At 34.4% G+C, this 144,179-nt stretch overlaps 7 protein-coding genes and 1 long non-coding RNA gene across 12 annotated transcripts in view; 4 read left to right on the top strand and 4 right to left on the bottom strand.

Moving 5' to 3' along the window:
• Window positions 1-11,273: 11,273 nt before the first annotated feature.
• Window positions 11,274-12,309, top strand: LOC115960426. Its single transcript, XM_031079326.1, has one exon. It carries the CDS (start codon window positions 11,550-11,552, stop codon window positions 12,078-12,080), a length of 531 nt encoding a protein of 176 aa, XP_030935186.1. The 5' UTR covers window positions 11,274-11,549; the 3' UTR covers window positions 12,081-12,309.
• A 3,959-nt stretch (window positions 12,310-16,268) lies between these two features.
• On the top strand, window positions 16,269-20,272 carry LOC115959425. Its single transcript, XR_004084866.1, has 3 exons — window positions 16,269-16,445; window positions 19,307-19,372; window positions 19,983-20,272. It is a non-coding gene; the product is annotated as an uncharacterized LOC115959425 (long non-coding RNA).
• A 22,624-nt stretch (window positions 20,273-42,896) lies between these two features.
• LOC115960173 (protein NPGR2) lies at window positions 42,897-48,672 on the top strand. Of its 3 annotated transcripts, none has more exons than XM_031078932.1 (6): window positions 42,897-43,138; window positions 43,741-44,021; window positions 44,522-44,771; window positions 45,173-46,389; window positions 47,103-47,253; window positions 47,990-48,672. In XM_031078932.1, exons 2-6 carry the CDS (start codon window positions 43,761-43,763, stop codon window positions 48,307-48,309), a joined length of 2,199 nt encoding a protein of 732 aa, XP_030934792.1. In that variant the 5' UTR covers window positions 42,897-43,138; window positions 43,741-43,760; the 3' UTR covers window positions 48,310-48,672. The 3 variants fall into 3 exon arrangements, with proteins under 3 accessions (XP_030934792.1, XP_030934794.1, XP_030934793.1); XM_031078933.1 differs by lacking the exon at window positions 42,897-43,138 and adding an exon at window positions 43,377-43,400; XM_031078934.1 differs by lacking the exon at window positions 47,990-48,672 and having other exon boundaries at window positions 47,056-47,249.
• Window positions 48,673-62,187: 13,515 nt separating this feature from the next.
• On the top strand, window positions 62,188-66,409 carry LOC115958876 (rho GDP-dissociation inhibitor 1-like). The gene is made up of 5 exons (XM_031077133.1): window positions 62,188-62,666; window positions 63,660-63,723; window positions 63,813-64,034; window positions 65,144-65,268; window positions 66,095-66,409. Exons 1-5 carry the CDS (start codon window positions 62,382-62,384, stop codon window positions 66,164-66,166), a joined length of 768 nt encoding a protein of 255 aa, XP_030932993.1. The 5' UTR covers window positions 62,188-62,381; the 3' UTR covers window positions 66,167-66,409.
• Window positions 66,410-74,677: 8,268 nt separating this feature from the next.
• LOC115959732 (phospholipid--sterol O-acyltransferase) lies at window positions 74,678-89,662 on the bottom strand. 3 transcript variants are annotated; one of them, XM_031078262.1, is made up of 16 exons: window positions 89,278-89,660; window positions 88,080-88,215; window positions 87,821-87,965; window positions 86,802-86,866; window positions 86,524-86,600; window positions 85,936-86,149; window positions 85,677-85,851; window positions 84,747-84,843; window positions 84,115-84,209; window positions 80,669-80,720; window positions 80,065-80,136; window positions 77,809-77,977; window positions 77,168-77,272; window positions 77,007-77,091; window positions 76,803-76,892; window positions 74,678-75,247 (listed from the first exon to the last, which is right to left on the bottom strand). In XM_031078262.1, exons 1-15 carry the CDS (start codon window positions 89,497-89,499, stop codon window positions 76,811-76,813), a joined length of 1,791 nt encoding a protein of 596 aa, XP_030934122.1. In that variant the 5' UTR covers window positions 89,500-89,660; the 3' UTR covers window positions 74,678-75,247; window positions 76,803-76,810. The 3 variants fall into 3 exon arrangements, with proteins under 3 accessions (XP_030934122.1, XP_030934121.1, XP_030934123.1); XM_031078261.1 differs by having other exon boundaries at window positions 86,697-86,866; XM_031078263.1 differs by lacking the exons at window positions 74,678-75,247; window positions 76,803-76,892; window positions 77,007-77,091 and having other exon boundaries at window positions 77,174-77,268; window positions 86,697-86,866; window positions 89,278-89,662.
• A 16,328-nt stretch (window positions 89,663-105,990) lies between these two features.
• LOC115958932 (hyoscyamine 6-dioxygenase-like) lies at window positions 105,991-110,089 on the bottom strand. Its single transcript, XM_031077201.1, has 4 exons — window positions 109,827-110,089; window positions 109,417-109,664; window positions 108,968-109,277; window positions 105,991-106,314 (listed from the first exon to the last, which is right to left on the bottom strand). Exons 1-4 carry the CDS (start codon window positions 110,019-110,021, stop codon window positions 106,066-106,068), a joined length of 1,002 nt encoding a protein of 333 aa, XP_030933061.1. The 5' UTR covers window positions 110,022-110,089; the 3' UTR covers window positions 105,991-106,065.
• A 12,593-nt stretch (window positions 110,090-122,682) lies between these two features.
• On the bottom strand, window positions 122,683-126,813 carry LOC115959463 (hyoscyamine 6-dioxygenase-like). Its single transcript, XM_031077873.1, has 4 exons — window positions 126,577-126,813; window positions 126,168-126,418; window positions 125,753-126,059; window positions 122,683-122,936 (listed from the first exon to the last, which is right to left on the bottom strand). The coding sequence occupies exons 1-4, from the start codon at window positions 126,769-126,771 to the stop codon at window positions 122,688-122,690; spliced, it is 1,002 nt and encodes a 333-aa protein (XP_030933733.1). The 5' UTR covers window positions 126,772-126,813; the 3' UTR covers window positions 122,683-122,687.
• A 15,415-nt stretch (window positions 126,814-142,228) lies between these two features.
• The window catches only part of LOC115959462 (hyoscyamine 6-dioxygenase-like), a 2,141-nt gene continuing 190 nt past the window's right edge, over window positions 142,229-144,179 (bottom strand). Inside the window, exons 1-4 of the mRNA XM_031077872.1 lie at window positions 144,135-144,179; window positions 143,725-143,975; window positions 143,307-143,625; window positions 142,229-142,704 (exon numbers count right to left, since the gene is read on the bottom strand). The exon at window positions 144,135-144,179 is cut by the window's right edge and continues 190 nt beyond it. Of these exons, the coding sequence (XP_030933732.1) occupies window positions 142,456-142,704; window positions 143,307-143,625; window positions 143,725-143,975; window positions 144,135-144,179 (864 nt within the window). The 3' untranslated portion in view covers window positions 142,229-142,455. The remainder of the gene's footprint in view (window positions 142,705-143,306; window positions 143,626-143,724; window positions 143,976-144,134) is intronic.

Genomic DNA, 144,179 nt, shown 5'->3' on the forward strand with positions numbered 1-144,179 from the left:
AAAGTTGACTTTTTCCAAGAATGAGAATGTGAAAACCTACATTAAAAAAAATAAAATAAAATAAAAAATTTACATACCTATATAGATAGGATTGAGAGGAATCCAAACAACTAGAAGGATTCGATTCCTCTATGTAATTTGCAACCAAATATGCGAATGTTAGAAAATACTTTATGTTCATGGAATATACTTTATGGTTTGTTACAAAGAGAATACTTTATGCTTTAATGCCACTATCTTGTCCTTTAATTAGATTAAATGGGATTTTCCTTTCATTTTTTCCTCCCTAGTCTTTTTATTTTATTTTAATGTTTTTCCCAAATAATGTAAAAGAAAAATAGTTCACATAAAAGAATTTGTGAAAGCGAAAAACGTAAGGTTATAAAATCACACGGTAACAATCCAGCTATTTTTTATGAGCAAGACTTAGATATAGTATTTAGATGCTGTTCCTTAGGTTCTTTTCTTAAGATTCTGCTATATGGATTTTTTCTCATAGGATAAAAGTATAATTCTTAGTTAAGTAGCCACATGGCAGGATCTTAATAGGGGAACCTAAGAAACAACACCTAGGTACTGTACCTAAGTTTTGTCCATTTTTTATTAGGTATATTTAGGCAATTTTCATTTAAACCTCATGTGTTTGGCTAAGTTTCATTTAAACCTTATAGTTTTAAATTCTTTTATTTAAACCTCATAGTTTATAATAGTTTGAATTAAGTTTTGTAATTTTGGGTATGTTTTGTTTAAATCTTAAACTTTCAAAATGTTTCATTAAATCTTAGAATTTTGAGTATGTTTCATTTAAACCTTAAACTTTCATTATATTTAAACCTCAAAGTTTGAAAATAAATTTATTTTAAACCAGCATGGCACATGATGTTTAACGGGGTTTTAACAGGATTGTGACAGAATGTTAACTAGAATGTTTTTACTTTTTATTTAAACTTTAATTTTTCAATGAAACTTTTAAAAATTTAAGATTTAAATAAAACATGCCCAAAACTATAAATTTTAAAAGTAATTTAAGATTTTATTGTAGTGTCACCTTTTCTTAGCAAGTTAGGCAACTTAAACCATTTTTTTTCATATTTTTTTTTATCATTTTACTTTTTTTTTCTAGTTTTTTTTTAAGAAACATTTTAATTTTTTTTTACTTATGTAGTATTTTTTTATAATAAATCTTGTGGGAGTAACGAATCTTTCCCCAATCAAGTATTGTTTGTTTTGGGAATATGCTAAGGAGCCGATGCCACCCTCATAAATTTGTTCAATCCCACATCGGGGAGACACGCCTGCCACCCTTACCTTATAAGCACTTGGCCTAAGAAAGGGTGTACCATAGTGTGTGTGTGTGTGTTCATGTGGGATTGAACAAATTTGTGAGGGTGGCATCGGCTCCTCAGCACATTCCCAAAGTGAATAATACCTGATTAGGGAAAGATTCGTTCCTCCCACAAATCTAATGTGGCCATATATAGAAATTAATTGGCATCTTTATTTATTTATTCAAATTAATGGAGACATAAGCTCCATGTTAGCAAAGTTTTTTTTTTTTTTTTTGGTTAGATGAATTTTGTTAGTCACATTAACATTTTCATCCATTAGTTATAATAAGGATTAAAAAAAAAAAAAAAAAAAAAAAAAAACAAAGTTAAGGACCAAATATATACTTTAACATTTACTTTCTTAACCATTTTTTTTTTTTTTTTTTTTTGTGTGAATAGGATCTTAAATTAGAAACAACTAAGGAATACAAAGTTGAGGGTAAGCTGCACCCCAAGTATCAGCTAATAACTGGTACAAAATACAGGAAGGAGGTCGTAAATTTAAAATTATCACTACCAAAATGTCATTCCTTTGCCAAAAGATTTGTGCATTGATTCTCTTCACAGTAGGTATGGTGAATGTGAGCTTCCTCAAAAGACTGGAGGAGAGACCTACAATCAAAAATCAAAGCACTACATGGACGAGACATAAATGGCTTCATCATCATCGGATTTCAAAATAGTAACCACAGCTTTTGCATCAATCTCAATAATAAGCTTCCGGATACTGAGATTTCTTACTAAGACAAGGCCATCACGAAGGCCACAAAGCTCAGTTGCCATGAAGTGGGTGATTCCAATACTCCTAAAGAAATCTTTGATCTAAGTTCCCATACAATTCCTAATGAGGCCTCCAGCACTAGCCGTGCCTGGGTTGCCCTGAACAGAGCCATCAATGTTAAGTTTGAAGTAGCCTCGCGCGGGCGGGGGGTGGGGGTGGTTTGTTAATTCTATGGACATACCTCTCTTTGGGGAAAAGAAGGAGATCTTTTTCAAAATTTCATGCGGGTTAAACGGAAGGTTCTCCATGATGAGCTTGTTTTTAGTTGTCCAAATAGCCCCTGTTGAAAAGGGAAAAATAAAGCTCCAGGGTATGTTAGGGTGGAGGGTGGTAATGGGGGAAGAAGAGGAGGGGGCCAATGTTTGTCCAAATGGTATGAACCATAGGTCAATCCTGAAGAATGTGGAGAATTGTTTCTGTGGAGGTTTTACAAAGGGGGCATGAGCCTTCATTCAAGAATTTTCTTTTATGGATGAGCTCTTTTGTGGGGAGGCATTTATGTCAAGCAAGCTAGAGGAAGGTGGTGATTTTTGGGATGATGGGAATTTTCCAAAGTCATTTCCAATTAGATTGGTTTGGGGGATCGTTAAGAATAGAACTTTATGTGAGTGTGTGTGGAATTGTTAGTGGAAGAATTTAATGGATAATTTTAATTTTTTTAATTTATCTTTATGTCTTAAATTTGCCTTATTGTTAAATTATTTTTAATAAGGTAATAGAGTTTTTTTTTTTTTTTTTTTGGAGAGAGAGTTTTAACCTATGGCGTTTACTCATGATGATAATTTTTTATCATCAGACTAAGACATTAATTGATTTTTGGTGTAAGCGGGGATTAAATCTCAAATCTCTTATTTAACTATCAGAAACTTTACCAGTTAAACTAATTAGAACCCACAAATTAATAGCCAGTTAAGTATAGAAATATTGGATATTAAAGAATCCTATTGCAGCTATATAGATAGATGACCTTCTAGATTAAATGACAAATTAACACTTGTACACAAATTATAAACAATGGAGTTGACTTTTTTTATTGCAGTTTTCTTGTTATTTTTGCTTCTTCTTTTTTTGGCTATTGTTTATTCAGGCAAGGTTTATAACAGAGATGATGGGCAATTGGGCATGACTTGACTGCATTAATTACGTGCGTGAGTTCTTGCAAGTCTTCAAATAAAATTATGCTAAATGTGGACCTCTTTTCTTGACGGTGGGATAAGTCGTTGGAGCTACGAAAAAAAATTAAAATATTGAATACAAAATATGACCATTTGAGAGGCCATTATCATTGCACAAGAAATTTTAGGCAACAAGAAATTTACCAAAATCTCATATTGCGTGGTCAAAAATCTTATAATTTAATAGTTCTTTTTAAAAAAGAAAATTATAAAGAGAATTAAGAATCAAATCTCTCCCACTCGTTATAAGTTATAACTTATAATAATTGAATTATTAAAAAATAAATAAAATCGTTGTAGCACGACCTAGGCTCAAGTTCATTGTTGCCTGTTGGAAGCTATAAAAATCCATGTTCAATAGTTGAGATCCCCAGACCTAACTGAAAAGCTTTCTTTTAATAGTTGAGATCCCCAGACCTAACTGAAAAGCTTACCAGTTCTTTTCCGTTTAAGCTGTTCAGATTGTTACTCTAGTTGAGGAAGACAAGTGGTTCCTATACCCTACAAACTTTCCTCTTCTTTTTTGGGGCTAATCCTTGTCATCAGTCTTCAAAAGTGATCTTTATTTAAGGGTGAGTTTGGTTCAGTTTTTTGTAAAAATGCATAATGAAAAAGTAGAGTTTTCAAAAGGTGCATTATGAAAAAGTGGAGTTTCAAAAAGCTGAATGTTTGGTAAAAACTGTTAAAAAGTGTATAATGAAAAAGCTGAGTGTTTGGCTAGTACTTATAAAAGTGGCAGTTTGAGGGATAAATTACCAAAGAAGACAATGTATATATAAGGGAATTTATTTCATACTTTTTTTTTTTTTGGATGTGAGTTTATTTCATACTTATTAAATCATCTATTTCATATACTTACTAAAAAATAATAATAACAATAATAATAAAAATATATTATTGGTATTATTTTAATAATGTTTGGGCAATTTTTCTTTTTTAGTGTCATAATTATTTGTTATTACCCTTAATGACTTCTTATTAATATTAATTAAATCTAAATAATTTTCATCATCATGAAGCACAAAATAAAAATGTAAAAAGATGATAAAATATACACCAACAATCCAAGTTTAAATTGTACAACATAAAAATGTAAAAAGATATAAAATACATATCAATAACCCAAGTTTAAATTGTATAACACAAAAATGTAAAAAAGATGATAAAATACATATCAATAACCCAAGTTTAAATTGTACTACACAAAAATACATGATATTGTCCAAAAAAGCCAAATTTCAAATGCACAATATGACTATCCTTGATCTAAAATTAGATGCACCAAAATATGATTTAATGCTTAGACTTCATCTCGTAGATGAAATTTAGAGCAATTAATTTTTTTTTTTCTTTCAATTAAATCGATCTAGTGAGTTCCACTTTCACCCATTCAATCTTGGTTGTATTTCATGATAATAGAAGCTAGGGGAAAATGCATAATTACAAAATAATTTTTTTTTTTTTTAAATCCAACGACATTTCTAAACTTTAGTCAAATTTATTTGGGCTATTTGTTCTTCTAATTTAGCCCATCATTTGGGAGTTCATAAAGGAATGAAATAAAATAAAAAGAGTAAATCAAAAGAACGGAATGAAATGTATTAAAGTAATGGAAAATAAATGAATGAAATATAATTAAGTAATCTTGTTTGGTTTAAAAAAATTAAAGGAATGAAAAAGAATTAGGGGTAAGTTACTTTGTATAAGAGTAACATAAAGAGAAATGAATGAGATCTTTTTATAACAATATTACTATTTGATCTCTATTTTAAAATAAATGGTTGAAAATATAACGAAAATTTGAGGTTCTACGAGAATAGAGAAGAACAAGTATTCCATCATATCCATTCAATTCTCTCTATTAAAACTCCTAAATAAGGAAATGGAAAGAATATTCCAAAATAAGTCCTTTCATTCTATTCATCTCTCTCCTCCTAAATGGAGTGTAAAATTATAAATGACCATATTAATCCTCCAATTATATTTTCATGAGTTAAGTGGATGGAAAATGTTGTTGCATGCAATGCTCGAGATGGTATTTAAGTTTAAAAAAAAAAAAAATCATTTTAGGTTAAAATTTAGTTTTCTCCTCTCTTTCACACTCGACCAATTCTCTCTTTAAAAGAATCCACTCTTCTCTCTCTTGAACTTTTTGAACATCATCACTTTGTAATTGCAATTTGGTCACTGGTGTGACCTAAAGATGATGGTTGGGTATAGTTGTGGCTTTGGTTATGATTTGAAGTGGTGGTAACATTGACTCATTTTATTTGTGGCAAATTAGTGACTTGGGGTGAACAACCTGAGGTGAACGTAAAGTTGTCAGCCCCTAAGTGGGGTTAATGTGGCCGTGCCCAGATCGCACACCCTTGTTTTATATTTTGGTGCTAAAAAACCTATTTCACTTCGCACAAATATTAATTCACAAAACTTATTAATTTTGTTCTTTGAATTGTTGGGGAAAAGTTTAATTAGGTCATTTAAATTATTAATTATGTTAGTTGTGGCCATCATTTATTAATTGTGTCCATTCCATTCCTGAGCTATTGATTAGGGTTGAAGTGGTAGTCCAATAATAATGGTGTTGATGCCTACTTGGGCAAGAAGGCCCAATAACAAGAAGAAGTCCAACAATATAGAAGGGAGTAAGAAAGAAGAATTAGCAAAGTAAGAAGAAAACCATTAAACCCATATGATAGGAATAATGGTCCATGAGCTTGTAAAATAGTAGAAAAGCCTCAAAGGAAGCAAACGGGCTCAAGGGAGCCCAAATAAGGAAATAATAAGCCCATGGGAATTATAAGAAATGGAAAGAAAGCAAAAATGGGCCGAAGGAGCCCAAAGAAAGGAATTAGTAAATGGGGTTGGTACAAAGGCCAATAAGCCCCCGAAAGTAAAGGATATGGTAATTGGGCCAAGGAAGCCCAAAAGACGTAGCAAGAGCTTATGGGAATGTAAGAATGGATTGGGCCAAGGATGCCCAAATGAATAAAATGGGCCAAGGAAGCCTGAGATGGTATGAGGATTAACTGAGCAGAAACATTGGGCAATGTGAATTGAATAAAAGAAAAGTGCATGGCAAGCCCAAAAGAGGCCTAGCAAGCACAAGTCAAGTGGTAACATGGCAGAAGTAATGGAATGATGTGGTAGGAACACTAGTGGACCCACAAACCAAAAGTAAAGAAAGATAGGGGCCAAACTAAAGAAAGAAGGGCCCATACCTAAACAAGACCCAGCCCAAAGAATGAAATGAGGTGCAAAGAATGAAGACCCAGTGATTCATTCACGCCACAAAAGATTAAGAATGAGCAACAGAACGTGTAGCAAATACCAGATAAGCCCTCAGGCCATGGCAAATGCATAAACAGCAGACAGGCCATGGACTCACATGAAAGTGGAGAATGCACAAGGCTTAAGCACCACCAACTTGTATCCAGCCAATACAAGGGCGGTGGGTCATGGGACAGAGGTAAGAGAGGGTATGGCTTAGTGGTGGAGAGAAGAGGGAAGCTTATTTTGGGGTTCCTGCTTAAGTTTTTTTGGGGGAAATGTCTTGTTGGGATGACAAACCACCTAAAAGAGGGAAAGATGAGCTGGAATCACTAAGTGCATACCATAGGAGTTTGTAAGAGGGAATACCCAACCCTTATTCGGATGGGAGTGCCATGGAGAGCAAGAAAACAAAACAAAACTCTTTTGTCTGAGAATGGAATGTGGCATGGCCAGCATAGGATAGTGGTGATGGCTGAGCAGCCGACAAACCAATGGGTAGTCTGGGAAGGACACCCATACATGGCTGGCCCTAGGACTAGGCCATTTAGGCCATGGCCTAAGGCCCCCAAATATGGGGGCACTAAGTTTTTTTTAAAAAAAATTAAAGAAAAAATGTAAGTTAGGTGTAAATTTTTTTCCAAGGCCTAAGATATTAGAGTTATAGAAGCATATTACAAGTTTTATTACATAAGTTTTATAAATTTATATTTCACTAATTACATGAAGTAATTCAATACTTATTTATTTTTTTGTTGAAATGTCACCTCATTGCTACATTAGTTTGTAAACTTTTTGTAAGAAAATTTATAGCAAGTTTAGCATTTTCTCCAAAAATATATATATATATATATATATATATATATATATGAATTAATAGAAATGCAACCTAATCTCCATTAAGTGAATGAAAAATGCTAAAGCTAATACAAATTTTATGACAAAAAACTTATAGACTAGTGATGTGACAATCATATGATTGGTGTCACTTAAATAGTATAATAAATGAATGTTTGAATAATTTTTTTTTTAATTGGTGATATGCTAGTTTATAAAACCTACATAGTAAGTATTATTAGCTCACTTTGAATGAATTAGTTATATTAATAAGTATGAATTAATAATAGATTTGAAATAAAAAAATATATAATAAAAAAACTAAATATTATTTAAGTGACATTTAGACGTAAAAGGCCCCTTTAAAATTTCCGCCTTAGGCTTGAAACTATCTTGGGCCGGCCCTGCACCCACACCAGGCCAAAAGTAGTTGAGAAGTAAAACAGTAAAACACATCACGGTAGGCAGTATAAAAAGGCCTTAGCTGTGCATAGTGAGGGGAAAATGACACAAAAAAGGGGAGGAAGAGGAGAAGGCAATTAGAAAGAGTAAGGAACAACAAGTGAGAAAAATAGCAAGAAAGAAAAGAATTAGAAAATTAGGAAGAAAGGAGGGAATTTAGGAATAAGAGAGAAAATGGAGGGAAGTGAGGAAACAAGAGTGTGATAGGGGTATGCACTAATAGGCTAATCCCTTCTCTCCCTCTCAATAGCCTACTCTCTAGTAAGATTAAAAGGATCTGAGGATAAGCCATTTAGGCCCATTCTCTCAAAGTGGGTAATTTCCATAGCATGTTTTCCTTGTGGGATTGCCCACATTGAAGAGTGGTTCCCTTCCTGGACTTAAATCTCCTAAGGAACCAAGCACGGCAGGCTAACCACTCCTTTCTTTAAGTTGATCAAGCATTAGCATTATTTCTTTTCCTTTTATTATTGTCACTAACCTATTTCTGCCGTACACATATTACTGTGCATTCTTTACTAGGAAAGTGGTTTAATCACTGTCAGCAAATATATTCTTCTTGTCTTGTTATATTATGCCCTTCTGCTATAACATTTTTGTGATAGCGTCTTCTACCATGGGCACATGACCAAGATCTCAGCAAAGGGGTCCTAACTTGTGCACAAACTGGGTTGTGGTGAGTTTCAATCAAGCCAGCCCAACTCTCCTACCCCAGAACTATTGGGCCACAATGCGGCAGGAAGCAGTCCAGCCAAGAAGTGTAGAAAGACCCACCATAAATGGCATCCATTGTGGTGTCCCAAATATATAGTTTGAACCCCATCTCTCGTTATCCCACTCTACTTTAAAAAAAAAAAATTATTGTGACAAATTTGCCCCACAATTTCTAAAATAAAGTTAATTTTAAGTCAGATAATCCTTTTAAGATTTTAATGGAGAGTAAACAAAAAACTAAAATATGACTTGATCTTGAAAGTTTTTTTTTTTTTTTTGGAGGGACAATCTTGAAATTTGAACTACAAAATTGACACAATTCATTGTTAGAAGAATCAAATTGAACGTTGCTCAATAATTAGACCAACCTAATAATTCAACATTATTGAGAAAGGGAAATTATTCCAAATTATAAATTTATCTTGTTTTACTTGCCAAATAAGGATAATCCATATCTACACTTTACCTTAATTGGACAACCGATGGACAAGGAAATCAAGAATGTTATCTCAAACTGATAAACAAATTTATCATAAACCTGCATATCCGTCTAACTGAAAAAAATTATTGACACATCCAATTTCATATCAAATATCACAACTTGTTAAAGTGAGTGAGTGGTGATGAAAAGAAAAGTGGTGGATAAAAAGTATTCCTACACACAATTAACCACTATAACATATTGTAAAATTGGATGTATCACTAGATTTATTCAAAAATAAATATAGGTATGTGAAAAGTTTGTAAAATCAAAGTTATGAAAAAAGAAAAAGAAAAAAAAGAAAAAGAAAAGAAGTTCAAGTGTCATGACCAATTTAGCAATACGAATGAGGCTCTTGATCAACAAGGTTTTTTTTTTTTTTGGGAGAAGATCTTGATCAATAAGTTGATGTGATGATTTTAGCCTTTTTTGTCGTATCGTCCAAATCATAGACTTAGAAAAAACTTGTGTTACAAATTGAAATTGCACCTAAACCTCATCATCCATTATTAGTGTGGAAGCAATCCAATCATTGTGGAATTTAAAGACTTTTCAAAAACCGATAACTTGTTTAGCATTCCAAAATCTTAAAATGGGGAAAAAAAATGATATAACAATTAAGGGAAGTAATGATAGGACAACATAATTTTTCATAACTTTGCGCTACAACTCACCATGTAGAGAGTTGTGATTGATAAAAGTGTGATGATGGGCCATGTGGAGACACACTTTTATCAATCACAACTCACCATATGGCGAGTTGTGGTACAAAATTGTGAAAAATTATGTATCCCAAACATTACTCAATTAATAAAAAAAAAAAAAGTCAAATCAATACAATACTGTAAGCTATTTTAGTTTGGTCAATGGAATAATATATTTCGGTACTAATTAATACATGTGTACTATTTTGAGATTACCATTAATTATATGTATTTATATAAATAATTATCTATTTATATATTTATAAGTCAAAGTTTATACAATTTATTTAAAATGATATAATTTGAACATAATTATATAATCTCTTTTTTCATTTTCAAAATGGCACGACAGTAGCTGGTGTGTACAGTTCATTAATAGTTTTTTTTTTTTTGAGAAAAAGTTCATTAATTGTTGGACTTAGGAAAAAAAAAAAAAAAAAAGAAAGAGAAAAAAAAAGAGAGTTATTATTAAGTTTGAATTAATGTTCACGTGGGTCAGACACGCAAAACAATAAAAGTAAATAAAATAAAAAAAATCGTTTTATTAAACATGGGTTAACACATAAAATAAAATAAAAAGAAACTGAAAAGGCAAACAAAATAGAAACAGAAGAAAGAGGCATTCGGTTTGGGCAAAGTTTTTAGCGTCCATTTGAATACAATTGAAAATTGAAAACTGAAAAATATTACAGTAAAATAATTCTTAAATGTGTGAATAGTATTGTGGGACCTATTTTTAATGAAAAAGTTACTGAAAAATGAAATTTGTGGATCTATAAACAGTACATAATGTGTATTGATTGGCTGAAAAAAATGAGAAAAGTCAAACTTTACAATTACTGTTCATGCGTGAGTTTTCAGCCCAATCCAAACATAACCTTAATATCATTTTAGTTTGCTCATTATAACAGAGTATTTTATTACCAATACATACTGTACATAAAATCTGGTGATACAAAAATCCAAGTTAATTGTGACCGTGGGTTTCACTTAAAATTTGTTAAAAAAAATATTATTTAAGTAACATTTTTATTTTTTATTTAAAAAAAAAAAAAAAAACCCCACCTAAGTTTGAAAGTAATCAAGTTCCATATCTCTCCAAAAAGAACGAAAAAAACCATATCTGAGTAATTTGAAGTCTCTGCACTGTGAAGATTCCATGAAGTTGGTGACTGCACTGACTGGGTTTCATACCTTCACTTTCGAGACAACGCTCGATGCTTCGTATCGGCCGAATCTTGAATGAAGAAGAAGAAGAAGAACAAGTCGGCGAAATTGGATTAACTCGTGATTTTTATGTTCCGGACCGGTATGAGTTTTTCGGCCGAAATACGATATTTCCTCCAGTATGAACCGGTATTTGAACCGGCATGTAACAGGCGCGTTTCAGTAAGGGTAATTTTGTCATTTCAGTCCCTCCTGGTTTTCCTGTAATAATGTACACATTCTGGGTTAAACATTTAACTCTACTACTATAAATACAACCACGCCCTCCCTCACCCGAGTCTCCCACTTCAAATTCATTCTCTCTCTCCCTCTCTACTTTTCTCTCGTCAAGTCTCTCTCTCTCCCCCTTTCTCTCTCTAAAAAAGCCAGTTTCCGGCCACAATTCATTTATTACCAACTTTTTTCACTGTTTTTTTGGGTAAAAAAAAAAAAAAAACAAATTGGGTAATTTTATTTTACCCAATAAAGTGAAATTACCAATTCCTCCTTTTTTTTTCCATTTTTTTTTTTTTTTTTGTGGGTGTGGGAGTGGGTGGTGTGGCTGACGTGGCATGCACCCATAACAGAGATATGAATACCAAAACGATGCGCCTTCCACCTCGGCGAGTGTTGACGCCCAATGTTACAACGACAACCACATCCTCAGCCACAACAATCAACAACAACAAGCGCAAAGAGAGAGAAAAAGAAAAAGAGGGTTTCAATGCTGCCACAATTACCAAAATACCCAAGACAGCTACGGCTCGAGCCGGTGGGAGGATAGGCTTAGCCGAGCTGGTATTTTCGTCCAATAAAATATTAGCGGGTTACTTAGCCCACGAGTTTCTCACTAGAGGCACCCTCTTTGGTCAACAGTGGGATCCAACTTCAACTAATCAAAACGAGGCCGTTTCAAAGAAAGCTGAGGAAGAGAAGAAGCCAAAGCCAAGTGGTGAAGCTGAAGGACAGGTGGAAGAAGAAGAAGGTGACGATCAACAACAACGACAACAAGAAAAAGAAAGGTACGTGGAATTAGCAAATTTGCTCAAAACTGGAGGGGCCCACTTGGCTGGCATCGTAAACCCCACCCAGCTTACCCACTTCTTACACAAGAAGAGGTGATCATTTCCTATTGGTTTATATAATTTATAAAAAATTTCGAAAAACCTTGTTGTAATTTGTAAATTTTGTAATGCGTGGTGGCCAAATTGAAATCATTGAATTTGCGTACCCATTTCAAAAACAAAGGCAAAAACCACCCCCTCCCCCTAACTTTTATTTAAAATTGTACCCCTTTTTTCTCAATTGGGTCTCTCTCTATCTATCTCTCTAAAATTCAAAAAATTTACTACTTTCATGACTTTTTATATGCATTCATTTATGTGCCGAACGTAATTAATTATTTTAGGATCTATGGTCGAGTTCTAAGAAAAATTTTGGGACTAAGACTTTATTGTTGTTATAGCCAATAGGCACGTTTGCATTTATGTGGCCGAGTCTAACTAACATGTCTAACCTGTCGAGGATTCATAAAAAGATTCGGGACCAGGATTTATTGTGAGATGGGGACGCGTGTATTTATGTGAATTTGAATATGAGATTTTCGGGCATGAAAGGTAATTGATAGATTCTAGAAACAATTCATTGTGCCGATTCTATTATGCTTGAAAATTGCTGTGCATACACGTCGTACATATGCCTTTTTTTTTCTTTTTCTTTTTTTTATGTGTATTGGACGGATTCGAATGTTCTTAAATGTAGTTGTTAACTGTAAGGAGGCTAATCTGGAACCTAATCAGTTTTTTTTTTTTTTTTGGGGGTGATTTTCTATTTTTAGATGTGGATGAGAATTTGTAGGGATTAATAACAATGTTACCTAATAAGTTTGTGCAATTATACTATCGCATACTTAAACTTTGGTCAAACGATGATTTTGCTCTGTTTGAAAATTTTGTATAAAGGTAGTTTTTCATTTTTTTCTATACGGTAGTCTTAAAAAAATAAAAAAACAAACGAGTCAAAGAAAAATTATCTTTAATTAATATGAATTAGTTTTTAAAGATTGTTTTTCATTAGTATTATTATTATTAATTTTTTTGTGAAAAATAACTCTATCTCATGGAAAGCTAAATAATGGAAGTTAGGAGATCGTTTTTCAACTTATTTAATGTTGCTACCAGACATAGAAAAATTAATATCGGAACAAACAGAACGTAACAAATGCTGTGGATTCTGTTTTTATTTTTTGTTTTAATATATAACTAAACAAGGATTTTTTTTTTTTTTTGGAGACATTGTTTCTTGAGTAAACGCGAATAAACTACCATTACTCCTCATTGACATTCTATTTTGCCTGCTCACCTTAAATGTACCCAAATTGTGAACTCTTTATTTATTTCTTTATTTTATTAAACAACAATGCTATAGATACCCTATTCATATTTTTAGTGAGTTGTTAATTTTTGTGAGAGCAACTCACTTTCACATGGGACTACTCGTGACTCTCAATTTATTATGTACCAATCACAATTTGACACATTAGTTGCGAATAAAATTAGGTTTGTTCCTAAATTTATTGATCATCAAAATAGTGTTGTCTTAGTTTTAATCTTTACAACTTTGTCTCTCTCCCTTCACCCCCACATTTCCTCTCCTTTCACTGCACTTCACTACAACCCACTCCCTCCATTGCCACTGCAAAACCCAAGATTCTCAACCTAAAGATGTTGAAACCATCTGATCCAACTCGATTCAAGAGGATTTGGTTGGTTTCGATGTGTCATTTAATAAATCGATTTAAAAAATGTAATTTGATTGAATTTGGTTTGAATATTTCAAGAATTTAACACGAAGGAATCCAATTTGACCAACCTTTAACCTTTTTTTTTATGAACAGACCAACCTTTTTTTTTTTTGATCTGGACATGAACAAGGAGATATATTAAATACACAAATAAGAAAGATTACACAACGTTAGGACACATACCATAAAAAAAAGAGAGAGCTTTGAGACAATACACACAAACAACTAGATAAACTAAAGTCACTAAGATCATGGCAAAGCACAAAAACAAGCTATAGGGAAGCCCATAGTGTCCCAAAATGGGGCACTGCAAAAGGAACATGAGGCATGTGTCATAAAAGATCTCTCTCTCCAGGTTTGTGGCTTCTCTCATAATAGCCTCGCCATATTTTCATCACCCTTATTCTTTCTCAGTAACATCTCTCACTGTCTACAACTATGAAAATCAATGAATTATCACAATATGTTCAAGATTTTTTTTTTAAATCTATTCATATCTGATGATGCCGTGAAATCACCAGTGAGCCGCACAGTCCACGCTCGCCGCAACTAGCAACCTGCAAAGAAAAAGATAGTGTTCTCGCCGTGGGCATCGGTGTGGTGTCGACCAAATACCCTTCGACGATCAAGTTAGTATTGTTCTCAACTCTAGGGTGCTAGTTGCGGCGAGCATGGACTGTGCGGCTCACTGGTGATTTCACGGCATCATCAGTTGGCACCGTCTGTGGGGAAATACGATCAAAATATACACATAAAAATGGACGGGTATGAAAAAGTATTATAAAAATGGGACGGATGCATACACGATTGGTTTATTACTCCCCAGGTTGTATCAACAGGCATGTACTTCGTCTCCCCTGGACGGTTCATCCATCTGTCACCCTCCAGGAAGAAGTAGCGACTCTTCCAGTCTCTATTTGAGTCTAGGGTCTCAAAGATAATCTTCAACAAGGGACTTCAACTAGCAAAACTATACATCCCCCTTGATCTATCAATCTCGTCAGGACGGTAACAGTGAAGAAACTCAAGGACCGTCAATCTCCTTTCTCCATTTAACATTGCACCATAAAGAATCTCCATTGCTATGAAGACCCTCCAGGCATTCGGAGAAATCTGGGTGACAGACAATCCCAGATAGTGCAAGAGTTCCCTATGAAGTGTAGAGAGCGGGAACCGAAGTCCTGCCTTCAACACCTGCTCGTATACTCCAACACCTTCTACCCCTTCATAGTAACACTTCTCTGACACATAGGATAGACGGATGGGAATGTAATCCGGAATCTGGAAGTTGGTTCTAAAAGTACTGAAATGTCTCTCCCTGATGACGAATGTGAACCTATGCACTGTCCACTCTGGTAACATAATGAACTGCCTTAGTCCATCAACACCTACAACGGACTCCAGTGCTTGATTCCCGTTGTCATCAGAACCTTCTATCTCAACTATCTCCACATCCTCATTTGTTGAGGACGAAGAGGATGCAGACGGACTCCTATCTTCGCCGGGACTCTCTTGGTCTTTATGATCGGACGGGTATACATTCTCGTATTCCATCCCGTCACGAACCACCGACTGGTTACTTGACGCACTAGACATTTCCTACAAATCGACGGTAAAACCTAAGACTGACGGGTTTGAAAGTGTTGACGGGTGTAATAAGCCTAACAAAAATGTATGGACGGAAATGTAACTTGACTATGATATTAAAGCAAGTACTTACCACTCTTGGAGGAAAATTGACGGTTGGTGTGTTCTGCGGATACAAGTCCTCGACGGAGTGCTCTAACAAGGTTGACGAGTTCACTCTGACAAACGATTCTTGATTGAAAATAGTAGAAATGGAAGAGTAATGTGCTTTATATATATGGGAAATGCATGGAAGACGAAGCGACGCTTCGATCCGATACAAAGCCCATTCAGATATTGACACGTGGCATACCTAATAAATGCTGACAACCTGTCAGCTCACGTCAACAGATTGTACCCTTCTTGGTGCCGTTAACTTCATAAATCTCAATTGAGGGGTTTATCCATTTGGAACCGTCATCATCATGAATTATAGTCGTCATCCCCCTAATTTTTACAGCCGTCACCCTAATGATCCATCCATTAAAAACATTGACGGACCATAGGGTGAAGGGGGCAATTGATGGGTAAAAAATTGTGCAACATCTGGGCCTGACGGATTCAGGATCATGGGCCGACATTAAGCAGAGGCCCAAGGCTTAGCCCCGCCTACAATGCTTGATACGCATGTATAGAATCGGAGGGAATCCCAGAAAATCAGGTGGTTCACACTAGGGCAATTCTAGAAGATCCGCCTTAATGAAGAGACTCGCTCTACAAGGAAATATTTGCCCATCACGTTAGGGATTTCATAGTCCTACAAGGAAAAGACTTCTAGTCCAAAGAGGAAAAGTCGACCTTCTTCTACTATAAAAGCTTGAATATTCTCGCAAATCAAGGTATGCAAAAAACCCTCTCTAGCACCCTAGAGTTGAGAACAATACTAACTTGATCGTCGGAGGGTATTTGGTCGACACCACACCGGTGCCCACGGCGAGAACACTATCTTTTTCTTTGCAGGTTGCTAGTTGCGGCGAGCGTGGACTATGCGGCTCACTGATGATTTCACGGCATCATCAATATCTGTGTTTGTGTTCGTTCAATGGCCTCACTGGTTGGTATGTATTATCGTCCTTCATTTGATTTGTTATATGATTTGCATGTTTGACATTTTATAAAATCAGACCAATTGTGAATAATATAATCGATTTTTTTTATTAGTTTGGTAAATTAATAGTTTTAAATTTGACACTTTTTAATTCAAAATTAGATATAAAATTGTATACTGATATAATTTTTATAGCTTGCATCAAGACAAATTAAATATAAAATAAAACCAGTTCATTATTTTAAATGAGAAATAAACTAGATCTATGGTTTTGCCCATCACCCTTTAAAGGATAAACCAAAGTTAGGTCAGGTAAATTAAGACTTATGTATTAGTGATAGAGATATATTCAAATGAGTACAATTAGAATCAATTAAAAAAAAATTATGGTAAGAAGAGCTTTTTTTTCATTATATTTATGAGTATGTTTGGCTAAAAGCTTTGAGCTTTGAGCTTTAATCTCTTTGCTCTTTGATTTTTTGTTTTTGCTTTTTTATTTTATATTTATATATATATATATATATATATATATATATATTTATTTATAACAAAACTTTTTTTTTGGGTTCAAAATAAGCTAGTTTTTAGCTTTTAGTCACACATTTAGCATAAAAGGTACTAAAAACTATACATATATACACACATTGTGCAAATAAGGTACAAGAAACTATGGGATACCCAAATGGATTGCGAGGTGCATATTGTAAAAAGTAAAGGACACTATGATTTTGGTCCTTAGCTATGTGTTTGAAGTTTAATTTTGTCCATGAATTGGCCCCTTATTGTTATCTAATACTACATTTGCCCCCATATTTCTTTCAGAAATTAAATCATTTTCTTGATTTCTTTTTCAACTTTAATAATTCAACCTATAGTTAAGTTTGTACATTACACTCATCCCCCATTCCCCTAGAAGGTCCCAAATATTGTGAATCGGTTAAAATCCTAGGTTTTATCTCACACACACAACTATGAGAGTGTTGAATAATCATTGAATTAATTTTTAACAGTTTGAGGCTTCAATTTTTTTTAAGCTAGTCTCTCCCACACGATCGCATGAGATTTTAGCTTTTTGCACTGTGCGTCACCTTTCCAAAGGTAAATTAGAACTTTAAAAAAAAGAAAAAAAAAGATTTTCATCTCTATTTGTTAAATTTTATGCTTAGACCATAATATTTCATTCTCCATACAAATTTAATTTCAATTTGATTAGTATTAATTCATTGAGTTATGTGTTGAATCTACTTTTTTATATATATATATATATGTGTGTGTGTGTGTGTGTGTGTGTTGAATCTACTTTTATATATATATATATATAAAAGTAAGCGTTGAGTTTGCTTTGCTTGGTAGATTAAGGCTATTAGATAATTTTAATATTAAGTGACGTTTCAAAAGTGCTTTGAGAAATTAATTCTATTATTTTACACTCTAACAATTATTTATTCTTGTTATAATATAATTTTACATTGTTGATATATAGACTCTTTTTTTAATATTGTTTTTATTATAAATGCGTAGTATAAAATATTAATATGGAGAGAGAGAGGATATCAAATAAGATTTCTTGATAAAAATTTCACTACTAATATAAAAAGAGTCTAACATAAAATTTAAATAAAAATATTTTAAAAAGAGTTAGAAGATAGTAGAATAATATGATGAAAAGATAACACTAAAAGTAATTATAATGATGTTAAATCATGATAAACATCTAATATAACAATTCTTAATTATGTTTAAAAAGGCTATATATATATATATATACACACACTTAAATACATGTGTTGCTTATAGAATTTCATTGACAATGTTTGTTACATTTGTTTACATAATTTTTTTAAATTAAAATTTTCAAAATCCTTCTTAAAATCAATTGTCTCATAAGAAAAATAAGTGAATTAGTCGTATTATCGATTGAGAAGGAAATGCTAGTGAAATCTAAATACAAAAACTCAATGAATAATCTTGTATCTTGGAACGAAGAAGAATGTATTTTAAATAAGAAAATTAATTAAATATTATTTAAGTGGTATTTAAATATAAAACATCATTTTCTCAACAATATATAAATATATATATATATATATATATTTAACATCTATTGAAGTTTCTTACTTAGATCCTAGAGTTTCTCAAAAAAGCTAACCCTATCCTTTTTTTTTTTTTTTTTTCAAGATGAAATGGAAATTTGCTTTGCGTTTTATGTGCGCTGAATTTTAAGCTTAAAAAATGTGAAGAAATAAGGATGATTAGTATTTGGTCATGCTAACGAGTGCCCTTAGTATTTGGATTATGAAAATTTATTTTGCTGTGGGTTTCAGTTAACTCAATTGATTAAGTGTTTTGTAATCAAATAAAAAATTTAGGATTCAAACATTCCTTACATCAAAAATCAATTAATATCTGCCTATGATAAGAGCAAGAAGTGGGCATATTAAAGTAAATCAAGTCGTTCAATTGAACATATTAATTTCATATACGTGCCATTTCAGCCAAAAGATTGAAAGGAAAGATAGTATAAAGAAAAAAAGTCATAAACTGATTCAACTAATAATTAGTAGTTGTTACCGAAAATTTTGGTTGCCTGAAGTTGGAAAAAGAACCTCGATGGGGGCAAGAGATATATTTATATATATATATATATATTTTTTTTTTTTTTTTTTGAGAGCAACTAAACTTGCATGGTTCAACAGTTTGCATATAGTTGGGCACCAAACCCCGTAAAAAAGAAGGGCCGGTAAAGAATATAGTATTTCAATCTTTATTGAGATCTACCTTAGCTTTTTTTTTTTTTTTTTGGCTGAATAAGATCTACCTTAGCTTTAACCCTATAATTCTTAGCTCATATATTTTTAATGCCCTTTATAGGTTGGGCTTTACAAAATAAAGCAGCAGAAAAAGACAGCAGCAGAATTTTTTGGTCCCCATGAATAGGTACTAGTCATTAGCTCTGCCAAGCATTTATTCATAATATTTTGACATGTGGTTTGCATGCAATATATGCAAATTTTTAGCTTAGAAAATATAGGCATATTAAAACCACCAGAAGTATTGAATTTTCTATGTATGAAGTCGTTAGCTGATTTTAAAGACCACCACATTGTCACCAAACTTTCATGCCTTGACCTAACTTGGTTTGGAACCATAGTCTTGAATCAAGATACCCCAACTGCTACAGATTGAACATATTCCCCATTTTGTTTGATACTTTTTAATTTTCAGAGCTTTTGTTCTGAAAGACCTCAAAAAAATTACATTTTTGAGGAGAATCTATTGAAACAAATGCCCCAAAATGTGATTTTTGAAATAAAACATTTTCTGGAAAATAATTTTTCAATTTCAGATATTTGTTTGCATGTAAAATTTGGATGGTTTATAGGGTTATACTTATGCTAAAGAAGTACTAGGGAAAACCACAAACTCAGACATAGATACTTTACTATTAATCTGTTATACTTTATACATGAGATTGAAGCTTTATTAACCTTGGTTTACAAACTTGCTAAGCTCTTTTAATTTCTCTGTTCTTCGTTCTCCAAGGAAGATTTTCTTATATGGATTGTCGATGAAGCCATCCAATACAAAGCCGACAATAGATGGATTTGATTGAAATGGAGTTGCCTAGCTGAGCTGTCTTGTCTAAACTAACAGCTTACACATCGGTTTGACATCTCACATTTTTAGCTACTTTCACCCCAAAACGTGTTACCTAGACTAGACGAAGACAAATTTTCTACTTGTTACCTAGACTAGACGAAGACAAATAGACAAATTTCCTCTCTCTCTCTCTCTCTCATGCAGGACAGGTTGGTGGGGGGAAACAAGAAGGGAAAAGAAAAGAATGGAACAAGTTTCTAATAAATCAATTTTTTATTCAAATTGTACTGCCCAAAATTAAATTTAGTATTCGTTTGGATTGAGCTTTCAATGATTGTGTTTGTGTTTTTTTTTTTTTTTTTGTTTTTAAGCGTATTTTTGTGGCTAGTGGCTTTTTCAGTGAGTCTCGTACACTGTTTACGGGATCCACAAATCTTTTTTTTTTAACAAAACTTTCATTAAAAATAGGTCTCACGACACTATCTACACATTTAAAAATTATTTTGCTACAATATTTTCAGTTTTTAGTTTTTAACAAAATAAGCGATAACCAAACGAACTCTTAACATCTTTTTTATAGGAAGTATTACGGTTATTAATATTTTTGTAGTACTTTCACAATAAATTATAAGGGTTTGTTTGATAATGTTGTTTAAGTAATTGTTTTTGTTGTTTAAACACTACAACATGTATTTTCACAACACTTTTTCACTCGCACGTATTTCCATAACACTTAAATAACGTTGCTAAAAATCTCTTACCAAATGAGCCCTAAGTGTTAAATTATTATTAGTTTTAATTTAAATTTATTACTGAAATTACTTTTTTACCCACTAATAACAAGATGTAACAACCTGCCATTTATGATTTGTTGTGAAAGTATTATGAAATGTTGTGAGCATAATATTTCTCCTTTATAATAAGCTTTAAAGAGTAGATCATTCCACAATTACATTCCATAAAATCCTCAACATCGTTATTTAAAAAATTAAAATCTAGAAAGATTTGAAACTCAAACTTCAAAATTCAAGAATGAAATTTAAGAATTTAGATAAGAAAAAAAACCCTAAAATAAAAAATTATGAACAATTTTGGTTGTGCTCCCTGCATCACTCTTTGAAGTTATCTGCTTTACTCATGACGATATAAGCTTATATTTGCCACCAACGTCATCTCATGTTCATGTATTACTCTATTTAAAGTATTTTAAGGGCTTGTTTGGTTGGGAGAAAAGTGGAAAGAGTAAAAGGGAAAAGAGAAAATATGGGAGAAAATGGTGTTTGGTTGGGAAGGAGTGAAAATAGTGGGTCCAAGAGTTTTCCCCCGGGACCCATCATTTGGGGTGAAATGATTTTCTCCTCAAATTAGAGAGTAGGTTTGAAGGAAAATTATCCTATTCAAGGTAGCACTATTTATTGTAATCTGTTAAATATTCAAAACACATAAAGAACTTTTCAATTAAAACTCTAATATCAGCAAAGCTCTACTGCTAATTAAAGTTCCTACCCCAATGCCAAACCGCGTAAGTTCTCATTTCATACTCTTATGACCTTAGCATTTCTTTGCCACATTCTTGCTTGGTATTTGTTTGAAAATTATCACTTTAATCTAGGCCTTAATCTAATGTGAAATATCTTTCCTTCACTCACGATAAACATAAGGAGAGATGCCAACAAAGTCTTTATCAATCTCGTCAATTTAATCATTATTCTAACTAGTAACTGGCCTAATTCCCTTGAATAATTTGATCTTTCTATAGTTTTATTTGGTCAACACACGAATAAGTGACTTAGAAAAAGTGTTGGGGAACCGTAAACCACGTACTTTGAGGCTTGCAAATTTAGATCAAAATTTTCTTAGAGCTTTTCAGATTCTTTCAAATATAGTTCTTTAAAATTTTACCTTTCATTTACCTAATCCTAAAACAATGGTTAAATAAACCCATCCTGAATTCCTGACACAAGAAATCCTTTTATAATTAGATATAAAACAACTCATATGTTGAGAGTAGGAGTGGAAACATGCGAGGAAACTCACTAAAAGATGATTTACTCAAGACAAAATGAGTTTCAAGACTCTTTTGATGCAATCAATGTAAACAGGGATTTAATAGTATTAACAATTTTACAAGATCCAGGGGGATTTTTTTTTTTTTTTGTAAAACAACATCAATTTTCAAATAATTTTGTTAGTTAGCACCGTTTCTAAATTATTTAGGAAACTAACATCTCGAGTCTTTTAGACTCGATTTCACTGTAGCAAATCAAATCTCAAAGATTCGATTTCCATGAGGTGTGTAGCTGAGGTGGATTAAAAAAATCCACGTGGAACTCAAGTCAAGCACTGATAGACCATCCCAGAAAACACAAACCCACAACGAAAAATATTCCTCTGATGCCGAGATCGTCAAACCCATAGCGCTCTGGTGCCGAAATCGTGATTTTTGGGTTTGGATTTTTGCTCCGATTGAGATAATGATTTTTGGGTTTGGGATTTTGAGAAATGGATTTAGATGAAGAAGGAAGAACTATCTTGGGTTTTTGGGGCTTTTGAAGAAGGGAGTGGGACAGCAGATGGAAAAAAAAAAAAAAAAATGAATGAAGAAGATGGTGTAGAGGAACTTGAGTCTTAAAGACTAGATTTCCTCGTGGATTTTTTAGTCCACCTCAGTTTTGCCAGCACACAGAAATCGAGTCTCTTAAACTCGAGTTGCTACAAGAACTCAAGTCTAAGGAACTCGAGATGCTAATTTCCTAAATTGTATGGAAACGTTGCTAACTAACAAAATTGTTAGCAAAATGATGTTATTTTGCCAAAAAAAAATCCGATCCAAGGTGCTATATGGGATTGACTATAATTCAATCTTGAATAATCAAACCAAAACACAATAAATTTTGCAGATAATTCTTCCCTAGGTTCAATCCAAACAACTAAACCGGAGTGAGATATGCGAGACTCAAGTGGTTGTCAAGCATTTTAAGGATCTTGACTGGAAAATAAATTAACCATGTAATTAAGGATAGCAGAAAAAAGAGAGGCATCTCTCACATCTCATTGGTATGGATGCTATCCCCCACAAAATTCCTAATGACCAATGGTTTTTCTAAGAATAGAGGAAGAGATTGTCAATCAAATTGTATGAGACTAGTTTCAATAAAGAAGCCCAAATACCGAACCTCTCTAAGAGATTAGAATAAAGAAAAGAAAAGGAATCTTCCCCTTCAAAAAGATAAAATCATCTTACTTTCCTTGGTTACCGCCTTCAACTTGAAGTGAGAATATGATGGGACGATGATCTTTCATTTCAAGTGAAATGTAAGAGAGTTTATTTCATAGTTTAGATTTTAATTCTCAGATCTAACAATATATAAAGTGCTACATAATTTTAAATTTTAAATTTTAAATTACATGACACTAAATAATAAATACATTGTTAGATTTGTAATATTTAATGTTGTTAAAGTTGTTATATGAAAGATTGACAAAGATAAAAGGAAAAGTAGAAGCAAACAAAGAATTCATGTGGTTTGATCAAATGGCTTATATCCGCAATTGAAAGCCCATAATAGCTATGTGTTGTCTATTAAGCCCTTTAGCTTACAATGAACCCAATATAAAGTTGATGTACAAGAGAATACTAGACTAATCTAAGGTTAACTTGCTTCTTCTACAAGTATATAGGCTTTCAACTGTTTTGGGCCACTTTACCCATAATATGTCTGACAAATATGAACATTTTTTTTTTTGATAGGTAGATAATGAAGGGAAGGGCGATTGGGTTGGAACTAAAGACGTGAGACACCATAAAAAAATCTCATTGCCACTAATCCATCACTTGAGCCCCAATATGAACCATTAAATTAATCCATTTCAAATGTAAATGATCATTTATATATGATGATGTAGGCAATTGGCCATGGGAGTGGGGAGGAAGGCAATTGTCTAAACCTGGACAAACAATCCTTTGGTTGTTTGACTATTGGAAATGTCATTCACTTTAACATCTAACTTCATATTGGTAAGAAAGGTGTTATTTTTAAAATGATTATAAGATTACTACAAATTTATTATATTGACCTTATAAACTGATGTGTTAATTTTTAAACACACAATTAAATGTTGACTAAGAAGTTTATTTATTATGTTGTTGATGTCATGATTACATTATTGTTACATCAATTTGTATTTTTTTTTAATTACTTTATTTTTTGGGAATAAAATATTTTCCAGTTCATCAAAAATTTGTAATTTATTTTGTGATAAAATTGATAATAATTTTAGTATTTTCTTTTCTTTAATAATTATTTCAAAGTTATGTTAGTGGATCAATAATGGAGCATACTCTTATACCTTTATTATGAAAGAAAAGTGAGGATTTAAATAACTCTTAAAAACTCTAGATGATTTTGTTAAGAATCTTGTAATTTAACTGAAATTTTTTTAGTGTTTCTAATAAAGACCATCAGATTTGAAGTCCTTCCAACTATAGATTAAAAAAAAGAAAAAAAAAAAAAGAAGAAGAAGAAGAAGAAGAAGAAGAAAGAAAACCTATAGAAGATGTTGATCCTAACAAAATCTAAGCCTCTGCGACTTTGCATCACAAAACTGCTAGTATTATTTTCTTACGCTCTGTTTGTTTCGCTGGAAAACTTTCTGTAAAGATAGTTTTCCACATTTTCCAGTGTTTGGTAATACAAAAAAAACCTGGTCAATGGAAAACTATCTTTAGTCAACAGAAAACTCTAATAAAAATAAGGCTTATTTTCTATAGGTTGTTTTCCAAAAATTTTTTTTGGAAAACAATCTCTCTTTCACGTGTTGCATCTCCTATAAATATTATCTTCGTCTATAGCCGTGGAAAACATAATTTTTTGGCGCATTCTCTCTCTCATGGTAAGTTTTCTCACTTTTTCTCTCTTCCCTTTACTTTTTCTCTCCTCACACCCTCACTGTCACTAACTCTGGTCTCTCCTCTTCCCATAGATCTCTCTCTCTCTCTCTCTCTTCTCTCTTTTCTCCATGTTTCTCTTCCCCTCTATAACGCAATTCTTTGATTAGATTTTTTTTTTTCCTTCACTGATCGGTCAATAGCTCCGACTTGCAAAGGAGAACAAATTTGCAATGGTAATTATTTCATTCCTCTCTACCAAAATCCCAATTCTTTGCTTTGAATTTCAAACTCGATTTTCTTTTTTCTCTAAGAAATTTTCAGTTTGATGGGTTTCGGGCAAAAGTTACTTCTTTTTCGTACATAAAGTGCAAAAAAATAAAAAATAAAATGAAAAGAAGAAGAAAGAATGAATGAAGTAAAAGATGAAAATTTTAAACATAGTTTCTATATTGCTCTAAATTGCTTTTACATGGGACAATCTTTACCGTGGACTAATAATATTGTTATATAATGAATGATAATTGTTTAGGAGAATTTGTTGACAAATACTTTTTTTGTTGGCAGATACTATATAGTGATGATATATTATACAGTACATTATGTAAATACATAATTTAGAATAATATTGGAGACTTGTGGTTGACCAAAGTAGACAATTAGTATACCAACAAAAAGAGTAAACAATTAAAAGTTATTGTTATTTATACTTATTGAAAATGTAGTCACCTGTCAAATTTATATATATATATATATATATAGACAAATGGTTGATATATGTGTGTGTACGTACGTTACTGTCTATATATATGAGCAAGATGAGTGGTAGAGATCATGAAAATTTGACAACTAATTAATTTTGATTGTATCTATTGTCAAAATTTTAGTATGAAAACCAAATTCATTCTTGGTTTTTTATTTATAATGATTACATTAGTTAGTTTACATAATATACATGTTTTAAATTATAAAAGAAATATTTTTTTAAAAATTGCATACCAAACACTAGAAAACATTCTCAAGCTCATTTTCAAGGTCATTACCAAATACTGGAAAATGAGACAGTTTTCTAGAAAATGCTCTTTGGAAAATGAGCAATTTTCCAGAAAATGTTAATGCTGAAACAAACAGAGCGTTAATGTCAATTGTAATTTTGTATTTAATATAATCTGCACTGTTTTACGTGAGTAAATAGTAGTTATGATTTATAAGGAACAGCTGTTGGGGTTCTGTCATATAATTTTTTTTTTTAAATCCTCAACAACTTTTTGATGCTTTCAAAACACGATCTGGACTCTGGAGTGTGTGGGTATATATATAAATAATATGTTAGCCTCATCACACGCAATCCGTATGTGTAGTGAGACTCTTTTTTCATTTTGAGTTTAATATAATTTTTTTAATTTGAATTTTTTTACTATTAGCGAGGTTACATAAGAATTTTTTTTAAAAAAAACTAAAATTTAGATTTTGAAATGAAGTAAATGGTTGAATTTAGTGTGTGCTAGTTTTTAAGAAAAAATATATATTAAATGTGTATGAAATATATTTGAATAAAGAGTGCTAATTTCTAGGAAAAAAATTTCTCTAGTAGTTTTTTTTTTTTTTTTAATTTTGTTGAATTACAATTTTAACTCTATTTTTTTTTAAGAATAAAAATTATTTAATTAAATTAGGGATATTTTTGACATTTTTTGAAATAATAACTAATTTTTTGAATTCTCTTAATATATATAGAAATGGCTTATATATATATATATATATATAGAATTTTATTTGAGAAGAACTATATATATATATAGGACTGGTTTACCATCAAAGCTCTCATACTTGGTGTCTCACTCTAATTCTCGTTCCTCTATGCTTTTGTTTGTATCCTAGTTTTCATTTTTAATTTTTTTTCCTCCATATATCCTTTTCAAGGTCAATTAAAATCAGAAAACTTCTTCTCAAAAAAATAAATAAATAAAAAGAAAACGATTCTTATTAAAAAAAAAAAAAAAAAAAAAAAACAATGTATTACATATTTTGAAAGTTTCACCTTGTAAGCGTTCAAACTTCAAAGTCTAATGAAACCGAACGACCTAACCATCTGATCAAAACCAAAATGGTTGTCATAAAACAGTGTACTATATATTTTGAAAGTTTCACCTTGTAAGCGTTCAAACTTCAAAGTCTAATGAAATCAATCAACCCAACCAATCTGATCAAAACTAAAGTGGTTGTCATTGACATTTAGAATCTAAAGGCTGTGATCGATCAGTTCATAATTTCTGATAATCATATTCATCAATTTGGGTTAATTTCTTGTATGGGATTTTTGGAAGGTCCTAAACCAAATAGAATTAAAAGGCATACAAATATTATATAGTTTTTGTTTTATTATGTGGCAAATTATTATAGATGAATATATCTAGCCTTATTATCTATATATATATATATAAAACCGAAGCCTCTGCTGGCACTACAATTTTCCACGTCAGCACAATATTTAAAAAATAAAAAATAAAACAATTTTCCACGTCAGCATAATATTTAAAAAATAAATAATAAAAATAAAAACATTATAACTCCTTAAAACCCTAGCAACCTTACCCCTCTCTCAAGTTAAGAAATATAAAGCCACGGTTTCTGCAAACTCTCTCTCTCCAAACGTAAATATCAAATTCCACCCCTTCAGTTTCTCTTTATATTTTTGAGACTTCTATAGAGTTATAGTGAGTTATGTTGATTTTGTTTTTTGTGTGTGTGTGTGTGTGTGTATAGACGGTCATAATACTCCGGTATTCCAAGAGAAGTTTGTGTTTTCATTAATTGAAGGCCTTAGAAAGATAAGTGTTGCAGTTTGGAACAATAATACAGAAGACGATTTCATTGGCAGCGGAAAGTAATTACTTTGTCTCATATTTTTGTTTTTTGAATTGATTTTATGTGCTTTTTAGACCCTTTTGGATCAATTTTGTTAATTGGGTGTTTTTTTTTATAGGGTCCAATTGGGGAAGGTTCTTTCAAAGGGTTAGGACAACCGCACTTGGTGTCTGTATACTAATAGTGGGGGTAAGTGCTATTAATTACTAACCCTTTTAAGCGTATAATCTGTTACTAACCCTTTTAAAGTATAGCATGAAAAATAATGGAATTAATTGTTGTAATTTTTATTTTCTTTCCATGTTTTGAATTTCCTCTATATTATTATTACAACTGAGCAAAGATTGAGAAAGTAACATTACTACTCTAATTTGAAGTTTAATGCGTCCTTCTCAAGTCATGATCTTTATTTATATATTTGCAGTTTATATTTCTAATCGTTGATGAGAAATTAAGGCTCAGTTGCACAATATGTGTAAATTCTTCAGAAGACTACTTTAAATAGTAAGTCAATGTGTCTTTTACATTTGGGTATTGGTTAGAATTATTTTCCAATGATTGTATCAATAAAAGTGAATGTATATAAATTTTGTTTAAATATCTCGTGCATCGCACGGGTTAGCGACTAGTTAGTGTGATACGTGTGCGTTTGGTTCCAAATTAAAAAAGCCAATTTATTTTACTGTTCAGCTTATTTTTGCTACTATTTATGAACTCCACTGCACTTTTTGGTATTATTCATGAGTCCTACTGTACTATTTTAACTTACTTTTAGCTTTATCTAAAGTACCTTCTCTAAAAAGTTTTCAATTTCACCAAATTATTTTCCCTCTCTCAAACAAGCTTTCTCGTTGTTATAGTAATTTTTTAGTTTATTTAATTTTTCCTTTTCTTTTTGAAGGGATACAATACAGATACAATTAGTCTTCTCCAAACCCTTCTTTCTTCCCAATCACCCAAACTCCACACACCTTGAAAGGTGGATCAAAGGTTTACACATTGTTTCACAGAATGAAACTCAAATTGCCGAAGGATCGAAAGTCGTAGAGGTTGATGAGGAGCAATTCAGGTCTGACTTAGAGACATATTCTACAACAATCTTCAACATGCTACCTTCTTCACTAAGAATCGACTCCTGGGTTAGACAATGTATTGTCAAGAAAATAATTATAGAAGCTCGTTCGGATTTATTGCATTATTCATTACATAATGCATATAATGGGTCAGTTGGTAATAGGTTGTGGATGACTGGTGTGGAATACATATGTGCACTATTTATGAGTTGGAAAAAGAACATGCAATGGTGCCATCAATAGTGGATTTGGAGGAAGGGAGAGTAGTCGATTTTGTTGGAGGAGGAGATCATGGTTACTGTGAGAGTTCTTGTTGTTGTGCCATTTGTTTAGAGGAGATTTCTGTAGAGACACACGTTGCTTGCATGCCTTGCTTCCATGCCTTTCACAATTACTGCATTGTTCAATGGTTGAGCATGAGTCACCACTGCCCGATATGCCGTTTTGAGATGCCGACTGTTACCAATTGAATGCCTCGGTCAACTTCTTTTTTTCTTTTGTTAATTCTAAGTAAATTGGCATGTAACAAGAGGGTTAAGTGTGAGTTTTGTGCTTGGGAGTTACATTGATATTTGAAATTTTCATTTTGTTTGGAGAAGTACTTGGGGATCTATGAATTCTAGCCATTAAGAAACTGCTATAATTTATTAATTATACCAGTTAAAATATACTAAATAATATTGAAAAACCACTAACAATTTTTTTTTAAATACTAAATATTTTAACGTACCCAAGGGAAAATGGGAGAAAATCTTAAAAAATTACTAACTCAAATATTATAAAGTCTTTTTTTTTTTTTTTTTTTGGGAATAAAACTGTAGGGACACGTTTTGCAGCCCAAACCCAAGATGTATGGGATCTTGGCTCAGTGAGCCCAATACAATAAATTTGTAGAGAATGGGTCAAAGAACTAGGCCCTAATGAATTTGACAACAGTTAGTATGGATTTAAAAGATGATCAAGCAAAAACAAGGAAAATAGAGTTGAATGAATTCACTGTCTGATGAGGTATTTTGTCGTACAAATCAATTACGGTTGGATACAAATACAATTTTAATTGTTACAGTCTTCTTTATATTGTTTTTCCGATCCCTTCCTCATGGAAGGTCCCTTACATTATATTATAGTTTCCTTTGGATCATCTTGATTCTACACTTGTTGGTCATTTGAATCTTTACTTGAGTACTTGTCCCATCAGACACCCTCTTTGGCTTTCTGTGAGTTGTGATGGCTAAGGCAGCACTGTTCAGGGGTTTTCTCCACATAAATGCGGCCAGAAAAATAACTGCAGTGCATTTAACGTACCCACGAGAAAATGGAAGAAAATCTTAAAAAAATACTAACAACTCAAATATTATAAAAAGTCTTTTTTTTTTTTTTTTTTGGGAATAAAACTGTAGGGACACGTTTTGCAGCCCAAACCCAAGATGTATGGGATCTTGGCTTAGTGAGCCCAATACAATAAATTTGTAGAGAATGGATCAAAAAACTAGACCCTAATGAATTTGACAACAGTTAGTATGGATTTAAAAGATGATCAAGCAAAAACAAGAAAAATAGAGCTGAATGAATTCATTGTCTGATGAGGTATTTTGTCGTACAAATCAATTACGATTGGATACAAATACAATTTTAATTGTTACAGTCTTCTTTATCTTGTTTTTCCGATCCCTTCCTCATGGAAGGTCCCTTACATTATATTATAGTTTCCTTTGGATCATCTTGATCCTACATTTGTTGGTCATTTGAACCCTTACTTGAGTAACTGTCCCATCAGACACCTTCTTTGGCTTTCTGTGAGTTGTGATGGCTAAGGCAGCACTGTTCAGGAGTTTTCTCCACATAAATGCGGTCAGAAAAGTAGCTATAATACATTTAATGCGGTTGTAACAGCTTTCCCTTAGATATTTTTGGGTTCCCCTCTTTTTCGTATGTTCATGATGCACGTTCCTATCAATGAAGCTTCTTGGAAGGTTATCCTGATTGTTGGAATACATATTTGAGTTGAACTTATTGTATTAGAGGAGTTATTCCTCCTCAGACTGACCTCCCATTCGTATCTTGCTCATTAAACCCTGAGGCTAAATCATTCATTACCATTTGTTCCTCCTCGGACTGCTCATGCTCTCGGCCAAGGCCCAAGGCCCAATATATAATTTGGGCCCTTAACCCTACAAAAACTAATAGTCTATTTTTATATACATATATTAAAAAAAAAAAAAATTGGTCTTGGCGTAAATCCCACACCTTACACCCACTAATAATAACAAGCCACATTAGCATTTCACTAGACAATGATATAAATCTGTCACACACAATCACTCTTCCTAAAATCCAATTTCACAAAATTCCAAAAGCCTAGCTTCCACACACAATTGAGAACCAAATCCTTCAACCACTAGCCACCAGAGTGTAAAAAAACAGGCGGAGCCATCGTTCAAGAAAAACTTTGTAAGATTGTTTTGTAATTTGAGAATTCCAAGAACTCAAATTCTTGAAATTCTCAAATTAGGGTGTTCAATTTTTTTTTTTTAAAGGGAAAAGTTAAGAATAATTCACTCATCTCTTGATTCTATTTGAACCTATTCGTTTCTATATATATATATATATATATATATATATATTTCAAAGTTATATTTAGTGTTATTTTAAGTAATGTTATACCACTCAATATTTTTTAATTAGATGCGAATTTTGACAAGTCTACCATTTATGTAGAAAAACATTCAAAGAAAAACTTTGTATGATTGTTTTGTAATTTGAGAATTCCAAGAACTCAAATTCTTGGAATTCTCAAATTAGGGTGTTCAATTTTTTTTTTTTTTTTTAAAGGGAAAAGCTAAGAATAATTCACTCATCTCTTGATATTCATTTCCATATATATATATATATATATATATTTCAAAGTTATATCTAGTGTTATTTTAAGTAATGTTACACTACTCAATATTTTTTAATTGGATGCAAATTTTGACAAATCCACCGTTAGATTATATTATCTTTGTATATTCTCTATGTTTGCAAAATTTCAAAGTGATCAAAAATTAATAGTCATGTCATCAATCAATTGTATCAATTCAAGTTTTTATAGTTTAAAATAATGCATAAAAGATAAATTTATGAATCGAATGGTAAATAACATCAAATTGAAATGTAAATTGGCATGAATATTAAAAACATATAAAACATGTAATTCAACTGTGTGATTTTTAAAATATAAATTCTATGATAAATTCATAGGTGGTGTAACATTGCATAGAGTTATACCAAATATAAACATATGGTATAATGCTTTTCTTATTCACAGCCACGTGTAGAGATAATGTAGCCACTGCATAGCTGTGAGAGATTGACACATGGCACCTTGGATACAGGATAATGTCCAATTGTAATGCACCCCCATATACCATGCAATTTTTTTTTTTGAAGTGATAGACCATGCAATTACCTCATAGTAATGCTAAATTGCTAATGTCTAATTCTTAGTGCACAACCACATACGATGTAATTAACTCACAACCTCTAATTATTAATGCCTCACCAATATTGTACCATGAAATTAACCCTAGCTTTATGTATATGATCGGCTATGTGGATTTCTAGTTAGAATGAGTTAATTAAGAGCCTAAGACCAATAGTTGGAGCTAAGATCATTAAAGAATTAGCACTAAAAGGATCTAAGAGTAAGAGCCCGTTTAGTGGCGTCATTTCACACACCAATTTTTTTTGTATTTATTTAGTTATAGAGTCCCACACACATCATTTTTGATGCATGCACAACAATATTATTAATGGAACATTTGGCCCCAAACCTAAAAGCCAACGACATGATTTATTATACGTTAAAATAATTCACGTGAGGGATAGTTAAAGGAAAGTAACCATTCGTGAGGTTCCTAAAACCTACATCACGCGTTACCAAATCCTTAATTACATTTTATAGTTCAAGGCCTGATTTTATCCAATCCATAAATTAAAAGACGTCAAACATTTTCAACTTAAAATTGGTAATAAAATCATATATATATATTATAATAGACAAAGTATAGAGAAAATTAAATTAAAATTTATAATTAAAATCCAATTTTGTGCCATTTGTCTTAAATAATTTATTTTTAGAGAGAGTTTTATTTTATTTTTAATATGAGAGTCAAATGTGGGACCATGTCATAAATATCTATCAAAGTAAGTTATCTATATATATATATAAAACCGAAGCTTTTGGAGCTTCCACAATTTTCCACGTCAGCACATCATTTAAAAAAAATAATAATAACAAATAATAAAACAAAAAAAAAAATAAATAAAACCATAACCACACGAATACCTTTCCCTTACACGATACCGGACAACAAACTCCATAACCACGCGAATACCTTTCCCTTTCCTCCATGGCCACACGAATAGCTTTCCATTTCACGATACCGGACCTTCTGCCTTCTCCGATTCTCTGCCACGAATACCTTTCCCTTTCCTCCATGGCCACACGAATAGCTTTCCCTTTCACGATACCGGACCTTCTGCCTTCTCCGATTCTTTGCCATTTCCTTTCCACGGCAAGACCCAACGATCCGACCCAACAGACCGATCCTCTGCCTCTCCCTTTCCACGGCAAGACCCAACAGCCCGATACCGATCCGACCCAACAGACCGATCCTCTGCCTCTTCCTTTCCACGGCGAGCCCATGGCCACAGATCCCACCATACCCATATCCAATTCGCTCAGTTTCCACTCTTCCCCAGCCCAATGTCGGTCGGCAATGCAACCGACCCAGCCCGTCGAGACCGGCCCAAAGGTATTATCTTATAAACCTAATATATATATTAATTTTTTTTTTCTGAATCCGAACTCTATATAGATTAGGACTCTATAACTATATATATAAACCTGTCAAGATGCTTTTTTTTTTCACGGCTATTCAATTTCTAGGTATGTTTTTTTTTTTTTTTTTTTTTTTTTTTTTTTTTTTTTTTTTTTTTTTTTTTTTTTTTTTTTTTCACGGCTATTCAATTTGTGTGGAAACTGAGCTATAGATTATTTTTTTACCCCAGCCTATTTTGTATTCTATAATTGATTGAATTGTAGTTTTTGTGCACACATAATCAATTTAATTTTTTTTTTTGAATTTTAGTTATATGTTTTTGTGTTAAAATTAGTGATTGAATTGTTTTTGTGTGGAAACTGAGCTATAGATTATTTTTTTACCCCAGCCTATTTTGTATTCTATAATTGATTGAATTGTAGTTTTTGTGCACACATAATCAATTTAATTATGCAGTTCAAAGGTCCTTGCAAGGCCACCAAAGTTCTTGTGCAGGTATTATCAATTTTACATGAGTTTTCAATTTATTTTTTAACGATGAACTCAAATTAACTATTTATGGTTTATTGGGGGAAAAACAGAAGGGAAAGCCAATTATAAAATTTGATTTTTTTTTTTCTAATATATATTAAAAATTCTGATTAAAAAAATATCATTTTTTTTCAAAGTTTATTTCTAATAAAAAATATGATTTAATTTTTGTTTTTCTAATGTTTAGTTAACTCATTTAAAATTAGTGATTGAATTGTTTTTGTGTGGAAACTGAGCCACGGGTTTGAATTTGTTTAGTGGAAACTGAGCGAGGTGGAGTTATCTACTTGCTTCCTGATAATCTTAGCGAAATTGGTGTGGAGTACGTTGAGGTTAGTTATTCATTACATTGTTCATACTGAATTTTTTTTACATTGTGTTATCATAGTATATTGTAGTGTTCTGTTCACAAATTTGGTTGCATCTTTTGTAGTACCAAATATCAATCCTTATATTTTTAATATAAGAATTCCTAAATAGTGTTCATATGGTTGCTGTTTTAATGAGTTTTATGGTTGCTATTTATTATGGTCTTTTTTTTGTTTTTGTTTTTTTACCCAGTAGATACACATTGCATTAACAGTAAACACAAGGAAAGGTACAAAACACATAAACTGGAAAACCAATTCTTGTGCTGCTGCAAACTTCAAAATTGAAACATTACAGGATTCTGCAAAAACAATTTACAGGAGTAAGCTTATCATTAGAGTTAGTTAGGTAGCTTAATGCGTGTAAGCTGAGTTTTAATTCTGTTATGCTACATCTGATGGTTGTTAGGAAGTTTGTTATTTTATTATTTTATCTTTCCCGCCAGTCTGTTGCTTCATATGTAAAACAGAGCAATGTAATTCATTATTAGCTTAATACAATCAGTTTTCCAATTCACTCTCTCAAACTTGATACAAATCATCCCAGACCAGTTTGGGCATAACAATCAAACAGTTATTCTGAACCTCTCTAACGAGAGAGGAAAAAACATGGTACTTAGGAAGCAACACTGTATAGGTGCCTGCAATATAAGCTACCAGTTGTGTTATCATAGTATATTGTAGTGTTCTGTTCACAAATTTGGTTGCATCTTTTGTAGTACCAAATATCAATCCTTATATTTTTAATATAAGAATTCCTAAATAGTGTTCATATGGTTGCTGTTTTAATGAGTTTTATGGTTGCTGTTTATTATGGTCTTTTTTTTGTTTTTGTTTTTTTACCCAGTAGATACACATTGCATTAACAGTAAACACAAGGAAAGGTTGGAAACACATAAACCGGAAAACCAATTCTTGTGCTGCTGCAAACTTCAAAATTGAAACATTACAGGATTCTGCAAAAACAATTTGCAGGAGTAAGCTTATCATTAGAGTTAGTTAGGTAGCTTAATGCGTGTAAGCTGAATTTTAATTCTGTTATGCTACATCTGATGGCTGTTAGGAAGTTTGTTATTTTATTATTTTATCTTTCCCGCCAGTCTGTTGCTTCATATGTAAAACAGAGCAATGTAATTCATTATTAGCTTAATACAATCAGTTTTCCAATTCACTCTCTCAAACTTGATACAAATCATCCCAGACCAGTTTGGGCATAGCAATCAAACAGTTATTCTGAACCTCTCTAATGAGAGAGGAAAAAACATTGGTACTTAGGAAGCAACACTGTATAGGTGCCTGCAATATAAGCTACCAGTAATGCTCTGATAGACCAATTTATGAGGAGAGGTACGTCGTGCCACTTCTCTGTGAAAAACGGCTTCCGTAATCGTTGCTGAAGCCAAAAGTGGACGAATACTGAGGTAGTGGATAGACCAAAAGCTAAAGTATTGGCTATTAATATCTTTTTGGAAAAAATTATTGCTTTATGCAGATTGGAATTTTAAGCCATGTTTTCTTAACGTCACAACTAATAAATTATTGCATGGTTTCTTGACTATATCTATCCCCATTTGGATTGTTCCTCCTTTTTTATTATTTTTTAATTTGCTTCTTCCTTTACAGCGGCTCAGCTTTCTCACACACAAACCTCCTTGACCAACGCAATCATTAAACCTACATTAGTATCTGTAGGAGCGTTTCTAGGTTGTTTGTATGTGATCCTCATATCTGTAGGCCCATACCCATTTTCTTTTGGTGAACTTATACAAACCGAGCATTTGGTTGACTTTTATTGACTCAGCTAAGGACTAATCTAATTAATTAGCAGTAATTTACACAATCATGGTCAATTTTTTTTTTTTTTTTTGAGGGGAAAATCATCGTGATCAAATTAAATTCAAGTTTTGATTTATGAGAATTTATTCTAACTTTCTATATGAGGATATATATATATATATATATATATATATATATTTGGGTGAGAATCTTCTATCTGAGAATTTAGCTCAATTACTATGTGGATCCGTAATTTTTATAAAATTACGGATTAGGATCCTCTATAGTTTAATGTAATTTCATCATAATGTAAATAAACTGGACTGGGCTGTAATTAATCAAAAGGCCAGTCATACTCTACTGGCTACTGAGCTCACTTTTAAAATGAATTTCACAAAACTTATGCAGGTCGGTCATTACAATCAAAGGCCCTTAACATAATGAAAGGTATCATAAGATTTTGTTAAGTGAGATGCATTTATGTCGCATTCAAATAATTTCTAGCATCATCTACATTAAAAAATTACATGATCTCCCTTAAGGTTTTTTTAAATTACATGATATTCCTTCTTATTTCAAATTGATCAATATCCTTTGAATTGAAAATTATTATTGACTAATCACCCTCAATGCTCTAAAAATCAATGCTTTGAAATTATTTTAACGAGTTACTTATAAAGAATTAAATAAAATGTCTGTTTTTTTTTTTTTCATAAGAGTTGTTATCCTTATTTTCTATTATTTCTAATTTAAAAAAATTATGCTCTCTCTTACAGGAAGTAGGGTGCTTCAAAAACTCTGAGTTTACTTTTAATATAACAAAAAACCAAAACTTAATTACTGAATGATGAACAATGAGTTCATGAGAGATAAGTGCAATTGTCAAACCGGTTGGTAACAAATTTTCTTGAGAGGTGAGAAAGTCGAAGATAAAATTAGCATTTAATATTTACTACTTTACTTCAGTGTACAATTTGAAAAATGTTACTTTTGTTAGGAGCCCGATGAAGTCATCCTTCCCGTGCGAATAGAAAATCTGAAAGGAAAACAATTTGTTTTCCAAATATAACTAAATAACTATAATCTCAACTATGGATGGGAATTCTTCACTATCAAGAAACTTTTTGACTCTTGAAGAAATTGACAAAGCAATTCAGCTTGATAAAATGACAGAAGTAAGTATTATTTAATTTAGCAAAATTACAAATATGATATTTAAGATGTATATGTTCTAATACATTCTTCAACCTGTTTTATTGCTAGGTTTACATCAGTGATACTTCAAATGAATGTAGCAACAACTTATCAATTGAAAAAGATGGTGATTGTACAAAATTTCAAAAACTTGATGTTCAAACCAATGTGCAACTCACACCAACATCTGTACTCAAGGAAAACAAAAGAGCATATTCAGGGACTACTACAAAGCAACAAAGGAAGAAGATACAAAAAACACTTTAAAGTTGTCTTCCAATCTCTAAGATTTTCTATGCACAATTTGGTTTTAAAGAATTTGTGATTTTGACACTAGAGATGTATTGGAACAAAAGAAATTTTTTTGCTTTTATGCACAATTTGGTTTTAAATTGAAATATAGAGGAATTAAACTCTTATATTTAGTTATTTGAGGATTTCTTTTAGTATAGCGTTAACTGTTTGTCTATATACATTTAATTTCTAAATATTGTAGTATTCTCTTTACATTTAAAAAACTCATGAGACTCAATTTGAATTGTAACTTATCATGTTTAAATAATTTATTTTGAATTTTAACTAATTAATATTTGCATTGGTATGTTGTTGAGATTCAATAGTTGTGTCTTTAAAATCAAGAGGAATTCAAAAACAATATCTAAACTTCAATGTTTTTTAAATATAATGAATGCATTGAATATTTAGTGGAAGACATCAAATAAATGAAATTGAAAAATAAGAATGTGCTACCAGAGAATCGATGCTGAATTCCAATAGCTAATGTCACATCATTTGGAAAAAATTGGTAGCTTTCCCGTGCATCGCACGGGTTAGCGACTAGTTGCATATAAAAACCAAAGAGTCTAGAATTAATGAATATAATTTTTTTTTTTTAAATGGGCAATATGCATTTTTTACCTAATAATATTCTTATAAGACTGTGGGGGCCACTTAGTCACTAAAATTATTAAAGTCAAGTTAATTGGGCTTGCGGCCCATCCGAGGACGTAAAGATGTCCGAGGAGGCCCATATCAGGTTGTGGGAGTAACCAAACGAAAGGAAGAGTAAATATCACGAAAGGTAAGTTCAATATTCGTCCGAGGACAAAATCCTTCTCGGCAGTACGAGTCTGAGGACGACCAGAACGTCACCTTGTTACAAACGTACTTCGGAGCTACGTCACCACTAGGAGTGGGATAAGGGACCAAGGGCAAGAAAGAGAAGGCCAACAAATATCTATTACAACAGCTGCCTCCGCATTAATTGCCTCTCAACCAACTCTCTGGCCGCATTAATGTGGAAGTGATGCCTGAACAGTGATGAAGCAGCCTTATAGCTGCTAGTAGGAGGTTCCAGAATGTGTTAGATGGGATAGAAAGAAATCCCCTGAACTCCACTTACATGTGTGTGGTGAAGATGATATGAAGAGGGCAGTATATAACGTGAAAGAATGCATTGAGGAAAAGGATCGGAACAAAAAAAGGAAACAAAGAACACTCAGGAAAAAAGCTTAGAAACCAAAGAACTGTACCTGTTCCAAAGAAAAACTAATTGTCATATCGGTGCTAATCCATCTATAAACGTGAGGTTGAATTGTTTTTCTTTTAAAGTTAACCTAGTTCTTGAACACCTACGCTCTACAAATTTTATTGTTTGGGCCTTTAACGTACGAACCCAATACCAGTTTGAGATCGTTACAAATTGAGTCCTTACAAAGACTTTTTAAAAAGTTAAAAAATATATAAGAATGACTATCAATAATATTTAAATTATATATGTAAGAATTATACTATGCATTTTAATGTATATCTTTTCAGTATATCCATGCATATTCAAGGAGTTACAAGCCAGTTGAGTATAAAAATCGAAGAGTCCAAATCCAATTAGATTCTAAATTGAAGTCAAATTTGCACCATGTGTCCATTTTTTTTTTTTTTTTGGTGGCAAGTGGAAAATTGGGTACAAATTGAAGAGTCTAAATCCAATTAAATTCTAAATTATATATAATAAATAATGAGAAACTATTACAAATTTTAAAAATGTATGGTTTAAAAAAATGTGTAAACTAATATCATATATAATTTGAATATCTTCTAAAAAAAAGTATATAATTTGAATCGAGTAATTCTAATTGTTTTTAATTGTATTCGTGTATATACATGAGTTTACACACTAGTATATATAAAGAGTACATACAAAACATCACTTGCAAATAGACAAGATACAAGTCACGACACATACATCTAGTTCTAGAGCTGCAATTTATTCCATAATTTTTTGTCATAACTTTAACATGACAAATTAGAAGTAGTTACCTATTACTTATACATAGACTCACTATTCTTTTTTCATCAAATATACTCTACTACATCACAATTGTGACAAAGAAATTATGTAATTATTTGTGGCACTAGATTTTTTCCTAGCCTAAATGTTGGGACTAAAAATTCCAACTTCAACAAATATGAAATACCATATTCGAAGTTCCTTAATTCTATGACCTAAACACTTTTTACTATAAGTATCAACAAAGAAATCTTGAATCTACCTCATTTTTCCATAAAATGTATTAACATTATGTGAAAAACAACAAAGATTGATAAAAAAACTTAATTCTACTTTTTGTCAGCTACTAGAAAGAAACTGAAGCACAATCTCTCTCCTCTTTTTTTTATTATTATTTTTTATTAAAGTTACATCTAGTGCAACTTTAAGTAATATTACATGACTCAATATTTTTTAATTAATTATAAATTTTGACAAATCTACCGTTAGATTACATTATTTTCGTATATTCTCTATGTTTGCAAAATTTCAAGGTGATTAAATATTAATAACCATGTTATCAATCAATTGTTTAAATTCAAGTTTTTGTAATTTAAAATAATGCATAAAAGATGAGTTTATAGATTGAGTAGTAAATAACATTCACTTGACATGAAAATTGGCATGAATTTTAAGAACATATAAAACATGTAATTCAACGGTAAGATTTTCAAAATATGAATTATATAATAGTGTAACATTGCTTAGAGTTATATCAAGTATAACTTGAACCCAACTCTGTGTATGTGTGTGAGTCTTAAACAAGTGTTCTTAAGGCAATTGTTAATAAACTATTTTTTAAAATTTTTGACATTGATCTTAATGGAAATATAAAAATTTGTTAAAACTTAAAACAATTAATTCCTTTTTTTTTTTTCTCATAAAAAGTTTCTAAAAATATATCATAAACAAATACTCATAGGACAACCGTTAATTTCTATATATATATACTTTTTTATTTTTATATTTTCATAAACAACCAAATAAATATTTAATACTAACATTCAGGTGGCCTAATTGGTAAGATACTGGGCCAACAAATTTCAAGTCTTAGATTTGAGCCTCAATAACTAGTCGTGTATTGGTGCTCTTCATATCCCATCTTCATCCCAAAGGTTGATTTAAAAAATAAGTGAGTTTCTCACAAAAAACTAGGAGTATAAGGTCTTGCCCGAGAGTGGGTAGAGTACTACTATGATCACGTCCAGGTATGGAAGCCATATTGACCATCTCTCCCCTTTTTTTTACCAAAAAAAAAAAAATCAATATTTAATATTCATATCCTAACATGTTAGGACCAAGAAAGGCTAACGGGACATCTAGGATCACACGGTCCTGTAACAGGTTAGGCAATAGCTCACCGTTGAAAGTGACAACTTTTAGTTTATATTTGGTCCCCATCAATTACCATTTTTATTTAAAAAAATTCTAACAACTCTCAAGTCACAATCTTTATTATAAAATATAAAATCAGTATATCATATCTTTATTTATATTTTAAAATTTAGCTATTTAATTAAAAAAAAAAAGAAGAAGATGTGTGACAAATTATGATTGGTAGAATATATGTGTGTGTGTGCACGCCTGCGACGCAAAACTCATTCTTAGAAACTTGAACCCTTATCTTGTCCCCTTACACCTTACAAGCATTTATACTTAACATGTGAGAGGGTATTCTTTATTAGGATTACTTTATTTTATTTTATAATAGGGAAAAATTTAGATACAGTTCCTTAGTTATTGTATCTTAGTTTTCTTAACTAAATTCAAACTCATGACTATAATGACCAATAAAGCACAAATCATGCTTTTTTTTTTTAAAAAAAAAAATTTAAATTCAAGACAATTATGTATTTAATTTTTTTTAAAGAAATCTACCCTACAACACTTAAAGAAATCATATCTAAATTTATCCTTTTCTAAAAAAAATTATTGTGTTCACTAATAACATCACATGCCTCCCTCTCTCTCTCTCAATAAAAAAATTTATAAAAAAACTCCCATAGTATTTCAAAATAAAATGCATTATGAAATTGGTAGATACTCTTTTTTTTTTTTTTTAAAAAAAAAAAAAAATTCAAGTAGATATACGTGGGTTCCTCAAATGTACTGATTTAGAGCCTTTGGCTTTTACACAGCATCTTTTGGAGTCCCACATTGAATGAATCTTCTCCTGCTTTCTGCCTTATAAACTCTGAAGCGAAGGAGTAGTGTATCACTAGTTATTTTATTGTGGGTTCCTCGGATGTACTGATTTAGAGCCTTTGGCTTTTACACAGCATCCTTTGGTCTTTGGAGTCCCACATCAAAAGTATGTATATGATTTTCTAAATCTTAGAATGAGAAAAAGAGAGAGAAAAAAGAAGAGAACTGCTACATATACAATATTTTCATAACAAATGAGCAAATTTTTATTAGTTTTGATTTGAATTTATAAGTAAAATCACTTTTTTATCCATCAATAATAACCTGTCACATAATATTTATTGTGAAAATATAATGAACATAATATTAAAAAAGAAAAAAAGAAAAAGAAAGATGACACTCTAATCTTTTATTTTTCCCCAAGCTTAGAGAATTATTATTATTTAAAAAAAAAAAAAAACTTTTTCCTCATTCAGTCATTTTGCTTTTTTCAAAGTGTGACATATGCACATGCAATATTCTTTTCTCCTTTATGTAATTTGTTCTCTTTTGAGCATTTCACAATTTCCTTTCCTATAAAAAAATAATAATAATAAAAATAAATTCTAAAAAAAATTAATAAGAAAAAAAAGAAAAAAAAATTCCATTGATGAATCCGACAGTGTAGTTAATAACCGTTTAACGACAGCACAGAGAGCATGACAATACATTCCACGTGGCAGAAAAAATAACCTCAGCCGCTGTGTGTGTGTGTGTGAGAGAGAGAAAATTACACAACTGGGTCCCACCAAAAGAATATTTTTCTTTCCCAAAAAACCCCACACTTCTTTACTGTAATTACTAATTCCTCTGTTTCACTTTCTTAACCCCCCAAACCAAAAAAAGAACAAATAAAAAAAAATCTTGTTCTTTACGATTCACAGTTCAAACTCTATTCCTCTGTTTCCAAAGTATTCAAAAGCTAAAAAATAAAGAAAGGTACTTAAAGCATTGGGATGCTCTGATTGATTCAAAGTAAAAGCCTTTGATTTGAACAGAAATTTGAGTAAATGGGTGTTAATTTTCATGGCTTGTGGAGCCTCTGCTTTTTTTCTTTTTGGAAAAACAAAAGGTGAGTGCTTTTGGAATTTTTTTTTTTTTAATCTGTTGGGTTCAATTTATTTATTTGCTTTGATGGGTCTAATTGTGTTATCAGTTTCGTGGTATTAAATTTGGTGAGTCATGTGGAAATTGTTATTATTAGTAGTTTGCGGCGTTTTTTTTAATTACTTTTTGGAGGTTATATTTGGGTTGGGCTTAATTTGGATAATTCTATTTGGTTTTTTCAAGTGGGGTTTGAGAAATATTGGTGGGTTTTTTTTCGTTTTTAGCAGGTAATTTGAGGTTTTTAATGGTAAATTTACGTGTTAGGCTCAAATTTTGCTATACTTGTGTATTGCTTTTATTTTTGATTGAATGTGAATTTTGATGCCTATCTGTTTTCTTGTGTTGGAATTTAGTTTCCAGTTCATTTGCACCATGTTTTGAATTGGGTTGTTGGAAATTTTGATTGTCATATTAGTCTTGTGCAAAGTGTGAACTTTTAGTGTATGAGAATTGGTCTGATTGATCATGATAATGCGACAGTTTAGTCAGCTTTGTGAATTGGTTGTATTTTGTAATTACATATAAAGGTTATTGAGTTACTGTTGTTGGTGGTGTTGGTGATTGCAGATATTGGAATTTGAGGCAATATGAGAAGTAAGCATAGGATTGGAAGGCGGCGGAAGGTTGAAATTAGGCGGAAATTCGGGAAGATAATGAAGTGTCTCTGCTCCGGCAAACAGTTCGGAGCAGTAGATGAAATGGTTCCTTCATCAGAATCCCTTACAACCAAGGATCGTTCAGATAGTGGTTGTTCTTCGAAAGCTAGTGAGGTTGGAAAGAAGCTGGATACTGGGAATATAGAAGAAGCAGAATCATCTCTGCGTGAGAGTGGTTGTTTGAACTATGAGGTTGGTAGCATTAAAGTCTGTTTGTCTCTCGAGTAATAATTTTTCTGTTTCTAATTTAGTTCTGGCTGGATATATAATCTTATATATAATGAGCCTTAGAAGCAGTGTTTGATTTTCAAAATCTATAACTAAAATCCTTGGGAATTCGTATTGAATATAAATTAATATTAGCAAACTCACTCTGAGGTACGTTGGTTTTCAATGATATTTAACTTGGATGTATTTAGTTAAGAGTCAGAATGATCCAGACCTATCTCTACAAGCATCCGTTTTTGTTTTAAGATGAAATTATGATATCACCTCAACAAGCCTATATTTTTTGGTAACAATTACATTAACAAAATCCTCAACAAAGCTTAATGGATCATACTTGATTGCTCTAATTAAAGGCCATTGCTGCTTTTAGATTGTAGATCATCATGTTTTCACATGTACATACCTCTGCACCTTTTTATGATCATTTGTACTGGTTTTTAAGAGCAAGTTGTCTGCATATGCAGGAAGCAAGAGCATTATTAGGAAGATATGAATATCAGAAAGGAAACATAGAAGCTGCTCTACATGTATTTGAAGGAATAGATATTGCTGCAGTGACTCCCAAGATAAAAATTACCCTTGCTAAAAGAGAACATCGTAAGAGACATTCTCAAAATTTTGCTCCCCCACCAATGTCTATACACGCTGTCAGCTTACTCTTGGAAGCAATCTTTCTCAAAGCAAAATCGTTGCAGGGTCTTGGGAGGTTTAAAGGTATTTATTTTTGATAAGTGGTTTAAAGGTATTTACTTTCTGCTGATGCATTGTTGCTGTTTGCTTTCTAAATTCATCAAAATTGTAAGTTATTATTTTCACATATTCTTAATCCACGGATTGCTTTTGTTTTTAGTTTTTCCTGTTTCTCTTAGAAAACTTAAATTAAATATCATTCCAGCCTGCCTTCACCAAAAGATTCCTGGTACTGTCCTTATATATTACAACTCATTTTGGAGTCTTGCTATTTAAGAAAATCTGGCCATGCAAACAGCAATAGGGATAGCCCCCATGATTTTTCATTGTAAATTTTTTTTAAATAAATAAAAATAATTCCTGAGCTGCTATAGCAATAAGAAAATAATTGCATAGCTAATTTTTATTTCCAATCATTCTTGCAGAAGCTGCTCAATCTTGCAACGTTATCTTGGACATAGTTGAATCTTCATTACCAGAAGGCTTGCCTGAAAACTTTGGTGGTGACTGTAAATTGCAGGAGACTCTAAACAAGGCTGTTGAGTTGCTTCCAGAATTATGGAAACTTGCTGATTCTCCACATGAAGCAATCTTGTCATACCGGCAGGCACTCCTCCTTAATTGGAATCTTGATGCAGTAACTACAGCTAAAATCCAAAAAGAGTTCGCCATCTTTCTTCTGTACTGCGGAAGTGAAGCAAGCCCCCCAAATCTCCGCTCCCAAATGGGCAGTTCATTTGTACCCAGAAACAATATAGAAGAGGCTATACTTCTGCTAATGATACTACTAAGGAAAGTTACTCTCAAGAGAATTGAGTGGGATCCATCAATCCTGGACCATCTTTCGTTTGCTCTATCTGTGGCAGGGGATTTGAGGGCTCTAGCTAATCAGCTGGAAGAATTGCTTCCTGGATTAATTGACTGGAAAGAAAGGTACAGTACTTTGGCTTTCTGTTATTATGGAGCAGGGGAGGACTTGGTTGCTTTGAATTTACTTAGAAAACTGTTGAGTAGAAATGTGGATCCAAAATGTGTTCCAGCTTTATTAATGGCCTCAAAGATTTGTGGGGAAAACCCTGATCTTGCAGAAGAAGGTACAAGTTTTGCTTGCAGAGCCCTTGAAAGTTTGGATGTTGGATGCAATCAATTGGAAAGTACTGCCAGATGTTTATTGGGTGTCTCACTTTCAGCACATTCTAAATTAGCTGTTTCGGATTCAGAGAAGGTCACAAGACAATCTGAGGCAGCTCAGTCCCTGGAAACTGCTGGGAGAATTACTAGAATGAGTGACCCCAATATTCTTTACCATCTTAGCTTAGAAAATGCTGAGCAGAGGAAGTTGGATACTGCAGTTCGTTATGCAAAGCGCTTGCTAAAACTGGAAGCTGGGTCTAATATCAAAGGGTGGTTATTGTTGGCCCGGATATTATCAGCTCAGAAACGGTTTATGGAGGCTGAAACTGTTATTAATGCTGCACTGGATCAGACTGGAAAATGGGATCAGGGAGAACTGTTGCAGACCAAAGCTAAACTTCAAATTGCTCAGGGTCGGTTAAAAGGTGCCATTGAAACATATACTCAGCTTCTTGCTGTTCTTCACATTCAGCGTAAAAGCTTTGGTTCTGGGAAGAAGCTTCTCAAGGTTTGTAAATGGTTTTTCCATTTATAACCTCCAAAATATTTTCACATAGTTCTCTTATGATCTTTTTCTTTGAATCTGTACATGTTAAATTGGATTCTTGCTTACAGAAGAATCATAATTAGTTCTAGAATTGGAAGAATTTGATACTTACTAAAACCAGATCTAGAGATGGTTTTTGAAATTTATATTAGTCATGAACTAGTCATTGATTATGCAACAAGTGAGAGGTTTACACTTGCTGGTATTCTGAAAGTGAGTGCTCCTCGATAGAGAGATGGAATGATTACTGATTGAGTGTCTGCAAGTGATTATCTTTCTGGGAGACAATTTTAACAAGGTGCTATTCTGTTGGGAAAGAATATTAGAAGTGGGTTCATGCTGTTTAACACTGACTTTAATGTTGTCAAGTTATATCATTGAAGAACTAGTGTCACAATGAGATAAATGCACTTTTTATAAATTTAACCCTGTATGTAACATAATAGCATTTTAAAGTCAGAATAATGGATAATCTTCTTGCTTTGAACCTGAGTCACTGAGATTATGGGGACAATTACAGTTCCATTTTCTGATATGCAAAACATTACCAAAAAGTGTTTCCTTTTTCTTTTTTTTCTTTTTTTGTGTCTCTTTATCTTTACCTTTCCTGGAAATCTTTTGTCACAGATAAAATGTTTTCCAGCTAGTTACCTGTTTTGCAATATTTATGACAGAGCAGCAGAACTGCTAAGAGTTTGGAACTGGAAGTATGGCATGATCTTGCTTCTGTCTACATAAGCCTGTTACAGTGGCATGATGCTGAAATTTGTCTTTCCAAATCTAAGGCCATCTGTTCTTACTCTGCTTCTAGATGTTATACCACAGGTATTTATGTCATTTCTCTGTTTTTATTTTTTATTTATTTTTATTTAGTGTCTTGATATATTTTGTTTTGGTCAGAAGAAATCCTTGATATTCTAGATGGCATTTTTTTGGGTAAAATCTTTATTAGTGGTCCAATTGAACCTTTTTTCTCATAGTTGTTAACACATAGCAACTTCAGCTTTGCAGAAAGTATTGAAAAAATGATATAGTTGGTTGTTTCTACTGGAAATCAAGAAAGAAGAAGGTTATGAAAAAAGGGTTAAGTTGGACCCAATTGTTACTGGTATATCTTGTTTTAGTTGTAGCTCTTAAATTTATTGTACTAAACTTGAACCTCTAGTCTCTAACTGACTGATGCTATTGTTTCTGGAAGTGTGAATTATTGGCCTACATGTATTTCACTTTCTGCTAGAATTGGTGTTGGTTTTAATTTTGAATATAAAGCTAGAAGTTAATTTTTTTTCTTTTTCTTTTTGCTGCTTGATTGCTGGAGTTTGGTTCAGTTGTACAACAACTTCACTGACTTGTAGGGCTTGCCAATTTATACCTTTTCATTCTGCCTCGTGTTTTAAAGTATATAGTTTCAATTGGAAAATAGCTGTAGGCTCCCCAGAATCTGAAACTGGGAAAGAAAAAGCTTATTTGAACATTCTTTTGTGTGGTTGAAACTAGAATGTTTATTGGTATTCAACTGGAACCTCTGATAGAAGGGATTAGAAATTCGTTGATTTTACAGGTGTACTATATGAAGCAAAGTGCCTCTATAAAGAAGCTCTAAGAGCTTTTGGAGCTGCTTTGGAAATAGATCCCACCCATGTCCCAAGCTTGATCTCCACAGCCGTGATTCTCAGAGAGCTCGGTAGTCAATCATATCCAGCTGTGCGAAGCTTCTTGATGAACGCATTACGGCTTGACAGAATGAATCATTCTGCATGGTATAATCTTGGCTTACTTTATAAAGCCATGAGTACTACATCGGCATCACAAGAAGCCGCTGAATGTTTTGCGGCTGCTGCATTTCTTGAAGAGTCTGCACCGGTTGAACCCTTCAGATGATAAGTTCCACGTAAAAAATTCATCTCTGTAAAGCATACAAAATTATATCCTCTCCAGTGTCCCATCAGTGTATCTTGATATGAATCTTCAGATATTGTAGTAGAAGTTAGTCCAGCTTCTGATCTGGTTGAGTTACAATTCTTAGACCCCACACGCTGGGTAGGATTAACAAGTGACCTACAAGGCTATATAACTCGAACCACTTGCATACAGCAATATATGAACCCCTTTTTTTGGTAATTGGAGCTTTTGAAGCCTCAACAACCCACAAGGGTGTGTACTTAATTTGACAACATATGTGATCCTTAAAATGGATAAATGTTTTGATTTGGAATCAAAATGTATCCTGGTTTGTTGACGACATGACCATAGTGTTTCAACTTTCAACCTTGGGGGTTTTGATTGGGTTGTATGATCTTCCTATAGAATGTTTTCATCTTCAAATTCTAGATGAAATGGGGAGAAGATTCATCTTGTAATGGTCTCCTTTTGGCAATCCATCACCTCTGAGAATCTGACATCTCTATGTTATGCTTATGGTCGCATTGGGCACTCCAAAGGGACAGGTTCTCTTTCTTCCGAGGCTCCATGTCCCCAACTATCATATTTCCCGCACTGCACCTATAGAAACTCCTTAAGATTAATGTGTTTTTGGGTCATGGATGATCATCACTAGACATAGGATGAAACCTAAAACATTTTATTTAGATAATTTAAGTTCTAAGATAATTACTGATGTGACCATTTTTTTTTCAGCATATTATAAATTAAGGTTTGAAGGCCCAATAACCATAGTCAGCTAGCCAGCCACAAACTACAAAGCCCATGTTACACATCCTTTTGCAAATAAGGGCATCATGCCCACAAAGCTAACATCCAATCTTTCTAACCCATGGCCCAAGCCCATGGACAATTTGAAGAATGTAGCAAGGAGAGAATTAGTTTGGGAGGTCAGGAAGTGATTTTGGTAAAAGCCATAATATGGTGCTATCCCCTAGGATAATGTGTTAGCTTGGAACACATTGAACTAAGAGTTTGACTCCATTTTGTTGTGTGCATGGCATTTTCTTTTAATTTTCTCTCAATTGTCACTGTTAATACAAGCTGTCGTCCATTACATTGAATGCTCTCACCTAATCTTTAACTTTTCAAAAAAGACTGCTTTTACTTTATAATTTTCCAACTAAGCTAAGTCTGTCACAATCCTCTATTCAATGTAAAGCTAAAGCCTCTTGAACCCTTTCAAATGTATGGTAGAAATTCATGATTTATTAAGCAAAAGAGATGCATCTCTATCATGCAAAAACCATAAAAAGGAGAATCAAAGAGGAAGAGGAGAAGGAGGAGGAATCATGAGGGGGCACTCAAAGAACATCAAGCTATCTCGCGTCATTCACATTTTTTACCTTCCTAAATCTCAATCACTTAGCATCAAAAAAAAAAAACCTCCTATGAAGCACGCACGCACTAGATCTCACTATCTCACTATGCAATATGTTACTTTTTTCGGAGCTTTAGCAAAAGCTTCCATGTACCAAGTTCATGGTTCGGCTAACTTGAATGTTTTACTGCAGCCTTCATTTATGTGGACTGGTGAGAATAAGTGCTCACAAACCCATATGCTACATAATGTCCCACAAAACGCCGCTAGACAACTCATATAATGCAACAAATATCTTCGTTATGTTTGAATTGACACTACTAAATGCCTTCCTGTACTGTAGCAGAATATCACAACAGCACATTATATATAGCATAATGCCACCGCAAAATGATTTGGCAGACTAAACTTTCCTTCATTGTTGAATTTTATTTATATTGCTTTTTTATTACAAAGGCAGCCCCAAAAAAATACATGATAAGTCTTAATTAAGCACTATTATTTTCACTCTCTTTATATTATGAATATTTTAAATCATTACTTATTTTATAATGGAAAATACCCTCATACATTATTCAAATACTTATAATGTTGTTTCGTTTGCTAAGGGGGAAACGCAACTATAGCATGCCAAGTAGTGTGACCCATTCTGGACTTGACTCCTAGAAGTAGAACAACCTCAGTCTAACTACCAATTTATTAAATCATGACATATGTACTGGCTGCAAAAAAATACCCTTAACAATGACTTAACGACGTCTTTCTTTGTATTTAAATAGCAATTAAATTAAATTTTTAAAAAATTCATTCTTCTTCTTTTTTAATTTTCTCTCAATTGTCACTGTTAATACAAGCTGTCGTCCATTACATTGAATGCTCTCACCTAATCTTTAACTTTTCAAAAAAGACTGCTTTTACTTTATAATTTTCCAACTAAGCTAAGTCTGTCACAATCCTCTATTCAATGTAAAGCTAAAGCCTCTTGAACCCTTTCAAATGTATGGTAGAAATTCATGATTTATTAAGCAAAAGAGATGCATCTCTATCATGCAAAAACCATAAAAAGGAGAATCAAAGAGGAAGAGGAGAAGGAGGAGGAATCATGAGGGGGCACTCAAAGAACATCAAGCTATCTCGCGTCATTCACATTTTTTACCTTCCTAAATCTCAATCACTTAGCATCAAAAAAAAAAAACCTCCTATGAAGCACGCACGCACTAGATCTCACTATCTCACTATGCAATATGTTACTTTTTTCGGAGCTTTAGCAAAAGCTTCCATGTACCAAGTTCATGGTTCGGCTAACTTGAATGTTTTACTGCAGCCTTCATTTATGTGGACTGGTGAGAATAAGTGCTCACAAACCCATATGCTACATAATGTCCCACAAAACGCCGCTAGACAACTCATATAATGCAACAAATATCTTCGTTATGTTTGAATTGACACTACTAAATGCCTTCCTGTACTGTAGCAGAATATCACAACAGCACATTATATATAGCATAATGCCACCGCAAAATGATTTGGCAGACTAAACTTTCCTTCATTGTTGAATTTTATTTATATTGCTTTTTTATTACAAAGGCAGCCCCAAAAAAATACATGATAAGTCTTAATTAAGCACTATTATTTTCACTCTCTTTATATTATGAATATTTTAAATCATTACTTATTTTATAATGGAAAATACCCTCATACATTATTCAAATACTTATAATGTTGTTTCGTTTGCTAAGGGGGAAACGCAACTATAGCATGCCAAGTAGTGTGACCCATTCTGGACTTGACTCCTAGAAGTAGAACAACCTCAGTCTAACTACCAATTTATTAAATCATGACATATGTACTGGCTGCAAAAAAATACCCTTAACAATGACTTAACGACGTCTTTCTTTGTATTTAAATAGCAATTAAATTAAATTTTTAAAAAATTCATTCTTCTTCTTCTTTTTTTTTTTTTTTTTTTAGAAACAAAATTATAATAAAGTTTTTGTTATATTTTGTTTATTATTAGTAACAAATTTACTAAGAGATCATTTTTTATATATTCACTCTAATTTTTTTTTCCTATTCCTCTCTCTCTCTCTCTCTCAAAAAAGTTTTTTTTATCCAAAATCATATGTTCAAGTAGATATTATAATTATAAATATGTACAAATAAAATAAATTAGGGTTTTAAATGAACCAACTGGGCCCAAGCATAAGCTTATTTATATTCATTTATTTAGCAAATGAGTCAAACTCAAACTTAAGTTTAGGCTTGACTATTAAACAAGATGAGGTCAAACATAATAACACGTTTTTGAGCAAATTAACTAATGAGTATGAGGTTCAATATAAGTATATCTAATATTATATGCTTATATGTATACATGTATACAAATATATCTATATGGACTTGAAATGTTTAAATTTGTAAATAAATTCATAAAATGTATCACATCTATTGAAAATCTAAATAGTCCAATTAATAGTAAATATTATGTATAGTTTTTAACATGATATTGGTGAATCTAATTTCTATAAGTTCATAACAAAAATCATTCTATCTAATTAACCTGGATGATATAATTTCAATTATAATGTAGTTACTAATTATTAGCATATAGTTGTGAGTCGGTAAAAAAAAATTAGTTGTAGTGTTTACTATATACATGAAAAGAATAAATTAATTAAGTAGCTCATGAATAAATTTGAGATTGTTCAACCACAAAAAGAACCAAAATTAAAGATGTAATATCGTTTAGTGATGAGTTCAAACTAAGCTCGTGTTTTTGAAATAAAATTAAATAAACAAAGGTAAAATTTGAGTACAATATGTCAGGTTTTTGAAACCCAACACTTGGGTAAATTGAATTTTAATTATTTTTAAAAAAGACAACATTGTTTGTATTTTATAGGACAATGTAACTAGGTATTTGAATTTAATTAAAGAAAGAACCTGATGTACCGCACCTAAGTCAAAGTTTTACTTAATGAAAATTTATCAGATAGTAATCACGCGGCGCTCACAGTCTAACGCTTGAATTGGATTTGGACTCACATCTTTTGGTATCTATTTTCTCCATAGCCGCCAGGCTCCAGCTGGGCCTTGTTTTTTTTAATTCAAATTAATGTTAGTGCCCTTAGCACCACATATATATGGTTTTCTAATACTAACACATCATCTTTTTATGAAAAAAAAAAACATCTCATATAACGGTTTTAAATGCATTAGCTGGATGGAAAGCTTTTTAGGTTCAACTCCTAGTTTTAAAATGAGAATCTTCTTCTATTAATTTCAACCAAAATAATTGATTGTGCACCGTGATTCTTCCGGAACAAAATTGCAAATTCAAAACTAAGCAACTTTTTTCTCCGCAAAGAGAGACAAAAAGATAACACACACTTCAACCCATTTTATGAAAAAAAAATTAAATACTTTTGAAGTATGGATAAATGGTGTAAGGACTCGATTCGTGACGAACCGTAGCGGTATTGGGCTCGTACGTAAAGAGGCCCATACAATATCATTTGTAGAGCGTGGGTTTGAAAGACTAGGCCTTGGTCACCAGGCGGTGGGTTTTTCATGGTGTTCATGCATGGTTCAGTTTTCTTCACCCCTGGAGTCTTTCTCCTGGAGGGGGGCTGGGAGGCTCTGATTTTTGGCTATTTTTCCCAACCTCTCTTATAGATTGCTCACTTTTCCTTTTATACTAGCCTGTGCCCACTGTCCTTCGTCCATGCGTAGGGTTAAACCTTCCAAGATTGATACTTGTCCCATCAGTCCATACTCAAAGTCGTTGGGGGTGGTTGTAAAAGCCAAAGAATGCGGCTCTGTCAGGTGCAGAGCATTGAATGGCAGTAAGGGCAGCTTTCCCCAGATATTTTAGATTTTCTCTCAAACTTAGTCCTATACCGTTTTTGCCTTTCTCTTCGGTGGGACTTTAGGTTCTGCCGAGGACCGAACTGTCCTTGGATGTATCCCAAGAATTTCTTGTGCTTTATTTTACCGGGCTTGGGCCATAGCCTTCCTCGGCTTGGACCTCTGGATTCCCCACGGGCAGATGGGCCTGGCCCATAAATCACTTGGGCCCCACAAATGGTATTTTATCTTCTCACATTTAGGATGAACCCTACCATATATGTGAGAGGAGGGAGTATCATTCTCCGTCTTCTGAAAATATTTAAAAATTACTTCATTAAAGCTAATCAAGCCATGATAAAAATACCTTTTTTATTTATTTTTTTTATCCTTAATTCATTTGAAGGTTTGAAGAAGAAGAAAAGTAGATGAAGATGTTATCAACGTAATCTTCAATCCAAGCACAACTTAAAATAAACACTTCACCTTCCAAAATAAATCACTACCATGAAGGAAGCGGTGTTAGACTATTACTAAATATTATTCTAAATTTCTAATGTCATTTAGTTTTTTTTTTTTTTTTTTCCTTAACACTCTAAAATGTTTAGAGTAATTATCAAAAGATGAAAGGAAAGGAAAAGGGTATTCCTTTCTATGGAATCAGTACCAGAAGCAAGTATTCAAATATAAAGTTTGGTGCACAATATATATATATATATATATATTTTTTTTTTTTTTATTTGAGAAAAATAGGAACACATATAAGCTTAAGAATAATGAAATCATTTAAAAACAAATCATAGAAATCCATAGGGTTCCAATGTAATTGTGGGGCCAGGGAACTTATGATCCGGCCCACGCTCTACTAGGGCCCAGGGCCCGTGCCGAGGAGGGTATTTGCTGAGGACGAATGGGGAAAGACCGAAATGCCGGGGGCACAGCCGAGGATGACCCTGTCCTCGGCACTCCAAGACTTCAAAGGGAAGAGCAACATCTCGTTGAAGGCTGCCCCCAAAAAGCCCCCTGAAGGAGATGCGAGTAGAATGGGACCCACGTGGTGGTACGGTGCGAAACTGGTTCAGGGTAAATACATCCCCTCCGCATTAAATGCACCCGCCAACATCCTAACCATGTTAATGAGAAAAGACGCCTGGACAGGGTGACTTCGATCATCGCAATTAACAAAAAGTAAGGAGGGACAGCTGATGGGACGGGTATTGAAGTAGGCACCTGCCTGATCAACAAGTGGAGGGCTAAGATCAACCAAGAATGGCTATATAATGTGAAGGTTAATGCACCAAGAAAGGGGCTGGGAAAAAAGGTCAAGAACCAGAGCCTCTCAGACTGCCTCAAGGAGAAAGATTCCTCGAGCGAACGCTGCCTAATTTTGTACGAACAAGATGACTAACCCTCGCCTGATGACCATGGCCTAGCTTTTCAAACCCACGCTCTATAAGTGATATTGTTTGGCCATTTTTACGTGCGAACCCAACATTATTATGGGTCGTTACAAATTGTGTCCTTACAGTAATAATAATATTTAAAAAAAAAAATAAAAGGATAAAATCATTCAAATAATAACTATCTTTAGGGCTGTAAATGAATCAAGTTGTTCATAAATAGTTAGAGTTTGACTTGATAAAAAAACCTCCTTCATATTTTTTGTTTATAAACAAGTCAAACTTGAGCTTTACTTTTAGACTTGTATAATAATTGAGCCAAGCATAAACAAAAAAAATTGTTTATGAATAGGCTTTGTGAACATTAGGGCTCTATACAAAACAAGCTAGACCTAAACTCGCTTGTGAGCTCGACAATTAAACCCATATGTTATTGAAACTTTAAGTAATTAGGGGTTAAGATTACTTGTCCAAACCAAATAAGTTTGATAATGTACTTGTGTTGGATATCAAGTTTAAAAGATTGATTGAGAGCTTGTGTTCGAGCTTGATATTAAGTTCTAGGTTGGCTTGACTAATAAATCAAGTAGAGCCAAACCAAACTCAAGCTTTTAAATTTTTGATGAGTTCAAGATCAAACATCATTTATAGACTTGGTTCAAGCTTAAGCTAAACTTGAACATTTTACATTCATTGTTGAGCCAAACTTAAACACTCATTACTCGATAAAATTTGTCTCATTTACTACCTTAACTATCTTAATATTATGTGTTAGAGAATATATATAAATATATATATATATATATATATATATATGTGGGGCCCAAGTGATTTATGGGCCAGGCCCATCTGCCCGTGGGGAATCCAGAGGTCCAAGCCGAGGAAGGCTATGGCCCAAGCCCGGTAAAATAAAGCATAAGAAATCCTTGGGATACATCCAAGGACAGTTCGGTTCTCGGCAGAACCTAAAATCCCACCGAAGAGAAGGGCAAAAACGGTATAGGACTAAGTTTGAGAGAAAATCTAAAATATCCGGGGAAAAATGTCCAAAAACCAGAGCCTCCCAGCCCCCCTCCAGGAGAAAGACTCCAGGGGTGAAGAAAACTGAACCATGCATGAACACCATGAAAAACCCACCGCCTGGTGACCAAGGCCCAGTCTTTCAAACCCACGCTCTACAAATGATATTGTATGGGCCTCTTTACATACGAGCCCAACACCGCTACGGTTCATCACGAATCGAGTCCTTACAATTGGCGCCGTCTGTGGGAAAGGCTTGTGTGTTGGTATAGACGGTAGGTTGAGAGAGTTCCTTTGCCATTTTTAACAACTGGTTATAGAGTTTTAGTGTAAAGCTCCGCTAAGGTCTATGATTCTTGACAAGGGGCTACGTTTATTAGCGTCAATCGCTTAGATAATTCTAGGGGCTTGGCTGAGGAGCTACCTCCCCTAAAGCCAAGGTCCCACGCAAAGAGAAAACTCTATGATTCTTAACTAGGGGCTACGTTTATTAGCGTCAATCGCTTAGATAATTCAAGGGGAAAAAACGGTATAGGACTAAGTTTGAGAGAAAATCTAAAATATCCGGGGAAAAATGTACAAAAACCAGAGCCTCCCAGCCCCCCTCCAGGAGAAAGACTCCAGGGGTGAAGAAAACTGAACCATGCATGAACACCATGAAAAACCCACCGCCTGGTGACCAAGGCTCAGTCTTTCAAACCCACGCTCTACAAATGATATTGTATGGGCCTCTTTACGTACGAGCCCAACACCGCTACGGTTCATCACGAATCGAGTCCTTACAATTGGCGCCATCTGTGGGAAAGGCTTGTGTGTTGGTATCGACGGTAGGTTGAGAGAGTTCCTTTGCCATTTTTAACAACTGGTTATAGAGTTTTAGTGTAAAGCTCCGCTAAGGTCTATGATTCTTGACTGGGGGCTACGTTTATTAGCGTCAATCGCTTAGATAATTCTAGGGGCTTGGCTGAGGAGCTACCTCCCCTAAAGCCAGGGTCCCACGCAAAGAGAAAACTCTATGATTCTTAACTAGGGGCTACGTTTATTAGCGTCAATCGCTTAGATAATTCAAGGGGCTTGGCTGAGGAGCTACCTCCCCTAAAGCCAGGGTCCCACGCAAAGAGAAAACTAAGTTTTGGACAGAACCAAGGCATTGCATAGTCCTCGGACTCAAGCCTATGGGGAAACCAACTACTTGGATGTGGAAAACTAGGTTTTGGACAGAACCAAGGCATTGCATAGTCCTCGGACTCAAGCCTATGGGGAAACCAACTACTTGGATGTGGAAAACTAGGTTTTGGACAGAACCAAGACATTGCATAGTCCTCGGACTCAAGCCTATGGGAAAACCAACTACTTGGATGTGGAAAACTAGGTTTTGGACAGAACCAAGGCATTGCATAGTCCTCGGACTCAAGCCTATGGGGAAACCAACTACTTGGATGCGGAAAACTAGGTTTTGGACAGAACTAAGGCATTGCATAGTCCTCGGACTCAAGCCTATGGGGAAACCAACTACTTGGATGTGGAAAACTAGGTTTTGGACAGAACCAAGGCATTGCATAGTCCTCGGACTCAAGCCTATGGGGAAACCAACTACTTGGATGTGGAAAACTAGGTTTTGGACAGAACCAAGGCATTGCATAGTCCTCGGACTCAAGCCTATGGGGAAACCAACTACTTGGATGTGGAAAACTAGGTTTTGGACAGAACCAAGGCATTGCATAGTCCTCGGACTCAAGCCTATGGGGAAACCAACTTGGATGTGGAAAACTAGGTTTTGGACAGAACCAAGGCATTGCATAGTCCTCGGACTCAAGCCTATGGGGAAACCAACTACTTGGATGTGGAAAACTAGGTTTTGGACAGAACCAAGGCATTGCATAGTCCTCGGACTCAAGCCTATGGGGAAACCAACTACTTGGATGAGGAAAACTAGGTTTTGGACAGAACCAAGGCATTGCATAGTCCTCGGACTCAAGCCTATGGGGAAACCAACTACTTGGATGTGGAAAACTAGGTTTTGGACAGAACCAAGGCATTGCATGGTCCTCGGACTCAAGCCTATGGGGAAACCAACTACTTGGATGAGGAAAACTAGGTTTTGGACAGAACCAAGGCATTGCATAGTCCTCGGACTCAAGCCTATGGGGAAACCAACTACTTGGATGAGGAAAACTAGGTTTTGGACAGAACCAAGGCATTGCATGGTCCTCGGACTCAAGCCTATGGGGAAACCAACTACTTGGATGAGGAAAACTAGGTTTTGGACAGAACCAAGGCATTGCATGGTCCTCGGACTCAAGCCTATGGGGAAACCAACTACTTGGATGAGGAAAACTAGGTTTTGGACAGAACCAAGGCATTGCATAGTCCTCGGACTCAAGCCTATGGGGAAACCAACTACTTGGATGAGGAAAACTAGGTTTTGGACAGAACCAAGGCATTGCATGGTCCTCGGACTCAAGCCTATGGGGAAACCAACTACTTGGATGTGGAAAACTAGGTTTTGGACAGAACTAAGGCATTGCATAGTCCTCGGACTCAAGCCTATGGGGAAACCAACTACTTGGATGAGGAAAACTAGGTTTTGGACAGAATTAAGGCATTGCATGGTCCTCGGACTCAAGCCTATGGGGAAACCAACTACTTGGATGTGGAAAACTAGGGTTTGGACAGAACCAAGGCATTGCATGGTCCTCGGACTCAAGCCTATGGGGAAACCAACTACTCGGATGAGAAAAAGTTTGGGTTTCGTAAGATTGGCTACTTGATAAAAATGCTAAGCTACTTAATCCTCGGCTTAAATACCGTAAAAGGTTAAGGCCAACAAAAGCGTAAGGAAGGTGGTGGAACGCCCCAGTATTCAGTAGCCTAAGGGGGCTATTCATTTGGCGGGTGATATGTCTTCAAATGGTTATTTCTTACCCGGCATCAAGCCTTCGGTTCTCACCTCGGCTAGTTTGGGGTAAGTATTATTTTTCACGGGTCGGCCTTGTTGTGCCAAGTAATTCTATTAAAGTTATGGTGATATCTTTTTCTTAGCAAATACTTCGGCCATGGTTGTTATTGATTCAAATGCTATATTATTGTGCCGAACAGCACTTGCAAATTCGTAAAGACGCATTTTTCTTTGATAAGGGGGTAGGATCCCATGTATTGTGCTCTAAGATCGGCGGTATTGTGCCCGGCCGACTCATTAAGCTCATTATAATGCTTTCTCTTTTCCTGTCTCATAAAAGTTTCAGCTTTGAATGTTATTTGTTTAAGTCAGAATTATTAAGTCGGATTATTTTTATAAGTACAGAACAAGGTAGTATTTAACTGAATTATGTGTCTACGTATTGTGTCATCATTTCGGAAATAAAGAGATAGAACATGTGAAGTAAAGTAACAACCATTTTTATTAATATGAAGATGTATTACAACGTACAAAAAGGGGCTTAAACAAGCCTATACAAAAGATAAACTGTTGAAAAAAAAAAAAAAAAAAAAAAAAAAAAAAAAAAAAACCAAAACAAAACCTTAACAATACAGATAAGTAAACAACCAGATGTCTTGTTAAATTCGTCTCCGAAGTCCTTCCAAACTTTGCCTCAGTAGCACCCATATTGAGAAAGGGACCTTCTGTAGAAGAAGATGGAGGAGATGAATGAAGAAGATGGAGGACATGAGTAAGGAAGGAGGAGAAGAAGAGAGAAGAGATGAAAAGAAAGAAAAAGGAGCAAAAGAGGGAGAAGGGAAAGCACCAGGATGGATCTGGTGCTGAGAAGACTAAGAAAGGGAGACAGAAGGAGGCGCCAGTGAACGAAGAGAGGAAGAAGCAGGGGCACTTAGTCCCTGCCTTGGTCCTGACTCCTAACCCACTGGAGCCATATTAGGTATGCTCATAAGAGAGCGGGGGGCAGTGATAATGGGTGTTCTCGACTCAGTCACGCCGAAAGTTTGACGTGATGAGCCCCTGCTTCGGATTTTGGCTAAAAGGAAGGTAAGACAAATCTTAAGTCTCCGCCATCCTTACCCTGACTGAGTCATTTCGAGTTTTATTAGAACATGATACTTTGAGGAGGGGTATGTTTCCTTCATCACTCGTTATGGTGAACGTATTATGACTTAGTGTATAATTACAGGGTTAAGTAAACGCTAAGGGAGGCTAAGAGTTTCAGATCTCAGAAAAATAAAAGGGTCTCTGTACGAAAGCGATAGCCTCCTATTTGTCTTCTTATAGGAAGGGCGAAACGGAAGGCATTAAATTCGTTCAGGTTTCCAAAAGAGAAATCTGAAAACAAAGATGGGTCCGTTCCACTGCCCCACCTCATCAGATGAACCGTCGAATGTAAACGAGTCTCGTAAAGGGAAGTCATTAAAAGCGCGTTTTGAATAATCAAACGGCGAGAAAGCGTCAGGAGTAAAATCAGCGTCAGGAGTAAAATCAAAAAACGCTTCGTGGATTAGTACATTTCTTGAACAGATGTAAAACCGCCAGCATTAATGAAAGGTCGAATTAAAGGAGCCATAATAAAGGCTCGACATTACCAAAACCCCCCTTTCCAACCGGGAGGTTGGACAGCCGGGTTTTGAGGGGCTATTGTGGGGCCCAAGTGATTTATGGGGCAGGCCCATCTGCCCGTGGGGAATCCAGAGGTCCAAGCCGAGGAAGACTATGGCCCAAGTCCGGTAAAATAAAGCATAAGAAATCCTTGGGATACATCCAAGGACAGTTCGGTCCTCGGCAGAACCTAAAGTCCCACCGAAGAGAAGGGCAAAAACGGTATAGGACTAAGTTTGAGAGAAAATCTAAAATATCCGGGGAAAAATGGCCAAAAACCAGAGCCTCCCAGCCCCCCTCCAGGAGAAAGATTCTAGGGGTGAAGAAAACTGAACCATGCATGAACACCATGAAAAACCCACCGCCTGGTGACCAAGGCCTAGTCTTTCAAACCCACGCTCTACAAATGATATTGTATGGGCCTCTTTATGTACGAGCCCAACACCGCTACGGTTCGTCACGAATCGAGTCCTTACAATATATATATATCGATTATGATCTTAGAATTTAAAAACTTTCTAACGTTATAATTTTTTTCTTTTTAGTTTTTTTTTATTCTAATTTTTTTTTTTTTATGAATTTTAATTTTTAGTTAATTAAGAAGAATGAGAGAAAGGGATGAATAAAACTAAGAATGGTATATTTAGATGGAAGTCTTATAGGTGAAAGTCCTTCCTCCTTATTAATGTTATATTTGTCCAATATTATATATTCATTTAATAGTAAATGAAAATTGTTGACATTACATTTAGGAAATCAATAAGTTTAGAGATACAACTTAATTCATAATTTTTTTATAATTAAGGTGGCAAGTTTTGAATTATAAATATTAAATACCAATAATAATCTATCAACTTAACGATTATGATTATGAAAATGTTTGTTTCTTTTAAAAAATAATTATGAAATATATTATGAAAATTCTTGTATTAGTAGTGATGGTCTTGCTGGATACACATCAAACTACTTGTGGGTTTTAGATAACTAGAAACATAAAAAATAAAAAATAAAAAATAAAATGTGAATTTAGTTTTTAATAAATTGAGAATTTGTAGTTTATTTTTTTTTTTGAGAAGAGAAAATTTGTAGTTTTTAATTCCTAATTTTATGACATCAGTATGTGATATATTATGTTAATGATATTACAAAAACATGTGTAATAAGCACGCTTGCCACATTAATAATTGTCGATTACATAATGATGGAAAAGTGAACTGAAAATGCACATTAACAAGTTCTTAAAACTTTTTTTTTTTGGGGGTTGAGTTTTTAAAACTTGGATTAGAAAATAATCAAATACTAATAATTAACTCTCGACCAGCATAATTCAAATGCCAAATTATATATATATTTTATTTTATTTGATAAAAAGTGGAATAATTCACTTGACCACGCTATCCACTATCCAGTGTCTGGTTCCCAAAATCCTAAAAAACTCCACCAACCCGACAACAGTGCTACAGACACAAAAGCCAAACACAAACAAACAAATGAACTTGTAAGAAAGACAGTAAGGGCCCGTTTGGTATATGTGTTTAAAAATTGAAAATTGTTGTTTGAAAATATTTGTGGAAATACGTGTGGGTGAAAAAGTGCGTTAAAATGTGTGAAATGTTGTTTAAAAACTGAAAATGGTTGTTTAAAAACACAAACCAAACACCCCTAAAAGATTGTGTTTTTGACCTTTTGTTTTTGTGTGGGAGTGACTGAGAGTAAGTATATTTATTATGTACTTTTTTCTTTCGCCAATTTGAATCCTAATTCCTGTTCTTTTTTTTCTTGGGGTTTCGTTGAAACTTTGAAAGAAACAACTTTAAAGTTTTAAAGGGTTTTGTACCTTTTTGTGGGTTGGTCACTGTAGAGAGAGATAGAGAGAGAGATGGAGGGTGGGAAGAGAGGAGAAGAAGCAGGACCATCATCTACAGCAGGGTCTTCATCATCATCATCTTTAGCTTGTGGTGGTGGTGGTGGTGGTGATCAAAGACAAGAAAAGCAAAAGGAAATGAATGAGAAACTAAGTGAAGTTTGTGGGGTGGTGGAAGGAGATGAAGTAGAAGAAGAAGAAGATCGTGATGATGACGATGATGCTAAGGAAGATGAGGTTGATGCTGGTTTTGTTCCAGGGCCTTTGGTTTCTCTCAAGGAACAGATTGAGTTAGACAAGGTTGGTCTTTTTTCTTCTTCTTTCTCTGTTCGACTGTAATAATATTTTGGGTTTGTGTCCTTTTTTTTTTCTTTCTTTTTTATATATGTGAAAATATAATATCTTTGAATTGCTTAATGGGGTCTTTGTTGTAATGTATTTTTATTTTTTATCGAACCCATTTTCGTTCTGGTAATTGCTTTAAAAGTTGTGGGGGAAAGTGAAGGGACTAAAATTTTGAAGCTTGAGTTTTTGGTACTCTTGAGTAAGATTGTTCCTTTGCTTTTGGAGTGACGTAACATAGTATGTATAGAATTGTCCTTATTTTACCTCATTTCTCAGATATTAAAGTGAACATTTATCTTTGAAGTGCTCAGTGGATAGATTTCCTTTTTTTTCCCTGCTCTGAATTGGGGTTTTGATTCTTGGGCTGTTATGTCTTAGCATCAATAATTTTCACAAGATAACTATTGCTTTTGCCAATTTTATGGCCATTGCTAAGCGTTTGAACTATTGAATTTTAATTTTGTCAATTAAAATTGCAAGATATTATGTGTCTGTGGCCAAGAACATTGTAGCTCAGTGGCATTACCTGGTCTGATTTCTATGGAGAATCAGGGCTCAAATTCCTCCTTCCCCACTTTTTGTAATAATTGAATTATCAAAAAAAGATATTTTGTGTCTGGGAAACTGAAATAATTAAAAAAAAAATGTGTGCAGTTCTATTTTTGTTGGAATTTCTTTGAATTATATAGTTGCATCTAATCATTTTCACAATTTTTTGAAAAATGCCTCATAATTTACATTCGGTGTTGATGGATTTAGTCTTTGCAGTTTGTCTCTTCTGGAAGACGTTTTCTACATTAAGACCTACGACATACAATGTGAAATTATTTCATATGCTGCTTGGCATCCAAACACAACTCTACAAATCAATCAGTTCATCTGGCATTAGTTAATCAATGTATTTGGGCCCTACCAATTTTCAATTTAAATATCAAATGTTCTTTGCAGGATGATGACAGCTTAAGGAGGTGGAAAGAGAAGCTGCTTGGTTGCTTGGAAAGTGATTTAAATGGTATGTTAGTCATTATCTAATGATCCAGTGCATCATTTATTCCACACGATAATTGGTTCTTTTCTTGATTTCATTTCCTATATTGTTAGGCCAAATGGAACCTGAAGTCAAATTTCACTCCATTGGGATTATCTCGGATGAATTTGGGGAGATTACTACTCCCTTGCCTGTTGATGAAAATCAGAGAGGCCATGCCCTGTTCACCCTCAGGGAGGGATCACACTATCGGCTTAAGCTGACGTTCAGTGTTCAGCATAACATAGTTTCAGGCCTGAGATACTCCAATACAGTGTGGAAAGGGGGACTTCAAGGTGCATAATTTTCTTATATCTGTCTGTTTTAATGGATAACCTGCAGTTCATATTAATGAGAATCAATATTAAATCACCAGACCCTCGTGTGGCATTTCTCAATTCTCTCTATGGAGAACTTGCAGATTCTGCAAGCCAAAAAAAAAAAAACCTCTATATAATAAGACATAGTTAAACTTCTGAATTTATGAGTCAAGAAGTCAATTTGGCTGAGGTAGTTTGGTAGACTGGTAGAAACTCTGGTGTTTGTTTTAGTTCTACAATTTGACATTGGCCCTTATACTCAATTTGTATTATTCTTTTTTTCCCCTCTTCTCGTTATTGCTTTGCACATTGCAACTGTGATGCATATGATACCCATTTTAAACAGAATCGCAAAGTTAAGTCATAACCAATAACAATTGCAGAAAGATCTGATTTTGGAGTGAATTTTTGAAACTGAACCATAGTGGTGAAGGTTCAGGTTTCAGTTTGAGACCCACTGACTCGTGTCACCTCAGGATATGTATCAAGTGAGAATACACTTTTGGTTATCAATGAAAAAGTTTCTTGCACGTTGCAGCAAGGAAGCATTAAAAAGGAGGTTGTCTGTGAATATTGAATAGCAAATGCTGTGTGATCATAAATATATCCGAACTTATATTGATTTCTTGGATATTGTGCCACTTCTCAACCCTTGAAAGGTTGAACACAAACACCTAGTGCTTGATTGCTTGTTTGCCTCTGGGTAAAAACATGTATGTTGAAGAAATCACATAAGCTGAAATATCATCTGTTTGTAATAACAATGCAAAATCTAGGAAGGCAGATGTATGAAATGCAAAGTTACATTGACTTGAGGTACTGACCATCTATCTTTGTTGATTGCCATTATCTGCAATATTTTATTTTCCTTTGTCATCCTAATGGGTGCATTGTCACAAAGAAATTAATATTTGTGAATTGTTGTCCTCTTCAACTTGAAATTATTGAATAACTCAACCTCCTAACTATTCCTCTTACTGTTTATAATTTATAGAAATAAATTCTCTTACTGTATATTATTTAATGTAATTATCATTTTTTAGTTACTTTAGTCATCTTTTTCCCCCTCTACTTTTGGGCATCAGTTGATCAAAGCAAAGGAATGTTGGGCACTTTTGCTCCTCAAAGGGAATCATATGTGTACACCCTGGACGAAGAAACCACTCCATCTGGTGCGCTTGCAAGGGGTACCTACATGGCGAGGCTCAAGGTATGTGGATGTAAAGTACTTTTGTATGCTTAATTTGATATTAAATAGCACATGCATGCTTTACTCTGTATAAAATGTTCTGCTATAAAATCTAATGTCCCTTTTTCTTTTTCCTTTCTTTAAATAATAATCTCAGATTCTCAATCATCTATTCACATTTTTGTTAAGAAGAGAGCATAATGTGCCTACTCTGAATAGCCCATGCTTTTGAGTGGAAAGACTCAGGATCTCTTAACTCATAAGTTTCTGATAGCTGTGATTGCATAGTAATCTGTGATCATTACTTGGCATTCACAAGATTGTGTTTTCTTTACAATTTTTTTTTCAGGGCAGGTGGAGGTTAGTTTCAAACATTTTTCATAATTTGTTTACTCATGGAGTTCTGCTGAAGGACACTTCTGATTATAAACATCAATTATAACACTTATGTAGGACTAACTAACGGGCCCATACATAATGTTAGTAACCAACCAACATGTTCTCCATTATGTACGCAATGACATACTTCATGATCGAATCACTTGCACAATCAAGTTCACCATTTTTGGATTTAGTAGCATCATTAGACTATTGAGCAATAAGAAACTAAATTTGGGTGGCAACTCCTATAAATGATAAATGAAAATAGTTCCATGGTAATTTCCTAGTAGTGTCTTATGAATATTGAAATATGTGGCAATAATAAAGATGTCTAATTTTGTAAAGGTATATGTGTTCACCAATATATCTGTTATCATTTGAATGGTTTATTGTGCACTTCTATACTTTTACACAAATTATGTTGACTTTCCTTTTCTTCCTTCTGATGGTTTTGCAATTTATGCAGTTTGAAGATGATGACAACAGATGTTATTTGGAACTCAAGTACTCCTTCGAAATAAAAAAAGCAGCTAGATGAGTTTTGCCAGAACAGATCTTCTTGTCCTTTGTTTTGTATCTTTTTCCATATTCTTTCTTATTTCCCCTATTACAAACTGCATACATGTTTGTGATAATCAATCAGACATTGCTTTGCAGGTGTGTTACATATTAGAGTTGTTTCAATCACTATTTCGTTAGATTGAGTTGCTTTCATACTCTGGCATTCACAAAGGAGTGACTAAATATCTTAGCATTTCTCAAATAAAAAGCCTGGAGTTAATGAAATATGGACCTTTTTGTTTCTGACTGAAAATAAAAGAGAAAAGAACTAAAAAAATAAGAAAAGACACAGCACAAGCGTTTACATTTACGCACAAAGCAAGGAAGGTTGCTTTCCTTAACACACAAGGGAAAAAAAGAGATTAAAATAAAGTGCCTAGTGGTAGTAACTGGTTTCCTTTAACTCAATCTTGTGAACTCTGATATGAGACTTCTTATTTGTAATTCACCTAAACTGTTCGATCAAAAATTGATGTATCATCTGTGTCAATATAAGAAGAAAAAAGATTGAGCTTAGTTACAATTTCTTTATTTGTCATATCTTAAGTCTTATAATTATATTCAATCATGTGTGCCTTGATGAATGCAATATATTAAATGTGCTCACTACCAATGTTTCTCCTAGGATAAGAAAAAAAGCGTGCATAATTTTTAGTGACTAAGGTAGCAATGGTGCTAAGAGTTTTGTAGTTTAATTGGTATTTTTTTTTTTGGCATTTTAACAAAAATATCTAAGGTTTAAATTCTCGTCTTTTCGAGCCGTTGAATTATCAACAAAGAAAAGAAAAGAAAAAAAAAAAAGTAGCTTTTGATTGTTGAAATGCATTTTAAAAAAAAAAGTATAATATGAAAAAATGCATTGTAAAAAAAAAAAAAAGGTGGTTGGTTTTGTGTTGAAACTTGTCTCTAAAAGTAATTATGTTGAATGTAAATGTGCGGATAAAGGATGTTTTACATACATCAATAATGTACTCATAATCGATTATGGCTAATTTTTTGTTTAATGAAATTTGTCAGTCTTTTTGCTTAGGAAAAAAAAAAAAAATTATTACATAATGTAATTTTTGCCAATAACAATGTTATGGATTTCCAAACTTCATTTTTTATGTAAATATATAGTTTTACATGCATTTAGCCCCATTTCAAATACATATAAAATGTAAAGTATAAAAAGCAATATATACAAATAAATTTCTAATTGCACAATCACTATTGTAAGGACTCAATTTGTAACGATCCTAAATTGGTATTGGGTTCGAACGTTAAAGGCCCAAACAATAAATTTGTAGAGAGCGGGCAAAAAGGCTAGGTCTTGGTGAACGGACAGTCGTTAGTCATGGTGTTTATGATGATCGCACAGAAGTGACCTGAGCCTATTCAAGAAGACTTTCTCCTCGGCACGGCCTGGGTGGCTCCAGTCCTTGGACCTTGTCCGAGGAGCTTACTGTTCTTATTCTTCCTTTTTACACTAGGTGTCAATGGTCCTCCTTCCCAATACATCATGCTCTTCTCCCCCTTTTAAACCAGCTTTTCTCCTCCCTCGAACGTCCACGTGTGGGTTCAGTTTTATAGGACTGATACTTGTCCCATCAGCCCATACCTAAAGTGGTTGAGGGTGGTTGTGAAAGCTGAAAGGCATGGCTCTGTCTGGCGTAGGGTACTTAATTGCAGTAAGGGCAGCCTTTCCCTGACTCTTTTGTCGTCACACTGTTCAGAAGTCCTTTCCCCATTAATGCTGCTAGGATGTTTGTTGACGCATTCAATGCGGAGGTGACAGTTTTTCCTTGAACCGCTTCTGCACTGTACCCTCGTGTGTGTCCTACTGCACTCGCCCTTTCTTTTGGGAGCGCTTTGGGATGCCGAGGATAGGATCGTCCTCAACTATATCTCTAGGCCATTTGGACTTTCGTTGCATGTCCTTGGCAACGTCTTTCCTCAACGCGGGTCTTGGGCCCTAATGTAAAGTGGGTCGGGATCACAATTTCTCTGACCCCACAATAGTCCCTCAAAATCCTACTGTCCGGCTCCTCGGACGGAAATGAGGGTTTTGGTGACGTCGGACCTATGTCATGGCTTGCCAAGTCTTGTCTTTCATCAATACCGGAGCCTCTTTGTTTGCCTGGGACACGTTCCTAGTTGTGAGACATTCTTTTAGTTTACCCACGTCGCGTTCCTGCCGTTTCGGTACACGAGACGCACCTTTAATAAGGTCTCTTTACGAGGCGACGCAAATCCAATGGCTGCAGATTGCTTTGAGAATTGAGCGGGACTTATCTCGTTTGTAGTTTTTCTTGGAGATTTGTACAGATTAAATGCCGCTAGGCTTGCCCCCCATATAAGAAGCACGGTGGGAGGTCATTTCCTTTATTTGCACACATTTTAAGCTTTTCAAATCCCTAACCCTCCAATTGTGCCCAAAGTCCCCATTACCAGTGTGACTGAGCCTTAGGGGGTGACGGGGTCAAGGCCAGGATGAGGGTGAAGGGATCACACTCTCTTCAGAAGCCTTGGGTATCTTCGGGATCCAAAATGGCCCGGTTAGGGCAAGGGAAGCAAAGACTTAAGACATTTCTTCTCCTCGATAAGGCAAGAAAGGAGCCTCTTCTTCCTTCAGCCAAAATCCGAAGCAGGTGGAGGTCGCATCAGATTTTTGGTGCGACAGCAGTGAGATTTCCCATCACCGGTACCAGCCGTTCTCGCTCGATTGCTGCTAATATGACACTTGCTCGATTGCTGTTAGAGCTGGTACGGGGATTTGACATTCCCGCTTCTTCCTCTCTTCCATCACTGGTGCCACCCAGGTGCCTCCGCTTCTTCTTCTCTTCCATCACTGGTGCCATCTGGACTTGCTTAGTCGCTACTAGAGCAAAATTGAAGGATTTATCGTTCCCGTGTATCTTTTTTGTTTGTTTGTTTGTTTGTTTCTGTAGTTAGCTTCTGGTATATGCTTGTTTAAGCCCCTTTTTTGTACGCTGTACTACTTCTTTGTCTAATAAAAGATGACTTTATCCCATTTTGCATGTTTTTTTTTTTTTTTGCAATAATTATTTTGTGAATGGATGTGCTGGTGTCCTTTTCTTTCGAATAGTACTTAGGGCCAATGCCCTTATTAGCAAAGAGTTATCACTTTGAACTTATTAAAACTGACGGGCATAACAATGCCGACTTCAAGTAGGTTAACCATATGAGACTAACCGGGATAATATCTGAATGTTCTATACTGCATATGGGGTGATCACTCGAGGACGTGTAACCTAAAATGGACTGTCCAAGGGGGTCGCCGGGCACTGGGGTGCTTTGCCGCATTTCAGACGATATTCATAGGCTTAACTTGTTTTGAGCATCCGGTCCGAGGACCGAGGTATGACTGTACCTAATCTAAACACTCGGTTGTGTTAGTTTCCTTAGAGTTAGGGGTCCGAGGACCATGCAACCCTTGGTTCTATCTAACACTTGTATTTTCTTGAAGTAGTTGGTTTCTCCATAAGTTTGAGTCCAAGGACCATGCAAGACCTTGGTTTTATCTAACACTTGTATTTTCTAGTAACTAGTTTCCCCATATATTTGAGTCCGAGGACCATGCAAGTTCTTGATTCTATCTAACACTTGTATTTTCTTGAAATAGCTGGTTTCCCCATAGGTTTGAGTCCGAGAACCATGCAAGACCTTGGTTCTTTCCAACACTTATAGTTTTGGGTGACTAGTTTCACCATAGGTTTGAGTCCGAGGATCATGCAAGACCTTGGTTCTGTCTAGCACTTATATTTTCTTGAAGTAGCTGGTTTCCCCATAGGTTTGAGTCCGAGAACCATGCAAGACCTTGGTTTTGTCTAACACTTATATTTTCTCGAAGTAGTTGGTTTTTCGGTTTGAGTTCGAGGACCATGCAAGCCCTTGGTTCTATCTAACACTTGTATTTTCTTGAAGTAGCTGGTTTCCCTATAGGTTTGAGTCCGAGGACCATGCAAGACCTTGATTCTGTCCAACACTTATAGTTTCTAGTGACTAGTTTTACCATAGGTTTGAGTCCGAGGACCATGTAAGACCTTGGTTCTGTCTAGCACTTATATTTTCTTGAAGTAGCTGGTTTCTCCATAGGTTTGAGTCCGAGGATCATGCAAGACCTTGGTTCTGTCCAACACTTATATTTTCTCGAAGTAGCTGGTTTTTCCATAGGTTTGAGTTCGAGGACCATGCAAGACCTTAGTTCTGTCCAACACTTATAGTTTCTAGTGACTAGTTTCACCATAGGTTTGAGTCCGAGGACCATGCAAGACCTTGGTTCTGTCTAACATTTATATTTTCTTGAAGTAGCTGGTTTCCCCATAGGTTTGAGTCCGAGAACCATGCAAGACCTTGGTTCTGTCCAACACTTATAGTTTCTAGTGACTAGTTTCACCATAGGTTTGAGTTCGAGGATCATGCAAGACCTTGGTTCTGTCTAGCACTTGTATTTTCTTGAAGTAGCTGGTTTCCCCATAGGTTTGAGTCCGAGGATCATGCAAGACCTTAGTTCTGTCCAACACTTATAGTTTCTAGTGACTAGTTTCACCATAGGTTTGAATCCGAGGACCATGCAAGACCTTGATTTTGTCTAGCACTTATATTTTCTTGAAGTAACTGGTTTCCCCATAGGTTTGAGTCCGAGGACCATGCAAGATCTTGGTTCTGTCCAACACTTATATTTTCTCGAAGTAGCTGGTTTTCCCATAGGTTTGAGTCCGAGGACTATGCAAGACCTTGGTTCTGTCCAATACTTACAGTTTCTAGTGACTAGTTTCACCATAGGTTTGAGTCCGAAGACCATACAAGACCTTGGTTCTGTCTAGCACTTGTATTTTCTTGAAGTAACTGGTTTCCTCATAGGTTTGAGTCCGAGGACCATGCAAGACCTTGGTTCTGTCCAACACTTACAGTTTCTAGTGACTAGTTTCACCACAGGTTTGAGTCCGAGGACCATGCAAGACCTTGGTTCTGTCCAACACTTATAGTTTCTAGTGACTAGTTTCATCATAGGTTTAAGTCCGAGAACCATGCAAGACCTTAGTTCTGTCTATCACTTATGGGAGTTCGGTGAATCGGGCTACTGGGCCCGTGAGGATCAGCCCCTTGGCAAATGTGTGGGGCATAGACTTGATGTTAGAAGCCCCTAGAACTGCCCGTGCCAATGGCACTTCGAAGTGTAGCCCTGAGTGGGAACTGAGTCAGGGAAATGACCGCGTGCTGCTGGTAATGATGGAGAGGCTTTCACATAGCTTGCACCACTGCCAAAACTATTTCTTTCAAGGGACCCTTATTGATAGGGGCTTGATCCCACCATGACTAACCGCCGTTTGCGGCAATGCACAAACTTTTCCCACAAACGGGGCCAATTGTAAGGACTCAATTTGTAACGATCCCAAATTGGTATTGGGTTCGAACGTTAAAGGCCCAAACAATAAATTTTTAGAGAGCGGGAAAAAAGGCTAGGCCTTGGTGAATGGATAGTCGTTAGTCTTGGTGTTCATGATGATCGCACAGAGGTGACCTGAGCGTATTCAAGAAGACTTTCTCCTCGGCACGGCTTAGGTGGTTCCAGTCCTTGGACCTTGTCCGAGGAGTTTAATGTTCTCATTCTTCCTTTTTACGCTAGGTGTCAATGGTCCTCCCTCCCAATACATCATGCTCTTCTCCCCCTTTTATACCAGCTTTTCCCCTCCCTTGAACGTCCACATGTGGGTTCAGCTTTATAGGGCTGATACTTGTCCCATCAGCTCATACCCAAAGTGGTTGGGGGTGGTTGTGAAAGCCGAAAGGCATGGCTCTGTCTGGCGCAGAGTACTTAATTGCAGTAAGGGCAGCCTTTCCCTAGCTCTTTTGTCGCCACACTATTCAGGGGTCCTTTCCCCATTAATGCTGCCAGGACGTTTGTTGGCGCATTCAATGCGGAGGTGATAACTTTTCCTTGAACTGCTCCTACACTGTACCCCCGTGCATGTCCTATTGCACTCGCCCTTTCTTCTGGGAGCGCTTTGGGATGTCGAGGACAGGATCGTCCTCGGCTATATCTCTAGGCCATTTGGACTTTCGTTGCATGTCCTTGGCAATGTCTTTCCTCGGCGCGGGCCTTGGGCCCTAATGTAAAGTGAGCTAGGATCACAATTTCTCTGGCCCCATAACTACAATTTTCAATGACAAATTAACATTAGCCCTATTCCAAATGGGAAAATTGCATTGATCTCTATTGAAGTTTTCTATTATTACACTCACATTTGATAAAATGTAAATTATTTATACTGACCTCCATTGAATGACTGAATAAAGGTTTTTTAAAAAATCTCAAAAGATTAAGGCTTTAACAAAATCCCAATTTTCTATTTAAGGGGCATGGATGATTGAAGGGGTAAAATAGGAAATTCAATATTTTTTAAAACATTTTCTCTAGTCAGTAGTCATTCAGGAGAGATGAGTGTAAATAGTTTGCAATTTAGGAGAGATAACGGAAACCTTAGGGGAGTTTAGGTTAGTGCACTTTTGCTATTCCCAAATTTATACACAAAAAAATTTCTGCAATAAATTAAAGAGGAGAAACGCATCCCAAATTCACACCATGATCATACAATTCACATCCATTGAGCCACAACAACCACAATCATAAAAGAAAGTCTATAAACAAAAAATTTGACAACTATTGAAATGATAAATTATTAGTAATAGGTAAAAAAGTAATGTTAGTGACACATTAAGATAAGAACCTATAAAGTATTGATACGATCATAAAGCCACTAATCACAATCAAACACCAAAAATATAAAATATATATAAAAAAAAAATTGCCAAAACTATTACCGCAAAAGGCAAATCCCTAAACTCTCCATAAGCCAAATCCACCAATCACAACCAACAAAGACATAGGGCAATGCTCCTCTCCACCATGTGACAATGGTCACTCCGCAACAAAGAAGTGTCATTATTGGCCAATTGAGTTGCCGAAGCTTTGAACTTGATGATTTGTTGGAGCCATTACAGCTATTTGATCATAGAAGAAGAAGAAAGAAAAAAAGAAAGGAAAAAAAAAAAAAAGGAAAAAGAATTGTTGGATGTAAAGCCTAGTAAGACCTAGTAACTTTGCCTAAAATAAGAATGAGAATGCAATATGCGAATCCTTAGTTTTGGGATCTAATGTATCTAATACTAATAGCAGAAGTAGAGAGAAAGTTAAAATTCAAAATGTCTCTGTTTAGGACAGGGACCCACCTTAAAAAAAAAAAAAAGGATTGTGTTAATAATACAACTGTAAGGTGTCCGTAAACAACTTTATTTGACTTTTTTTGGTGGTTTTATGTCATTTCCTTTTTCAACTTTATAAACTATGGGCCAGTTTCATAGAGAGAAAAAAAAAAAAATTAAAATACACTATAGGGTTACTTTTATGTTTTTTCTTTTATTTATCTAATTTTTTTATTATTAAGTGGAACCCACATTAGATAAACCTTAACAAGCACTGCACGGTACTTGTTAATATTTCCCTAAAAAAAATCGAAAAATTGTACCATTCAACGGTCACATAAACTGTTCAAAATACACACACAAAAGAATTGAGAGAGAGAGAGAGAGAGAGAGAGAGAGAGACTGTTTGTAAAGCCAAAAAAAATCTGTTCAAGTTCAACCTGTTCGCACCAGTGAGACAGAGAGAGACGCAGCTTAGTTCATCGTCCATCGCTGAAGGAAAAGACCTTCTACTTCTATTTTTTACTTTTAGCTTTTCAAAATGCAGTTGGAATAAAGATACCAAACATGGGCTAAGTGCACTCTTTTGAAAAAAAATGACAAAAATATGATTAGCCTTCTTAATTTGAAAGAAATTTTTACCCAGAACACCACCCTTTTTGGTTATGAGCATCTCCATTAGACTCTTAAAGTCATGTTCCTTTCCATTTTGGAGAGTAAGCATACAAAACTCAGCTCCAACAGTGTCTCCAAATGCAAATATTTTTTTACATGAGGTATAACAGAAAAGTAGCTTTTTCTTTGCATTTTGGGTGAGAAAATGCAGAGACTGCTGGAGATTAACATTTCATTTTTCAGAGGAATTTTACCCTTAAAAGTAAAGTAAGAATTTTGCGCAGCCTGCTCCATCCAGTGGGATATTATTCCATGGCCAAACATTAAAACAAATACCACATAATATTTATATAAAATATTTTCCTTTTGTTTTAAATCTTTTGGCACTTCTTCAAAATTCAGAGAGTTAATTATGTAGGCTTTAATTCATCTTTATTGCTCCAGTGAAAATTTTAGCCCGAAAGGCCAGAAGACTTACTTTGCCAGCTAGCACCCGAGTTCACTCAGAATTAGAAATACATCCAAATTGCAAAAATTCAGATGAATCATGCTTCTTTATCCAGTATTTGATTTCAATATACTAACCATGAAAACCTCAATGAATAAAGAAAAAAAAGAAGAAAACAAGAAGAGAGAGATGGTACATATTCTATTCTGTATGATAGGAATAAAAAAGGAATCAAAGCAGTCTTTATTATGATTGTTGAGTCAAAGTATGCATGTTTATCCTCCTATTCTAATCGATCAACCCTCATAGATATCTTGCTTAGCCTGGCTAGGTACTTCTTAGAATGCCTGCCAACATTGCTCAAGGTTGAGATTGTATACTTCTCTGCATCAGACTCGTACTCGGTAAAAAAAAAAAAAAAAAAAAAAATGCACTCTTCAAAAGCTTATTACATCTAAATTCTAAACTGTGTTAATGAATGTCTTTGAAGAACAAAACTCTGCTTCACTGTTGTGATGGCTTAGAAAGACTTTGCTTACAATACGCTCCTTGGAGAAAATAAGATACTGGAAGCAAGAATAAAGGAGGGTTAGGCTGCAATTCAAAGCAGATCTGACAGAGTTATCCTTGGTTGCAAGATGGACTGAAGGATGAGGCCAAACAGCAAGTGAGAGTTGCAACAGAGATAAAGGCCATCAAACATTGTGAAGATTCTAGATGCTGAACTGGATGAATTGTAATTTACAAGAGACTAGACCTCTCATATGTATGCGCCATTGCCAGCACCTGTGATGACAAAACTAAAATATCATTAAAAAAAAGCAAGAATTATAGAAATAAATTAATATCTAACTATAACTTTCAGTAAAGATTACCAAAAAATAAAGAACTTAAGCACTTGTGAATTCTAATCACCATAATTCTATGAGAGAGAAAATCGGGCAGTACCACATCCTCTCGAAAAAGCAACCATTTAGGAGGCATTTAAATACCGCATTAAAACATCAATTTCATAATGGCATTTCAATTTCTTTCCATATAACTGCATGAGTTCTTTTCTTAAGCTTATCTTGATAATGACACTAGTCAAATCTTTCATTACCCTTTTTTTTTTGGTTTTTGTTTTTGTTTTTTTCAATAAAGTAATTGTAATTTATTAAATTTGGAATAGCATTTACAGGAAGTATGCAGAGATTCGAAAAAAAAAAAAAAAGAAAAAAAAAAAAAGAAAAAAAAAAGAAAAAAAGAAAGAAAGAAAAGGAAGCCATAAGATTAGCAATACAAGTGCAAAGAGTCTAAAAACTCCATTAGAGAAAAGGTTGAGATAGTAGAAGAGTGTGTTGCCCATTCAAAGAGAGTTTTCAAGAAAAGAAACTTGAGATTTGGTATAGACATCTCCTTCCCCTCAAATATCTGCTGATGCAAGTTTGTTAGCATACCCTAGGTTTCTAATTTTTCTAATCACACCCTCTGTAGTATAAAATTTTTCTAATCAATGACTACTATGCACTGCCTGTTACAAAATAATTAACAAAACTCAATCACATGAGAATAATTACATATAATAGGAGATCAAATTAAAGAGAAAGATATTGTGAGCGAGGTGCATTGAGCCACTTGCATCTCACATGACTAATTTCTATTAATGATTTTAAGAGAGGATAGAAGTAGATTAGAACAATTTGATACCAGAACGGGTGTGATTAGAAAAATTTGAAATCTAGAGTGTCAGCAGAATTGGGATAAATGACAGAGGGAATAGATGCATTTTTTTACCACTTTTTATTTCTGGATTTCATTTTTTTTTCCCCACAAACCCATAGTTTTGGTACTAAGGTTATGTTGTTCATTTTTCCCCCCAGTCATATCACTATGTACGACAAGCTTCCAAGAAAATAAGGTATGGATTCCTGATAGCATAGCAACAATGATCATGTGATGAGATATAATGATAAAGCTAGAAAAATTAGTAAAATGCTGGAACAAAATGCTTATTAAATACTAAATAGCATGTATGATTGTTCTGAGTTTGAGGACAATCATCAAATGCTAACTTCTCTTTAAGGGTGTACCTTGTGTTCTCCCCATGAACCTGGGCTGTGCCCCTATTTTATTAAATATAGTTATACTTAAAAAAAAAAGACAATCATCAGGTGTGCTTTTATCTTGAGGAAAGCCAAAGTGGCATCTCGAAGGAAGTTATTGTTCATATCTTCAAAGGGAATCTAGTAAGAACAATTCATTTTATTTCCCAAGTGTATCATTACTCAAATATTCTAAATTTAGCTCAATTGGTAGTTTAATTTATACAAGGATACAGAAGAAAGAGGAAAACTGGCACCTTCTAATCTATAGATAATGCAATGGCAGATCAGCTGAAGAGTTCTTTAATCTACAGCTCTGCCCTAGGTGAACATCCCCAAAAATGTACCTGCATCACCATCAATCAAGTGAATATAAAATATTAAACATAAAACAGCGAAAGAGAAAGAAAAAAATGTAAGTTCCAACAGAAAATGAGTTTTATTATAGAAAAAGAAATAACCTATATTCACAGTACTCAGGCCACGCACACCGAGCTTTCCCATAGTCCCAAAAACAGTCCTCATCCCTAAGAGGTCCACGCTTAGCTGTTACATATCTTATCAGTGAAGATTGTTCAAGGTAACCCCACCCCCCAAAAGAATTTATTAGATAAAAATTCACCTTTTGTTACAAATCTAGATTTTGCATCAGGATGGATATCATGCCACATCTGAAGCCACAACTCCCTCATTAGAACTGGGTGTCTAACTATGTTCCTGTGACTTGCTACATAAAGATAGTTTCAGTTAAACGTGTATCACTACTACATGTAATCAATCCTCTATTTAATACTGTGCTTGGCTTGAATCGTTGTGTAGAGAGAAACCAAGAATAAGGTCAACTTAAATTTCCGATAAAAGACATTAGATTATCCAATTGAATTCAAACACTTGATTGTTTTAAATATATCATTCGAAAAGATAGCACTATTTTGTCTTATTCGTCAATGCAACCAAGTGTTTGAATTCAATTGGAAAATCTAATGTACTGCACCTAAGGTATTGTATCTAAGTTTTATCCATTTTCAATTTTAAAATCACCTTAAATATTTCACCAAATGAGTATACTTCTTCCCAAATGAATGAGACCAGCCATTATATTTGATATACAATCAACCAGTTGTATGTTGCATGTTGCATAACTACACCATGTTCTCTCCAAACAGTAACAAATGCAGTTTAGAAGGACATTATTTAAGACAAAGGGCTATAAAGAAAATTTCAAGACTCCATTCATGAGGAATGCAAAGACATGTAATGCACCTTTGTCAAGCTCCCAAACTGCTGTCCTCTTTCCAGGAATACTTTCAGAATCTTCATAAAAGGTTATGTATTTAACCCTAGGTGACCTTGTCATGTTGGGAACAATGTCTTCTCCATGATGATGTTCTACATTCAATTCCACTTGTACATCGGACCCATCATGCTCAGGCTGCATTTTTAGAAGGAATTATCAAAATTATTGTGGAAAGAGGACATGTTTAATATACACAAGATGTTAGAATTTAGATCCAAGTTGACTAATTCCTACCAAAACGTGCTATAACTGAGGTTTTATTTGTTGCAAATTAAGTAGTTAGGTAATGGGTCAAATTACTATTTCAAGATTGCAAGTTCATGAAGAATCACTCGAGCTATCATCTAAGTCAAGCAAAGACTTTGATCAACCCTCAGTCAAGTGAGTTAACAGGATTCATAATACCAACCTTTCTCAAACATAATTTAACCTAAACTTGAACCTACCCATAAATAGCCCTCATGCATGACTTTCAAGGCGGGAGAGGCAACCATCCTAAGATCATTGAAAGAGCCTTAATTCTCTTGAGCCTAACTGTCAAAAACCTTTCCCTGTGAGCTTACCCTTGAGTTTCTCCCCGTGAGTTTTCACTCCGTAATATCTTTATTAAAAAAATTGAGATTCTTTACCTATTTGATAGAAATCCTATAGAGATTTGATTTGGAGCACCAGAGTTCCGGGTTTGATGTAAACAAGTTCGTTTGTGGAGGAAGTTCTATACAAGGATTCCAGAGTTTTTGGGCCCTTGCGGTGGGAGGTAAATGGATCACTTGCTAAGGTTACAACTTGAGTCTAGTCTACAATGGTTTTGTGAGTATAGACTGATCATAACTATTTCTTCTATAGTGAAATTTCCTAAGGGGTTGGTTACTCTCGGAGTGGTTTTTTATTTTGAAGAGTTATTCAAAAGTTTTTCACTTCATCACCAAAATTCGTGAGTGATTTTTATTATTTTGGATTGTGGTGATCATTACTATGGTTGTGCTATCTGTTAAATTGTTAACTCTAGGCACAAGAAACAATTATTCAGTTAGAATGTTGGGGTTGATTTAAGATTTTTTTTTTCACTAGAAATATAAGCTTAGGTTGATTTAAGATTTTTTTTTTTCACTAGAAATATAAGCTTATCATATGTAAGACAAATTATTGCTATACAAGCAATATAAATATCACACGAAGATAAGAGAAGTTTCAAGGCCAGCTCATGGCAACAAGGAATATCAAAGCCAGAGGAGAACTGGTTAAACCTACTGAAACTCAGAATGAATTAGGCATAAACTTCAGGGGCTCCCAATTTTTCAAAGATAAGTTCATTTGAAGAGAATAAAATCACATTACTATATTCATGAAACAGAAGCAACAGATACAAACAATGTCCATGCAATAAATATTAATGTAATCACTAAATTCCAGCGGCAATTGAGATATATGATTAAATGGGGGGGGGGGGGGGTGGGGGGGGTAAAAGTTGTAAGACCTAAAGAAGCGAAGCATTAAGACACCCCCCCCCCCCTCCCCTTTTTCTTCTCTTCTCCATTAGAAGCAAAATGGTAGACAAAATGGGTTTGATTCTAGGTCTGTTTTGAGTCAAAAAATGTTCGTTTGGTTTATGCATGATGCGCAAACCTTTAGCTGCAGCTGCGGTAATATGCTAACACCTAGTGTCAAGATGACTTCATCTCCCAGTTTTGGCAATATAAAAAAGATATGCACTCCCTCCATGCTGATTGCATTGCAAGACTATGCAAGCAGTCCAAAGAATATTAAAAGATCTACAGAATGTAAAACGTAACAAATAGCATCTTAAAATGCAGGCTATTACTGGGAAAAATCATTATTCTTATATACGGTAGCTGATTAAGAACTGATCAGAAGCTAAACCAATTATCATGAGCTAACATCATGGAAAACATACCTTGGTTCACAAACCAAGATTATGTCCGAACCTGATATTGGGAAAAGTATAAAATACTTAATCACTCTTGATACCACAAAGACAGGAATTTGATAGAAGTTTAAAGGAATTATCGAAGGCACAGAATTTGACATCTAATAACATGCATCAAACTATCTATTTTGTCATGGTTAAGTCTCGCTAAATGATCTAATCCATAATAGAGTTTTGCTATCGCATTCTTATAATGCATGCATATAGAATGCATACATACAATGCAATTTCATAAACTTAATCGTGCTTGTACACACACACTGACTAGGAATACCTGAGGAGTCCTTGTTATGTTCACTTTTGATCCAAGCCAATTCTTGCAAAAAGAGAGGGAATTGTATGGTACCTGTAAACAGATATGTCAATTTCAATGGAAGCTATAGTATTATTGTATCCAACTTCAAAAATTAAATTACATATGGTCATACTGAAGCTGGTCGATCTAAATACTTTCTGTTATTATTATTATTATTATTATTTTTTTTTGTGGGGGGGGGGGGGGGCAGGGTGCTAGGTAAAATTTTTGAAGGGATCCGACCCCGAATGTACTCCAAAAGGAGTAGATCTGCCAATTAGCCCAAAGGACATTGGCAATAATTTCTATCTTTAAAATTGCTGAATAATGGTTAAGTGATTCAATTCACAATTTCCTATCAACTTAAAGTTTAAGGAAAATTTGTAGTCCACTTTAACCATTTCAAATTAAAAATTCCAAGTGTTGGGCTACACTAATTGAATCTTGGTCTGCACATAAGGGGGAGTGTCAAAATAATGGTTGAGTGATGGATTAAATTCATTGTTTCCTATCAGCTAAAGCTTTTGAGACAATTAGTAGTTTATCAAAAATCACTTTTACAAATAAGATTTCTTGAGCTTACTGTATCATCCCCACTTGCGGCTCCTGGATTCCCTTCAACCAGATCCCCTGACCTACATGAATGTTACAAACACATATATTACATTTTACAAAGAGGCTGAAACACTCATCTATTACATATTCCTATCACTTCACTTAATCCATTAGGAAAAAAATGGCAAAAGTTGTTTCAATACTATATATACAGTGTGTTTTATTACTTATATGTAGTGTGCTTTATTGAAGGTGCTAAAAAGGGGAAATAATGAGCATAAGGCTAGCGAAAATGAAGCCAATAGGTAAAATTGATAGTTTAGTCAGCAACATAGCAAGCACAGAGATGAAGCAGGGAAAAGTTAATATAAATTAATGCATGAGTTAAACACCACAAGGGACAACAAGTGGTCCACAAGAGCTCTGCATGAAAAATGGAGCAACAAACAATAAAGGACCCAAAAAAGACCATGTGAACACAAGATAAGGTCTGACAAAGTCATATTTATAACACAATAAACAACCTACCAGTAGAGTATAACATGAGAATATTGATCTACAACATCTGGACAAAGACCTATAAATTATCTATAAGGATATGAACTTATACAGGTTGCTAACAAATGAACCAGAAAGATCAATTTGGTTATATACATCTCTTTAGGAAGTGAGCACAAGATATTTTGAAGGTCTGTAGACACTTAAGACTTTACAAAGAGAAAATGAGATTTGTTAGTCTAATATTGGCTTGTAAATGCCCCTCAAACACCCAGAACTTGAGAAGAATCGTCCTAATTTCAAGTCACCAACACACAAAGAAAAATGGTACAACCACAAGTCAACAAGTGAGATAAACAAAAATCGAATTCATCATAATCAAACAGTTAAAACCAACCAGCCCAGAAAAAAATTTCAGGAGTCATGAAATGCATAGTTGAGGCCACAATGATGTAAACAAGAAAGAGTTGAAAAAATAAGATTAAATACCAAAAATTTCAAGAATTATGGTTTAGTTTTGATGTGGGGCCTTCTTAGCAGCTCTCATAGGCTATTTTAGTTATTTTTGAGTCTTAGTATTAAGTTTCTTTAGGTTAGAATGTTGTTCATTCAGTTTTAATGAAGTTTAATTAAAATATAGATAGTTTGGTTATTTCATTTTTTTTTTTTTTTTGAATATGAGGTAGTGGGCTATTCTAGAAGAGAAGGTATCTTGTGCATCTTGTCCTTTTTAAATGGTTTAAAGTTCTTAATTACTTTTTCATTATTATTAGGAGTCCTACCCTTTCTAAGAAAAGGTTATTTAGGAGTCCTTCCTTCTAGGAGTAGCAATGGCAGTTGCCTATAAAAGAATCTTTATGTATTCAAACGATAGAAATAGAGATATTGAATTTAATAAAATTCCAACAACTTGGGATATGATTGCCTTCTCCTTCTTGAGTGTAATTGGTTAGGAAATCAAGGTGTGATTGTGTGGGATTATCTTTCATTGTTACTCATTCTATTCAGTGTTTTGACACCAAATAGCCATCAAAATCATTCATGATCCATACATTTTAGAACAGAGTTTGGCTACAAACTTGGCTACAACCAATAATAGGAAGATGACATGTGTGCACTTACTAAACCATACTTAAGTGATTGTATACAATCATTTTAAGTGAGTCGTATGCATTGCATATAAGAGGGACACATGCCAAACTCCTAAGCTTGTAGCCAAACTCTGTCCTACTTTTTATTTCCTAATCCTATCTAAACCCTTAAACATCAAATCCTATTCAAGAACCCTAATTTAGCATAAATTCCTAAAGATCCTACATCAAAATTGGTATTAGAGCTCATTAAGGCTTCTATCCTGTGGCACACGAATAGCATGACAAAAAGAAAAATACATGATGAAGAGCATGACATTAACCAAGAATCAATTACATTGAACTATCTGAGGAAAATCATTTTCTTCATGTTACTCACAAGAAAAGGCAACATATTGGCAAGTGGTGGTTAATCTTAGAGGGGACCAAGGTATCAAGGATAATGGTAGAGAGGAGATTGCTAATTGTATCTCTACTCTATAATGAAGCATATTTTTCTGATAATTAGAAATGTCTACTCTTCATTTTTCTGATAATTAGAAATTTGTACTCTGCATGAGAAGGTTAAATTATCCAATCTTTTATAATAAAAGCAAGCTTTTTCCATATTTTTTCACGAGTTGCAAGATTGGAAATTTGTATCCTGTCAAGAATGAGTATTTTTTTTTTTTTTGGAGGAAGGGAACTAATGTATAAGTACAGTACAAGAGCCTTACTTTAAAAGAGTAACAAAAGGAGGTTTTGAGATCAAGCCCCCTGCAAGCTTTGTGTATGGCGGTCGGCTTGGCAACATAAGCGCATGTTTACTATCATCAATTTTATACACTTGAGCAACCCAGGAGCCACCAATCAAGCTTGCCATACTTGATAGGACAATGAAGTAGGACAATGATTCAAGAACTAGGGGCCTTTCAGTGGCTAAGAAATGACCACATAAGGCCACAAGGAGAGCATCAAATCCTATAAAAGCAAATCAATTAAAGATCTTTGCTTTTAACCCAAAAAAAGAAAATTGTGCAGTATTATTCAAGTCGGATCTTTCAGCTACTTAATCGAACTGTAAGGTATGAGAATTGAATCTCTTTGCCCAACTGAATAAATTATCCACTGTGGGTGGTTTGCATTATATTAAGTTCACTCCCCCTGACACCTCCCCCCCCCCCCCACACAAAAAAAAAAAGAAAAAAACATTAGAGAGAGATTATATACTGGCTGCTTGCTTCCAAATTTAAAAAAAAATTCCCGGAGATAGAAGAACCAACCCTACAAATTGTTCATGCTTGATAATTTGATTCCTTTTCTCTTTTACAAACTGAATAAGTATAATTTTTTCTGAAGTTGTCAGATGCACTACGAGTAATAGACCTGTTACAGGACCAGCACCCCATGTCCACTAGGATTAGAGCATCAGAGACATACAATATTTTCTGAACTAAAAGAACCTAACATTCGCCTTACAACAAATTTTGCAAGATTTTAATTTTTGCAAACTTATATTGAGTACAGATCAATAATTGTGCAGTCAATGCTTAACTGAGCTTTCAAAGAGTAGATAGGCACTTTTTTTTCTGGGCTTAGGTGGTCAATGGGCAATTATCACAGATTATCACCATTAAACAAGTGCAGTGTAATTACTGTCAATATTTTGTCTCATTGGCCTGTAAAAATCTAGTAACTAAACATGATTACTTAATCGACTAAGAAACACACTCCAGCATGTGCACACACACACACAGAGTTCCAAACATTCAAATAAGCTTATTCCCTTTGAAGTCTAATTAAATATGATAAAAGAATTTTGGTAAATATTATCCAGGAAATTTAACTACTTGACACAAATTGTATTAGTCACTATGATTATGGATCTAGTATGAACGACACTTACCTTGAGAATAGAGATCCTTCAACCTCAAAGATGACATCTGTAATGATCCAATTATCAGGGTAAGGCTTGCCACTCGGAGCAAAATAATAACCAACCTGTTTTGTCATTGCCAAGATACTAAAACTATCATTCACCACAACATGGTTACAAGCTAAATGTAGAACATGCAGCAACAAATCCCTAGTCATAAGAAAGAAATTTCTTAGGATGCATATAACCTATTAGATATTCAGAAAACCAATAAAACTAGTTTAAAAATGTGGAGATAAATTAATTAATGAATTCAGTTAAGTTAATAGAGAAATTTTGATGCAATCCAAAATCCATTAATGTCTCAAAGGCAAACAATTGTTCATCCATGTGATTTCAGTAATATACACACATGTTTACAAGTGCTCCAACTTAGATCAGATTTATCAGGAAACTAGAAAAAAAATTATTATTCTTAAGCCCAATTAAACATTCACTATTGACCTTAGAACAGAAATGGACAAGAAGCAAATCTACATAGTGTTTAAAGTAGCACTCTCTAAAATTGCAGGTGTTTTTTCTTTCTTCTATAACAGATTAATGAATATGTCCTTTTCTGATAGGAAAAGTGGAAGTATGTATGATGAAGAACAAGATTTTACCTCAGTCTTCGAATCTAATCCATAGATACAAAATACATTTTTTATAGGTGGTCTGTCCCAAGGTGTAAGTGGATTTAAAATAGGATCACTATGATACCTGAAATACACAGCATTATAACATAGTTAGATACAGAAATAAACAAAACAAAAGAGCAAGAAAAAAAACTAGCTGTAGAAATTTTAAATTAATAAAGAATTTACGACAGATGAAACAGCAAACACTCAGAACTAATTACAGTTTCAGATAGTGAAAGGACATTAGCAAAATGTTTGTTTTTGCTACATAAAGAACCACCTGGTAGACTACCTACTCTTTTTTGTTATGTAAACAATCTGCAAGTATGCATACTCCATCTTAATGTTAAACTCTTTATCTCAAATGAATAACACCTCATCATTTATAACTAGCTTATTTTTTTTGGTGAAAGCTTTTCACCAAATCGACCGATTTGCAGCTCCATACAATTCAAAGAGCAAATATGATCAAACACTTGGTAATGAGTTACTATTATCATAAAACAAATCTACACAGCAGAAACTCCATCTAAAATCAAAGGCATGTATCATGCTGCAGCTGCCTCTCATGCATATTGTTTTAAAAGGAAAAATTAAGTACTAAACTCTTCAATCCAAGGTGGCTTAATTATGTAAATCCATCCCTTAGTTTCAAGAACACCGCACAAGATAAAAATATTAGCATAGACAAAGACATCTGATAAAACAAGCTCAAAGTGTAATAATAGTTTTTGAAGCCTAAAGAAGATGAAATCTATATAGGTTGACATGAAGATGCTTCAAGGGTAATGGATTAAGTTTCACTCCCAGCAGGGCAGAACAACTGGAGTAGTTGTAATAATTTGGCATTATATGCAAAAAGCCCACATATAGAGCGCAGTAAGCTTTGTTGGTGATTAGCAAGACAATACCCACTTCTCTAATTGGTACAAGAGCCTCTTGCTATCCGGATCATAATCCTCAATTGCTTTGAAAAAGGTCCCGTCTGATATTTCACGAGCAGAGAATGATAACTGAGTTGGCAGTCCACATTCCATGCTAGATAAGTTGGCCTCAGCCACTTCTGCAACTGATGGATAGGCATCGAATCCTGCTCATACAAGACATAGGAAACATGTTGAGAATGATAAAAATACTGTCTCAGTGAGACCTGCATTAGTTTCAAAAGTCTTACGACGAATGGATGGGATTTCAATATTGATTATATTTGTTGGGAACCCAGAGAAGTTTGACCGGAATTCCTGCTCTTCACAGTGATACATGTGATGACCATGCCTGCTCCCACCAGAGAAGTGCTTCCAATATGCATTATCTGCCCTACAATTCTTTGAAAATGGCAACATCCATATTGAAGAAGCAAATGAATTGAACATCAATCTAGCTGTCCCCTGAGACCTTCCAAAAACATATGATAAGTGTGCATTAGAACAGGCGTCATCGTCTAATATGGTAACCATGTCAATAAAAATTGTTGGAAGATGTCACTTTCTCGGTCTCAATGTCACCAAGAAGAGAAGTTGGGAAAATTGAGTTACATAGACTACATTCCTTGTTAATTTAACATTTAATAAGGCATTAGAGGAATTTATATTTCCAAAGTATAATGTAATCGACAGTTACTAAAGTAATAAAATAAAATTAACCTAATAATATTAGTTTACAGGGAAGAAAAGATAATGACATACTGCACAAGTTAGAGAACTGACATAAAAAGCACTGGTAAGAAAAGAATATTTTGAGAATGTTTCAAAAAAGAGATAACCTCAGAAATAGGAAGACCATATGAAAGTCCAGAAAGTGATGCTTTTACAGTCTCAATTGAACCAAGAAGAGGAGCCCCTGTAATCAACGATACAAAATAAGCCCAAAATAAGTATCATGTCCATTCCAAGTGACTAGAGTTTAAAGTAAATAAATGTTCGTTCAAAACAATACCAACAGCAAAATACGCATGAATGTGTTCATCCAGCCACTGGAAATAATGTTTTGGTGCAATTTCTAGCTTTAACCACTCCAAAAAATAACGAAAGACGTTATTACCCAAAGAATGGGCAAAGACAAGTGAGGGACCTCCACGAAGTTTCAGGGCAGTTTCAAATGTCAATCTGCAAAGAGAACAAAAAAAATTTCTTATAACCCCAAAATCAACCAGTAAATGAACTTCACCCTAACACAAACTGTTCAGAAGAGAAATTTCAGCACAACTTGACACTTCAGAATTATTAGAAATCTTTTGTCTTTATTCTCAACAATATATCCCAAAACACTTAACTAAGCACTTTGATTTATCCATGTACATATTGCAATGTCTGTCTACGCATGTAAAAAAATATTACTACCTTTTAACAACCTCGCTCATTTGTTAAATGTCAACATTGTATTTTCCCCACCATCAAAACATCAAGACATCACAATCTTAGAAACTGCTATGAGATTCAGATCAAAAAGAACACTTACAAAATTGAGATTCCAAGTAATGGACAAGCAATTATAAATGTCAATTTAATATTGACAATGCAGTTAAACAACTGCATAGCAAAGCTTATTGAAGGCATAAATAACTTATGTGGGAAAAAATAAATTATAAATCAAAATTTTGGCAAGACCTATTAGATTTTGCTAGAGAAGACACATAAAACATTACTACTCCAACTTTCTATATCATGCAAAGACAAGAGCTTAAACTACAAAGCAGAACACGTATGGCATTTTGCTTACGAAGTTAATTGAGACATGAACAATGAATTACAGAAACCACCTAAACATCAGTCAATTATATAAAGTCTGGTTAGCCTAAGGAAACTATGGAAATTGGTCAAATCATGGGACAAAAATAATGACTAGGCCCTTTGTTATTCAAATGATATGCCCGAGATGTTACAACAAATAAGGGTAATTAGATGAAAGCAACTACAAATTGAACAGCTCTTTTTATCATCTTTTTTTTTTGGGGGGGGGGGGGGTGTTGGGATTTATTTGTACAGGGAATCCATCCAAAGATGTGCATCATAGCTAGTAATAATAGTAGGCACTAGAGATAATTTAGGTTATATACAAACTTTAGCTTGTGAAAGTAAAGATCTCGCTCCTCAAGCTTTGATGGTGACAATCTCCAATCATATGGAACAGCAATGATTGCATTGGCCTCTATACCAAACTCGATACACCACTTAATCCACTCTTTCCACACTGAAGAGAGAGGACCTGCAGACCACAAAGCAACAAACTTCAGTTATGCATGTCATACCACCAGAAGCGAAGCAAACTATGATTAAAATATCCCATATAGAGGACCATGTAAAAGAAGTAAACACATACCTGTTATATAACCTGGATCAAGTTCAGTGATTGCAGAAAGGCCACTATCTGGCCGAGACCTGCATTCTGGATGATCTGTTTGATTGTAAGGATCCAATATCATGCACTTAAGCCAACAATTCACAGCAGAAAGAAGCTGCAGGCAAAATGAACACGATGCTCTCAGATTATAAATATTATTAGTCTATTTGAAGTCATTATCAGACCCTTTACTGTCACATATTTATATTCAACACAATTTTGTTAATCTAAAGTGTTTGCATTTTTGCTAATTTGATAAATAATGATATTACTAGCAATGGCCATAGTATTTGGTATAAGTGTTTGATATACCAAATGTCTAAAAAGCTTAAGCTCTGATTGATTTGGAGGATGGAAAATTTTGGATGGATAAAAAATAATTGTAATTTCCATCATGCGTGTTTGGGAAAGAGGATAGAAAAGTGAAAGAATTGATAGTAAATTATTACTATACCATTATTATTATAAGTGGAACGATGGAAAATTGAAGTGGATTTTTTGTAATTTCCTTCTCAAGGCCATTTCCCTCACCATTTTCTTCCCAATTTGGAAAGAGCTAAAAATAGTGGGCCCAGGAGGAAAACTACATCCACCCCATTTCATTTTCTTTTTCTTTTTCCTTCCCCCATTTTTCATCCTCTCATTTTTCACCTCAACCAAACATTAAAAAAAGGGGTTAGAAAATGGTAAAACTTAATCATTTAACTATTATTCGAAAGCAGGTTCGACCTAAGACCTCATGCATTGATACCATGATAGATTGCTGATTATCCCAAAAGTTTAAGCAATTAAAAAATTGTGAATTTAATCATTTAGCCATTACTCTAAAGCGGGTTTGAACTAAGACCAACTATATTAATACCACGATAAATTACTGATTATCTCATAAGCTTAAGCTCTTAATAAATGATGAATTTAATAATTTAGTCCAGGTTTGAACTAAGAGACCGGCATTGATACCATGAAATATTACTAATTCTAATTATCCCGAAAGCTTAAACTATTAGAAAATTGAGACCCTTATCCAAATTATAATCATAATGTCAAATTGTAAATAGTGAGGTGGAAATAAGCATTATCAAAAATAAAAGTAGACGATTTTCCTTTTTAACTCAAAAGCTTTATGAACATAAAAAGTGATTGTTACATAAAAGTAGGAGAGGGAAATGGAGTGTACTTTGGTGGTGTCGAGCCAGACCAAGTCGAGTGGGTTGAAGTCGAGAGGAGAGTAAGGGCAGTCGAGGATGGACCAAGCGCGGAGCTGTGTGGAAGCGAAGCCTGGGATTATGATACCGGAGAGTTTCGAGTAGTCGCCGGTGAAGTCTCCGCCGTTGACGGCTGAGCCGTGCTGGTTCACGGTGATGAGAGTGAGGAGGAGGACGATAATCAAGACTCTCATTTTGGGTTTGCAATTGTTTTGTTTGAGAGAGAGAGAGAGAGAGATTGGTTTGTTATGAGTGACATGACTTTATGAGTGGTTATGACTGTCTGTTGGACTGCGAGGGAGGAGGAAATTTCGGTGCTTTCCAGTTTCCATATGACAGGTCATGGGCTGCGCAATTTAAAGGGTCTTGTAAGCAGCTCCTCTTGGATAATTGTTAATAAATTATATTAAGGAAATTTGTAACTTCATTTTTATAGAAAATATAAAAAGCTCTTATAAAAATGAATTGTTTTATCATTTTTTTATAAAATGTTTCTAAAAATAGTTCTTAAATCAATACTCTCAGGCATTTGTTAATTTTTTCCAGTTATAAATAATAAAAATAAACTAGAAAAGTTTTATTAATCATCACATGTTAGGTCTGTTTGGGATTCACTTATTTTGTTAAAATTGAAAACTTTTACTGAAATTATTATAAATAAAGGTAAAAGTTAGCTGAAATAGTACAGTGAAACCCATGAATAGTATCAAAAAATGTAGTGGAGCTCATGAATAGTAGTAAAAATAAACTGAATAGTAAAATGTTTTGAAAAGATAGTCTTGAACATGTTTTGAGAAACTTCTTTGTTCAGTCTAATTGTGTGAAATTGAAATTTATTTTGGGACAAAGGTTGGTTTCAAATTAGTTTAGAGCTATCTTTTCAACCCGCGTGAGGATTTTTAAGATTTTTTATTTATTTAAGGAAATAAATACACACAAGAGATTATCTATTTAATTGTCACATCATGGGTTAGAATTAAACTTTTTCCTCCACTTTGTTTGTTATAATGGCCTTTGCCAAATTAAGCATTTTATATGACATGAAAATTTGTGTACTTTCAAAAGCTTATATGACAACATTAGAAAAGGTTAACAAAAATTCAAAATTGTTCATTTTATATTATAACCAATAGAATATGATTTCTCTTTTTTTATTAAAAAAATATAGATTTTGATCATTATGATATTTATTAATAGATGTTTATTATAATTGTATTTGTTTATAAATTTGTTTATTTAAAGAGTATATATTTTAGTAAGATTGAATTTTTCATTGCTCGATGTTCAACTCCTTTCAACTTCCCATTGTTGATAGTCTAGAATTCAATGCAGCACAATTCCAAGAACAATAATTAAATCAAAATGGTCAAGCAAAAAATTACCCTAAACTATGGGGTACTTGCACTTTGTACCATAAACTATGAAAACTTGTAATTTGTTAAGTGTACACGTAACGCGTGTGAACAAAGTATCAGATTGAATAATGATGAGAAAAATGATTAGTTAATATAACATAGTTGAACTCATATCTATTGGGTTTAGGACTTTTGGTTAAGTGTGCCTTTATATGTTATATTAAGTACTTAATTGGAGTCTCTCCAAGATGTTTATCTCTCACAACAAGTGGTATCAAAGCTCATAGTGGTCTATGGCAAATGTGGCAAGGTTATCGAGGTTTCTTTTGCAATTGGAACAAGAACTGGGAATGTGTACTTGGGAGCCATTTTGCAAATGGAGTAGGTATAGACCCTTTTGCGCCAAGCAAATTCATAAATCCACATAAACGATCCTAAAAAAAGACCTAACAAAGGATATACTCAATGGTGCTATGTGAGGTTCCCATGGATAAAAGACACAGGGGTTGACATGTGGAGTCCCATGAATGATGCACCAGTGAAGGAAAAAACCCATTAGGCAAGGGAGAGTGAGTAGAACTTGTTCATGACCTATAGAGAAGTCTTGAAACCCACAGAGAGGTAGAGACTCACACGTGAGGGGGATATTGTTGGGTGTACGTGTGTAAGTGAAATCTCACATTGAATAATGATGAGAAAGATGAGTAGTTAATATAATATAGTTGGACTCATACCCATTGGCTTTAGACCTTTTAGGTTAAGTGTGTCTTTAGATGTTATATTAACTATTTAATAGGAGTCTCCCAAAGATGTTTTTCTCCCCCAACATATCACCACCCTAATTGTAAAATCTTTGTTAATTCCACCACATAGCCTAATTGACAATTAAAATTAATGATCATGCTCCACCCTTTTTGAATTGACAACTAGACATCGTCATCAAAGTATAAAGGGACATTAAGTGATTGATAGGCCAAGAATGTATTGACCCATTTGGTAACTTAATCAATTAATTAGTCAAGTTAATTAATTAGATTCAATTTCATGCAATAAGCGTGGTAGCACAAACAAATCACCAAAAATACTAAATGTAGCAGAAAATAAATTTGAAACAGGTGATTTGTTTACGAATGGGGAAAACTACCGAAGTAAAACCCCACTGGGTGAATTTAAGATCACAATTCCCAAGAATTCACTATTATAAAAAAAAAGTGGTTACAAGTAAAGGAATCCCAGTACTTTATACCAAACTATAGTTGAACCCTTACCCCAATACAAAATTGGACTTGTAATGTAGTGACAATCTCTCCTTTCAATGCACGGCTCCAAGTACGTGACTAACCAATCGATGTACGGATCCCAGTACATGACTAACACACTAACTTGAGAAAGATGTTGGTTGCAAAGTTCTTCATTTTATCCAGACGATAAAGATCAAGAAGCTCCTTGGTGCATAGACGTAGCAACTTCTTCAAGAGAAAGATGAACTAGGACAAATTGTCTTCGATCACAATTTAAGTGAATAATCACTTTGCATCACCTTAGAAGGCCCTTAAAATAATTTTATATATATCTAGGGTTATGAGAAAAGAAACCCTACACAAATGGCTTGGATATGCGTGAAAAACAGATCTGAAAATCTGAAATTTCGTAATTCTCAATAGATATAGCTTCTGTTGAGAGCTGTTGAGAATTAAACATTAAATCTCGATAGATACATCTGTCGAGTTATCTATCGAGCTTTAATGAATAACACTTTTTCACTTGTTTCTTGGACAGACTTGCATGACTTCAATACTAGACTTGAACTCTTGTTTCTTAAAGTATTAACGCATCCTAGATCTACCCAATTACAAATAAAGTGCGTTTTATCAAAGGATTAGCCAATTCTATATGACATATGTTCTAACAAGTTCTACATATGTCCTAACAATCTCCCCCTTTGGCAATTCGTGACAAAACCACAACAAACAAATGAAGTATGAGAGAAGTCATAAATCACTCAACTCATAATCACTTGTTGAATACAATAAAATCTAATCCTAACACAAACTCTTGAAAAACTTTACAAGAAGAGAGTTCATGGCATGATAGACTTTGACAACCTATCTTTTTGAAACACTTTAAACAAAACTCATCAAGGCATCTTAGTGTGAAACAAAAATAAAAAATTGCATACATAATAAGAAACATGTGTATAAAGAGAGAAAAAGAAACAACACATGGAGAGATTGGTGAAATGATAACAACATCATCACATATATAAGATAAATGAGTACAATGTTTGCTATCACTAAATGGTCACAAGACCGGTATACAAAAAGATAATGTATCTAAAAAGAAAGAAAAGAAAAGATACATAAATCCTCACTACATCCCTTAAAACTTATAAACACTCCCCCTAACAAAAAAATCCTATGCTAACTCTCCCTCTAAGTACATGACTACTCTCAATCCAAAACTACTCCCCCTTTTTGTTACGAATGACAAATGGCAAGTCACTAAGAAGCAGTCATCTCCTCATCACCTGAAGAGCTAGCATCCTCATCCTCATCATTATCATCACCGAAGCCATCATCATTGTCCCCATCCTCCGAAGCCTGTGGGGATGGAGAGGGAGATGGGGACGTGGTGAAGCCACCCATGTGAGCCTGTCGTCGTGCGATACGACTAATACGGGTGTTCACCTGATACAACTCAATAAAGAGTGTATCAAGGCGAGCATCCATGCGCTCAAGCTATACCATGACAGCCTCTAACATCACACCACCCGCAGAAGAAGAAGGAGCGGAGGTGGATGGAACGAAATGGGCTGGAAGAGTCGCCATCTCAGTCCATGGCCGCTTCGATCGAAGTTGGGCCTCACTCCGTCGAACAGGCACAGCGCTGATGGCACCCATGATGGTGAAATAAGCAAACTCGAGATAGGAGACAAAGGCATGGCAAATGATCCTCATGATAGTAGAAGGAAAGATAAGCTTATCACGGGTCACCGTATCCTTATAGACATCTATAAGGGAGAGAATGAAATGAGAGGGAAAGTCTATAAAAAGGTCCTCAATGAAGGAAAGCAAAAATCGAGCACGAGGCTCGGCAATAGAGTTATAGTGAGGCAAAGGATGAAGAACAAATATCATCACCATATTCAAGAACCTCAGACTTTTTGCAAAGCCCAAGCATGAGGTGTTTTAACGGTCACCCCATGAAGAAGGTGTCTCACAAAAGAGAGACAGAAGCTTGTCTTTGGACATAGTCCTCAAACGTGGACATCCAAGGTAATCAGGACGCGATACCCTCGGAACATGTAGCATATCGGAGATAAGCTCCAGAGTAACTACTATATGTGTACCTCATATAGAAGTAGTAAACGAGGAACAGATGAATCGAAACCATGCATATTAGAGTAGAACTCTTGTATGATCACGGTGGGATAACTCACGGGTATCTCACATAGAGATTCCCATCCTCACCTGTGAATGACAGTTGGTAGATTAGTATCGGAAAAATCTGATAAAATCATGCGGCGTTTCGAATAAACACCACGTTTGGAGAAGTTCTCTGAGAAGTCCTGATGGGACTTCTCATCACGGAACTTGACATGAAGAGGATTAGAATCAAAAGAAGATGCCCCGGAACGAAGAGGGTTCTGGGACGGAGTAGATTTGCGCTTGGGTGCCATGCCAGACTATTTGAGAGAGAGGGATCCAAACAGAAAAGCACCATCAACAGAGAGTACCAAAAAAATGAGAAAGAAAAGGTATGTATGTATGAACCTTGCATGAGTATGTGACGTGTAAAGAAAAATTCATCATGGGCTCAACCCAATCCAATCCTACCAGCACACAAGTTTCCAACATAGAAACAGACATCTAAATGCATGAAACATTGTGAAAATGAAAATGTAATGCAATGCATGAGCATATAACAACATATAAGAAAAACCCAACCCAAAAATTTCATAAAATACTCAAAGATTTTCAAAAACCCCAAAAAGTTTAAGAAAACCCAAAACCTAGGTCTAAATGCATGAAATGCATGAAGAATGAAGGAAAGAGAGATCATACTAGAGAAGAAATGATCACACTAGGCTGAAATCCATGTGGTTTTGAGGTTTAGAGAGAGTAGAGAGTGTTTGGGAGGTGAAAGAGTAGGTTTCTGTCGAGAGAGATAGGAGAAAAACGAATCTAATTTTGCGCTGGATCTATTTAAAGAATTCGCGTCTCGATGGATCAAGGATCTGTCAAGATTCTGTTGAGCACTAATTCTCGACAGATAAATCTATCAAGGTGCTGTCGAGAATCTATCGACAGCAAAAGTACCTTGATGGATTGAACAGTTATTGAGAAGCTATCGGCTAGACAGAAACTATCTCGATAGATTGAGAATCTATCGAGAAGCTATTGAGACTAATTCCAGAAAGCTTTGATGGATCGAAGATTCGATAAGATCTGTCGAGAAAAGAAGTCCAAGGGTCTCGATAGATAACTAGCTGTTGAGATCTGTCGAGAAGCTATCGAGCTTGATAAAAACAGGTTTTACAAAGAGGAGAAAAACACAGATATGAATGTAATCAAGCAAGCTACTTAACCAAAGATCCAAATAACATTTTAAGCTTTCAAAAACATCTCTCAACAAAACAATGCAAGGCATTTAAGATCCAAAACACACATACACGCACACACACTAAACAAGTCTAACCAATTTTATATTTCAAAAACAAGTCAAGACAGTTTAGTGAGCATATATTAACACATGTATTTCTTGTGATGGTCAAATCACATTGTACCTACACATGTATCAAAAGTAGCAAAGAATTTGCATGTTGTGTGTGAAAATATTACAAGATTGCATAAGTGTCTCATATTATGACGATTTGAAATATGAGAAAATCAATTTAACTTACACACAATCATAATCACTTGATGGGGACTATCACTTTCGAGGTACATTTTATAACTTCCACATCTCCTAGAAACACGCGTACAACCATATTTAAAAGCATTTTGATTCTTTTTGCTTTTGTTTTTTCTTTTTGAGCATATCATGCATGAGCATATAAGAGAGAGAAGAAATACCCAATTATGTTAAGCTTAAACATCATAATTTTGCTATACTGAAGCATATATATATTATTCATGATTGGTGGGTTTTAGTGGTGAGATGTTTATTTATGCCTTTCTCTTAAGATTTTTTAGTTATTCCCATAAAAAAGAGTGATATAAGTGTTCAGTGCAAGAGATTATTTAATCGTACTCATCACAAATATGAGCCACAAAGTGCACTTGCTTAGTTGTGCATTGAGATGCTCATCTAAGCTACAAAAGATACAAAATTTAGAAAATTTTGTTTCAATGGCCATCCAAGGTACACAAGTACCAATGTACACAGAATACACACTGTTTTTGTATTTTTCTAATTTTTCAATTTTTTTAAAATTTTTTTATGAAAAACAAAATAAAGCAAAATTAAAAACAAACGAATAAAAACATGTTAAACAAAGTATAGTATAAAACTAGACTGACTCAAAACAAGAAAGCAAAACACACAAGTAATGCATAAACGAAAGAGAGGGAGAGAGACAAAAAGTGACTAAATCATTTTGAGCCTTTTTTCTTTCACATCTTGGAATAACCTTTCCGTTGAGCAAACCTTTGATCCGGCGATGAGGGGAAAGAATTGAAATTGTTCAATTTCGAAAGGAACATGAGGGCCTTAAGAAGATCTCCAAGAGGAGCAAAAGAGAGTGGAAACTGATTATGGTTTCCAAATGAGATCATACTGTTGCTTTGTTGAGTGGCTAACCAATTGTAGCAATTTGGTCGAGTATGCCCTAATACTCCATAGTGATGATAGAGATGCTGCTTCTTCTGTTTAGACTTTTGGTTATTACCCTTCTTAGTGCCAGGGTTTCTAGTTTCTTTCTTATCTAGTTTAGGGGGTGCTTCTAAGATAGATTTGTCCTTGTCTATGTTCTCACTAGTTAAGACAGATTTAATATCACTGTTCTCAGAATTATCATTATTAGTTGGTGAGAAAAACACAGTAGTACTAGAAGAAACAATATTAGGAGAAGAGAAATCATACCCCAAACCGGTTCTATCAAATTTCTGAAAGCTAAGCATCTCATCAAACTTTGCACTAGAATTCCTCTCCAATTGAACTCTAACTTGAAACAACTCTGCTTCAAGCTTCTTCGTCTTTTCAGCCAAGAAATTATTCTCAAACCGCAATACTCCAATAGTCTGATTAGCTTTGTCAAAATTTGTGGAGAACTTTTCTCGATCAAGTTCCACATCACTCAGCTTTTTGGTGGCCAGCCTATATAGTTTCTCATGCTTTTCAGAAACCTTGTATAATTTTTCATAAGCTATATGGATGTCATCTTGATCGTCCATTTTTCTCAAAGTTAGAGTCCAACAAGTCCTCTTCATCATCTACTATTTCTGAAACCCCCTCAGTAGGATCAACTGTAGCAGTGAACGCATTCAAGATTCCTTTGTCATCATTGTCATCTGAATCATTCTTAGGCTTAGTGTCACTCAAGGTAGTAGTAAGGGCCTTACTTTTCTCAGTAGTCTTAAGATAAGTTGGACATTCTTGTTTCATGTGTCCAAAACCTTAACATTTGAATCATTTTGGTCCGGAGGGAACAGTATACTGACCACCTTCCTTGGCATCCTTCTTTCCTCTGTCTTGGTTCTTGAGCTGAGATGAACTAGACTGCTTACGGTCTTTAACAAATCACTTTGCATTGACATTTTTCATGAACTTTTTGAATTTTCTTGTGATATAGAATTTCATCTTAGAATCTTCATCATCAGAAGACTCATCAGTATCACTGCTTTTGGCCTTCAGTGCCATGCTCTTGCTCTTGCTTGATTTCTCAATCCTAGACAAACCCAATTCATAGGTTTGCAAGTTGCCAACCAACTCTGTCAAAGGAATTTTGTCAATATCCTTCCATTCCTCAATAGTGGTGATCTTGGCATGAAATCTCTCAGGCAGAGATCTGAGCACCTTCTTTACAACCTTGGGTTCAGGAATGGTTTCCCCAAGATTAAAGGAAGAGTTCACTATGTCTTTCAGTTTGGCATAGAACTCATCAAACGAATTATCCTTTTCCATCTTAATCTCTTCAAAGTTCATAGTAAGCCTTTGAAGTTTTGAATCCTTGACAGTCTTAGTCCTTTCATAGGTTGTCTGGAGGATAGTCCATGCTTCCTTAGCAATTTCAGTTGAGGATATTTTCTTGAACTCCTCATTGGTGACCATACTGAATAAAGCATTCAACGCTCTACTATTGAAGTTTGCCGCTTTGATCTTAGCATCATCCCAATCAGTCGACACTTCTTTTGGCTTGGTCCAGCCTATCTAAGCTTACCACTTTCTCATCTAAGGATTGCAAGAAAGCCTTCATGCGTATTTTCTAGTATGCATAGTTAGTGCCATCAAATAAAAGAGGGATAATTAAAAATTGTCTTCTATCCATGACAAATAGGGGTCAATGGATCACACAGTAAAGATTAACTCTAATCAGAGTGTGCCCGCTCTAATACCACTTGATAGGCCAAAAATGTATTGATCTCTTTGGTAACTTAATCAATTAATTATCTAAGTTAATTAATTAGATTCAATTTCATGCAATAAGCATGGTAGCACAAACAAATCACCAAAAATACTAAATGCAGTGGAAAATAAATTTAACACGGGTGATTTGTTTACAAATAGCGAAAACTACCAAAGTAAAACCCCACCAGGTGAATTTAAGATCACCACTCCCAATAATTCACTATTATCAAAACAAGCAGTTACAAGTAAAGGAATCCCAATACCTTATACCAACCTACAGTTGAACCCTTACCCTAATACACAATTGGACTTGTAATGTAGTGACAATCTCTCATTTCAATGCACGGCTCCAAGTACGTGACTAACTAATTGATGCACGAATCCCAGTACATGACTAACACACCAACTTGAGAAAGATGTTGGCTGTAAAGTTTTTCAGTTTATTCAGACGATGAAGATCAAAAAGCTTCTAGGTTACAAAACCCTTGGTGCACAAACGTAGCAGCTTCTTCAAGAGAAAGATGAACTAGGACAAATTGTCTCCGATCACGATTTGAGTGAATAATCACTTTGCATCACCTTAGACGACCCTTAAAATAATCCTTATATATGTCTAGGATTGTGAGAAAAGAAACCTTATACAAATAGCTTGAATATGCATGAAAAACAGATCTGGAAATTTGAATTTCGTAATTCTCGATAGATATAGCTTCTGTCAAGAGCTGTCGAGAATTAAACATTAAATCTCGATAGATACATCTGTCGAGCTATCTGTCAAGCTTTAATGAACAACACTTCTTCACTTGTTTTTTGGACAGACTTGCATTGCTTAAATACTAGACTTGAACTCTTATTTCTTGAAGTATTAAACACATCCTAGATCTACCCAATTACAAGTAAAGTGCGTTTTGTCAAAGTATTAGCCAATTCTATATGACATATGTCTTAACAGTAATTATACTTTTTTCATGATAGCAAGGATCAAGGATCACACAATCGAAAATAATCCAAACAAGGCGTATCTTAATTTAACACCAATTGGAAAATGCTTTTGAACTCCAAACACATGGCTTTCCACCAATTTTACTGATTATCAGTTTATGGTCCAAGTGATTAATTTAATGGTCTCATCAATAATATAAACAAGGCAGTAATCAAGCAATCACACCAAAACTCATGCAACTAGCACTACAAGTTGTTTATGGCATGAAAACCTAAAACAGTAAAAACCCTTTAGGGTTGCACCCAATTCACCAAATTCACTAAGAAGATATTTGCAATACAAAATAATTTACAAAACCTTCATTACAAGTAATTGTTCTTGCATCTAAGCTCCCTGCTTCTACTAGCAATAGACTACACCAATTATTTATCTTCATAGCAATCCAATAACGTAGGTTAATTGCTAACTGCAAATCCAATCTCCTGGATACTCTAGTGTTTGGATTAAACCTCCTCTCAAAGGTTTAGCAATATGGAGAGGTGGAGGTATTTAAGTTACAATGGTTTTTTTCTCAAGGGTTACATAGTCTCTGCCTTCTTCTACTAATTTTAGGGTTTTTATTTTCGTTCATATATGTGTCAAAATAGAGGATGGTTGGCTACAAAAATTATATGGATAAACTAATTTTGAGTTTCCCAGGCAAGCTTACTCGATTGAGCTTTGAGCGTGTTTCAGGTGAACTGTTATGTGTAACTGAATTTTGAATTATGACAACTTTGCTCAAAATCTCACCTGACATATTGATTCTTGATTTAATGAAATTCCTATTGTTAGACATGGCAATACGGGTCAGAATTTTCTGACCCAACCTGACCCTACCCGAACCCGATTTTTTTTTTTTACCCGAAGCAAAAACGGGTTGACACGTGACCCGACCCGATTTTTTATGGGTCAACCCGACCCGACCCGAATAACCCGTGACCCGACCCGTTAAAAAAAATTCACTAATATTTTTTTTTTTTAATTACGTCCTGATACTTTGTGCATAAGTATCAAAACTAATAAAGTAGTAATAAAGCACAAGTGCACAACCATCAATGCTTGACAGTAGACAACTAAGACTAAGATAAGACAAGTCAGTGAAGTCACTACAAACACAACACAAGTGACAAGGGTAAGTCAACTAGTCAAGGGCCAACAGGCCAACAGCTCAGAAGGCTGTCTCACAACCATTAAAAAAAAAAAAAAAATCTTATTCAATTTCAATGCTTTATACTTGCTGCTAGTTGTAGTCTACTCCGATTCACTCCATTGTCCAAAGCCACAAAATGCACAATACAAATGAATTAATCAATTATACAAACAAACAGTACAAACCTGAATCAGTGAAACCTAAAGCTGAAAGTTGAGTTCCTCTCCTCACTTCCTCTACTTCTCATCTCTTGCATCTCTAGAGTCCTCAATCCGGCCTGGCAGCCTCTGCCCTTCTTCAGTGAATCAGTCTTCACACATTCGGCCTCTGCCCTTCTACACTGGCAACACTGCTCTGCTTTCTCACTTCTCTTAGTTCTCTATCTCTCGCCACCTACAAGCCACACAGCCCACACAACTGCTAACCCATTTAAGAGGAGCACAAGACAACCACAAATCATCAACTATGGTGAAGGTAAGTTAAATCCTTTTCATCATTCTCTTAAATCCCTAAATGTTTTTAGTTTTTGGATTGATTTTTTAATATTATGAATTTATGATTTAGCAATAATAATATATATACTACTCTGCCTTTGCTAACATTATATTTAATTGTTTATGTGTTTGATTGTTGAATGTCTGTGTCATTTGGAATCTTGGATGAATGTGTCATCAAATATAGTATACTGCTCTGCCTCTGTGTCATTTGGATGAATGTCTTATGTAGTTATGTTTATCGTTTATAGTTTCTTTAGATGTCTTAAATAGACTAGAATTTTAATTTTAATTATATATTTTGCTTTGATAATTAGAGTACAGTGGCTTCTCCGGCTGTAAATTTGGAAAGTGATGATGATGCTGTAATTATGGATACTTCTACTAATCCTTCACCATCTTTAAGAGTTAATTCAAAATCAAAGTTTAAGAAACCAAAAAGAGTTTTAGGAAAAAAAACAAAGGAAAAATAGAAACTACACACTTCTACTGTTTGGAATGAATTTGTGAAATTGCCTATTGATGAAGAAGGGATAATTAAGGCTACTTGTCAATAGTGTGAGAAAATATTTTTGGCAGATAGTCATCATGGAATATCAAACTTGCATCGCCATCTTCTTAAATGCTTAAAACGAAAAGAAGCAAAACAAGATGGTGAAGAAGAGGGTAGTGTGTCAATGTTACAAAACAAGATAACTCAAGAAGAGTTTCGTGAGATGTTAGCGGAGGCTATTATTAAACATAATTTACCATTTAGCTTTGTTGAGTATAAGGGCATTAGAAAAATTTTCAGCTATCTAAATTTAGATGTTAAACATATTTCTAGGAATACTTCAAAAGTTGATGTTCTAAAACTTTACAAGAATGAGAAGGATGATATTAGAAATAAGTTGAAATCAATTCCTGGTAGAATATGTTTGACTTCGGATTTATGGACCTCTATTACAAGTGAGGGATATATTTGTCTTACGGCACATTATGTGGATGAGAATTGGAAATTAAAAAACATCATCTTGAATTTTTGTCATATGCCACCTCAACACACGGGAACTCTTTTATCGGAGAAAATTTTAAGTTTCTTGGAAGAATGGGGTATTGAGAAGAAAATATTTTCCATTACTTTAGATAATGCATCTAATAATGATAATTGCCAAGATTTCATAAAGCAAAAGCTTAATGAGGGGGCTTTTATTGTTATGTGATGGTATCTTTTTCCATGTGCGTTGTGGTGCTCATATATTGAATCTTATTGTTCAAGAAGGATTGAAAGTAATAGATGTATCGGTGATTAAGATCCAAGAAACTATGAAATATCTTAAAGGATCAGAGAGTAGAATGTGCAGATTTGATGAATGTGCCAAGATAGTTGGTATGAAGAGAACAAATGGTTTACGTTTAGATGTGTGTACAAGATGGAATGCAACATATGACATGATTGACAGTGCTATGAGATATTGTTCTGTGTTGAACCGTTTAGCAGAGGAAGATGCTAATTTCAAGCATTGTCCATCAAGGGATGAATGGAATAGAGTTGAAAGGATAACTCGGTTTTTGAAACCTTTCAATGATATTACAACTCTATTTTCTGGAATTGATTACCCTACAACAAATCTATATTTTCAAGGAGTGTCTCGAATTGAATTGCTCTTACTTGAAGAAATGGAGAGCCAAGATTCATTTATCAGTAATATGGCAGAACATATGAAAGTTAAATTTGACGAATATTGGGATTGTTATAGTGTGGTGCTAGCTTGTGCCATTGTTCTTGATCCAAGGTATAAGTTGGATTATGCGGACAATATTTTCAAGAAAATAAAGCCAATTGAGCACATTGCTGAAATGAAGGTGGAGAGCATTGAGACTACATTGTATAAGCTTTTTTCAGAATATGAACTCCCCAAGCCTATGGCCATTACAAATGTTTCATCTTGTGTTGGGAGTTCTAGTCATACTAGTGGTGCTGTGGATGATCCTGATGATGATGATGATGAAGATAAGGAAGATGATGTAAGTGAATTGTATTTTGTTTGGTATATGTTGTGTTATGTTTTTTTTTTTAAATAATAAAGATTGTAATGTTGTGTGGTATTATTTTTCATTGCAATTTTTTCTAATGATTAGGAATTTGATCATTATGGAAGTGGTCGTTGTACCAAAACAAAAAAATCTCAGTTGGACTTGTATTTAGAAGAGCCTAGACTTGACAAAAAGCAAAATTCAAAGTTGGAAGTTCTCTCTTGGTGGAAAGAGCATTACAATCGGTTTCCAGAGCTCTTTTTAATGGCACGGGATATCATGAGCATTCCGATAACCACTGTTGCTTCAAAATCAAGTTCTAGCACTGGGAAAAAAATTCTTACTCCGTATCGATCACGTCTTTTACCTAAGAATGTGGAAGCTAAGTTATGTACTAAAAGTTGGCTATATGGATTTGAAGGTAATTTAATTTTTTTTATAGTCAAAATTATACAATTTTAATTCTTTATTGATTTGCTTTCATGGTACATTAAGTTATATTAAAATATTGTATTGTAGATGAAGATGCTAACAAAATTGGCCAACTTGAGCTACAATTTGCAGGTATGAATATTTTCAATGCTGAATTTGCTACCAACATTGAGTAGATTGAGATTGAGGTGTAATTCTTATAAAATATTTACTTATTCTTCTTTAATTAATATGTTATGTTTATTTTTAAATCTTTTTTTGTTTAGTTTATCTTTCTAAGTAATCTAACTTTTTTTGTTTAGCTAGGACTGCAACAGGGTGCCTTTTGGAAGCTGTGGTGGAAGCTAGTCTCACTGCAACTGTTTATAACTTCCAAAGAATTTTTTTTTAAAGTGATTGTGGAGGACTTTTTACAACCCTTAACAGCAAGAGAGCTTCGGATTGGCAGGATTCTACTAGGCTTGCTAACCTTAACTTTCTTGTTCAAGGTGGCTTACTCTACAAAATGATCTTAGTGCCCTCTTTGCTAGTTAATCATATAAGTATTGTAGCTAAGCAGGCAACTCTAGTGCCTTTGAACCAGCGCTGGTTAAATCTAGCTTTGTATATGAACTCTTAAATTCTTAATGTCGTTTGTTTTGTACTCCCTGTTTTTGGTATAAAAAAAAAAAGAAAAAAAGATGCTTGTCAGAAATTTTGAGTTGGTTACTTGATGACAAAGGCAGTGGAAGGCTTGTAAGTTGTATATGAAAAAATATGTGCTTAACAGCTTAAGTTCCATGCATTAAATCAAGATGTAGTTGTTTTGCTTCTGCTGGAAGTTGAATATAAATCTAGATCTTTTGCACTCTCAATGTGAGTTGCTCTTCTTTCTTAGTCTTTTTAGTTTGATATTAGTCTTTTTGTAATTGAAAAAAAAAAAAAATTTGTTTGAAAAATACGGGTCAACCCGACCCGACCCAAACCCGCCCCGCCCCACCTGTTTTGCCACGTCTACCTATTGTAGCACTTTGAACTCTTTCCTCTGAATATAATCTTCAATGACATCAGCAATTTACAATTTAAATAGAAACTCAAATACATGGAAATACACAATTGCAACTAAAACTTTTGAATTGGAACTTTGCCAACACTAAATATCCTAACATCATAAAAGAAAAACAACTCATTTTGTTGTTCAGATATGTTTTTCAACATGTGAACTATCATCTTACTATATATACGACCATTATATTCCTTTATTTAGTTTGCCAATCCATAATATATTACAATACATTCAAAATATTATATTTAATTGGTGTTCATGGTAATAAAATTTTATTAAATAAAACAATGATGAAAATGAAAAGTAACAGATGCACTAAGGGCATTAGTTTAGGAAATATTTTTAGAAACTTTTTATGGGAAAAGAAAAAAATTACAAATTTTTTTTATATAGTTTTTCATATTTTCCAAGAAAATAGTATACAAACTTTTATAAAATGGTCTATTAACAAATTCTCTAAAGGCACCCATTAACAAAGCTCATCATATTATTAATGTAATGAAGTACAAACCAATTCCAAATGAGAGTTGGCAGTAGAGGTGGCAAAGTAAGTCCAAACCCATTTGCCCATCTAAACCCACCCACTCTAATTGAACCCAAACCCACCCAATTATTAGTAGGGTTAAATGGGCATCAACCCAATTAGACCCAATAATTATTGAGTTTTAACTAAAAACCCATTGAACTCCATTTAACCCAAATACAATATACCAAAATTCAAACAAGCCCTTTCCATTAAAAAAAAAAAAAAACCCACAGCAACGAAGCATAGAAATCTCTCCGACGAAGCCTCCGTTTCTGACGAGAAACCACCACAGCAACGAAGTGTAGAAATCTCTTCGACGAAGCCTCCGTTTCCGGCGATGAACCACCACAACAACAAAGCGAAGAAATCTCTCCTCGACGACAGCTCCAATGACGACACCACCACAGCAATGAAGCATAGAAATCTCTTCGACGAAACCTCCGTTTTTGGCAAGAAAGCGCTCGTCGAAGAACTACACCGCGACGAGAGTGAGTCGAGTGCGTCTCCATGGAAAATCTCAATGACACCACCGATCTCCTCCCCGAAATCACTGAGCTCTCCTCTCCTTACGCTTCATCGCCGTAGAGAGTAGACGCGTACTTTGCTCACGCGCTCCTCTATTTGGTTGTTGAGAAAGTGGAGGTAATGGAAGGAAAATGATGTTTGCTTAATTTTAATGTTGGTGTTTTTACTGGTATTTGAATAATGAGAGATCTGGATTTCTCATTTTTTTAATTTCTATTCCCATTTTCTCTATCATTTTACCGGTAGCCAAAGTGAAATAGAGGTTTTGTTTTCTTTTTTTCTCGGCAACCAAACAGTGGACCATTTTCCTGTTGCTGAGCTGTTAATGTGTTTATGGGCATTTTGATAATTTTGATAATTTGGTGGGTTGGGGTTTACCCATTATAATTGGGTTGGGTTGGAATTAGGTTAGAAACAATTAGTTAAATGGGTTTTAATGGGTAAATGGGTTTTATATACCCAACCCAATTATGCCCACCACAAACTCACCCAAACCCACCCATTTGACACCCATAGTTGGCAGTGACACTTATCATTACGATCCACCTAACTTTAGGGTTTTGAAGTTTGCTAGTTTGATATTAACCAACTAATGTTCGCTTGTTTGATATCAATAGCCATACATTTATTCATGAATTACAATAGCTTTTATCTCACAGGTAATCATACAGTAGTACTTAAAGCCTCCTCTAATGCTTTACTGTCAGTGGAAGCAGCTACGTATTTGATAAGAAAGTCTTTGTATGGCAAGGACTTATAAAGCGCTAGGTGGCTTGCATCAACCAAACTTTTTGCTGGTTCTATAAGTGTTTCATTTGATGGACTAAGAAAGTAGGAAGCAGTTGTTCGAGCTACATTTGAATTTGTCACCACTCGATGTTCAGCACCTTTCAACTTCCCATTGCTGATAATCTACAACTCAATGCGACACATTTCCAAGAACAATAATTAAAAAAAAACCATTAAAGAAACTAGCACCCAAAAATAGAATATCACCCTAAATTATGAGATAATTACACTTAATTTTTAGTTTGCACAATAAACCATGAAAACTTGCAATCACCACCCTAATTATAATAAACTTTGTAAATTGTATCCAATAGCTTGATTGACTATTAAAATTAATGATAACTTGGAAGTCACATTTTTTGCCTACTTAGGGTCTGTTTGAGATTCGCTTATTTTACTAAAACTGAAAACTTTTTATTGAAAGTACTGTAAATAAAGGTAAAAGTTACCTGAAATAGTACAATGAGATCCATAAATAGTACCAAAAAGTGTAGTGAGGCCCATGAATAATAGAAAAAAAGCTGAATTGTAAAATAAGCTGGCAAAATTAATCATGCCAAACAGACTATTAATGAACTATATTTTTATGGTTTATGTGCAAGCACATGATTGTTAATTTTAACCGTCAATCACGGGATGTAATTAAAAATAAAAAATAAAAGAAATTGTCACAATTTGGGTGATGATGGTAAGTTTTCATGGTTTGGGTTGCAAGTTTGGGTGATTTTCTACTATTATCCCTAAAATGATTAATTTTTTTATGATTTTATAAGAGACAAGTTTTTTTTAGTAGGCATATTGACAATTTTTTTTTTTTTTTTTTTTTTCATAAAGCGAGCGTGAAATTCGTATTAGAGTACTATTTATAACAACCTATGTTCATGTTAGGCCACTATTTGTAACAATTAGAGCTTTTCGCAATCATGTAAAATAACTTAGATTGACTTACACACACAATGTAAGAGCCAACAACTGTTTAAATAACGCCATCATAATTCAAATCATTACTGTGAAGTATCACACATCAAATGAACTATCGGCTAGTTTTCACTTTTCACTACTTAAACATCTTATTGTTACAAATTAGTAACTATCTATTCTATACTATTAATAACATGATTTTTTGTTTGGGTTTCAACATTTTGTGTACTAAAATATCCTCACACAAATTTTTAAACTCTCTAAAATACCCCTATCTTTTAGTTAAATAATTTTATGTTAAAAAAATACAAACTAGTTAAAAGAGTAATTTACCGTTACTAAGTTTTATGTTTTTTCCTTTATATTCTCCATTTGGTCTAAAACTTAGGACACTATTTCTATCTCATTTTTAAACATTATTTTACGTTATCTTACCTCTTTCTTTAAAAAAAAAAAAAAACACACGATTATTTACATATCACTTTTAAACATTAAACAAAAAATAAAAAAGAGCATTTTATAGGATAATTACTAGTGTGCCCATAGTACACACAAGTAAATTGTGACTTGTGTGTACCACGTGTACCCTAGAGTGTTTGTAATAGTCATTAGTCACCATTCTATTATATATATATATATATATATATATATATAACCGAAACCTCTAAATCTCTCACAATTTTTCACATTATCATTTTAATTTTTTAAACTAAATAGTGAGAGAGTCTTAACAGGAGTCTGTCTCTATTTTTTCCTTAATCCTAAAGTTTTTTATTTTTTATTTTTTATGTGAGTCTTTTTTTTTTTGAAACCTAAAGTGAGTCCTTTTTAAAAAAAAAAAAAAATTCTAATGTGTGGTCTTTTTTAAACTAAATAGTGAAAGAGTCTTAAAAGGAGTCTCTCTCTCTTTTTTCCTTAATCCTAAAGTGTTTTTTTTTTTTTTTTGAAACCTAAAGTTAGTCCTTTAAAAAAAAAAAAAAAAAAATTCTAACATGAGGTCTAATATATGTAAAATCGAAACCTCTAAAACTCTCACAATTTTTCATCTTATCATTTTAATTTATCATCATTTTAATTTATAATTTTTTAAACTAAATAGTGAGAGAGTCCTAATAGGAGCATCTCTCTTTTTCCTTAATCCTAAATTTTTATTTATTTATTTATTTATTTTTTATGTGCATCTATTTTTTTTGGGAAACCTAAAGTGAGTCATTTAAAAAAAAAAAAATTCTAATGTGTGGCCTTTTTAAAAATAAATAGTGAGAGAGTTCTAACATGAATCTCTCTCTCTTTTTTAATTTCCTTAATCCTAAAGTTTTTTTTTTTTTTGGAAACCTAAAGTGAGTCCTTTTTTTTTAAAAAAAAAAAAAAAAAAAATTCTAAGGTGAGGTCTAATTAAAAAAAATTATAATTATTTTTTTAATCCTAATTCTAACTTAAGTCTCTCAAAAAGTAAAAAACTTCGTTTTATATTATATATAGATAATAATAATGATGTGGCAAGTTCTAAGGAGAATGCAATTTGTAGATCTACTATCAAGATAACATAGATTAGATTGGTGGTGGATAGTAGATTTAATTGCAGTTGAGTATTATGTGAAGTCATCACCATAGAATAACCCACGCCGGAATATGTTATGTGGAACCAATGATATGAAAGAAAAAGAATTTTTCTAAACCATTATATTGAACAAAAAAAATATTTATTTTCATTCATTTTCAAGTTATGCATTTTTTAAAGTTAAGTCATAAACCTTTAAATAAAATAAGTATTTTATAATTTTTATTTAATACATCGCACGGATTAACGACTAGTATTTATATATATACTAAGAGCTTGTGAAGATATATGTACCTGCAACGGATAACCTATGTTAACCACAAAAGCGTTAGGAATGGGTTCAACCACAATCCATTCCTCATCCTTGAAGACTTGAAGCCCGTACACATCACTTTGAAGAAGAATATTAATGACAACAGGGTCCATATGTTTGCCCAAGCCCAAGGTTAAGCTTGGGTCTGGGCATGGCGGATAGTGATTGACCAGCAGTGTTTGATTTCCAACAAGTCCATCAAGGCTGATTCCCAGGCCTTGGGAAATGAACTCCAAAATTCTGAACCCCAACTTCCTTACTTCAGCTGTATATGGCCCAACAACTTCTCTGAAAAAGGTTTCATGAAAAATAATGATGTTTATTTTTGTTCTTATATATATCAAGTCACTAGACTTACTACACGAGACAGGTTCAACATAGCATGGAAGAACAAATTATACATTTGCGACTATGAGGATTTACCGATATCTAGATGGTTGGTTGTTCAGGCCAAAATTGGATGTATTTCTCTAGAGGATTACAATGGTGTATCAATGCATCCCTCCAGAGGTGAAACTTTTCAGTTGCATAATTTGCTCTGCTTGTGTAGATGAAGCAGCTCTTATTGGGGTCCTTTGAAGTTTCGATTGCCTTGTCCTTACCAGATAATGCATGAAACTCCTTAAAAACACTCATGGCCTCATCCATTAAGTTGCTAGGGACTCCATGGTTGATCACCTATTAGGTGGTACAAAACATAGCATAACACAAACTTATAAAATATGAAAAAAGTTTGCCAAAAGTGGTTCATATTGTGATCATGTTTGATGCCAAGCATCCAGTAGGAATAAATAAATCATTGTCTGATAAAATAATAGAAAGAAAAGATGTGGTTGGAACCTGAAAGAATCCAAACTCTTGGCAAGCTTCCAGAATTTGTTGAATTAAATCTGTTTGATCATGACCCCCAAGATCAATCACTGGAATATTGTTGGCTAGAGGAACAGTGAGCTTCCCTGGTCTTTTTTCCGGTGGGAGTATATATGATTCTGGCAAGGATCGATCATTGCACCAGCTTGAAACAAGGTGCTCCATGACTTGCAGCTCAGATCTATAAGGAAAAAGGAATGGCTGTGGTGTGAAGAGAGTGTCGGCCACCAACAACTTATACAAATCCTTTAAAAGCTTCCACAAGTTTTTGAAGAAAGATAACATTACATTTTCCTCTTCTGTCGTATTGCACCATGACAAGTACCCTGCACTTTTTTTTTTGATTGGAAAAGTGGACCCTGCACTTGGCCTCTTAAAAATGATACATATTAATATGTTACCTTTTTAGTATGTATTATAGTACTGAATCATTATTTGCCTTTAGTTAGTTTGGCCAATCCATAATATGTTACAATTCTCAACCAAAAAAAAGAAAAAAAAAAAAAAAAAATCCCAATGTGCCTACTAAGTAATATGGTTCAGCAACTTTAAAAGGTAACATATTATGCTGAACCATATTACTTAGTAGGCACATTGGGATTTTTTTTTTTTGGGTGTTAAATTTGTATTATAACACTATTAATTTGTCATAACTTACATGATATTTAAAAAAAACTAGTTATAATCAGGGCTTTCAGCTTAGTAATAGTCTAAATAACTTAGATTGACTTAATTATTTGAAAACTTCTTAGCTTGCATTGTGCTAGCAACGTAAACCTATAATTACTCTAACTAGATAATGTCCTCATGCATGGATGCCTAGTAATTTCATTTAAAAATAGTTTTTATTTTTTAAGACACATATATAATACTCATTTTGTTATATAGTATTTATAATGTTTCCCATATTATTGTTGAATGCTTTAAAACTTAATTTTCTTAATTCATATTTTATAATTTTTCCTTATCCTAGAAGTAGTTTCCAATTGTTGAGTAAGTTTTCTTTATGAATCTATGTATATGATATTGGAATTGCATCGTTATTAGAAACTAGCTTGTAACCCCATATATATGCATGGATATACTTAAAGATATATGCAAGGACTGGTGTTTAAACCTCAACCCACCTAGAATAGTGGATGATAGCTCAACAATCCCAAAATAATATATTTGTTTGAGAATGGGTTTTACAAGAAAATGTCTCAGCAAATTAAGTATGAGCCATGGCTAATAGGATTCATGCCAATGAGACCAAAAACACAAATTGGGAGAAATAAAACTCCTCGGTCAAGTCCGAGGATGAGACATTCTTATATTAACTTAGACTTATCTGAATATAGTGTGTTCTTCTTTTTTTCTTCCTTCTCAGATTACATGCCCATTTTTTACAAGGGCCTTTCCCTTATATAGTCCTTCCATCCTCCATCCCAACCTTCCTTTTGTTGATCTTGTAGGTAATCTCTTAAATGCTTGTCCCATCAAAACCTCTTGGAAACTTTGTGAATAGCTGTAAACTGAGATAACACTGTTCAGGTGTCATTTCCCTGTAAATGCGGCTAGTTAGTTTGGTGCAGAGCATTTAATGTGGTGTTGGAAGCCTTCTCCCTAGATATTTCTTCCTTTGTTGTTGGCTTAGTTCTGTTACCTTCCCTGATGTTTATCCTCATAAGAATGATTACCTTTCGTAAAGCATTCCCGAGATAGTTGGGTTCCAACTTTCCACAATACTTTCCCGAGAAGGCTTGGCTCCTCGGGAACTATTACCAATTTGTTATTATCTTCCCTTGTCCTTGGCCCATTGACCCCAAAACTTAAAAACAGTTCGACCATCCTTGGACTTCTATGTTTTCTCGGGCACGGCCTACGACCTAACACACTTACTTGGCCTACTTATCCTCATAATATATAATTAGATACATAATATAATTTCTATATATATAATTTAAATACTATTGATAGTCATTTTTATATTTTATTAACTCTATAAAATTTTTGTAAAGATATTGTGGGGTACAGGAATTTAAATAAGGTATTTGCGTAACGTGTTATACCTATAGCCGAGGGGGTCATTATCGTGTCGAGGAGGTCACACGCTCGGACAGTAGGGCCACGTCAGTGGCACGTTACCAAAGGAGGTCATACTATAGAGAAAGAGTTTTGAGGAGGGGGTTAGCCCTGACATGACTGAAAGGATGGTGGCTACCACCACAATTAACGCATCCCACCAAACCTCCTAGTTGCATTTATGTGGAGAGAATTCCTGAACAGTACTGCCTTGGTTGCCCCAACTCACAAGGGGCTTGGAGAGGTGTTTAATGGGACAAGCACTCAAGTAGTGGCCCAAACAATCAATAAATGGAGGGCTAAGATCATCTAAAGGGAGCTATATAATGTAAGAGACCCTCCAGGGAGAGGGGATTAGAAAATCTATAAAGAACACACTGTAGCGATAAAAACTGAAATTGTATCCAAGTCCAAAAGAACTATATTCAAGAATCAAGCTCCTTGGACTTCGCCGAGGAAGGATTTCCTTACTTTGAACTTGTTTTTCTTTGCTTTCTTAATATCTTCAATCCACTGTGTGTGTTGCCTGATCCATTGAAGCCTAGCTTTTAAGCCCACTCTTTACAAATTTATTGTGTTGGGCTTTTTGGGCCTGAATCCTTTTACCCTTTGGGCTCAGGAACCAAAACGCCGCCCTTGCAATTGGCGTCGTCTATGGGAAAGCTTGAGCTTTAGTGAGTTCAACGCCCAACCATGGTAGGATCAGGGCAAGACTGGGAGGAGTCTATTGGTTCCCAACGTCAAGATCAGTTCCTCAACCTTGAGTGAAGGAGGGACTGCGAGGTTAGTATGCACATCACGCATACTAGCAGGACGCATACTAGCAGGAGCTAGTCTTAAGACGGGAGTTACATCTCTCATGAGGAAAATACTAGAAGCATGCAGTTAGAGATTGACTGTCTTTGCAAGAGGCTACGCCACGAGCGACGGAGAAGGACTTCCTCAGATTCTGACCCCTCCTCTGATGATCATGGAGATGGTAGCTACAGGCCCAAGTCCAGGACTCTTCCCAGTGAGTCTTTTTCGTACGATGAGGACTGTCATTACAAACGGAGGAGTAAAAGTCCATCTCGCAAAGGTGTGGGCAATGACGCTATGAGTAGGGCTCTTAACCAGATCTCTAAATCACTATTTACGCATAGAATTGAAGGGGGAAAGCTTCCTCAGCGGTTTACTCAGCCAACATTCACCGTGTATAATGGCAGAACGGACCATGTGGAGCACGTCAGCCATTTCAACCAGAGAATGGCCGTTCACTCCTAGAATGAAACATTGACGTGCAAAGAGTTCCCATCTAGTTTGGGGCCCGTGGTAATGAGATGGTTTGACGGTCTGAAAGAAGGTTCTATTAGCTCCTTCAAGGAGCTTATTAAGGCTTTTGGGGCTCGTTTTGTGACTTGTAGTAGGGTTCCTTGGCTCTAAGATTCTCTGCTGTCTATGACCATGTAAGAGGGGAGGACCCTGAAAACGTATTCTGACAGGTACTGAGAGATGTTCAACAAGATAGATGGGAACTTTGATGACGTGGCTATAAGGACTTTCAAGGTTGGCTTATCCGCTAAGCATGATTTGAAAAAGTTTTTGACCAGGAAACCAGTTAGGAGTGTGCATCAACTCATGGACTGTATTGATGAGTATAAGCCGGTTGAGGAGGGCCAGCAACAGGGAAAGGGGAAAGCTAAAGTGGTCCCTCAAGATAGAAGGACTTTAGGTTGGATAGGTACAATAACAACTGACCTCAGAGAGACTTTACGGGGCATTCTAGCTCTACTACTACTCAGGTAGTCAGTACTGTGTTCCGAGAGCCAGTACACCAAATCCTAAAGAAAATTAAGAACGAGTTGTACTTTCAATGGCTGAACAAGAAGGGAGGAGACCCCACGAAGCGTAACCAAAGTCGTCACTGCCAGTACCACTAGGAGCGGGGGCATACCACTGAAGATTACAGGACGTTGTGGAGTCATTTGGAGCAGTTGGTTAAAATTGGGAAGTTAAAGCAATTCCTGTATCAGCCCAATGGACAAGGTAGTTAGGCAGGGTTGGGGGCTGAGAGAGACGCTTCTATAAGACCACCTTTAGGTACAATTAATGTCATTCACTATTATCAAAACAAGCAGTTACAAGTAAAGGAATCTCAGTACCTTATACCAAACTATAGTTGAACTCTTACCCCAATACACAATTAGACTTGTAATGTAGTAACAATCTCTCATTTCAATGCATGGCTCCAAGTACGAAACTAACCAATCGATGTATGGATCCCAGTACGTGACTAACACACCAACTTGAGAAAGATGTTGGTTGCAAAGTTCTTCAGTTCATCCAGACGATGAAGATCAAGAAGCTCCTTGGCGCATAAACGTAGCAGCTTCTTCAAGGGAAAGATGAACTAGGGCATATTGTCTTTGGTCACAATTTAAGTGAATAATCACTTTGCATCAAGTTGCATCACCTTAAACAGCATTTAAAATAATCCTTATATATGTCTAGGGTTATGAGAAAAGAAACCCTACACAAATAGCTTGGATATGCGTGAAAAATAGATCTGGAAATCTGAAATTTCATAATTCTCAATAAATACAGCTTCTATTGAGAGCTGTCGAGAATTAAACATTAAATCTTGATAGATAAATTTGTCAAGTTATCTGTCAAACTTTAATGAACAGCATTTCTTTACTTGTTTCTTGGACAGACTTGCATGACTTCAATACTAGACTTGAACTCTTATTTCTTGAAGTATTAAACACATCCTAGATCTATCAAATTACAAATAAAGTGCAGTTTGTCAAAGGATTAGCCAATTCTATATGACATATGTTCTAACAAGTTCTACATATGTCCTAACAATCTCCCCCTTTGGCAATCCGTGACAAAACCACAACAAACAAATGAAGTATGAGAGAAGTCATAAATCACTAAATCACTCAACTCATAATCACTTGTGGAATACAATAACACAAAATCTTGAAAAACTTTGCAAGAAGAGAGTTCATGGCATGATAGACTTTGACAACCTATATTTTTGAAACACTTTAAACAAAACTCATCAAGGCATCTTAGTGTGAAACAGAAATAAAGAATTGCATACATAATAAGAAACATGTGTTTAAAGAGAGAAAAAAAAAACAACACATGAAAAGATAGGTGAAATGATAACAACATCATCATATATATAAGATAAATGAGTACAATGTTTGCTATTACTAAATGGTCACAAGACCGGTATACAAAAAGATAATATATCTAAAAAGAAAGAAAAGAAAAGATACATAAATCCTCACTACATCCCTCAAAACTTATAAACACTCCCCTTAACAAAAAAATCCTATGCTAACTCTCCCCCAAAATACATGACTACTCTCAACCTAAAACTACTCCCCCTTTTTGTCACGAATGACAAATGGCAAGTCACTTAGAAGCAGTCATCTCCTCATCACCGGAGGAGCTAGCATCCTCATCCTCATCATCATCATCATCATCATCACCGGAGCCATCATTATTGTCCCCATTCTTTGAAGCCTGTGGAGATGGAGAGGGAGATGAAGACGTGGTGAAGCCACCCATGTGAGTTTGTCGTTGTGCGATACGACTAACACGGGTGTTCACCTGATACAACTCAATAAAGAGTGTATCAAGGTGAGCATCCATGCACTCAAGTTGCACCATGACAGCCTCTAATGTCACACCACCCGTAGAAGAAGAAGAAGGAGAGGAGGTGGATGGAGCGAAATGGGCTGGAGGAGTCACCATCTCGGTCCGCGGTTGCTTTAGTTAAAGCTGGGCCTCACTTCGCCGAACAGGCGTTGCGTTGATGGCACTCATGATGGTGAAATAAGCAGACTCGAGATAGGAGACAGAGGCATGGCGAATGATCCTCGTGATAGCAGAAAGAAAGATAAGCTTATCACGGGGCGCTGTATCCTTATAGACATCTATAAGGGAGAGAATGAAATGAGAGGGAAAGTCTATAAAAAGGTCCTCAATGAGGGAAAGCAAAAATCGAGCACAAGGCTCGGTAATAGAGTTATAGTGAGACAAGGGATGAAGAACAAATGTCATCACCATATTTAGGAACCTCAGACTTTTTGCAAAGCCCAAGCATAAGGTGTTTTGACGGTCACCCTATGAAGAAGGTGTCTCAAAAAAGAGAGACAAAAGCTCGTCTTTGGACACAGTCCTCAAACATGGACATCCAAGGTAATCAGGATGCGATACCCTCGGAACATGTAGCTCATCAAAGATAAGCTCCGGAGTAACTACTATACGTGTACCTCGTGTAGAAGTAGTAAACGAGGAACAGATGAATCGAAATCGTGCATATTGGAGTAGAACTCCTGTATGATCATGGTGGGATAACTCACGGGTATCTCACATAGAGATTCCCATCCCCACCTGTGAATGATAGTTGGTAGATCAGTATAGGAAAAATCAGATAGAATCATGCAACGTTCTGAATGAACACCACGTTTGGAGAAGTTCTCTGAGAAGTCTTGATGGGACTTCTCATCATGGAACTTGACATGAAGAGGATTAGAATTAAAAGAAGATGCCCCAGAACGAAGAGGGTTCCGGGACGGAGTAGTTTTGCGCTTGGGTGCCATGCGCAGACTATTCAAGAGAGAGGGATCCAAACAGAAAAGCACCATCAACAGAGAGTACCAAAAAAATGAGAAAGAAAAGGTACGTATGTATGAACAATGCAAGCGTATGTGACGTGCAAAGAAAAATTCATCATGAGCTAAACCCAATCCAATCCTACCAGCACACAAGTTTCCAACATAGAAACACACATCTAAATGCATGAAACATTGTGAAAATGCGAATGTAATGTAGTGCATGAGCATATAACAACATATAAGAAAAACCCAACCCAAAAATTTCATAAAATACTCAAAGATTTTCAAAAACCCCAAAATTTTTAAGAAAACCCAAAACCTAGGTCTAAATGCGTGAAATGCATGAAGAATGAAGGAAAGAGAGATCATACCAGAGAAGAAATGATCCCACTAGGTCGAAAATCCAAGTGGGTTTCAGGTTTAGAGAGAGTAAAGAGTGTTTGGGAGGTGAAAGAGCAGGTTTCTATCAAGAAAGATAGGAGAAAAATGAATCTGATTTTGCGCTGGATCTATTTAAAGAATTCGTGTCTCGATGGATCGAGGATCTATCAAGATTCTGTCAAGCACTAATTCTCGACAGATAAATCTGTTAAGGTGCTATCGAGAATCTGTCGATAGCAAAAGTGCCTCGATGGATTGAATAGCTATTGAGAAGCTATCGGCTAGAAAGAAACTATCTCGATGGATCGAGAATCTATGGAGAAGCTATCGAGACTAATTCCAAAAAGCTTTGATGGATCGAAGATGCGATAAGATCTGTCGAGAAAAGAAGTCCAAGGGTCTCGATAGATAGCTAGCTGTCGAGATCTATCGAGAAGCTATCGAGCTTGATAAAAACAGGTTTTACAAAGAGGAGAAAAACATAGATATGAATGCAATTAAGCAATCTACTCAACCAAATATCCAAACAACATTTTAAGCTTTCAAAAAATCTCTCAACAAATAATGCAAGGCATTTAAGATCCAAAAACACACACACGCACACACACTAAACAAGTCTAACCAATTTTATATTTCAAAAACAAGTCAAGACAGTTTAGTGAGCATACATTAACACATGTATTCCTTGTGATGACCAAATCACATTGTACCTACACATGTATCAAAAGTAGCAAAGAATTTGCATGTTGTGTGTGAAAATATTACAAGATTGCATAAATGTCTCATGTTATGATGATTTGAGATATGAGAAAATCAATTTAACTCACACACAATCATAATTGCTTGATGGAGACTATCACCTTTGAGGTACATCCTATAACTCCAACATCTTCTAGAAACATGCGTGCAACCATATTTAAAAGCATTTTGATTCTTTTTACTTTTATTTTTCTTTTTAAGCATATCATGCATGAGCATATAAGAGAGAGAAGAAATACCCAATTATGTTAAGCTTAAATATCATAATTTTGTTATGCTGAAGCATACATATATTATTCATGATTGGCGGGCTTTAGTGGTGAGATGGTTATTTATGCTTTTCTCTTAGGATTTTTTATTTATTCCCATAAAAAAGAGTGATATGAGTGTTAAGTACAAGAAATTACTTAATCGTACTCATCACAAACATGAGCCACAAAGTTCACTTGCTTAGTTGTGCATTGAGAAGCTCATCTAAGCTACAAAAGATACAAAGTTTAGAAAACTTTGTTTCAATGGCCATCTAAGGTACACAAGTACCAATGTACACAAAATACACACTGTTTTCGTATTTTTCTAATTTTTCAATTCTTTTTAATTTTTATGAAAAAAAAAATAAAGTAGAAGTAAAAACAAACGAATAAAAACATGTTAAACAAAGTATAGCATAAAACTAGACTGACTTAAAACAAGAAAGCAAAACACATAAGTAATGCATAAACGAAAGAGAGGGAGAAAGACAAAAAGTGACTAAATCACTTTGAGCATTTTTCCTTTCACATCTTGGAATAACCTTTCCGTTAAGCAAACCTTTGATCTGACGATGAGGGGAAAGAATTGAAATCATTCAATTTCGAAAGGAACATGAGGGCCTTAAGAAGATCTCCAAGAGAAGCAAAAGATGATGGAAACTGATTCTAGTTTTCAAATGAGATCATACTGTTGCTTTGTTGGGTGGCTAACCACTTGTAGCAATTTGGTCAAGTATGCCTTGATATTCCATAGTGATGATAGAGATGCTGCTTATTCTGTTTAGACTTTTGGTTATTACCGTTCTTAGTCCCAGGGTTTTTAGTTTCTTTCTTATCTAGTTTAGGGGGTGCTCCTAAGATAGATTTGTCCTTGTCTATGTTCTCACTAGTTAAGACATATTTAATATCATTGTTCTTAGAATTATCATTATTAGTTGGTGAGACAAACATAGTAGTACTAGAAGAAACAATATTAGGAGAAGAGAAATCATACCCCAAATCGGTTCTATCAGAAGCAGATTTCTAAAAGCTAAGCATCTAATCAACTTTGCACTAGAATTCCTCTCCAATTGAACTCTAACTTGAAACAACTCCACTTCAAGCTTCTTGGTCTTTTCAACTAAGAAATTATTCTCAAATAGCAATACTCCAATAGTCTGATTAGCTTCGTCAAACTTTGTGGAGAGCTTTTCTCGATCAAGTTCCACATGACTCAGCTTTTTGGTGGCTAACCTATATAGTTTCTCATGCTTTTCAGAAACCTTGTACAATTTTTCATAGGTTATATGGATGTCATCTTGATCGTCCATTTTCTCAAAGTTAGAGTCCACCAAATCCTCTTCATCATCTACTGTTTCTGAAACCCCCTCAGTAGGATCAACGGTAGCAGTGAAGGCATTCAATATTCCCTTGTCATCATTGTCATCTGAATCATCCTCAAGCTCAGTGTCACTTAAGGTAGCAGCAAGGGCCTTACTTTTCTCAATAGTCTTGAGATAAGTTGGACATTCTTGTTTCATGTGTCCAAAACCTTAACATCTGAAGCATTTTGGTCTGGAAGGAACAGTATACTGACCGCCTTCCTTAGCATCCTTCTTTCCTCTGTCTTGGTTCTTGAGCTGAGATGAACTAGATTGCTTACGGTCTTTATCAAATCACTTTGCATTGACATTCTTCATGAACTTTTTGAATTTCCTTGTGATATAGGATTTCATCTTAGAATCTTAATCATTAGAAGACTCATCAGTATCACTGCTTTTGGCCTTCAGTGCCATGCTCTTGCTCTTGCTTTTGCTCGATTTCCCAATCCTAGTCAAACCCAATTCACAGGTTTGCAAGTTGCCAACCAACTCTGTCAAAGGAATTTTGTCAATATCCTTCCATTCCTCAATAACGGTAATCTTGGCATGAAATCTCTCAAGCAGAGATTTGAGCTCTTTCCTTACAACCTTGGGTTCGGGAATAGTTTTCCCAAGATTAAAGGAAAAGTTCACTATGTCCTTCAGCTTGGCATAGAACTCATCAAACGACTCATCCTTCTCCATCTTAATTTCTTCAAAGCTTATAGTAAGCCTTTGAAGTTTTGAATCCTTGATAGTCTTAGTCCCTTCATAGGTTGTCTGGAGGATAGTCCATGCTTTCTTAGCAGTTTCAGTTGATGATATCTTCTTGAACTCCTCATTGGTGACCGCATTGAATAAAGCATTCAACGCTCTGCTGTTGAAGTTTGCCGCTTTGATCTTAGCATCATCCCAATCAGCTGACACTTCTTTTGGCTTGGTCCAGCCTATCTACACAACTTGCCACACTTTCTCATCTAAGGATTGCAAGAAAGCTCTTATGCGTACTTTTTAGTATACATAGTTAGTGCCATCAAATAAAGGAGGGATAATTAAAGATTGTTCTCTATCCATGACAAACAGGGGTCAATAGATCACACATCAAAGATTAACCCTAATCAGAGTGCGCATGCTCTAATACCACTTGATAGGCCAAGAATGTATTGACCTCTTTGGTAACTTAATCAATTAATTATCCAAGTTAATTAATTAGATTCAATTTCATGCAATAAGCATGATAATACAAACAAATCACCAAAAATACTAAATGCAGTGAAAAATAAATTTGACATGGGTGATTTGTTTACGAATAGGGAAAACTAACGAAGTAAAACCCCACCGGGTGAATTTAAGATCACCACTCCTAAGAATTCACTATTATCAAAACAAGCGGTTACAAGTAAAAAAATCCCAGTATTTTATACCAACTTACAGTTGAACCCTTACCCTAATACACAATTGGATTTGTAATGTAGTGACAATCTCTCCTTTCAATGCATGGCTCCAAGAATGTGACTAACCAATCGATGCACGAATCCCTATACATGACTAACAAACCAACTTGAGAAAGATGTTGGTTGCAAAGTTTCTCAGTTCATTCAGATGATGAAGATCAAGAAGCTTCTTGGTTACAAAACCCTTGGTGTACGAACACAGCAACTTCTTCAAGAGAAAGATGAACTAGGGCAAATTGTCTCCTGTCATAATTTGAGTGAATAATCACTTTACATCACCTTAGACAACCCTTAAAATAATCCTTATATATGTTTAGGATTGTGAGAAAAGAAACCTTACGCAAATAGCTTGGATATGCATGAAAAACGGATCTGGAAATCTGAATTTCATAATTCTCGATGGATACAGCTTCTGTCAAGAGCTGTCGAGAATTAAAAATTAAATCTCGATAGATACATCTGTCGAGCTTTAATGAACAACAATTCTTCACTTGTTTCTTGGACAAACTTGCATGGCTTAAATACTAGACTTGAACTCTTATTTCTTTAAGTATTAAACACATCTTAGATCTACCCAATTACAAGTAAAATGCATTTTATCAAACTATTAGCCAATTCTATATGACATATGTCCTAACAGTGATTATATTTTTTTCATGATAGTAAGGATCAAGGATCACACAATCGAAAATAATCCAAACAAGACCTATCTTAATTTAATACCAATTGGAAAATGCTTTTGAACTCCAAACACATGGCTTTCCACCAATTTTACTGATTATCAGTTTATGGTCCAAGTGATATATTTGATAGTTTCATCAATAATATAAACAAGGCAATAATCAAGCAATCACACCAAAACTCATGCAACTAGCACTACAAGTTGTTTATGGCATGAAAACCTAAAACAGTAAAAACCCTTTAGGGTTGCACCCAATTCACCAAATTCACTAAGAAGATATTTGCGATACAAAATAACTTACAAAACCTTCATTACAAGTAATTGTTCTTGCATCTAAGCTCCCCGCTTCTACTAGCAATAGACTACACCAATTATTTATCTTCATAGCAATCCAATAACGTAGGTTAATTGCTAACTGCAAATCCAATCTCCTGGATACTCTAGTGTTTGGATTAAACCTCCTGTCAAAGGTTTAACAATATAGAGAGGTGGAGGTATTTAAGTTACAATGGTTTTTTTCTCAAGGGTTACATAGTCTCTGCTTTCTTCTACTAATTTTAGGGATATGTGTTAAAATAGAGGATGGTTGGCTACAAAAATTATGTGGATAAACTAATTTTGTGTTTCCTAGGTAAACTCACTCGATTGAGCTTTGAGCGTTGGCAACTAAAACTTTTGAATCGGAACGTTGCCAACACTAAATATCCTAACATCATAAAAGAAAAGCAACTCATTTTGTTGTTCAGATATGTTTTTCAACATGTGAACTATCATCTTACAATATATACGACCATTATTTGCCTTTATTTAGTTTGTCAATCCATAATATATTACAATGCATTCAAAATCTTATATTTAATTGGTGTTCATGACAATAAAATTTTATCAAATAAAACAGTGATGAAAATGAAAAGTAACAAATGCACTAAGGGCATTAGTTTAGGAAATATTTTTAGAAACTTTTTATGGGAAAAGAAAAAAATTACTATTTTTTTTAATATAGTTTTTCATATTTTCCAAGAAAATAGTATACAGACTTTTATAAAATGGTCTATTAACAAATTCTCTAAAAGCACCCATTAACGGAGCTCATCATATTATTAGTGCAATGTAGTACAAACCAATTCCAAACGAGAGTTGGTAGTGACACTTATCATTACGATCCACCCAACTTTAGGGTTTTGAAGTTTGCTAGTTTGATATTAACCAACTAATGTTTGCTTGTTTGACATCAATAGCCATACATTTATTCATGAATTACAATAGCCTTTATCTCACAGGTAATCATACAGTAGTACTTAAAGCCTCCTCTAATGCTTTACTGTCAGTGGAAGCAGCTACATATTTGATAAGAAAGTCTTTGTATGGCAAGGACTTATAAAGCGCTGGGTGGCTTGCATCAACCAAAGTATTTGCTGGTTCTATAAGTGTTTCATTTGATGGACTAAGAAAGTAGGAAGCAGTTGTACGAGCTACATTTGAATTTGTCACCACTCGATGTTCAGCACCTTTCAGCTTCCCATTGCTGATAATCTACAACTCAATGTGACACAATTCCAAGAACAATAATTAAAAAAACCATTAAAGAAACTAGTTAATTGCACCAAAAAAAAAAACATCACCCTAAATTATGAGATAATTACACTTTGTAATTTGCACAATAAACCATGAAAACTTGCAATCACCGGCCTAATTATAATAAACTTTGTAAATTGCATCCAATAGCTTGATTGACTATTAAAATTAATGATAACTTGAAAGTCACATTTTTTGCCTACTTAGGGTCTGTTTGAGATCCGTTTATTTTGCTAAAACTGAAAACTTTTTGTTGAAAGTACTGTAAATAAATGTAAAAGTTACCTAAAATAGTATAGTGAGACCCATGAATAGTATCAAAAAGTGTAGTGGAGCCTATGAATAGTAGCAAAAATAAACTGAATAGTAAAATAAACTGACAAAATTAATCATGCCAAACAGACTATTAATGAACTATATTTTCAAGGTCTATGTGCCAACACATGATTGTTAATTTTAACCGTTATTCACGTTGCAGGATGTAATTAAAAAAAAAAATTTGTCACAATTTGGGTGATGATTGTAAGTTTTCATGGTTTGGGGTGCAAGTTTAGGTGATTTTCTACTATTATCCCTAAATTTTTTTTTGATTTATTTGTTTATTTTTAATGATTTTATAAGAGACAAGTTTTTATTTTTATTTTTTTTTAAGCTATTCTTTAGTAGGCATATTGACAATTTTTTTCCCCATAAAGCTAGCGTGAAATTCGTATTAGAATACTATTTGTAACAACCTATGTTCGTATTAGGCTACTATTTGTAACAATTAGAGCTTTTCGCAATCATGTAAATAACTTAGATTGACTTACATACCCAATGTAAAAGCCAACAATTGCTTAAATAACGCCTTCATAATTCAAATCATTAGTGTGAAGTATCACACATCAAATGAACTATCGGCTAGTTTTCACTTTTCACTAGTTAAACGTCTTATTGTTACGAATTAGCTAGCAACTATCTATTCTATACTATTAATAACAGGATTTTTTATTTGGATTTTCACATTTTGTGTACTAAAATATCCTCACAAAAATTTTTAAACTCTCTAAAATACCCTTATCTTTTAGTTAAATAATTTTATATTAAAAAAATACAAACTAGTTAAAAGAGTAATTTACCGTTACTAAGTTTTATGTTTTTTTCTTTTATATTCTCCATTTGGCCTAAAGCTTAGGACACTATTTCTATATCATTTTTAAACATTATTTTACGCTGTCTTACCTCTTTCTTAAAAAAAAAAAAAAAAACACACGATTATTTACATATCACTTTTAAACATTAAACAAAAAATAAAAAAAAGCATTATATAGAATAATTACTAGTGTACCCATAGTACACACAAGTAAATTGTGACTTGTGTGTACTACGTGTACCCTAGAGTGTTTGTAATAGTCACTAGTCACCATTCTGTTTTATATATATAACCGAAATCTCTAAAACTCTCACAATTTTTCACATCATCATTTTAATTTATAATTTTTTTTAATTTATCATCATTTTAATTTATAATTTTTTTAAAATTTTTAAAACTAAATAGTGAGAGAGTCCTAACAGGAGTCTCTCTCTCTTTTTTCCTTAATCCTAAAGTTTTTTATTTTTTAATTTTTTATGTGAGTCTTTTTTTTTTTTGAAACGTAAAGTTAGTCCTTTAAAAAAAAAAAAATTTCTAACATGTGGTCTTTTTAAAACTAAATAGTGAGAGAGTCTTAATAGGAGTCTTTCTCTCTTTTTTCCTTAATCCTAAAGATTTTTTTATTATTTTTTTACTAAGTCTTTCTTCTTCTTCTTTTTTTTTTTTTTTTTTGGAAACCTAAAGTGAGTCCTTTAAAAAAAAAAAAAAAAAAAAAATCTAACATGAGGTCTAATATATGTAAAACTGAAACTACTAAAACTCCCACAATTTTCCACATTATCATTTTAATTTATAATTTTTTTTTTAAATTTATCATCAATTTAATGTATAATTTTTTTTTTAATTTTTTAAACTAAATAGTGAGAGAGTCCTAACAGGAGCCTCTTTCTCTTTTTTCCTTAATCCTAAAGGTTTTTTTATTTTTTTATTTTTTATTTTAACATGAGTCTTTTTTTTTTTTGAAACCTAAAGTGAGTCGTTTAAAAAAAAAAAAAAAATTCTAACGTGTGGTCTTTATAAAACTAAATAGTGAGAGAGTCCTAACAGGAGTCTCTCTCTCCCTTTTATCCTTAATCCTGAAGGTTTTTTTTTTTTTGAAACCTAAAGTGAGTCCTTTTTAAAAAATAAAATAAAAAATTCTAAGGTGAGGTCTAATTAAAAAAAAAAATTATAATTATTTTTCTAATCCTAATTCTAACTTAAGTCTCTCAAAAAGTCAAAAACTTCAGTTTTATATTATATATAGATAATAATAATGATGTGGCAAGTTCTAAGGATATGAGAATGCAATTTGTAGATCTACTATCAAGATAACATAGATTAGATTGGTGGTGGATAGTAGATTTAATTGCAGTTGAGTATTATGTGAAGTCATCACCGTAGAATAGTCCACGCCGGAATATGTTATGTGGAACCAATGATATGAAAGAAAAAGAATTTTTCTAAACCATTATATTGAACAAAAGAAAATACTTATTTTCATTCATTTTCAAGTTATGCATTTTTTTAAGTTAAATGATAAACTTTTAAGCAAAATAAGTAATTTTTATTTTTATTTAACTATCCCGTGTATCGCACATGTTAGTACGGGTTATCGACTAGTATTTATATACATACTAAAAGCTTGTGAAGATATATGTACCTGCAATGGAAAACCTATGTTAACCACAAAAGCATTAGGAATGGGTTCAACAACAATCCATTCCTCATCCTTAAAGACTTGAAGCCCGTATACATCACTTTGAAGAAGAATATTAATGAAAACAGGGTCCATATGTTTGCCCAAGCCCAAGGTTAAGCTTGGGTCTGGGCATGGCGGATAGTGATTGACCAATAGTGTTTGATTTCCAACAAGTCCACCAAGGCTGATTCCCAGGCCTTGGGAAATGAACTCCAAAATTCTGAACCCCAACTTCCTTACTTCAGCTGTATATGGCCCAACAACTTCTCTGAAAAAGGTTTCACATGAAACATAATAATTTTCATTTTTGTTCTTATATATGTCAAGTCACCACATGAAAGAACAAATTTACATGTCTATGACTATGAGAATTTACCGATATCTAGGTGGTTTTTCAGGCCAAAATTGGATGTATTTCTCTAGGGGATTACAACGGTGTATCAATGCATCCCTCCAGAGGTGAAACTTTTCAGTTGCATAATTTGCACTGCTTGTGTAGATGAAGCAGCTCTTATTGGGGTCCTTTGAAGTTTCGATTGCCTTGTCCTTACCAGATAATGCATGAAACTCCTTAAAAACACTCATGGCCTCATCCATTAAGTTGCTAGGGACTCCATGGTTGATCACCTATTAAGTGGTACAAAACATAGCATAACACAAACTTATAAAATATGAAAAAAGTTTGCCAAAAGTGGTTCATATTGTGACCATGTTTGATGCCAAGCATCTGGTAGGAATAAATCATTGTCTGATAAAATAATAGAAAGAAAAGATGTGGTTGGAACCTGAAAGAATCCAAACTCTTGGCTAGCTTCAAAAATTTGTTGAATTATATCTGTTTGATCATGACCCTCAAGATCAATCACTGGAATATTGTTGGCTAGAGGAACAGTGAGCTTCCCTGGTCTTTTTTCCGGTGGGAGTATATATGATTCTGGCAAGGATCGATCATTGTACCAGCTTGAAACAAGGTGCTCCATGACTTACAACTCAAATCTTCAAGGAAAAAGGAATGTCTATGGTGTGAAGAGAGCATCGACCACAAACAAGTCCTTAAAAGCTTCCACAAGTTGAGTAAAATAACATTAAATTTTCCCTCAAGCATTCCTCCCCTGCCATATAGCCATATAGCACCTCAACAAGTGGGAATGGACCGAATGGTACCCTGGCCTCCTGAAAAAAATTCTTAATTTATTATTTAAAAATTTTAGCTAAAAAATTCATACTCCTATCGGGATGGCAATGGGGCGGGGCGGGGCGGGGCGGGACGGGGCCGAAGGATAGGGTCTTCGCCCCTGCCCTGCATGATTTTTTTTTGCCCCATCCTTGCCTTGCCCTGCCCTGCATGACGGGAAAAATTTTCTTGCCCCATCCCCGCCCCTTGGGGCCCCGCAAAGCTCCACCCTACCCTGTAAATATCTACTTCTTGTTGATTTGCCCATAACTATTACAATTTTTTTTTAAAAATATAACATGTTTCATTAATAAAAATATACTTAAAATTACAAATAAATTTATCCCATCAAATCAAACTAATTTTTAGCAAAAACTAAATAATATTATCCAAGTGTTTTACAAGACAATATCACAATTAAAAAAAAAAAAAACTCTTAGTACAAAATCAATGATTCAATAGTATATAAATTTGTTTATAATAAAGACAAAAGAAAACGTTAAAATTGGTACCTTATTTCCAATCTTGTTAGAGAGAAAAAAGAGGCAGAGAACTACGTTAGGTAGAATATAATAAATTGATAATATGTTTGTTTAAATAGTAAGGTTTTATAGTGTGAAAAATTTACAATCTAACCCTTATCAATGTAGGACGGGGTGGGATGGGTCTAAAAAGTCTAAACCCTTCCTCACCCCACCTCGTGGTGCGGGACTAAAATCTTTTCTCATCCTCGCCCCACCACCTTTACGGGGAAGGAAAAACCCGCTCGGGGCAAAGCGGGGAAGGGCGGTTCAAACGGGACGGGGCAAAATTGCCATCCCTATGGACCTCTCCCTATATTGAAAAAATTCTTAATTTATTATTTAAAAATTTTAGTTAAAAAATTCATACTACTAGCCCCTCCCTATATTGAAAATCAACTCCCAAAAAACCAAAAATTTAAAGTGGTCATCAGCCTGTGACGCCTCCAAATTTTTTTTAAGGGTAATTATTAAGAAACGTTTTTGGTAAACATCATTAAGGAACTTTAACTATACAAGGATTCTCAAAAAAAAAAAAAACTATACAAAATCTAATAAAAAGATAACTTCAAATATTTATAAAAAAAAAAAGTGCAAATATATAAAGTTTTATAGTTTCTTTTTTATAAGTTATAATATTTTGAAAATAGTCTCTTTATCAATTTTGCAAGTTGCATCTTTAACAATGTACAAAACCAAGTAATCAATCTTAGAAAAATGAGTCATTGTTGCACATACCAAAAATATAATTTTGAAGTTGACTTTCAAGTGCCAAAAAATCAACCTTAGAAAAATGAGACGAATAGAACTGTGTTTGTTGGACATTTTCTATATGTTTGAAAGAGCCTAATATATTGTTGAGGAGAACAAAGTTTAATTTTTTTGGGTCTTAAAAAATTTAGGATGGTCACAAAATTTTTTTTTTCAAGGGTGAACAAATAAAATAATTTTAAAAAGATTATATATATATATATATATATATATGAGTTGGGTTTAAGTTACACTTGGTGTAACTCTAACTAATGTTACACCACCTAATAAATTTTCATTGGATTAATATTTCCAAGATTTCATAGTTGGTGTATATATTCTTTATATTCTTAACACACAGATACACACACACACACACACACAAAGTTTCGTGTCAATCAAATGTCATTTACTATTTGATCTAGAAACCCATCTTTTTTGCACAATTTTAAACACAAAAACTTAATATTTAGATACATAATTGATGACATAGTTATCGATCTTCGATGATCTTGAAATTTCGCAAGCATGTAGTGTATAAGAGGAGAATCTATTCCAATTGTGAAGTTATTAAAATTCATATCCAATAAAAAATATTAAGTGATATGACATTACTTAATATATATATATATATATATATATATGCAGTCAAAAAAAAAAAATATATATATATATATATTCTTGTTTGACTTTTTTTTTAGACTTTATTTTTAAATGGGCTACCAACACCATATATGGGTTTGATTACTAGGGGTGGCTCCACTTGAAGGCATGCGGGTGGTCATGAGATCACCCTGATTTGGAGATATATATATATATATATATATATATATATATATATATATATATAATCCTGAAGGCATTCAGGTGGCATGTAGGTGGTCACTGGTTCCAAATCAGGGTGATCCCGTGACCACCCGCATGCCTTCAGGGTATATATATATATAGATTAGGTGAGGATGGTCATGTGACCACACGCACCACATGCATGCTTTCAAGTGGAGTTGCCCCTGGTCATCAAACACGTATATGTGGTAATCAATTTCTTAAAAATAAAAAATAAAAAATTACAAAATGCTGAACGAATTTTAACCACGAAAACCTAAGGAATAGGTTCTCTACATAATAGACACCACTCTATTATTTATATTACTATTTAAAGGGTTTTTCCTATTTGAAATTCTCATTTTTTTTTTTTGGTTAAAAAATGCCCCTATACCCTTATGTTTAAGTAGAGACAAAACTAAGGGACAATCATGTAAAAATACAACTTCAACTCTTACTAAAACATTACCTAAAAAATAATATCACTCTCCTGTTGATTTTCAAATTACTTTATCTACATATAAATTAGATTCTCAAAAAAAAAAAAAAAAAAAAAATTTTCCCAAAAAAAATATATATTTAAAAAACTAGCTTTTGAACATGCGCGTGCTTAAACGCTCTTCTATTTTTTGGGTAAATTTTGATAATTTGCATTTATTATAATTTGAGATTACTACATTTTCCATTCATAAAATACCTAGGGGTGTGATGAAAAAATTATTTCACCTACAAACGCATAATACTCATCACACCCTAGGTTTTTTTTGTGATTGAAAAATATAGTAATCCCAAATTATAATGGATGCAAATTAAATATTAACTTTTACCAAAAAAATAAAAGAGTCTATGAACACGCGTGTTAGCGCCTGTTTATATGCTAGTATACTGTGAAGATATATGTACCTGCAACGCAAAACCAAATTGTTTTTAAAACCACAAAAGCATAAGGAATAGGTTCAACAACAATCCATTCCTCATCCTTGAAGACTTGAAGCCCATATATATCGGACAAAATTGGCAAATTCCCTTTTCAGGCAAAAAAAGCAGCATTATGCCTCATTTCCCAAACTAATTAGGGAAATACCTCTATTTTAAAACTCGATTTTCTCAAAATCGAGTTAAGCCCTATAGTGGCATTTTTAAGAAGCTTATAGTGATGTTTTAAGGACCTATAGTGGTGTTTTAAAACTTGAGCTCCTTGAACTTGAGTTATAGGTAAAAAAAAAGAAAAGAAAAATTGCATGTAACTCGACTTCATGGAGTTCGAGTTCCAAAACGCCACTATAGGTCCTTAAAACGTCACTATAGGCTCCTTAAAACGCCACTATAGGGCTCCAATTTTTATTTTTATTTTTATTTTTATAACTCGATTTTGAGAAAATCAAGTTTCAAAAGAGGGACATTTCCCTAATTAGTTTGGGAAAGGAGGCAAAATGTTGGATTTGTTTTTTGAAAGGGGCATTTGCCCATTTTCTCCCATATATATCACCTTGAAGAAGAATATTCATGATGACCGGGTCTCTATGTTTGCCAAATCCCAAGGTTAAACTCGGGTCTGGGCATGGTGGATAGTGATTGACCTACAGTGTTTGATTTTCTCCAAGTCCACAGCCAAAATGATCGGGGCTGATTCCCAAGCCTTGGGAAATGAACTCCAAAATTCTAAATCCCAACTTCCTTAATTCAGCTGCATATGGCTAAACAACTTCTCCGGAAAAGGTTTCATGAAACATAATTGGTTTTTCGGGCCAAAATTGGATGTATTTCTGTAGAGGATGACAATGGTGTAATAATCCATCCCTCCAAAACTGAAAATTTTCATTTGCAAAATTATGACTACGCTTGTATAGATGTAGCAGGTCTTATTCCTTTGAAGTTTCAATTGCCTTATATTGGCAGATAATGCATGAAAACTCCTTAAAAACACTCATGGCCTCATCCATTAAGCTGCTTGGGACTCCATGGTTGATGACCTGTTAGATAGCACAAATCATAGCATAACACAAATGTGTATATAGCATATAAAAAAATTTGCCCTAAAGTTCTTCAAGTGATCATGTTTGATGCCAAGCGTCTATTAGGAATAAATTATTGTCTGATAAAATAATAGAAGAAAAGACGTGGTTAAAACCTGAAAGCATCCAAACTCTTGGCTAGATTCCAAAATGTGTTGAATTATAGATCAACCCCTGGAATATTGTTGCCTAGAGGAATAGTGAGCTTCCTTGGTCTATTTTCTGGTGGGAGTACATACGATTCTAGCAAGGATAGATCTATTGTACCAGCTTGAAACAAGGTGCTCCTTGACTTACAACTCATGTAGTCATGTTAAATATTAGCATTAATACACCATGTTGAATATATTAGTATGGTTGCGGAAGCGGAAACATAAAATATAGAACACAATAACACACGAGGGTTACGTGGTTCAGCCTAATGGCCTACATTCATGAAGGAAACCCTAAAGAGCTACATCAATAATATATTAGAGTGTAGTACAAATTCTATGTTATAATAAACCATAATATGTGTATATATGGTAGGCTAAACTCTAGACTAGAAGGTGTTAGGACATATTTGATTCAATGTTAGTAACATATGTCAACATTTTATGTAATTGTCTAATCCTTTGACAAAATGCACTTTACCTGTAACTGGGTAGATCTAGGTTGTGTTTAATGCTTCAAGAAACAAGGTTTCAAGTTCAAGTGTTAAAGCCATGCAAGTCTGTCCAAGAATCAAGTCAAAAAGTGCAGGATTTTAAATCTTGACAGCTAGCATCTATTGAGGTTTAAAGAGAGTTGTTTCAGCCCGAGGCTCGACAACTGCTCGACAGATAGGGTATCTGTCGAGATTTATGAAGTTCAAATTTTCAGTTATGATTTTCATTCAATTCGTGAATGTATGCTTTCTTTTCTCACAACTCTAAACATATTTAAGGATTATTTTAAGGGCCGTAAAAGGTGACAAAAGTTACATAAGAGCACAATTCAATAGTGTGAAGAAGAGTGTGACCGGAAATCTAGTTTGCCCTAATTCTTGAAGAAGCTGTTGTATTTGTACACCATAGGGTTTTGTGACCAAGCAACTTCATGATCTTCATCGTCTGGATGAACTGAAGAACTTTGCAGTCAACATCTTTCTCAAGCTGGTGATCAAGTCGCGTACTGGGATTCGCGTAATTGGTTAGTCACGAACTGGGAGCCGTGCATTGAAAGGGGAGATTGTCACTACAGAAGTCCAATTGGGTATTGAGATAAGGGTTCAACTGTAGGTTGGTATAAGGTACTGAGATTCCTTTACTTGTAACCACTTGTTTTGATAATAGTGAATTCTCGAGAGTGGTGACCTTAAAATCACCTGGTAAGTTTTTTGCCATGTAGGTTTTCCCCATTCGTAAACAAATCACTGTATCAATTTAATTTCCGCTGCATACTTAGTTTAATTGGTGATTTGTTTGTGCTGCCACGTACAATTGCATGTTAATTTGATTAATTAATAAACTTAGCTAATTAATCAATTAATTTATCACAAGGGGTCAATATGTTTTTGGCCTATCAAAAGGATTGGGCTTTGGCCTATTACATCGGGCTAAAATACTCTAACACCCTCTCTCAAACTCAAGGTGGAAGCTTGAGGTTGGATAAGATTGAAAAGATCCCTTAAAAAAAATGCCTTGAAGAAACCATGAAGATGTCCACAAAAATGCCTAGAAGAAGCTACAAAAATGCCTTGACCTTGAAAGTGACTAGAAGGATTGGGCACTATGGAGACATGCACATAGAATGACGACATCTGAAAATACCTAACAAGGGCTGCATCAATGACCAAGAAAAGCTACCATAGGTGGAGAATGGCAACATTGAAGGCCTAAAAAAGATCAGTGAAGACGACGACAAGATGAAGTATGGTTTGCGAGTTTTTGTGCGTAGGAAGGACCCAAAAAAGGATGAGAAATGGACAATTTAGTGATTTTGGATTTTCAAATGAAGAAAATGAGTCCAAAATCAGAATCTATGTGAAAAACTGAGCAAGATAAGCCCTATTGAAAAATTTCACCTTTGGTCAAAAGTTAAAGTCAATAGGCAGTGGTCAACTGAGTCAGCGGCAATGATGTCAGATTTATCAAACCGCCTTGGCCTTTTGGTTGGCACATTACCTCCCAATTTCTCCAATGAATTTTTCTTTGCTCCCCTCTTTGGCCCCACCAAAATTTCCTTATCAACATCTCAATATCATGACAAAGGCCCACTGGAAGCTTGAAACAAGGCATGGCAAAAGTTGGAATGGCTTGAACCATGGCTTTTAGAAGTACCTCCCTACCTACTTGGGATAAAAGTTGCTCTTTCCACCCTTGCAATTTATTCCATACTTGTTCTTTTATATAGTTTAGGCTTGCTCTCCTATTTTTTCCCACCACCGCCGGTAAGCCCAAATGTTTTTCATACTCTTTAACCTCCTTCACCCCCAAAAAATTTGAGATCTCTTCTTTTCTTTCCTTAGTGATAGCCTTGCTAAAAAAGATTGTCGTCTTCCCTCTATTTATTTGCTGGTCGGAAGCTTGTTCATACAAAGTCAAAATATCTTTTATTTTAACCAAATCTCCCATTACCGCTCTACAAAAGAGCAAAATATCATCCGTAAAGAACAAGTGACTGATCCGTGGTCCATTCCTACACAAAGAAAAACCCCTTATCTCATCCTCCCTAGCTACAGCCTAAAGCAACCTGTTTAAACCTTTAGAGCACAATAGGAACAAATAAGGTGATAGAGGATCACCTTGTCTTATTCCTCTAGAAGGTTTAATATCACCCTTTGGTTCTCCATTCACCAAGATAGAGTAGGAAATTGTACTAATACACTCCATGATCAACTTCACCCATTTTTCACCAAAGCCCATCTTCTCCATGACTTTTTTTAGAAACCCCCATTCAACTTGATCATACGCCTTACTCATGTCAAGCTTCAAGGCCAAGAACCCCATTTTTTTGACTTCTGATTCTTCATATGGTGTAAGGTTTCAAAGGCAACCAATATGTTGTCAGAAATGGCTTTATCTGATTGAAAAGCACTCTAAGACTCTAAAATGAGGTTAGGTAAACTTTTCAACCTGTTTGCCACAACTTTAGACACTATTTTATAGAGGGTATTACAAAGAGAAATAGGGCGAAATTTAGATACAAGAGTGGGACTTTTTACCTTAGGAATAAGTGTGATGAAAGTATTATTTAAAGATTGAGGGAAGGAACTTGAGTTCAAGCAATTTAGAACCGCTACCGACACTTCATCACCAATAATTTTCCAATAGTGCTGGAAAAACAATGGAGGCATTCCATTGGGGCCTGGCGCTTTTAAAGCTTCCATCTGAAACATTGCCCTATCCATCTCATCTCGAGTATACACTTCTTGAAGCATGTTGCTCATTTCGGTTATGACTGTACATGGGATATCTACCACGGCTTGGTCAAAATTGCATGGAGAGGCTGAAGTGAATAAGTCTTGATAGTAGTTGATTAAGATTTGTGCAATCCCTCCCTTATCTGTGCACATCTGCCCCATTGAATTTCTTAGCTCACAGATTTTATTACGTTGATATCTATGAGTTGCCCGGCTATGGAAGTAGCGTGTGTTCTTGTCACCTTTATGTAACCACAGTGTCCTAGACCTTTTTTTCCACATTTTTTCCTCTTTCACCAATAAATCACTAATCTCCCTCTTTAATTTCAACACTCCCTCCATTGTTCCACCCCTAATCGCTGCTTCCTCCTCTCTTCTTAATTTTTCCTTCTTTTCCTTCAGCTGTTTTGTTACATTGCCAAAGGAGTTCCTACTCCACCATGTCAAATTCAGTTGGCACCTTTTTAATTTGCCTTCCACTTGCTCCATCAGATTCCCACGTATTGGCTGCCTCCAAGCCGACTCCACTGAATCTTGGCACCCTTCCTTATCAATCCACATTTGTTCAAACCTCCATGGCCTTTGAAGTTTCTTTGGTATACCTGATGGAAAAATCACAATCGGCTTGTGATCTGAAGTACCACACTCTAAGTGCACTATTTTTGTATCCGAAAATTTTTCAATCCAATCAATTGTTGCAACCACCCTATCAATCATTTCCTAGATTGTGTGTCCATCCCTTTGTCCGTTGCACCATGTAAATTTTCCTCCCATATACCCCAAATCTCTAAACCCACAATCATCTAAAACGTCTCTGAAATCTTGCATCTGCCTAAATGGTCGTAGTCTACCTCCCAATTTTTCATGTGCTCTTGTAATTTCATTGAAAACACTTGCACAAATCCAAGGCAAAGAGTGCCTGGCTTTTAAACTGCGTAACGTTGCCTAAGAAATATGATGATTTCGTGTATCCGGTTCACCATAGAAACCTGTTAACCTCCATGCATCATCTTTTCCTTTATTTATAATGGCATCAATATGGTTGGGAGAGAATGTATCCACTGAAAAATCAAAATCTGTTTTCCAAAAGACTACCACCTCGCCTCCTCTAGTTTCTCTTGAAACTTCAATCATACCTCCAAACTTGTAGCGTGCCCAAATTTCCTCTAGCCTAGCTTTTGTTAGCCATGTCTCGGCCAAGAACACGACTGAGGGATCTTGTGCCTGGATTAAATCTCCAGGCTCCTACTTTGTCTCTAGGTTCTCAAGCCCACGACAGTTCTAACATAATATACTTATTGGGATTGGCGGGGCTGTGAAACAGCCTCCGCCAATAAATCTATTGTTGCCTTTCCATTCTGTAATTCCAACTTCTTCTTCTTGTTTTGATCTCTCCGTACTCCATCATTCTCAGCCAGGATTCTTTTTGCAGGCAAAACGGCATGCTCTGAAGAGTTGTCGTGAATTGTTTCTTTGCAAATCCTTTTCCACATTTTCTGTCTAGGGTTTTTTCCTGGGATTACCTCACATGGGCTCACATGATCATTAATCCTAGGTGGCACGTTGATGCATGACCCACTTTCCTTCAATTGACCATCTGACTCCTCGGTTTGAAATTCAATATTTACCGTTACTCCTTGAGCCTTAATCGGGTTAGTAATATCATCGGAAATAATTTTCTCATTCATATCATATCTCCTTAATTCCTCATCAATTTCCTTTAAATTCCTTCCTAGGCTATCCCTTTCCAAATCGGGATTGGTCGTTTCTATCTCTGAGAGGGCAGAATTAAATCCACCAAAATTAATGCACTCATTAAATTCCTCCGCCAAATCTGCTTCTATCTCTACCTGCGGCGTCTCCACTGTGATTGGCAGTTTTGGTCGCCCACTACCGCTCTTGAAGTGTCAGCCCCTCTGGCCTATTGGTTGTTGCTTCTTCTTTCTAGCTTCATTGAAACCTGGTACACGAACGACAGATTTTTTGTTTAGTGCTGCTGCAGTGGTTCGTATCCATGGACCATACTCTTTATCTTCATCCTTGAGGCTTCCATCACTCTCTATCCACTGGTCACAATCCTTATCTCTATGGTTTAAGAACCCGCACCAATAACATATATTCGGCAGCCTCTCATACTTAAAGGACACCCACCCTTCCTCCCCCTTGTTGAAGGAAATAAGCCTACCTCTACAAAGGGGAAGAGAGACATCAATTACCACTTGCACCCTCATGAAACTCCAGCCCACCATCTTTGAGAGATGAATCATCTTGTCCACTATTCCAGCATTTCCACATAAGTCTTTAGCCACCTCTCGTGTCATATTGGGTGCTGGGATGTCATGAATCTGAATCCATATAACTACCTTCTTAAATACCAATTCCCGAATTGGCACTTTTTTATCGTAGCGTTGCAGTAGAACTATATGTCTATCAAAGCTCCACGGTTCAGCCGCTAAAATCTTGTCTACCTCCTCCTTATCCGAGAACGTAAGTAGCATTATATGATCACTTGCATTTCGAACTTCGAACCCGTGTTTTGATCTCCATAATGGGTTGAAAGTACGAATGATTGCATCAATACTTAGTGCCCATTTTGTTAAAAGCTTTGCTGCAATTATAAACTCAGTCAGGCTCCTGTCCTTTCTAAGATGGACTCCACCACCTTCTTTGTCATTTAGTGAGAGGTTACTCTAGTGCTTCATAAGACTCTCCATTGCCAAGCTCACTTCACTCACACTCTTGTTTCCCCACCACAAAAAAACCAACAACCCACAAAGTCTACAGATAACCTTGTTATCGTAGGGACCTAACACCTTACTAGAAGGGACACTCTGTTCTACTGCCTAAGAGAAGCTGGAAGGACAAAGCTTTCTTAGCTACAAAGAAACTCTCTCCGTAGGTTCAAATTATAACCAATAACAACATACTCAAATACATGGAAATGTGCAATTAAAATATATACAACCATTATTTGCCTATATTTAGTTTGCTAATTCATAATATATTACAATGCATTCAAGATCTTATATTTAATAGGTGTTCATGACATTTAAATTTTTTTAATAAAACAATGATTAAAAATTAATCATATTATTAGTGCAATGTAGTATTATCCAATTCCAAACGACAGTTGACAGTGACAATTATCATGATGATCCTCTTAACTTTAGGCTTGATCGTGCAATTGACCAACCATATTAACCACGTAATGTTTGCTAGTTTGATATCAATGGTCATAAAGTACAATAGCTTTTTTCTCAAACTATTAATCAAAGAGTAGTACTTAAAACCTCCTCTAATGCTTGAGAGTCACGGGAAGTAGCTTTGTATTTGCTAAGAAAGCCTTTATATGGCAAGGACTTATAGAGCGTAGGGTTGCTTGCATCAACCAAGCTTTTGCTGGTTCTACAAGTGTTTTATCTGATGGAATAATGATGAAGGAAGCAGTTGTCCGAGCTACATTTGAATTTGTCACCACTCGATGTTCAACACTTTTCAGCTTCCGATTGCTGATAATCTACAACTCAATGCAACACAATTCCAAGAACAATAATTGAACAAACGTTTTTTTTTTTTAAAAAAAAAACTAGTTAATTGCACAAACAAATACCCTAAACTATGGGATAAGTGCGCTTTACAGTTTGCAAAATAAACTACAAAAACTTGAGAGAGAGAGAAGCATTCTACTTAAATACACAAGTTTTTGGGTGATTTTACATCTTGGGTATGTGAAATCATTGTATTATATTTATTTATTATTAATTGAATTTGATGGTGTTCATTTAAAGAGACAAAATCGTTAAATTTTGAAAATTGCAAGCTATTTACCAAATTCTCTCGGAATTTCAACACTAATCATTAACAATTACAAGAAGTTAAGAGCATCTGTTATCAATTCAACAAGTGTCTTAAGCCCCATGATAAAGCAACACATGGAAAAGTTTCAAGTATAAATAAGAGGCTCAAATCCAATAGAAGACCACCGTGAATAATCAGGAGAAATTATTGAGATAATTGTAATATAGTTATTTAGGAGATAACCTCTTAGGGTCCGTATAGTTGGAGGAGTAGAAAAGTGGGAGAATAAAAAATGGAGAGATGATAGAAAAGTGGGAGGATAGAAGAGATTTAGTTTTATCCCATTTATGTTTGGTTGGGAGGATGGAAAAGTGGAGAGATGGAAATCTTATTTTTTTAGTTGAGAAGAAAAATTAGATAATAGAAAATAAAATCGGTATAAATTTACAATTACGTCACCATTAAATTAAAAAAAAAGTAACTCATTTTTTTATTAAAAATATTGTGTATGGAAACTAATTTTTTTTTAAAAAAAAAAAAAAATTGTACAAGACAAAGAAAGATGAGCAAAAAAAAAAAAAAAAAAAAAAAAAAACTATTGAGAAGTACAAGAAAAACCTAGAAAAAAACAAAACAAAGAAGTAGAAAAAAATAGAATAAAGGGGAAAAAAAAAAGCAAAACAAAAAAATGGATATGCAATTGGATCTGGATGAAACAAAAATCAAAAGAAAAAAAAAAAAAACACGAAATCTATATGCAAGTGCATATGGGCATTTTTGTCAGCTTAAAAAAATTGAGCTTCTCCCCCTAGTTTTCGACCCATTTTGGCAAGAAAACATTTTGGTAGGCTCGAGGAGAAAATACTAGACCGGACCACATTTTTTTTTCTCTCTCACTTAACCAAACACTCTCTATAAATACTCTCTCAACTTTTCTCTCCTCTATTTTCTAACCTTCCTAAAATCCTTTTAAACAAAAGACCTTTAATCTTTCCAACAAGTAGAATCTCTAAGTGTTTTTACAATTACTAATACGGTGGTGTTTGTTACAAGAACAAAACATGCAATATCCATAGCCTAAATACTTAAAAAAAATTGACGAGTGAGAGAGAGAGATTACTTGTCTATTAGTCTCAAAAAATTCTGAAGTGACTATAAATGAGCCCACGTCCCCTTATATAGACAGCCAAGAAGTGCGTATTTAAGAGATATAACTCTTTAGTAAGGACAAAACTTTTTGTTATAGATCAGACTGCATCCACTATTGGCCACACTTTATTTGGGCTTTAAGTTTTAATTGGCCCAATATCTCTAACATAAAAAATTTTAGGTTAAAATGCAAAACTGACTTTTTAATTTTTTTTAGATTTCATTTCAGTCCTTTAATTTTGTTTTCATTCATTTCAGTCCTTTAAGTTTCAGATTTATCCAATTAAGACCTTTCCGTTAACTTTTGTTAAAAATTTTTGAAAAAAAAATCTAGAAAATATTTTTCAATTATTAATTAAATTTTTTTAATTTAAAAAATTTGAAGAAAAATTTATAAAATTGAAAAATTAACCATAACATATAACAAAAGTTGAGGGAAAAGCCTTAATTGAATAAACTTGAAAGTTAAAGGACTAAAATGAACAAAAAGCAAAGTTAAAGGACTGAAATGAAATATGAAAAAATTTAGAGGGTCAGTTTTGCATTTTACCAAAAAATTTATGGTTGTGAGTGTTTCTCATTTGATCTTGTTTTCTTTGGTGTTAGCCTAATAGCTTAGGCTTTGACCTGTTGTGAACTTTCAAATTAGTTTGTTTTAAACAAGTTAGGCATCAATTAGTCTATTTGCAAATCTATCTTAGTCTTTTGAAATACAATGGAATTGGAAGAGAATAGAAACTTTAAATTCTAATTACTTGTTTTCATTTTTCATTTTTATTTGCATTTTCTACTGAAAGTCATCTTAATTCTTAAGTGAGACATGTTTGGATCCCAACTCTAATCTACGAAGTTAAATTTCACTTTGAACCATTCACTTGGAATCATGGGCAATTAACAATAAACAAGAACAGAGTTAAAAAAATTCAAAAATTAGAAAGAAAAAAAAGAAGTGTTTCTGCTCAAACAAATTGAGAACCAACCATAGTGGTGGGTTATAGTTAACTCAACTGGTAAAGTTTCTGATGGTTGAATAAGAGATCTGAAGTTCAATTCCCGCCTACACCAAAAATCGATTGATGTTTTGGTCTGATAATAAAGAACTATTATTTATTATCAAGAGCGGAGGTCATAGGTTGAACTCCCTCTCAAAAAAAAAAAAAAAAAAAAAAAAAAAAAAAATTGACAACCATAGTGAGAGTATATGCCAATAACAACTTGAAAAATGAACAATATAGAAGCAAAAAGTTCTGAGTCTCAAACTCAAGATGAATTCAAAAAACCAAAAAAGTATGGTTGATCATCTAACTGAATGGCTTGATAATAGTTTCCAGCGAAAGCTCAACCAAAATTTTCAACCCTTGCCAAAATAAATGGTAACAATATAGTTGAAAAGCATGTCCAGGCTTTGACAAATCAAATGGAAAATAGATAGGTAGAAATTTTACCCAATGCCTTAGTGCCAACCTTTGAAGACGTACTTCAAATGGCAATAATTGCAACACAAATAAATTCCAGAATGCGTGAAGGCGAGATTGGTCAAAAATTGGGGGCGGCGAAGGCCATTAGGCTATTCTGAAGTTAACCAAGCCTAGAGTTGAGCAGCCTCGAACGGAGCAACATGGAATGGAACAACCTCAAATTGAGGTACCTTGAAATACCTGGACACTAAACTTGCATAATAATGGTCATGAAAATAGGGTCAAAGATTTGGCTTGCATGAGAATGCCAAAAATGGCTATGATGAGAATGTCTAAGAAAATGCAAGGGCGAGTTTTGATCCAAAGGAGGGAGATAGGTATCATGTAAGGTATGATTATTCATTAGGGGTTGTAAAACCCCCCAAATTGCTATTTTTTACCATCAAACTAAACAAAAACAAGCATTATCTCAGATGCTATTTCTAAAAAATTTTGCAACTTAGCTACAATGAGCATTCGCATCCATCTTATTCTATTTTACCATCTTAAAAAGCTACTTTATCAATTATACCATACTATTTTTCAACACAACTAACATCCCAACTTTTATTTTCCTATTCTTCTCATTAAAATAATATATATTACCTACTAAAGTAATATAATATATTCCAATACAACTCTGTCCGGCTGCTGGACTCTTTTTGTGCCTTTATAATAAATTTTCCCTACATATACCATTTACAATTGCCAATGGGAATGCTCTAAGAGCATTAGCATCCGGAATTGTAAAAATTGTTCTATTTTACCATCTAATAAATCTTATCTATCATACTATCTCTCTTTACAATACACTCAATATCCTAGTTTTTATTTTTACATACAACATAACTTACACAGTAAAATAATATATATATATATATCTCACTTCTCTCTCTTCCTCTTTGTTTCTCTTACTCTGTCTCTTTCTCAACTACCCACCACCACAATCGAGCAACCTAAATGCACCACAACCTTGAATTCAAACCCAAACAAAACCCAATACCTGAACCAAAACTCAAACCCAATACCCAATTGAGGATTGGTTGGCTACAAAAATAATGTGGGAAAACTAATTTTAAAATTCCTAGGCAGACTCGCTCAACTGAGTTTTAGGTGAGTTTCAGATGAACTTTTTTGTATAATTGAATTTTGAATTACAACAACTTTTCTTGAAATCTCGCCTGATATATTAAATCTTGCTCCAACAAAATTCCTATTGTAGCACTTTGAAGTCTTTCATCTAAATATGATCCTCAATGACATTATGTAATTTACAATTGAAATTGAAACTCAAATACAAGGAAATGTTCAATTACAATATATATACGAACATTATTTGCCTATATTTAATAGGTGTTCGTGACACTAAAATTATATTAATTAAAACAATGATGACAATAATCACATTATTAGTGCAATGTAGTATTATCCAATTCCGAACGACAGTTGACAGTAACAATCATCATGACGATCCACTTAACTTTAGGCTTGTGTAATTGATCAATCATATTAACCAACTAATGTTTGCTAGTTTGATATCAATGGTTATACATTTATTGATAAAGTACAATAGCTTTTTTCTCAAACAACCAATCAAAGAGTAGTACTTAAAACCTCTTCTAATGCTTTAGAGTCAGAGGAAGCAGCTATGTACTTGCTAAGAAAGTCTTTGTATGTTAGGGACTTATAGAGCGCAGGGTTGCTTGCATCAATCAAAGCTTTTGCTGGTTCTACAAGTGTTTCACTTGATGGATTAAAAAATAAGGAAGCAATTGTTCGAGCTACATTTGAATTTGTCACCACCCGATGTTCAGCACCTTTCAGCTTCCCATTGCTGATAATCTACAACTCAATGCAACACAATTCCAAGAACAATAATTTTGATAAAAAAAAAAAAACCTTAAAAAAAAAAAACTAGTTAATTGCAAACAAAAAAACACCCTAAACTATGGGATAATTGCACTTTGCAGTTTGTACAATAAACCATGAAAACTTGCAATCGCTACACTAATTGTAACAAACTTTGTAAATTGCATCCAATAGTTTGATTGACTGTTAAAATTAATAATAACATGCCAGTTACATCGTTTTGAACTTTTTGTCAGTTAATGAACTATATTTTAATGGTCCATGTGCTTGCACAAGATTATTAATTTTAACGGTCAATCACATTGTGGGATGTAATTTCAAAAAAAAAAAAAAAAGCGTTACAATTTGGGTGCTGATTATATGTTTAATTATTACACAATCGTGTAATTAACTTAGATTGGCTTAATTATTACACACCCAATGTAAGGCCCAAAAATTGTTTACATAACGCCTTCATAATTCAAATCATTACTGTGAAGTAGCACAAATCAAATGTACCATCTGCAAGTTTTCACTTGTAGTTAAAAGTTAGCAAGGATAGTATATATACTAAGAGCTTGTGAAGCTGTATGTACCTGGAGCGGATAACCTATGTTAATCACAAAAGCGTAAGGAATAGGTTCAACACCAACCCATTCCTCATCCTTAAAGACTTGAAGCCCATATACATCACTTTGAAGAAGAATATTAATGCCACCGGGGTCTCTATGTTTTCCCACTCCCAAGGTTAAACTTGGATCTGGGCACGGCGGATAGTGATTGACCAACAGTGTTTGATTTTCACTGAGTCCACTGCTAAAATGATCGGGGCTGATTCCCAAGCCTTGGGAAGTGAACTCCAAAATTCTAAAGCCCAACTTCCTTACTTCAGCTGTATATGGCCCAACAACTTCTCTGAAGAAGGTTTCATGAAACATAATAATTTTCATTTTTGTTCAGTCAAGTCACCACATGAAAGAACAAATTTACATGTCTATGACTATGAGAATTTACCGATATCTAGGTGGTCTTTCAGGCCAAAATTGGATGTATTTCTCTAGAGGATTACAATGATGCACCAATCCATCCCTCCAGAAGTGAAACTTTTCAGTTGCATAATTTGGACTGCTTGTGTAGAAGTAGCAGCTCTTATTGGGATCCTTTGAAGTTTCGATTGCCTTGTCCTTGGCAAATAATGCATGAAACTCCTTAAAAACACTCATGGCCTCATCCATTAAGTTGCTAGGGACTCCATGGTTGATCACCTATTAGGTGGTACAAAACATAGCATAACACAAACTTATAAAATATGAAAAAAAATTTGCCAAAAGTGGTTCATATTGTGATCATGTTTGATGCCAAGCATCTAGTAGGAATAAATCATTGTCTGATAAAATAATGGAAAGAAAAGATGTGGTTGGAATCTGAAAGAATCCAAACTCTTGGCTAGCTTCAAAAATTTGTTGAAT

This window comes from Quercus lobata, chromosome 9, assembly GCF_001633185.2.
Source record: "Quercus lobata isolate SW786 chromosome 9, ValleyOak3.0 Primary Assembly, whole genome shotgun sequence".
In the NCBI taxonomy this organism is placed as follows: Eukaryota; Viridiplantae; Streptophyta; class Magnoliopsida; order Fagales; family Fagaceae; genus Quercus; species Quercus lobata.

What these genes read in the sequence shown, in the direction of transcription:
- LOC115960426 (XM_031079326.1), top strand. Translation starts at nt 11,550, where the DNA reads ATGAATACCAAAACGATGCGCCTTCCACCTCGGCGAGTGTTGACGCCC.
- LOC115960173 (XM_031078932.1), top strand. Translation starts at nt 43,761, where the DNA reads ATGAGAAGTAAGCATAGGATTGGAAGGCGGCGGAAGGTTGAAATTAGG. An exon ending in GTGGTTGTTTGAACTATGAG is followed by an intron (nt 44,022 to 44,521) that starts GTTGGTAGCATT and finishes CTGCATATGCAG; the next exon opens with GAAGCAAGAGCATTATTAGG. An exon ending in TTCTAGATGTTATACCACAG is followed by an intron (nt 47,254 to 47,989) that starts GTATTTATGTCA and finishes TTGATTTTACAG; the next exon opens with GTGTACTATATGAAGCAAAG.
- LOC115958876 (XM_031077133.1), top strand. Translation starts at nt 62,382, where the DNA reads ATGGAGGGTGGGAAGAGAGGAGAAGAAGCAGGACCATCATCTACAGCA. An exon ending in CTTGGAAAGTGATTTAAATG is followed by an intron (nt 63,724 to 63,812) that starts GTATGTTAGTCA and finishes CTATATTGTTAG; the next exon opens with GCCAAATGGAACCTGAAGTC. An exon ending in GTGGAAAGGGGGACTTCAAG is followed by an intron (nt 64,035 to 65,143) that starts GTGCATAATTTT and finishes TTTGGGCATCAG; the next exon opens with TTGATCAAAGCAAAGGAATG.
- LOC115959732 (XM_031078261.1), bottom strand. Translation starts at nt 89,499, where the DNA reads ATGAGAGTCTTGATTATCGTCCTCCTCCTCACTCTCATCACCGTGAAC. An exon ending in AGTTTGGGAGCTTGACAAAG is followed by an intron (nt 77,273 to 77,808) that starts GTGCATTACATG and finishes ATCTTTATGTAG; the next exon opens with CAAGTCACAGGAACATAGTT. An exon ending in ATCTAGATTTGTAACAAAAG is followed by an intron (nt 77,092 to 77,167) that starts GTGAATTTTTAT and finishes GATATGTAACAG; the next exon opens with CTAAGCGTGGACCTCTTAGG.
- LOC115958932 (XM_031077201.1), bottom strand. Translation starts at nt 110,021, where the DNA reads ATGGAGCACCTTGTTTCAAGCTGGTGCAATGATCGATCCTTGCCAGAA. An exon ending in AAGAGTTTGGATTCTTTCAG is followed by an intron (nt 109,665 to 109,826) that starts GTTCCAACCACA and finishes ACCACCTAATAG; the next exon opens with GTGATCAACCATGGAGTCCC. An exon ending in ACATAGGTTATCCGTTGCAG is followed by an intron (nt 106,315 to 108,967) that starts GTACATATATCT and finishes ATTGAGTTGTAG; the next exon opens with ATTATCAGCAATGGGAAGTT.
- LOC115959463 (XM_031077873.1), bottom strand. Translation starts at nt 126,771, where the DNA reads ATGGAGCACCTTGTTTCAAGCTGGTACAATGATCGATCCTTGCCAGAA. An exon ending in AAGAGTTTGGATTCTTTCAG is followed by an intron (nt 126,419 to 126,576) that starts GTTCCAACCACA and finishes ACCACTTAATAG; the next exon opens with GTGATCAACCATGGAGTCCC. An exon ending in ACATAGGTTTTCCATTGCAG is followed by an intron (nt 122,937 to 125,752) that starts GTACATATATCT and finishes ATTGAGTTGTAG; the next exon opens with ATTATCAGCAATGGGAAGCT.